We start from the raw sequence: 144,179 nt of genomic DNA, 5'->3' as shown, positions 1-144,179 counted from the left end.
ATATAGCCTCAAAACATGGTTAAAACTATAATTTTGATATCATGGATGGTCAGCCCTTGCATCCATAGCGCTGTATATGAATTTTAGAGTGGTTACATTTCTCCAGCCCCATCACTCAGCTTTTTACAGAAACAGTGGCAGGGATTCACTTCGTTATTGTTTGCTCTGCTGATTGCTGCTTTAAGATGTGTTACAAAGTGACGAGCAAACACCTTGAAACGGTCCTCCATGTATTTACTTGGATATCTCCTGGAGAATGAATACCCATGCGTAAATCCGATGCTTTTTTTTTGCACAAAGAGAAAATACTGTTCAACATAGATAGCATTGTTGTTCATGTCAACCAATAGATTTTTCTAAGAGAATATAGACCTAGGATACTTACAGAAAGCATGCGCTGCTCCTCTCTCTTTCACATGCGGCAGATCAGCGGTAAACATCAATATCTCCAACCGAGATCTAGCGATCAATAACTCGCACTCTTCTTCTTTTATCGACATCCAACGTTATAGTGCATTACTGCCAAAAACACTCCTCTCTTCTTTTAGAACTTCTTCAAATGTATCTCTGGTGAGAGCGCGTGGCTGGTACTAGTAGATTCATGTTCCACGCCCCCAGAGTTTTCTCCGCTCCTTCTCAGCTGATTGGCAGTATTCTCTAACCATTATTTTATTGAAGCAAATGACAAAAAACATAAAGCCAATTTTACAAGACAAATTAATGAACAGAAATACGTTATAATTTCTCTGCGGTTTTAGGTTTTGTTCTTGCTATAATGTATACTTTTTCTTCCTGCTATAATTTGACCTTTGAGCATGCTCAAACAAATAACCAGTTGTTTCGTTGTGATTTATTACTGAACTAATGCTTAGTGATATTGAAGTAATGGCTGGCTATCTATAGATCGAAAACGTGACCTTTTCTTGACTGCAGCTATTTAGAAAGCATATTCAGTGGTGAAATTCCATCCATTGCTAAAAACATGTTGAGTCAGGAGGATATCGGCATTGAAGTTGTGTGGTCATAAAATTACAAGATTATGTTATAATACTGTTTATGCATCGAATTGTTGTTTTATGGAATAGAATAGGGTTCTTAGAACTCTGTCATCTGTGTCTGTGTGAACCCAGTTGAGCCTCTGAAGTTTGGGCTGGCAACTGATTAAGTAATGGCTAGGTGATAAAACCTGCAGCCACATTCCATTCTATGATTAGTAGTGGGTGTGGTGTGTGAGAGGGAGATGTCTCTGGTCTGACTCAGCCTGCATTTTCATAGACTGAATTGGTGTCTCTGTGTGTGTAAGTTACCAGGGACGAGATCTGTTATGAATAGTTGATAAGAACCTTGTCTTGGGGGCCAAACCCTGGTTTCCATACAATGAGAACAGTCTTCACAGCAGATACTGTTATTGCTTTCATACAAATCCTAACCTTTTGACCCATTCCACACATCTGTTGTTTGTCATGTATTCAGGAGGATGTGTCAACTATATAATGCTGTGGCTTGGTTCTGCTTGTAGAGTTATCAGTGACTACTGACCAGCTCCATTACTGCAGTAATTATTAATAAAGTTTGATGGTTTTGAAGAAATCTAAAAGTTTCTCCTTTGATTAGAATAATTACCAAGACAGTTGTCATGCATGTCTAAGGGCAACTAATACACATATTTGTCTAAAGACACACTAGTGTGGCCCTACATTATCTACATATACAGTATCTCACAAAAGTGAGTACACCCCTCACATTTTTGTAAATATTTGAGTATATCTTTTCATGTGACAACACTGAAGAAATTACACGTTGCTACAATGTAGAGTAGTGAATGTACAGCTTGTATAACAGCGTACATTTGCTGCCCCCTCAAAATAACTCAACACACAGCCATTAATGTCTAAACCGCTGGCAACAAAAGTGAGTACCCCCCCTAAGTGAAAATGTCAAAATTGGGCCCAATTAGCAATTTTCACTCCCCGGTGTCATGTGACTCGTTAGTGTTACAAGGTCTCAGGTGTGAATGGGGAGCAGGTGTGTTAAATTTGGTGTCATCGCTCTCACACTCCCTCATACTGGTCACTGGAAGTTCAACATGGCACCTCATGGCAAAGAACTCTCTGAGGATCTGAAAAAAAGAATTGTTGCTCTACATAAAGATGGCCTGGGCTATAAGAAGATTGCCAAGACCCTGAAACTGAGCTGCAGCACGGTGGCCAAGACCATACAGCGGTTTAACAGGACAGGTTCCACTCAGAACAGGCCTCTCCTTGGTCGACCAAAAAAGTTGAGTGAACCTGCTCAGCGTCATATCCAGAGGTTGTCTTTGGGAAATAGACGTATGAGTGCTGCCAGCATTGCTGCAGCGGTTGAAGGGGTGGGGGGTCAGCCTGTCAGTGCTCAGAACATACGCCGCACATTGCATCAAATTGGTCTGCATGGCTGTCATCCCAGAAGGAAGCCTCTTCTAAAGATGATGCACAAGAAAGGCCGCAAACAGTTTGCTGAAGACAAGCAGGCTAAGGACATAAATAATAATATGCCATTTAGCAGACGCTTTTATCCAAAGCGACTTACAGTCATGCGTGCATACATTTATAGTTTTTTTGTGTATGGGTGGTCCCGGGGATCGAACCCACTACCTTGGCGTTACAAGCGCCGTGCTCTACCAGCTGAGCTACAGAGGACCACACACATGAATTACTGGAACCATGTCCTGTTGTCTGATGAGACCAAGATAAACATATTTGGTTCAGATGGTGTCAAGCGTGTGTGGCGGCAACCAGGTGAGGAGTACAAAGACAAGTGTGTCTGGCTTACAGTCAAACATGGTGGTGGGAGTGTCATGGTCTGGGGCTGCATGAGTGCTGCCGGCACTGGGGAGCTACAGTTCATTGAGGGAACCATGAATGCCAACATGTACTGTGACATACTGAAGCAGAGCATGATCCCCTCCCTTCAGAGACTGGGCCGCAGGGCAGTATTCCAACATGATAACGACCCCAAACACACCTCCAAGACGACCACTGCCTTGCTAAAGAAGCTGAGGGTAAAGGTGATGGACTGGCCAAGCATGTCTCCAGACCTAAACCCTATTGAGCATCTGTGGGGCATCCTCAAACGGAAGGTGGAGGAGGGCAAGGTCTCTAACATCCACCAGCTCCGCGATGTCGTCATGGAGGAGTGGAAGAGGACTCCAGTGGCAACCTGTGAAGATCTGGTGAACTCCATGCCCAAGAGGGTTAAGGCAGTGCTGGAAAATGATGGTGGCCACACAAAATATTGACACTTTGGGCCCAATTTGGACATTTTCACTTAGGGGTATACTCACTTTTGTTGCCAGCGGTTTAGACATTAATGGCTGTGTGTTGAGTTATTTTGAGGGGACAGCAAATTTACACTGTTATACAAGCTGTACATTCACTACTCTACATTGTAGCAAAGTGTCATTTCTTCAGTATTGTCACATTAAAAGATATACTCAAATATTTACAAAAATGTGAGGGGTGTACTCACTTTTATGAGATACTGTACATTCATTTCATCATTGTAAGATATGCTCACACCTGCTGCTGTGAAGGCACAAAATTCAGCTTAATGACAATCGTGTTAGATAACTACTGTGTGCTTTAAGGCTGTTATCCAAGATGAACTAGAACAAGACAAATCTGGATTTGAGGAAGGAGGGTGAAACGTGGCAATCCCACATGTATGTCTTAAATAATAGATAAGCTTGGCAAGAAAACTGTGCAGAAAAGAGAATACTGATCTAAACCAGATGTTCCTTGCCTATTTAAGCTAAAATGTATGTGTCTAAGAAAGTCCAGAAAAGGTCTCCCCTGCACAGGTCACTATTGAATAAACCTTTGGTGAATGCTTAAGTTTTTTTTCGACTAGAAGAGCTGATTTTTATACAGCACTGCAACCCATCAATCTTTATCAATCACCCATACTTAAAATTGGGGTATGATTATGAACAGCGTTTCACACAAATTAATAGTAATACACCACACTCAGTCAGTTCATTTAACATTTCCATGAGGTTTTTTTTATTATTTTTTTATTTCACCTTTATTTAACCAGGTAAGCCAGTTGAGAACAGGTTCTGATTTACAACTGCGACCTGGCCAAGATAAAGCAAAGCAGTGCAATAAAAACAACACAGAGTTACATATGGGGTAAAAAACATAAAGTCAAAAATACAACAGAAAATATATATACAGTGTGTGCAAATGTAGCAAGTTATGGAGGTAAGGCAATACATAGGCTATAGTGCAAAATAATTACAATAGTATTAACACTGGAATGCTAGATGTGCAAGAGATTATGTGCAAATAGAGATACTGGGGTGCAAAAGAGCAAAATAAATAACAATATAGGGATGAGGTAGTTGGGTGGGCTAATTTCAGATGGGCTGTGTACAGGTGCAGTGATCGGTAAGGTGCTCTGACAACTGATGCTTAAAGTTATTGAGGGAGATAAGAGTCTCCAGCTTCAGAGATTTTTGCAATTCGTTCCAGTCATTGGCAGCAGAGAACTGGAAGGAATGGCGGCCAAAGGAGGTGTTGGCTTTGGGAATGACCAGTGAGATATACCTGCTGGAGCGCAGACTACGGGTGGGTGCTGCTATGGTGACCAATGAGCTAAGATAAGGCGGGGATTTGCCTAGCAGTGATTTATAGATGGCCTGGAGCCAGTGGATTTGACGACAAACATGTAGTGAGGACCAGCCAACAAGAGCGTACAGGTCACAGTGGTGTGTAGTGTATGGGGCTTTGGAGACAAAACGGATGGCACTGTGATAGACTACATCCAATTTGCTGAGTAGAGTGTTGGAGGCTATTTTGTAAATGACATCGCCGAAGTCAAGGATCGGTAGGATAGTCAGTTTTACGAGGGCATGTTTGGCAGCATGAGTGAAGGAGGCTTTGTTGCGAAATAGGAAGCCGATTCTAGATTTAACTTTGGATTGGAGATTCTTTATGTGAGTCTGGAAGTTGAGTTTACAGTCTAACCAGACACCTAGGTATTTGTAGTTGTCCACATACTCTAGGTCAGACCCGTCGAGAGTGGTGATTCTAGTCGGGTGGGCGGGTGCCAGCAGCGTTCGATTGAAAAGCATGCATTTAGTTTTACTAGTGTTTAAGAGCAGTTGGAGGCTTCTGAAGGAGTGTTGTATGGCATTGAAGCTCGTTTGGAGGTTTGTTAACACAGTGTCCAATGAAGGGCCAGATGTATACAAAATGGTGTCGTCTGCGTAGAGGTGGATCTGAGAGTCACCAGCAGCAAGAGCGACATCATTTATATACACGGAGAAAAGTGTCGGCCCAAGAATTGAACCCTGTGGCACACCCATAGAGACTGCCATAGGTCCAGACAACAGGCCCTCCGATTTGACACACTGAACTCTATCTGAGAAGTAGTTGGTGAACCAGGCGAGGCAGTCATTTGAGAAACCAAGGCTATTTAGTCTGCCAATAAGAATGCAGTGGTTGACAGAGTCGAAAGCCTTGGCCAGGTCGATGAAGACGGCTGCACAGTACTGTCTATTATCAATCGCGGTTATAATATCGTTTAGGACCTTGAGCGTGGCTGAAGTGCACCCATGACCAGTTCGGAAACCGGATTGCATAGCGGAGAAGGTACGGTGGTATTCGAAATGGTCGGTGATCTGTTTGTTAACTTGGCTTTCAAATACTTTCGAAAGGCAGGGCAGGATGGATATAGGTCTGTAGCAGTTTGGATCTAGAGTGTCACCCCCTTTGAAGAGGGGGATGACCGCGGCAGCTTTCCAATCTCTGGGGATCTCAGACGTTATGAAAGAGAGGTTGAACAGACTAGTAATAGGGGTTGCGACAATTTCGGCGGCTAGTTTTAGAAAGAAAGGGTCCAGATTGTCTAGCCCAGCTGATTTGTAGGGGTCCAGATTTTGCAGCGCTTTCAAAACATCAGCTGTCTGAATTTGTGTGAAGGAGAAGCGGGGGGGGGGGCATGGGCAAGTTGCAGCAGAGGGTGCAGAGTTGGTGGCCGGGGTAGTGGTAGCCAGATGGAAAGCATGGCCAGCTGTAGCAAAATGCTTGTTGAAATTCTCGATTATTGTAGATTTATCGGTGGTGATAGTGTTTCCTAGCCTCAGTGCAGTGGGCAGCTGGGAGGAAGTGCTCTTATTCTCCATGGACTTTACAGTGTCCCAAAACTTTTTGGAGTTAGTGCTACAGGATGCAAATTTCTGTTTGAAAAAGTTAGCCTTTGCTTTCCTGACTGCTTGTGTATATTGGTTCCTAACTTCCCTGAAAAGTTGCATATCGCGGGGGCTATTTGATGCTAATGCTGTACGCCACAGGATGTTTTTGTGCTGGTCAAGGGCAGTCAAGTCTGAGGAGAACCAGGGGCTATATCGGTTGTTAGTTCTGTATTTTTTGAATGGGGCATGTTTATTTAAGATTGAGAGGAAATTACTTTTAAGGAACAACCAGGCATCCTCTACTGACGGAATGAGATCTATATCCATCCAGGATACCTGGGCCAGGTCAATTAGGAAGGCCTGCTCGCTAAAGTGTTTTAGGGAGCGTTTGACAGTGATGAGGGGTGGTCGTTTGACTGCGGACCCGTTACGGACGCAGGCAATAAGGCAGTGATCGCTGAGATCCTGGTTGAAGACAGCTGAGGTGTATTTAGAGGGTATGTTAGTCAGGATGATATCTATGAGGGTACCCATGTTTACGGATTTAGGGTTGTACCTGGTAGGTTCGTTGATAATTTGCGTGAGGTTGAGGGCATCTAGTTTGGATTGTAGGATGGCTGGGGTATTAAGCATATCCCAATTTAGGTCACCAAGCAGTACGAACTCTGAGGATAAATGGGGGGCAATCAATTCACATATGGTGTCCAGGGCACAGCTGGGGGCTGAGGGGGGTCTGTAGCAAGCGGCAACAGTGAGAGACTTATTTCTGGAAAGGTGGATTTTTAGAAGTAGAAGCTCAAACTGTTTGGGCACAGACCTGGATAGTATGATAGAGCTCTGCAGGCTATCTCTACAGTAGATTGCAACTCCACCCCCTTTGGCAGTTCTATCTAGACGGAAAATGTTATAGTTGGGGATGGAAATTTCAGAATTTTTGGTGGCCTTCCTGAGCCAGGATTCAGACACTGCTAGAACATCAGGGTTGGCGGAGTGTGCTAACGCAGTGAATAACTCAAACTTAGGAAGTAGACTTCTGATATTTATGTGCAAGAAACCAAGACTTTTGCGATTACAGACGTCAGCAAATGATAGCGCCTGGGGAGTAGGAGTGATACTGAGGGCTGCAGGGCCTGGGTTAGCCTCTACATCACCAGAGGAACAGAGGAGGACTATAATAAGGATACGGCTAAAGGCTTTAAGAACTGGTCTTCTAGTGCGTTGGGTACATAGAATAAAGGGGGCAGATTTCCGGGTGTTATAGAAAAGATTCAGGGCATTATGTACAGACAAGGATATGGAAGGATATGAGTAAAGTGGAGGTAAACCTAAGCGTTGGGTAACAATGAAAGAGATAGCATCGCTGGAGGCATCAATTGAGTCGGTCTCCGCGTGTATAGGGGGTGGGACAAAGGAGCTATCTAAGGCAGGTTTAGCTGGGCTGGGGGGTCTACAGTGAAATAGTACAATTAGAAATAACCGAAACAACAATAAGCTAACCATGTTTGGGCTGAGGCTAAACATAAACAGGATGTAGTACCATAAAAAGGAACAGTCCAGCAGACATCAGCTGTATAGCTGAGTTATCATAAGGTCCGGTGAACAGCAATAGGATAGTTCGGAGGCTGCTAAAGCACTAGCGAGTAAGAGGCCACGGCTAGCGTGTGCTAGCGGGCCGGGGCTAGCAGATGGAATCTTCGTGGTTAACGTCGTAACCACATCAGACGATTTCGTCGGCAGACCAGTCGTGTAGGATCGGCGGGGCTCCGTGTCAACACTAGGTGGTCCCGTCCGGTTGACAGAGAGGTAGATAGCCGGGAGATGGGCCTAGCTCAGGATGATTAGCCAGACCACAGCGTCCATTTTGTTGCAGCTAGCTGGTAGCGATGAATCCGGAGTTAAAGGTCCAGTGATTCAGTGATTCCGGCGGAAAAACTGATATGTTCTGGGTCGATAACGTGCTGGGCAGACTGGCCGAATATCCGGTGATTAATGTCCAGTGAAGCAAATTAATCCCGCAGAAAAAAAATCCAATGTTCTGGGTGAAATACCGCTAGCTGTGGCTAATAGCAAGTAGCTAGTTAGCTGGCTAGCTAGTTTCAACTGGAGATTCTAGATAAAGGTAAGTCAATAATAGAATCCGTTCCACATTGAGTGAGGCGGGTTGCAGGAAAGTATATTTTGTAGAAGGATGAAAAGTCTGATAGGGAAATATGTACGAAAAATACAAAAAAACAGGGTATTTACAGGCTATTTACAGACACACGACAAAAACAGAACTGCACTACTACGCCATCTTGGAAACAGTACCAGTATCTTAATACCAATCAGAAAATATACAAAAGAAACCAGTGTTCCTTGGAAGTTGGAGAAGGATTGAGACGGAGAGAACCGAGAGAAACCACAGAGCAGAACAGTGCAAGGCCCTTACTTCACTCTCTCTCCCTGTTACAAGATACATATATTGTTATGATGAGTTTCTGGTATTGAGAAGTTCAGGATGCAAGAGAGCAGTCGACACTCAGCTGTAAAGTTGATTGACATTTATTTCAGTACTGGATTCAATGACAGGGGGTACAGACATAGCCTCTTGTCATATGAATGACTTCCATTCATAATCTCAGTTTTTATACTGCTCCTCCGATCTACTTCTCTCCTACACAGTTGCCAACCATCATTGTGTCACGATAATTTTGTTATCAAACACTTCTTAAATCTTTGAATAATTCCCAGAGGTGTAAATCTCTAGTTTAAATAAATTAAACAAAGACCCCTTTCTGCAATGGTCAGCCTTTATTCATGAGAGCGCTCTGTCCCAGAAATGGGCCAAAGTCCATATTTTATACACACATGTCAGACAAGAATCCCACCCCGCTTTAGGCGGGCTGTATTTTTTTCACTGTACACAGTGGTCCTCTGTAGCTCAGCTGGTAGAGCACGGCGCTTGTAACGCCAAGGTAGTGGGTTCGATCCCCGGGACCACCCATACACAAAAAAAATAAAAAATGTATGCACGCATGACTGTAAGTCGCTTTGGATAAAAGCGTCTGCTAAATGGCATATTATGTTTTATTTATGTTTATCTGTTATTTTAATTCTGCAACATGTTTCATAATCTTCTCCGAGCCTAACGGTTTCTCCCCTGTCTGAGTTGGGAGGCCTATTTCCTAATCTTGGTTTCACAGTTGTCACAAGTTGTCTGTCCACAGTTCTCCTTCTCCTTTGTTGTCTGGCCTAACTCCTACTCATATTGCTAAATAGTAACACAATGTCATAATCTTTACTTGTCCTACGCTCACACATTATACTAGATAATAGTCTCATGATTCTAACACATTTCATAAAGAATCGGAGTGTAATAATTAGTCATTATTAAATTATTCTATCACATTGAGTGTCACTCATCTACCACAATAGTATCCACATACTTGGTATCATGTGGCTATTCCATCACGGCCTTCCATCACGCACCCCTCCTAAGATTAGCAACAGTGGCCCCCAATCTATCTTGGCACACTGACCTTCTGACCTCCCCTCCGTGACCGAAACAACACATGGCGTGTCCTTGTCCTCTCTCCTACATGCAGCTTAGGAGTTTACAATATTAATAATCTTGTATCAACCAGTCGTCATATCAGATATGTAGGAATGAAGGGCTTAAGTACTTTTTTCCCTCACTATATGTAGGAGTGAAGGGCTTAAGTGTGTGTGTGAGACAGAGACTGCCTGATCAGCAGTCCTCTCCAGCAGGAAGTGCAGTGGTTGACTTCCTCCAGTGTTTTGTACTGTAGCAATGAAAACGTGCCTTTCCTCTTACCCTCCTTCTAGATCACCTACTGTTAAGAGAATGTATTAACTAACAATGTCAGTGTCTCTGTGTGTCTCCCAAAAGGTTGTAAGGCTTTTGGATCAAGAAATGGACATAGCCTCAGTGCAATAGCCAGGTCTTTATTCAGAGAATTCTGTTATCACAATTTCAGAGTCCATCTTTTATACACACACACACACACACACACACACACACACACACACACACACACACACACACACACACACACACACACACACACACACACACACATGTTCTCATCATAAACCTACTCCCTGCTCGGGCAGGCTGCATTCCTCAGTTATTGCCGTTCTCACAATATCCTGCAACATATTTCATACTCTCTTCCAAGCCTAACGGTTTCTCTCCTCCCTACATTGGGAGGCCTCTTTATCTTGGTTTCTCAGTTGTCTGTAGACAGTTCTCCTTGTCCTTTGTTGTCTGGCCTAACTCTTACTCACATTGCTAAATAGTAACACAATGTCATAATCTTTACTGGTCCTACACTCACACATTCTAACACATTTCACACAGTTTCAGGGTGTAATAATTAGTCATTAATAATTATTCTATCTCCTTCCCAACATCTACCTTGTTCCCACTCTTTCCCCACCTCGGCCTCCCCTTACCACCCCTACTCTGGGCCATGTTGATGGCGAGGAAATATTATCAATTTTAAGTGCGATCCTCGGGACCTCGTGGAGAACGAATGCGACACACGGGGCAACATTTATTTGGCACTTCTGGCCCAGACCATTACTCATGATCAATTCCTACTAGAAAGAGGTAATACACATTTTCCAAATGGGCCTTTTCAACTGCGTAATATGGAAAGGGTTTGAGGTCAGGGGTTAGAGATCATCATGAGACTGGAGTGACAGGGAACTGATCAGCCTCATCCAGGAAGAGTGTTTGGAACATGTGGTCGTAGAAGCCAGGGTGATAGAGGCAGGCCTGGGCGCAGTCTGGACTGAAGTTCACCTCCAGGATCTGAGGCTTCATCAAGCGTTCACCTGATCCAGGAACAGATCATAGAGGGTTGGATCATACACTGGATTTTATTAGCAGGGGTTAATAATGGATGACATACAGTGAGGGAAAATAGTATTTGATCCCCTGCTGATTTTGTACGTTTGCCCACTGACAAAGAAATGATCAGTCTATAATTTTAATGGTAGGTTTATTTGAACAGTGAGAGACAGAATAACAACAACAAAATAAGTATTTGACCCCTCTGCAAAACATGACTTAGAACTTGGTGGCAAAACCCTTGTTGGCAATCACAGAGGTCAGACGATTCTTGTAGTTGGCCACCAGGTTTGCACACATCTCAGGAGGGACTTTGTCCCACTCCTCTTTGCAGATCTTCTCCAAGTCATTAAGGTTTCGAGGCTGACGTTTGGCAACTCGAACCTTCAGCTCCCACCACAGATTTTCTATGGGATTAAGGTCTGGAGACTGGCTAGACCACTCCAGGACCTTAATGTGCTTCTTTTTGAGCCACTCCTTTGTTGCCTTGGCCGTGTGTTTATGGTCATTGTCATGCTGGAATACCCATCCACGACCCATTTTCAATGCCCTGGCTGAGGGAAGGAGGTTCTCACCCAAGATTTGACGGTACATAGCCCCGTCCATCGTCCCTTTGATGAGGTGAAGTTGTCCTGTCCCCTTAGCAGAAAAACACCCCCAAAGCATAATGTTTTCACCTCCATGTTTGACGGTGGGGATGGTGTTCTTGGGGTCATAGGCAGCATTCCTCCTCCTCCAAACACGTCAAGTTGAGTTGATGCCAAAGAGCTCGATTTTGGTCTCATCTGACCACAACACTTTCACCCAGTTCTCCTCTGAATCATTCAGATGTTCATTGGCAAACTTCAGATGGGCTTGTATACGTGCTTTCTTGAGCAGGGGGACCTTGCGGGCGCTGCAGGATTTCAGTCCTTCACGGCGTAGTGTGTTACCAATTGTTTTCTTGGTGACTATGGTCCCAGCTGCCTTGAGATCATTGACAAGATCCTCCCGTGTAGTTCTGGGCTGATTCCTCACCGTTCTCATGATCATTGCAACTCCACGAGGTGAGATCTTGCATGGAGCCCCAGGCCGAGGGAGATTGACAGTTATTTTGTGTTTCTTCCATTTGCGAATAATCACACCACCTGTTGTCACCTTCTCACCAAGCTGCTTGACGATGGTCTTGTAACCCATTCCAGCCTTGTGTAGGTCTACAATCTTGTCCCTGACATCCTTGTAGAGCTCTTTGGCCTTGGCCATGGTGGAGAGTTTGGAATCTGATTGATTGATTGCTTCTTTGGACAGGTGTCTTTTATACAGGTAACAAACTGAGATTAGGAGCACTCCCTTTAAGAGTGTGCTCCTAATCTCAGCTCGTTACCTGTATAAAAGACACCTGGGAGCCAGAAATCTTTCTGATTGAGAGGGGGTCAAATACTTATTTCCCTAATTAAAATGCAAATCAATGTATAACATTTTTGACATGTGTTTTTCTGGATTTTTTTGTTGTTATTCTGTCTCTCACTGTTCAAATAAACCTACCATTAAAATTATAGACTGATCATTTATTTGTCAGTGGGCAAACGTATGAAATCAGCAGGGGATCAAATACTTTTTTTCCCTCACTGTATAATACAACTAAAATGAGGTTTATGAGAAATTAAGAAATACAAATTAAGTGTGAGAAATGTGTTTAAGTATATGGTATTTACCAGTCTACACTGGTAAAACTCTGCAATGGTATCACTATTGATTTATAGATGAACAGTGCTATTGTACCTATCCCCATGGGGGAAACTATCACTACAGGAAACTCCCACTAAGATATATAACAGTTTTCCTACATGCTGAGGTGTTCGCATTTTAGTGAAACTAAATCTCTGTAGAGATCAGTATGAGTGTTATATATCACTAATCAACTGTTAAGCCACCCAATCTACCTCTGACAGATTTGAGAGCGTAACGTTTGCTATTTAGCAGACAATTGTATCCAAAGCGACTTAGTCATACGTGCATACATTTTACGTATGGGTGGCCCCAGCGGAGGTCGAACGCATAGCCCTTGGCATTCCAAGTGCCATGCTCTACCAACTGAGCCACACAGGACCACATTTTTAATAACAGAAGGCAATATTGGAGATTGTTCAGTTAATCGCAGTTAACCACTATCTCACACAAGGATGGAAAACTTAACAAGCTAAGTATGGTGCAAAAAGAAGAGGCCTAAAACAGAGCCAGGAAATGACTGTTATTTTTTACATATATTAATTGATTACGCATGTGGAAGGTGTTGTAGAAAAATGTCCTTATACTTATTAAAAAACCAAAGTACTTCCAGCGGTTTTGTAGAATCAAGATAAACTTTAATACACAAGCAATATAGCCGAGCTGGTCTGCAGAGCAACTAACTCTCCAACCCTCAGTTCTCAGTTTTTATACAGTTCCATTCTTGCTAATTTTACATACGTTTTAGCTTAATCCCTCCCTGTTTGGTTCCTCCACCACTGTTTCCAGTTTTCACCTCTTGACCGCTCCGCCCACTTCCTTATTTTATAATAGTAGCGAAATCTGACCTCTCTTCCTTCTATGTATTCAGTTTCTGGAAACAATAGTGACGTGACCAAGCCCTGTCATGTAAAAATAACAGAGCCATTTCCTGGCACTATTGTTTCCAAAAATGGAATGAATAGAAGGAGGAGGAGCCAGATTGTGCTACTATTAAAGAATAAACATGATGGGCGGGGCGGTCAAGATGTTAAGATTGGAAACAATTAAGGAAAAGGCGTGTACTATGAGCAAGAATGAAACTGTATATAGACTGATAACTGAGGGTTGGAGAGTTAGTTGCTCTGCAGCCCAGCTCGGCTCTATTGCTTGTGTAATAAAGTATATCTTGATTCTACAAAAACTCTGGAAGTACTTTATTTTTTAATAAGGATAAGGACGATTTTCCACAACAACAACAAACCAACTGCACTCTCAACCTCCTAGCCTGTTGGGTCCTAAATTCTTTACGTCCACCATATTAAGTTGTAGCATCTGGGTGACCTCTGAGGTTAGGAGTCGTCACCATAAAACAGAACTTGGTATCCTAGGTAACCTTCCTGAGGCTACGGCCGATAGCTGTAACTCAGCCATAGGCACATTCAAATGATAGTTTACTCTGACCCAGAGGGTGGAGATGTTTTGACCAGGGCCTAGGCACTTGGAGAGCGAACAGAGATAAGATGAGTATATAATGAGTGGTTTGTCCTTCAGTTCTTCGGCAGATTGGTATGGACCTTCCGAGGAACGTGTCTGTCTCCCCATATGTGTTTCTCTATTAAACCTTTAAAAATATCAAACGTGTTATGATGTCTTTTCGTGGTGTTGTGGGAACAAGGTTACATTTGTTTTAGAGGTGACACTTGGTGTCACAGAGTCTGAATACCAAGGATTCCATTATGTCGAGGGAGCTTACTGGTGTTTATCTTAGAATTATTGATAGATATAATATACTGACTTGGGGTACAGGGCGATACCATCAGGGACGGGAGTGTCCACTGATGGTTACCAGATGTGGTTGAAGGAACGTGTAACATGAAGTATATAAACTGAGAGATTTCCTTTGTCCAGAGTTGGGATGACAAGAGGCAAAGCATGTGTCGTTTGTTAGACGAATCACGGTACCATACCTATTAAATATTTTGCATTAACTCCCCATATAATTGTTTAAGTATATTCTTGCAGCCTGAATTACTTGACACCAGAGAAACTCATCATAACACCTTGTATCCAGCATTTCCCACACCTTGAACAAATATATAATTCCCAGCATGCCCCAGTAGCCATACATGAGTTTTATGTCTGTTAATGTAGGGACCTAAAAAATACAGAGTAACAACCTTACGCCTATACATGTGTTACTGTTTCATGCAGCTGCTGCTGGTCCTCCGCGGCTCCCTCTCCTTTCCTTACAATGGCAGTACTATCCATCACAGTTACCATGTATACACTGTGGGAACAGGAGGACAGCTGGTCTGGCCTTGAACTGGCTAGTCTCAGAAACAATAGATCAAATGTGTTCGTGTCATGCGCCGAATAATGCTTACTTACAAGGCCTCATTGTTCAATAATGCGTAAGCACAAATCTGTGTGTAAACCATGTGTGTGATCATTTCCATGCAAAGTGTGAGATTATGAATAAGAATGTGGACAATAACAGTTAGCCTATCTATTGTTTCTGAGACTGTAGCCAGTTCAAGGCCAGACTAGCTCTCCTCCTGTTCCCACAGTGTATACAGTTAGCCTTTCTTGTGAATGTGTGAGGAACTCCATGAGGAATGTAGAGCTCTCACACATAAACACGTGGAGGTACAGAAATGTACACACAAACATATGCATTAATACACCCATGCCTCACCTCTGTCCCCGGTGCCCCACTTGAGCAGAAGGTCTACAGCGTAGATGGCCCGGGAGGAGGGGTAGGCACAGAAACCGTAGGGGGCTGGACGAGACGAGGCTACCTGGAAGAGCTCTGCAAATGCCTTGAACATCTCTCTCTGAGAGAGAGGAGAGAGGGGGAAGGGTAAAGCGTCACTAGGGGGTAGAGAGAGAAATAAACACGCCTTGCTATTGAGAAAGGCCGCCGTATGCAGACCTGGCTCTCAAGAGAAGACAGGCTATGTGCACACTGCCCACAAAATGTGGTGGAAACTGAGCTGCACTTCCTAACCTCCTGCCAAATGTATGACCATATTAGAGACACATATTTCCCTCAGATTACAGAGATCTACAAAGAATTAGAAAACAAACCCAATTTTGATAATCTCCCTTATCTACTGGGTGAAAAACCAGTGTGCAATCACAGCAGCAAAATGTGTGACCTGTTGCCACAAGAAAAGGTCAACCAGTGAAGAACAAACACCATTGTAAATACAACCCATATTTATGTTTATTTTATTTTCCCATTTGTACTTTAACTATTTGCACATTGTTACAACACTGTATATATACATAATAAGACATTTGAAATGTCTGTCACGAATACCGCCGCGGCTGCTCCTCCTCCTTGTTCGGGCAGGCTTCGGCGTTCGTCGTCCCCGGAGTACTAGCTGCCACCGTTTGATGTTTCGATGTTTGTTTGGTCATGTCTAGTTTAGTGCACCTGTTTCGTATTATGTCCTAATTATGTCACCTATAAGTTTCCCTGTGTTATGTTCTGTAGTTGTGTGTTATTGTCCGCCTGTCGTTTGTCTTTTTCGGTAATATGTTGTGCATTAGTGTTTTACGCGTTGCGCATAGTCTTTCGCCTCCTGTGTGTTCGAGGCCATTTCTTTTTTTGTATATTGTCATTGTGTCTAAGTAAAGTCGTTTTGACTTATCCGCTGTGTCCTGCGCCTGACTTCACCACCACATCCACAAGTATACCGTGACAATGTCTTTATTCTTTTGGAACTTCTGAGTGTAATGTTTACTGTTAATATTTATTGTTTATTTCACTTTTGTTTACTATCTACTTCACTTGCTTTGGCAATGTTAACATACGTTTCCCATGCCAATAAAGCCCTTAAATTCAATTTAATTTAATTGAAATAAACAAGGGGAGGCGGTAGACAGAGATAGGTGAGAAAACGAGGTGGCGATATAGGGGATAGAGTGTCAGAGAGAATGAGATAGAGGATAGGGGTCGAGAGAGATGGTGAGAGAGAGAGGTGGAGATAAAAGGGATAGATAGAGAGAGAGGTGATAAAAGGGATTTATATATAGAGAGAGAAAGAAAGAGATAGAGGAGGGGGTAGAGAGAGAACGATAATACAACTGTATTACAAAAGTTACAAGTTTTATTAGTTGTATGTACGTGATACACACAGTCTACACCGTCCAACTAAATGCTTACTTGCAGGTTCCTTCAACAATATAACAATAAGAAATAATAAAAGATAAGAGTACGAACATAAAGTAAATGGCTCAGTAGAATGGAATAAACATTTTAGCATACAGTCATGGCCAAAATTGTTGGCACCCCTGAAATTTTTCCAGAAAATGAAGTATTTCTCACAGAAAAGTATTGAAATTACACATGTTTTGCTATGCACATGTTTATTTCCTTTGTGTGTATTGGAATAACACAAAAAAAAACAGGAAAAAAGCAAATTTGACATAATTTCACACAAAACTAAAAAAATGGGCCGGACAAAGTTATTGGCACCCTTTCAAAATTGTGGATAAATAAGTTTGTTCCAAGCATGTGATGCTCCTTTAAACTCACCTGGGGCAAGTAACAGGTGTGGGCAATCTAAAAATCACACCTGAAAGCAGATAAAAAGGAGAGAAGTTGACTCAGTCTTTGCATTGTGTTTCTGTGTGTGCCACACTAAGCATGGAGAACAGAAAGAGGAAAAGAGAACTGTCTGAGGACTTGAGAACCAAAATTGTGGAAAAATATCAACAATCTCAAGGTTACAAGTCCATCTCCAGAGATCTAGATGTTCCTTTGTCCACAGTGCGCAACATGATCAAGAAGTTTGCAACCCATGGCACTGTAGCTAATCTCCCTGGACGTGGACGGAAGAGAAAAATTGATGAAAGGTTGCAACGCAGGATAGTCCGGATGGTGGATAAGCAGCCCCAAACAAGTTCCAAAGAAATTCAAGCTGTCCTGCAGGCTCAGGGTGCATCAGTGTCAGCGCGAACTATACGTCGAAATTTGAATGAAATGAAACGCTATGGCAGGAGACCCAGGAGGACCCCACTGCTGACACAGAGACATAAAAAAGCAAGACTACAGTTTGCCAAAATGTACATGAGTAAGCCAAATTCCTTCTGGGAGAACGTCTTATGGACAGATGAGACCAAGATAGAGCTTTTTGGTAAAGCACATCGTTCTACTGTTTACCGAAAATGTAATGAAGCCTTCAAAGAAAAGAACACAGTACCTACAGTCAAATATGGTGGAGGTTCAAAGATGTTTTGGGGTTGTTTTGCTGCCTCTGGCACTGGGTGCCTTGACTGTGTGCAAGGCATCATGAAATCTGAGGATTACCAAAGGATTTTGGGTCGCAATGTAGGGCCCAGTGTCAGAAAGCTGGGTTTGCGTCCGAGATCATGGGTCTTCCAGCAGGACAATGACCCCAAACATACTTCAAAAAGCACCCAGAAATGGATGGCAACAAAGCGCTGGAGAGTTCTGAAGTGGCCAGCAATGAGTCCAGATCTTAATCCCATTGAACACCTGTGGAGAGATCTTAAAATTGCTGTTGGGAAAAGGCACCCATCCAATATGAGAGACCTGGAGCAGTTTGCAAAAGAAGAGTGGTCCAAAATTCCGGGTGAGAGGTGTAAGAAGCTTATTGATGGTTATAGGAAGCGACTGATTTCAGTTATTTTTTCCAAAGGGTGTGCAACTAAATATTAAGTTAAAGGTGCCAATCATTTTGTCCGGCCCATTTTTTGAGTTTTGTGTGAAATTATGTCAAATTTGCTTTTTTCCTGTTTTTTTTGTGTTATTCCAATACACACAAAGGAAATAAACATGTGCATAGCAAAACATGTGTAATTTCAATACTTTTCTGTGAGAAATACTTAATTTTCTGGAAAAATTTCAGGGGTGCCAACAATTTTGGCCATGACTGTAAGTATAATACAGGAAGGCACAATTTATAGTCCAATATTTACACATGTTTGAAAAAGTAAGGTGTTACGTAATCAGATTACTTTTATGAATAACGGAGTAAAGTAACTTTTTCAAATTGGGTAATATTACAGTTACTTTGTCAAACAACGTGTGCGTTACTTTCAGAATCATATCTCTACCGGGAGCATGTTTACATAATCCGATCTCGACTTGTTTCCTCAATTAGTTCTCCAGCGATCGGAGAAATGCTGTTTGGAGAAATGTCATGACAGCTGCATTAATTAAGAACACCTTCCTAATATTGAGGTTCGGGGCACCTCCCCCTTTTGCCCTCAGAACAGCCTCAATTCGTCGGGGCATGGACACTACAAGGTGTCGAAAGCGTTCCACAGGGATGCTGGCCCATGTTGACGCCAATGTTTCCCACAGTTGTGTCAAGTTGGCTGGATGTCCTTTGGGTGGTGGACCATTCTTGATACACACTGGAAACTGTTGAGCGTGAAAAACCCAGCAGTGTTGCAGTTCTTGACACACTTAAACCGGTGTGCCTGGCACCTACTACCATACCACGTTCAAAGGCATTTAAATATTTTGTCTTGCCCATTCACCCTCTGAATGGTACACATACACAATCCATATCTTAATTGTCTCAAGGCTTAATAATCCTTCTTTAACCGGTCTCCTCCCCTTCATCTACACTGATTGAAGTGGATTTGACATCAATAAGGGATCATAGCTTTCAGCTGGATTCACCTCGTCAGTCTGTCATGGAAAGAGCAGGTTTTCTTAAATGTTTTATATACTCAGTGTATATGCTTGTGTGGCTTGTACATTATGCTATTCAGCTGAAACATCCTGTTTGGTGAATAAATCTGGTTTGAGCTTTTATCTGTGTCTGTCTGGTCTGTACCTTGAGCAGAACCTTACAGTAGTAGTACTGCATACTGACGCCACACACACACTCACCACATACACTGCTGCTACTGTCTATTATCTATCCTGTTGCCTAGTCACTTTACCCCTACCTATATGTAGATAGCTACCACAATTACCTCATACCCCTGCACATCGACTCGGTACTTGTACTCCCTGTATATAGCCATGTTATTTTCTACTCCCTGTATATAGCCATGTTATTTTCTACTCCCTGTATATAGCCTTGATATTTTCTACTCCCTATATATAGCCTTGTTATTTTTACTCTTTATTTTCATTCATTATTCACTGTTTATTTCTTCCTTGTGTCACTATTTATATATTTTTATAATTGTATCTTATCTTTAACTCTGCATTGTTAAAGACTCTGCAGCCCGTGTAGTTCTGGGCTGAATCCTCATCGTTCTCATGATCATTGCAACTCCACAAGGTGAGATCTTGCATGGAGCCCCAGGCCGAGGGAGATTGACAGTTATTTTGTGTTTCTTCCATTTGCGAATAATCGCACCAACTGTTGTCACCTTCTCACCAAGCTGCTTGGCAATGGTCTTGTAGCACATTCCAGCCTTGTGTAGGTCTACAATCTTGTCCCTGACATCCTTGGAGAGCTCTTTGGTCTTGGCCATGGTGGAGAGTTTGGAATCTGATTGATTGATTGCTTCTTCATTTTTGACATGCGTCTTTCTGGATTTCTTTGTTGTTATTCTGTCTCTCACTGTTCAAATAAACCTACCATTAAAATTATAGACTGATCATTTCTTTGTCAGTGGGCAAACGTACAAAATCAGCAGGGGATCAAATACTTTTTTCCCCTCACTGTAGCTACGTTAAATCACAATTGTTTTCGCGAGACAGTGTGGTATCGACAATCCTCACGACCAAGTGAAGAATCTTGTAGTGTGAACCCATCTGTGCCACATCGTTTAGTGTTGTCACGGTTTCGGCCGAGGCTGCCTCTCTTCCTTGCTCGGGCAGGCTTCGGCGTTCGTCGTCTCCGGAATACTAGCTGCCACCGTTGCATGTTTCTATGTTCGTTTGCTTTTGTCTGATTGTTGTTACACCTGTTATCGTTTAGTGTAATTAGTGTCCTATAAGTTCTCGTTGTGTTTGTCTAGTGTTGTGTGTTATTGTTTTACTGTCGTGCCGGTAGGCTGTTATTCTACTGTTTGCTCGGTTGAGCTATTTCTCCATATTGTTTTGGAGTGTTTTGTCGCACCTGTTAGTGCGCCCGTTATTTTCGCCTACGTGCGGAGTTTTTTTCCTCAGGGCATTTATTCGTGATTGTTTTTGTGTGCATCTACTAAAGTCTGTTGGACTAACGTTCTGCGTCCTGCGCCTGATTCCACCACCACACCCACCTACATCTACCTTGACAGAATAACACACCTTAAGAATGGAATCAGCAGGAGCCGCAGCAGCACAGGCGACGCTGGAGGACCGGGTCCGCGAGCAGAATGACCAGATCCTGCGGATGGGGTCCGCACTGCAGGAGGTGATCACCACCATCCGAGGCTGGGAGACCCGAGGGACACCTCCACCACCATCCTCCCTGCCCGCACCATCGGCAAGTCAGCCCATTCCCGCTCCGGAACCCAGAGGAGTTCGACTCTCGCTCCCGAGGGCCTACGATGGGACCGCTGCCAGGTGTCAGGGATTCCTTCTCCAGGTGGAGCTTTACCTGGCCACCGTGGACCCGGCGCCCTCGGGACACGAGAGCGTGTCCGCCCTGATCTCCTGCCTTTCCGGTAAGGCGTTGGAATGGGCCAACGCAGAGTGGAGGAGAATCGACGCTACCACCATCACCTACGACGAGTTCTCCCGCCGCTTCAGGGCGGTGTTTGACCATCCCCCGGAGGGGAAAGCGGCGGGGGAGCGTCTGTTCTGCCTCCGGCAGGGGAAGAGGAGTGCCCAGGAGTTCGCCTTAGAATTCCGTACTCTAGCGGTGGATGCAGGGTGGAATGAGCGGGCCCTCATCGATCACTACCGATGTAGTCTACGTGAGGACGTCCGTAGGGAGCTGGCCTGTAGGGACACCAGCCTCTCGTTCGACCAGTTGGTCGACATGTCCATCAGGCTGGATACCCTGCTAGCTACCCGCGGACGTCCCGAGGGGGGTCCGTCCATTTCACCCTCCAGCGCCTTCGAGCCGTGCCCCATGGAGCTCGGGGGCGCTGGCGCTAGAAAGAGGAGGGGTCGGATGACGAGGGGGTCCATCTCCTGCACCAACTGTGGTCGGGGAGGACACACCGCGGCTAGGTGCTGGGGATGGCCTCCTAGGGGAGAAGACGACAGGTCCCGCACTGGGGAGTCCTTCCAGGTGAGTAGGCGCCCCACTCACCCAGAGCTCTCTGTTGCACACTTCTGTATGCCTGTGCGTTTTCCACAGGTAGCACCTCATTCCCAGCATAAGGCGCTGGTAGATTCAGGCGCGGCTGGGAATTTTGTTGATAAGAAATTTTGTTTAGCCTTAGGGATTCCCCTTCTCCCTGTTGACGTTCCCTTCCCCGTTCATGCCCTAGATAGCCGTCCGTTGGGTGCGGGCTTGATCAGGGAGGTCACGGCGCCACTTAGGATGTGTGCGCAGGGGGGTCATCAGGAGATGATCCAGCTATTTCTGATCGACTCGCCTGCGTATCCGGTGGTGCTGGGCATGCCCTGGTTGAGTACCCATAACCCATCTATTTCGTGGCAGGAGAGGGCTCTGATGGAGTGGTCTGCCCAGTGTGTGGGTCGATGTTTAGGCGTTTCCGTAGGGGCTACCTCGGTGGAGAGTCCAAACCAGGTGCCCGCATTGCACGTTCCCCCTGAGTATGGGGATTTGGCTATTGTGTTCAGTAAGTCGAGGGCGACGCAGTTGCCTCCCCATAGGCAGGGAGATTGTGCGATAGACCTCCAGGCAGGAGTTGCGCTCCCACGGAGCCATGTGTATCCTCTGTCTCAGGAGGCGAAGAGAGCTATGGAGACTTACATAGACGAATCTCTGAGACAAGGATACATACGGCCCTCCACTTCCCCTGCGTCCTCGAGTTTCTTTTTTGTGAAGAAAAAGGATGGGGGGTTACGCCCGTGCATTGACTACCGTGGTCTCAATCAGATCACAGTGAAGTACAGTTATCCACTCCCGCTGATTGCGACCATGACGGAGTCATTGCACGGGGCGCGTTTCTTCACTAAATTAGATCTCAGGAGCGCGTACAACTTGGTGCGCATTAGGGGGGGCGATGAATGGAAGACAGCCTTTAGTACCACCTCGGGCCATTACGAGTATCTTGTCATGCCATACGGGTTGATGAACGCTCCTTCAGTTTTCCAATCATTCGTGGATGAGATCTTCAGGGACATGCAGGGGCAGGGGGTGGTCGTGTACATAGATGACATTCTCGTGTACTCGCCTACCCGAGTCGAGCATGTGGCCCTGGTGCGCCGAGTGTTGCGGAGGCTGTTGGAGCACGACCTGTATGTCAAGGCAGAGAAGTGTCTGTTCTTCCAGGAGTCGGTCTCCTTTTTGGGTTATCAGTTGTCTGCGTCAGGGGTGAAGATGGAGGTAGACCGGGTGTCAGCCGTGCGTAATTGGCAAACGCCAACCACTGTGAAGGAGGTGCAGCAGTTTTTGGGGTTTGCGAATTACTACCGGAGGTTTATCCGGGGTTTTGGACAGGTGGCAGCTCCCATAACGTCTCTTTTGAAGGGGGGTCCGGTGCATCTGCAGTGGTCAGCCGAGGCGGACAGGGCGTTTGGGAGGCATCCGGATCCCTCTTTGCCATTTCAGGTAGAGGTGGACGCGTCAGAGGCCGGTGTAGGAGCCGTGCTTTCGCAACGGTCCGGCGCGCCACCTAAACTCCGCCCCTGTGCTTTTTATTCCAAGAAGCTCAGTCCGGCGGAGCGAAACTATGACGTAGGGGACAGGGAGCTGTTAGCCGTGGTACAGGCCCTAAAGGTGTGGAGGCACTGGCTTGAGGGGGCTCAACACCCTTTCCTCATTTTGACGGACCACCGTAACCTGGAGTACATCCGGGCAGCGAGGAGGCTGAACCCTCGCCAGGCGAGGTGGAATATGTTTTTGACCCGGTTCACATTTAAGATCACGTACATCCCTGGGTCACAGAACGGTAAGGCAGACGCACTGTCTCGGCGGTATGACACGGAGGAGAGGTCCGTGGAGCCCACTCCCATACTGCCAGAGTCTTGTCTGGTGGCACCGGTAGTGTGGGAGGTCGATGCTGAACTCGAGCGGGCGTTACGCACCGACCCTAGTCCACCTCAATGCCCGGAGGGTCGGAAGTACGTTCCGCTCGAGGTTCGGGATCGATTGATCTATTGGGCTCACACGTCACCCTCCTCTGGACACCCTGGTATCGGCCGGACAGTGCACTGTCTTAGTGCCAAGTACTGGTGGCCCACGTTGGCGAGGGATGTGAGGGTTTATGTTTCCTCCTGCTCGGTGTGCGCCCGGTGTAAGGCGCCTAGACATCTGCCTAGGGGTAAGTTACTACCCCTGCCCGTTCCACAACGACCATGGTCTCACCTCTCGGTGGATTTCCTCACTGACCTTCCTCCTTCACAGGGGAATACCACTATACTGGTCGTTGTGGACCGGTTTTCTAAGGCCTGTCGTTTGCTCCCTATGCCGGGCCTTCCTACTGCCCTGCAAACCGCCGAAGCACTATTCACCCATGTGTTCCGGCACTACGGGGTACCCAAGGATATTGTGTCTGATCGAGGTCCCCAATTTACCTCCAGAGTCTGGAGAGCTTTTATGGAGCGGTTGGGGGTCTCGGTGAGCCTCACCTCGGGTTACCACCCGGAGAGTAATGGGCAGGTGGAACGTGTGAACCAGGATGTGGGTAGGTTTCTTAGAACATACTGCCAGGACCGGCCGGAGGAGTGGGCCAGGTACGTTCCCTGGGCCGAAATGGCCCAGAATTCCCTACGCCATTCCTCCACTAACCTAACCCCTTTCCAATGTGTGTTGGGTTACCAGCCGGTTCTGGCACCTTGGCAGCAGAGCCAGATCGAGGCTCCTGCGGTGGATGAGTGGGTGCGGCGCTCGGAGGAGACATGGAACGCTGCACACGTCCACCTACAGCGGGCCCTCCGTCGTCATAAGGCGAGCGCCGATCTCCACCGCAGTGAGGGACCGGTGTACGCACCTGGTGATCGAGTCTGGCTCTCTACCAGAAACCTGCCCCTCCGCCTGCCCTGTCGGAAACTGGGTCGGCGGTTTGTAGGGCCATTTAAAGTCCTGAGAAGGTTGAACGAGGTGTGTTACAAATTACAACTACCTGTTGAGTATAAAAGTATTAACCCCTCGTTCCATGTGTCTCTTCTCAGGCCGGTGGTAGCTGGCCCACTCCAAGAAAGTGAGATCAGGGAGACTCCTCCGCCCCCATTGGACATCGAGGGGGCACCGGCGTACTCCGTGCGGTCCATCTTGGATTCGAGACGTCGGATGGGGGGTCTCCAATATCTAGTGGAGTGGGAGGGGTACGGCCCGGAGGAACGGTGCTGGGTGCCGAGGAGAGACATTTTGGACCCGTCTCTCCTGACGGAATTCCATCGTGGGCACCCGACGCACCCTGCTCCGCGTCCTCCTGGTCGTCCCCGAGGCCGGAGTCGGCGCACGTCTGGAGCCGCGCGTCAAGGGGGGGGTACTGTCACGGTTTCGGCCGAGGCTGCCTCTCTTCCTTGCTCGGGCAGGCTTCGGCGTTCGTCGTCTCCGGAATACTAGCTGCCACCGTTGCATGTTTCTATGTTCGTTTGCTTTTGTCTGATTGTTGTTACACCTGTTATCGTTTAGTGTAATTAGTGTCCTATAAGTTCTCGTTGTGTTTGTCTAGTGTTGTGTGTTATTGTTTTACTGTCGTGCCGGTAGGCTGTTATTCTACTGTTTGCTCGGTTGAGCTATTTCTCCATATTGTTTTGGAGTGTTTTGTCGCACCTGTTAGTGCGCCCGTTATTTTCGCCTACGTGCGGAGTTTTCGCCTCAGGGCATTTATTCGTGATTGTTTTTGTGTGCATCTACTAAAGTCTGTTGGACTAACGTTCTGCGTCCTGCGCCTGATTCCACCACCACACCCACCTACATCTACCTTGACAAGTGTGCAAACCACTACGTTGGCAACATAACAAAATTACAGGAAAAACGGTTGTTTAATGTGAGAGGCGATGTTAGGATTTTAAAAGTCATGTAGTGTCCTCCCGGCTTAACTCACACATACAGATAGATACATTAAGCATTAAAAGTGTCTGTTTACCTCAACCTCTTTCCATGGATACTGAGGATACTGCTTTTCAAACATGGGTATGAATTCATCGTAGTGAACCTGGGGCAGACAGATTTAGGGAAGTAATTCAGGTAGTGTGTGTTTTTTGTTGTAGCTGTGTGTGTGTGTTTGTGTTGTTGCTTTGTGTGCATTTTCTTTGACAAGTGTTTGTTTACTTTTCTGTGTGTGTGTCCTTTTCAGTCGGTTGGCTTAGTCTGCATTCCATGAATGACCACAGTAGTTGTGTGTACATGGGGGAATCAATGCAGGGGTTTGCTTTGGCATCATTATCTGTTTGACCCCTTCTGCATAGTTCATGACAGTGAAGTGCTTCTGGTAGTCATATGGTAGAATGAAACACCTATATACCTTAAATGCTTATGGATTGAGAACCAGTTGAAGGGTTGAGACAGAGCAGAGACATGTATGTGCTTTTCATAAACTCCCTGCAGCTGGTCTGGGTATGTCAATGACATGTGATGGAGATAACTTCTCGTGGTAGCTGTGTGGAGATTGGAGTAACAATGGAACTAGTGTTATCATTTGTTTGTGCTTATGACCTGACAAAAGCACTGGACGATTTAGCAGCCTGCGTCTTTTCAGACTGAAGGACTCACTTATTCAACGGGAAAGAGGGAGGAGTGACTATAGTCTAATCAGAAAGGACAGTTACATACATTTGAATAGCGGACTGGCAATTGCGATAGAGTTATGGCCATAATTTGAATTGTTTAGGTAGACTGGAATGAAAGTAAGGTCTTTTAATAATATGAATATAAATATATTAGTAGTTATTGTTGGGATGTGAATAGACTTTACTAATGCCATGAACTAGTTTCTGGGTAAAAGAGAGTCGTACTTGCTTGACTGTATCGAGCTGAAAGAGATATTTGAAGCAAGTTTGAATAGTTGGATGGAAAACCTTTATTTGACAAATTCTAATTGTTATTACTTTATTCTATAGTTTGCGTGACACCAGTGATGTATGCGAATAGTTGGTGAATTCTAGAACGATAATTTATTTTTTGTTACGTGAACCAGGGGATGCAAGGAGCTTTGGCTATTATGCTGAGGGAATAGCACCAATTTATAGTGGGTTCTAGATTTGTTGAATAAACAAACTTATATTTTAAACTAAAGTAATGCAATAGGCTACAATTATAACATTATCAGAAAAATGCACTATACGCTCATCTGTGGTCCTCTGTAGCTCAGCTGGTAGAGCATGGCGCTTGTAACGCCAGGGTAGTGGGTTCGATCCCTGGGACCACTCATACACAAAAACGTATGCACGCATGACTGTAAGTCGCTTTGGATAAAAGCGTCTGCTGAATGGCATATTATTATTATCTGGAAAAAGCAAATTTAAGACACAGAAGGACAATACAAAACCCAGAAAAATAATGGATACTAGGGGTGCCCAGAGAATCCTAAAGGGGAGGGTCAGCTAGTGGCAGTAACTATGCAGGCTGATGAAGAACCTATGCTAAAGGTTCAGGTGAAGAATAGAGGCACCCCAATGATGATAGATACAGGAGCAACTTACTCATGTGTAAATCCAAATGATGCCTCTCACCAACCCCATGTCAGGCAAAGATGCACAGACAATATAATTTTCATGACAAACGCAGTTAATACATATGACAGTTCCAGTAGAATAAAAAGCAGGAAAAAGTTACGTGTACATATATTAGTGTCAGAACAAATTCCAGTTAATTTAGTAGAAAGAGATACACTGTGTAGAATGGGGGTCCAGATTAAATGCAGATCAGAGGGACTAATAATAGTTAAGGAAGGGGTATGTCCACAGAAGGTAATGGGGAAACCAACATCACATTAGTAAACTATTTTGGTAGAAGGGGGGTCACAGGCATGTGGGAAAGTACAACCAACAAGGCAAGAGATAGCATATTTGAGTTTTCGATGTCACGAAGCATGTTGGGGATGATTGAGTGCGAAACAGTGCGGCTAAGGAAAAGCCTAGGGGTTTAAGTCTTATGGGATTTTATTTCGTTTTATGTGCGCTGAATTGTGGAATTCACCGGAGAAGGGAGCAGTCACAAGTGATGTTCTTGAGGGTTGTCTGAAAGGAGGGATCAGGAGATGTGGCAAGAGAGTGAGAATTTCGAATTTAGATTGTGTGGACTGATTAAGAGGTATCAAAATGGAAACTAACTAAATGTGTACTTTTTCTTCCAGGAAAAAGGGGGGAGTGATTCTCTTTTCTTTGAAATATTTTCTGAGACTATAAATAAGGCCTGGCCATTTTTTGTTTGTTTATTGTTTTACTATATGGTGTTCGAATGACCACAAACAAACCACTTAGTATGAAATGTTAGCTGTATAGGATTTTTATTTGTATTTTGGGTTTTTTCACGGGATGGAAGTGAAATATCTTAAAGGGTCATACACATGTAATTTGGGTTTTTATTTACTGAGGGATAAGTAAATACAGTGGGGAAAAAAAGTATTTAGTCAGCCACCAATTGTGCAAGTTCTCCCACTTAAAAAGATGAGAGAGGCCTGTAATTTTCATCATAGGTACACGTCAACTATGACAGACAAAATGAGAATTTTTTTCTCCAGAAAATCACATTGTAGGATTTTTAAAGAATTTATTTGCAAATTATGGTGGAAAATAAGTATTTGGTCAATAACAAAAGTTTCTCAATACTTTGTTATATACCCTTTGTTGGCAATGATACAGGTCAAACGTTTTCTGTAAGTCTTCACAAGGTTTTCACACACTGTTGCTGGTATTTTGGCCCATTCCTCCATGCAGATCTCCTCTAGCGCAGTGATGTTTTGGGGCTGTCGCTGGGCAACAAGGACTTTCAACTCCCTCCAAAGATTTTCTATGGGGTTGAGATCTGGAGACTGGCTAGGCCACTCCAGGACCTTGAAATGCTTCTTACGAAGCCATTCCTTCGTTGCCCGGGTGGTGTGTTTGGGATCATTGTCATGCTGGAAGACCCAGCCACGTTTCATCTTCAATGCCCTTGCTGATGGAAGGAGGTTTTCACTCAAAATCTCACGATACATGGCCCCATTCATTCTTTCCTTTACACAGATCAGTCGTCCTGGTCCCTTTGCAGAAAAACAGCCCCAAAGCTTGATGTTTCCACCCCCATGCTTCACAGTAGGTATGGTGTTCTTTGGATGCAACTCAGCATTCTTTGTCCTCCAAACACGACGAGTTGAGTTTTTACCAAAATGTTTTGGTTTCATCTGACCATATGACATTCTCCCAATCCTCTTCTGGATCATCCAAATGCACTCTAGAAAACTTCAGACGGGCCTGGACATGTACTGGCTTAAGCAAGGGGACACGTCTGGCACTGCAGGATTTGAGTCCCTGGCGGCGTAGTGTGTTACTGATGGTAGGCTTTGTTACTTTGGTCCCAGCTCTATGCAGGTCATTCACTAGGTCCCCCCGTGTGGTTCTGGGATTTTTGCTCACCGTTCTTGTGATAATTTTGACCCCACGGGGTGGGATCTTGCGTGGAGCCCCAGATCGAGGGAGATTATCAGTGGTCTTGTATGTCTTCCATTTCCTAATAATTGCTCCCATAGTTGATTTCTTCAAACCAAGCTGCTTACCTATTGCAGATTCAGTCTTCCCAGCCTGGTGCAGGTCTACAATTTTGTTTCTGGTGTCCTTTGACAGCTCTTTGGTCTTGGCCATAGTGGAGTTTGGAGTGTGACTGTTTGAGGTTGTGGACAGGTGTCTTTTATACTGATAACAAGTTCAAACAGGTGCCATTAATACAGGTAACGAGTGGAGGACAGAGGAGCCTCTTAAAGAAGAAGTTACAGGTCTGTGAGAGCCAGAAATCTTGCTTGTTTGTAGGTGACCAAATACTTATTTTCCACCATCATTTGCAAATAAATTCATAAAAAATCCTACAATGTGATTTTCTGGATTTCTTTTTCTCAATCTGTCTGTCATAGTTGATGTGTACCTATGATTAAAATTACAGGCCTCTTTCATCTTTTTAAGTGGGAGAACTTGCACAATTGGTGGCTGACTAAATACTTTTTTCCCCACTGTATGTGTGATTTATTTTGAAAAGAGCTGTACTAAGGACTTACTGTATACTTGGGATACAACATTTATGAAATGTTTTGACGGTTGTTAATGAGTAGTATACTATTTCATGGAACAATTAATTGAATGAATTCAATGACCTCTGCAGTCTGTCCTGGCTTTATAGTGTGGCCTGATCATCCACGCTGTAACTCTTGGAGGAATGCTGAATTAGGGGTTGTTTATAATTAGGAATTGAAAATAAATATATAGTTTGGCACTAATCCTATATATCATCCCAAACAGGACAAAGATGAAGTGGGAGAGTTAGTCTTGAGGGAGAGATATCCTTGAATAATGTTATCGAATGCAATTGGGTTAAGATATCATCAAGGGTTGTCATTTTAAGTTGTTATTTTTGGTTTAACAAGTAGTGTTGTTGTTCTTTTGTTTTTTGAACACATGAATCACGATGTGATGCATGTGTCCAAAGGGGGGAAGGTGTTAACGATTTAATAATTTTTGGGCTTACAGGAGTTTTAATGTTTTAATGGTTTTTAATGGTTTTAATGTTTTTGTGGTAGGATATGCAAATTGTATTAAGGATATGAGCAGTAATAATAATGTGTTATGGGTTAGGTTAAATCTTTTTGTTTTTTGTTTTTGTGATAGGAGGCAGGGTGTAGAGGAGGTCTGTCTATGAAATGAGCTGGAAGCAGGGGCGCTTCATAATCTCAAGGCTTCTCCTGACGGATGAGAGGACAGAAGTAGCATACTGTGTCTCACCTAACCTAACAATGTTCTTAAGATTTTATTTTCATGGGTGAAGATAACTCTGCCCAACTGAGTAGGAGAATCTGAGTATTTTCTGCGCCCTGGAGACTATGTGATGGCAAAAGACTACAGAAGAAAGAGCTGGAAAGACCCTATGTGGAGGGGCCTGTACCAGGTGTTGTTGGCTACCTCAATGATGGTAAAAGTGGCGGAGACAGATACATAGATTCATGTTTCCCAATATAAGGGTGTTCCAACCTCAGCCATTGGGTAGCATTGTTGTATTTTGTGTGTGTCAGCTTCCTGCCTCCTGTTTGTCTCCGGGCCTCTAGAGGTCATCTGTGTTCCCCTCTGCCTTAGTTCTTCCTCGTGTGTCCTAATTAGCTTGATCCAGGTCACCTGTGCCTTGTTTCCCCTTGTGTATTTTAGCTGTGTGTTTTCCCCTTGTTTCTCACTTGGTTATTGAGTCCTGGCTATGTGTCTCCTGCTTTGTTCCACCGTGTTTTTCCAAGTAAGGTTTTCTAAGTTATCTTTAGTTTGTTTTTCTCCCCTCGCGGAGTTATTTTGTTTTGCCTCCTGTTTTGTTAATATACCTCTGTCTGAGAAGAACTTTTGTTGGACTATTTGTGAAGTGCGAAGAACCTTTGTTTTTTCATTAAATCTACTTGCCTGGAGTATTGCCTTGGGTGTTTCATTTGGGTCCTACTACACCTCCTCTGTGGCTAAGGGGTATTACCCCCAGCTCTCCACATCTGAGACCGGAGTTCTAGCCCAGCTTGTGACAGAATAACCAAGTCAATCATGGACCCAGAAACACTCAGTTCCCAGGACCTGTTGGCGGTGATCACTCGACATGAGGCTTCTTTCCAGCGCCATGAAGCCGTTCTGAGCCGACAAGAGGAGCTGATGGCTAGACATTCTCAACTCCTGGCCGAAATGATGAGTTCCCTTCACCAGCTCTTTGAACGCCTCCTTGGTCCTCTCCCTTCCCCCCGGTCACCTCCCAGTGACGACAGGCCTTCTCGGTTGGCGGAGCCCCGACTACCACCTCCCAAGCCCTTTTCTGGGGATCCAAGCTCTTGCCAGGGTTTCCTCACCCAATGCTCCCTCACCTTCGAGCTCCAACCCTCAAGTTTTCCCACAGACCGTTCCAAGATTGCCTACATCATTACCCTTCTTTCAGACAAGGCGCTCGCCTGGGCCTCTGCGGTGTGGCAGTCCCAGGAGGCCTGTTGTGACTCCCACGCTGCATTTGTAGAAGAGTTCAAGCGGGTGTTCGATCATCCTGTCAGTGGGCGGGAGGCTTCCAAGCGCCTACTGTCTCTCCGTCAGGGCTCCCGAAGCACGGCAGATTTCGCCATTGATTTTCGGACCATAGCAGCAAGGAGCGGATGGAATGATGAAGCGCTGAGGGTCTGCTTTCAGGGAGGGTTATCTGAGCCCCTTCAAGATGAGTTAGCCACCCGAGAACCAGCTGGAGATCTCGAGTCCCTCATAGCCTTGGCCATCCGCCTGGACAATCGTCTAAGAGAGCGGAGAACGGCTCGCCGCCAGGTGTCTCAGTCCCAAGTTCCTCGGAGCAGCTCTGTTTCTCCTGTTTGGACTCCGTCATTCAGAGCTTCCCCGGCTCTTGAACTGCTCCAGGATTCCCCGGAGAGCATGCAGTTAGGCCGTTCCAGGCTTTCTCCCAATGAAAGGGAACGTCGCATGAGGGAGCGTCGGTGCCTCTACTGCGGGGTTGCCGGCCACTTCCGCTCCACTTGCCCCGAGCTTTCGGGAAACGCCAGTCCCCGCCCAGCTACAGGAGGGCTGTGATGGGGAGAATTAGAGCTCCTCCTACTAACGCTGTCCTGGCTATTCCAGCCACTCTGTCCTGGGAGGGCCACCAGCATCGGGTCCAGGCTATGATCGATTCCGGTGCCGCAGGTGATTTCCTGGATGTAACCTTGGCTAAGGAACTTAAGATCCCTACCCAACTACTTCCTCATCCCCAGGCAGTTACAGCCTTAGATGGCAGACCTCTGGAACCAGGAAAGGTTACAGAGGCGACTCAGTCCCTGAGACTTACCATCTCTCAACACCAGCAGGAGGAAACCTTCTATCTCATTGACTCTCCCGAGTATCCTATCATCCTGGGTCACCCTTGGCTATGCAGACATAATCCCCAGATCGACTGGCCTACTGGCACCATTCTAAGCTGGGGTCCCACTTGCCAACTCACCTGCATGCTTCAGAGTCCCTCAGCCCCTAGTACCCAGTTTCAAGAGTCTGTTGACGTCTCCCTAGTCCCCAGTGTTTACCATCGGTTCAAGGCTGTGTTCAGCAAGGCCCGGGCTACTTCCTTACCGCCTCATCGCACGTATGACTGTGCCATTGATCTACTCCCTGGGTGCTGCCCTCCTAGAGGTCGGATCTTTTCCTTGTCCTCCCCCGAGCACGCAGCTATGGACACCTACATTAAGGAGTCCTTGGCAGCCGGCCTCATCCATGCCTCTACTTCCCCGGCTGGGGCGGGCTTCTTTTTTGTTGAAAAGAAGGACGGGGGTCTTAGGCCTTGTATTGATTACCGGGGACTCAACAAGATCACGGTTCGGAATCGATATCCTCTTCCTCTCATGGCCACTGCTTTTGAGCTGCTTCAAGGGGCTTCCATTTTTACTAAACTGGATCTCCGCAATGCTTACCATCTCGTGCGGATCCGGCAAGGTGACGAATGGAAGACGGCGTTCAACACGCCCACGGGGCACTATGAATATCGGGTGATGCCGTTCGGGCTCACCAATGCCCCCGCAGTATTCCAAGCCCTGATTAATGATGTTCTCCGGGATATGCTTAATCTGTTCGTCTTCGTGTACCTGGACGATATCCTCATCTTCTCGAGGTCACTGAAGGAGCATGAGGGGCATGTTAGCCGGGTTCTCCAGAGGCTCCTTGACAATCACCTCTATGTTAAACCTGAGAAGTGTGAATTTCATGTTTCTCAGACTCAGTTTCTCGGGTTTATTGTCACTCCCGGGCACCTAGAGATGGATCCCAAGAAGGTCGAAGCGGTCCGCAGCTGGCCCACACCTGCCACGGTCAAGGAGGTTCAACGGTTCATTGGCTTTTCTAACTTCTATCGGAAGTTCATCAAGAATTTCAGCTCAGTGGTAGCCCCCTTGACGACGCTTACCAAGGGAGGAGGGACCAAGATTCACTGGGGTCCGGAAGCAGCAGGGGCCTTCGAGGATCTCAAGCGCCGCTTCACGTCTGCTCCGATTCTGGTGACTCCTGACCCAGAAAGACCTTTCGTGGTGGAGGTGGACGCCTCAGAGGTGGGGGTGGGAGCCGTCCTGTCACAGAGGGGTGAGGATGGGAGATTACACCCTTGTGCCTTCATGTCTCGCCGCCTGTCTGAGGCCGAGCGCAACTACCACGTGGGGGATCTAGAGTTGCTTGCAGTTAAACTGGCCTTGGAAGAGTGGCGCCATTGGCTTGAGGGGGCTCAGCACCCGTTCCAGGTTCTCACAGACCACAAGAACCTGGAGTATCTCCAACAGGCTAAGCGGATGAACCCTCGGCAAGCACGATGGTCCCTTTTCTTTAATCGATTCCAGTTCCTCCTGTCTTACCGACCTGGCACCAAGAACGTCAAGCCGGATGCCCTGTCTCGAGCCTATTCTCCCGAGGTACAAGAGAAGCCCTTGGCATCGATTATTCCGAGGTCTAGGATCGTCGCACCTCTTCAGTGGGAACTAGAAAGAGGGGTACGAGAAGCCCTTGTCCATGAGCCCGATCCAGGCGGTGGTCCTGCCGGTCGCCTGTACGTTCCTCTCTCTGTTCGGGCCCGCGTCTTGCAGTGGGGTCATGAGTCGCCCTTGACATGCCATCCAGGCAGTGCTCGCACACTGGAATTCCTCCGACGGCGGTTTTGGTGGCCGTCCATCAAGAAGGACGTGCAGGGCTATGTTGAGGCCTGCCCGGTGTGCAACCAGGGAAAGTCGACGCGCCAGCGACCCCAGGGACTGCTCCATCCCTTACCTATTCCTCGAAGGCCATGGTCACACCTTTCTCTGGACTTTGTTACGGGACTTCCTCCATCCCAGGGCAACACCGTCATCCTAGTGATCGTTGACCGGTTCTCTAAGGCTGCCCGGTTTATTCCCCTGCCCAAGCTGCCCTCGGCTAAGGAGACTGCTGAGCTCCTCATGAACCATGTCTTCCGGATATTTGGCATTCCCCTGGACGTGGTCTCTGACCGAGGTCCCCAATTCTCGTCCCGGTTTTGGGGGGCCTTCTGCAGGCTTATTGGGGCCACAGCCAGCCTATCGTCAGGGTTCCATCCAGAGTCTAATGGCCAAACGGAACGGATTAATCAGGATCTGGAGACCACCCTGCGGTGTATGGCGGCCAGTAATCCCACGTCTTGGGCCACCTATATCATTTGGGCTGAATATGCCCACAACACCCTCCAGTCTTCAGCCACCGGATTGTCCCCCTTCGAATGCCAGTTCGGTTACAACCCTCCATTATTTCCAGAGGAAGAGGCGCAAGTTGGTGTTCCCTCGGCCCAGCGCTTTGTCCAACGCTGTAGGCGGACCTGGAAGAAGGCCAGGTGTATCCTCCTTCGGACCTCCCAGAGATACCAAAGTCAGGCTAATCGACACCGCCGGACGGCCCCTAGTTTCCGAGCTGGTCAGAGAGTTTGGTTGGCCACTAAGAACCTGCCCCTCCGGGTCGAATCCAAGAAGCTTTCCCAGAGATACATCGGCCCTTTCCGCATTGCTAGAAAGGTTAACCCTGTTTCGTATCGTTTGGTTCTGCCTCGCTCCCTTAGAGTTAACCCCACTTTCCATGTTTCACTCCTTAAACCTGTCTTGTCTTCTCCTTTTGCCCCCCCACGCAGACCCCCGCCACCTCCCAGGATCATTGACGGCCAGCCAGCCTACACAGTCCGCCGGATACTGGACTCCCGGAGGGTCCAGAACTCTCTACAGTATCTGGTGGACTGGGAGGGCTACGGACAAGAGGAGCGCTCCTGGGTTCCAGCCAGGGACATCCTGGACCCAGGTTTGATCCGAGATTTTCGCACCCTGGGGCCGGGGTGTTCTGGAAGGAACGTCAGGAGTCGTTCCTAGAGGAGGGGGTCCTGTCAGCTTCCTGCCTCCTGTTTGTCTCCGGGCCTCTAGAGGTCATCTGTGTTCCCCTCTGCCTTAGTTCTTCCTCGTGTGTCCTAATTAGCTTGATCCAGGTCACCTGTGCCTTGTTTCCCCTTGTGTATTTTAGCTGTGTGTTTTCCCCTTGTTTCTCACTTGGTTATTGAGTCCTGGCTATGTGTCTCCTGCTTTGTTCCACCGTGTTTTTCCAAGTAAGGTTTTCTAAGTTATCTTTAGTTTGTTTTTCTCCCCTCGCGGAGTTATTTTGTTTTGCCTCCTGTTTTGTTAATATACCTCTGTCTGAGAAGAACTTTTGTTGGACTATTTGTGAAGTGCGAAGAACCTTTGTTTTTTCATTAAATCTACTTGCCTGGAGTATTGCCTTGGGTGTTTCATTTGGGTCCTACTACACCTCCTCTGTGGCTAAGGGGTATTACCCCCAGCTCTCCACATCTGAGACCGGAGTTCTAGCCCAGCTTGTGACAGTGTGTGTCTGTGCTTGTGTGTCTTTGCAGCAGTAACTCCGAGCTTCCCTATGGGTAGGCTGGTAGAAGGACACTCTTCGCAGCCTGATGTCGATAGATTGAGAGGGACTCTGGCTGATCCGGAGACCCTAGTGACGTAGGAAGGTTAACAGCTAAAGTGACCATACATCGTTGTCCAGGTCACACCAACTGCGGTACGGATAGAGGGGAGCGCGATCGGGTATCATCTAAACCATTGTACCAGAGTGAGGGAACTGATGACTAAGAGACCACCGAGACTGTCAAGACCTCCAAGACCTTCAAGACCGCCGAGAGATTCCAGACCACCGAGAGATTCCAGACCTCCAAGACGCACCAGATATCCTCATCATTGATTTCTCTGTACTTGACTAGTTCCCAGAGAATAAGGGGAATGGGGTACTGATAATGATAAAGAGCAGAAGAACAAGACATAGAAGGGATATAGATAGGATTAGAATGTATATTCCTGCACAGGCAGGAACCATAACTAAAATACAGAAGAGAGGGAATGGAAGGAGCCGTTAAACAATGATTGGTATAGATGAGTACAATATATTATATTACAATTAAATAAAGAAAATAGTCTAATATGCACCACATCTCCGTTTAAATAATTAACAGTAGTTCAAAATCTTCACAGTTACCAGGACTGTGTGCTAGGATTCAATCACAACTTTTGTAATATTTAGGAAATTCTAACTATACATTTTTTATGATCAACCATGATGAGGAGAGAAGTGTAAGCAATTGTTAGAATAGGAACAAGGAAAAGGGAAACACCAGAGTAATGTCAAATAGATTATGAGCAAAAATATAGGAATGTTACAGTAAAACAATTGGGTTATATAATTTGGGAGAATTCAAGGGAGAATGTGAAACTAGGGGGTGTTTAAACAGATAGCCTTTGGAATACAGGGACCCCTCAAAGGAAAATCTATCAGGCATTAGATAGAAATGGGTATTAAGAATGAGTGATGAAACATAATGATTTGTCATGTAGACAATGTTAATAGGGATGTTTTGGATTGGAAATTAACTCAACTAAACTGTTATGATCTGTCCTTTCCTGAGGTTACTACGGATGGTGTCGTAATGCATAGCAGAGATAATTCGGTCCAGAACGGTGTAAACCTCAATAAAAACCAAAAACCCTCTACCCGGCTGAAGAGGAACAACAAAGGCGTTGAAGACGTTCCTGTCCGACACCACCTCTGCCAGGAGACCTGAATCCAGCATCAAATCAAAGCAATCAATTGCCTTCTCTTTTGTGCCTTTTCTCTCAAGAATGTGACAGGAGTCCATGTGGAGTGAGCAGGAAGAGAGAGGTCTATGCCAATGCAACGTTCTTCGTAGTTTGGGTATACTGGTTGGCAAATGGACAAAACAGAATGGGGGTAGAGGTGAGGTGGTTCAGGTGTGACATTGGAATTGGGACATTGCCATGGGCAATCCAAGATGAACTATGAAGCTATCTGAAGAACATAATGAAGACGGCAGAAGATTGAGTGCCGGTAGAGGAAGGGAGTGTTAGTTGAGGTAGTATGTTGATTAAGGACGTATTATACACTGCTAAATGTATAGTAATTTAGACTAGGAATGCATTGAGATACTGATCTGTTGTAATTCTCGTTATGAGGAAGTTAATGCTAGAATTATGATAATATAAATATACATTCCGCCAGTGTCAGTATGTGCCAAGGTGAGAGTTTTAACTTTGAATGATGGAACCAAGGAGACTAATTAAGAATTGTCATTCTAAAGTTGTTTTGGGTAATTAATTTGATTATGAATTATAAGTGGATTGATTGATCTGAATAAGTTATACATATTAATGTATAATGATGTTGACATTGCAATTAATGGATTAGATATTGATATTGATTATTTTGATCGTTATACTACTTGTGATATGGGTAAAAAATGTTATGTAAGCTAAAGATGTTGACACCATTCTTAACATGTCCTAGATATTATTGTTAAGATAGAGTTGCATATTTTGATGTGTTAGGATACTAATACATATATGGGAAATGCTATAACTAAACAGAAGTGGGGAGCAATGTTTACAAAGATGGCAATCATGATAGGCGTAGCACTTGTAGTAATGGGAATGGTATTTTGCTGTATACTACCTCTGTTAAAATCATTTGTTGATCCAAACCACAGTAAAACAAATGACTGTACAGATCATTGTTACTAGTTCAGCCAAAGAAATACACCCAGTTAAGGGAGCTCCAGGACAGTAGGTAAATGAATATGGGACATTTTGGAAATGTTAAAGGAGGACCAATGTACTGTCCATTTGGGAATTCTGAATGTTTGTATGGAGTTGTTCCTGGGAATGGATGGGCTTGCCATGGTTACAAAGCCCAATAGAAAAATGTGGAGGTTAATTTAGAGGAAAACCTTCCAGACTTGTAACCAATACCTGACTGGGCTCTGGGTCCTCATCAGGATGGGTCAAACAATGAGGAATATATATTGGTTTAAATATATGCATATAAAAAGTAACCACATATGGCAAGGCTAAGAATAAGTAAATGCACAGGCTTACATTCCTTTTAAAGTAAATCTTTGTATTATTGGGACTTTGTTGGAAGTCCCAAAGGCAAAATGTTGGGAAATGTCAAAGGTAAAATATAGTAAACGTGATTGACATTTTATAATCCAGATGCATGTTTAAATAAGGAAATAGCCAATACAGTGTGTAACCATGCCTTAATGTATGTATGTGTATTATTTTTAAGAGGGGGTCTGCCACCAATATAATGAGATATGAGAGAGAGGCCTCATATGGAAAAGCGCCCATGGCCTTTTGGAGTAAACCACATGTGACATCTGGATGTTGAAAGATAAGGGTAGAGTGGCACTAAAATAAGTTAATCATTTGCCCTAAGGGGAGTGACTGTATATGCTATGTAACATGATTATGCATTTGTGTATAAAAGGGAGCTCTAAGCCAAAGAGAGACAGCCATTCCATGGGGTGGCTCGGCTTTGTTACGCAAATAATAAAGTCTAATTTTTGGATTCACAAGCTCCAGTTTCTTGAGAGAGATTTTTGAGTTGACTACTTTTGAGTCAAATATTTCTATGACATGCTGCACTGAAACACCAGCCTCATAAGAAGTGTTGGAGTTTTTGTTTTATCTTTGAAATAATGACATTATAGCCATTGCTTTCTCGCTGTCTCTTTAGTCCACACAATCAGCAAGGACAGGTCTGACAAACAAGTGAAGAAATGTCCCCAATATCTTTAACCCAGTTTATCAGAAACTACAAGAATGTAAACAAGGTGATGTCAGGCTACAACTGTAGCCATTGTCCTTATGTTGTTGTTTTTAAACAGCACATCATTTATCACCTTAAGAGACTGTAAAATATGTTCCAAATAAATGATATGCAGTGATAGTGTCACTAAGATTCATGTGTATTAGTTTGTATAGTTACCACTCGGGCTCCCGAGTGACGCAGCGGTCTAAGGCACTGCATCTCAGTGCTTGAGGTGTCACTACAGACCCCCTGGTTCAATTCCAGGCTGTATCACAACTGGCAGTGATTGGGAGTCCCATAGGGCGGCGCACAATTGGCCCAGCGTTGTCCGGGTTTGGCCGGTGTAGGCCGTCATTGTAAATAAGAATTTGTTCTTAACTGACTTGCCTAGTTAAAAAACCTAATAGGGAAAACGTTAATTTAAATAAATAAATAAGTAATCTAATTTGTCTGGTTCTAGCCCAGTTTCGGTGTCTATTCCGCATATCACAAAGTAGTGTGCGAAGCGGCAGGGCGCCCTGTGTCCTGTCGAAGAGAAAACTTGCTGGTTGTCAGCTCTTGGTCGCACTGACAATAGAGAATCAAACCGAGTGGGAAGCGCGAGCTCGGTGTGTGTGGGTGTGTGTGTTTGATTCCATGCCTTGCGCGTTGCAGGGCGGGACATTCAAATAAAATCTGATGCATAAGTTAGGTAAATTGGGTGAATAATGTGCAGTGAGGGAAAAAAGTATTTGATCCCCTGCTGATTTTGTACGTTTGCCCACTGACAAAGAAATGATCAGTCTATAATTTTAATGGTAGGTTTATTTGAACAGTGAGAGACAGAATAACAACAAAAATATCCAGAAAAACGCATGTCAAAAATGTTATAAATTGATTAGCATTTTAATGAGGGAAATAAGTATTTGACCCCTCTGCAAAATATGGCTTAGTACTTGGTGGCAAAACCCATGTTGGCAATCACAGAGGTCAGACGTTTCTTGTAGTTGGCCACCAGGTTTGCACACATCTCAGGAGGGATTTTGTTCCACTCCTCTTTGCAGATCTTCTCCAAGTCATTAAGGTTTCGAAGCTGACGTTTGGCAACTCAAACCTTCAGCTCCCTCCACATATCTTCTATGGGATTAAGGTCTGGAGACTGGCTAGGCCACTCCAGGACCTTAAATGTGCTTCTTCTTGAGCCACTCCTTTGTTGCCTTGGCCGTGTGTTTTGGGTCATTGTCATGCTGGAATACCCATCCACGACCCATTTTCAATGCCCTGGCTGAGGGAAGGAGGTTCTCACCCAAGATTTGATGGTTCATGGCCCCGTCCATCGTCCCTTTGATGCAGTGAAGTTGTCCTGTCCCCTTAGCAGAAAAACACCCCCAAAGCATAATGTTTTCACCTCCATGTTTGACGGTGGTGATGGTGTTCTTGGGGTCATAGGCAGCATTCCTCCTCCTCCAAACACGGCGAGTTGAGTTGATGCCAAAGAGCTCCATTTTGGTCTCATATGACCACAACACTTTCACCCAGTTCTCCTCTGAATCATTCAGATGTTCATTGGCTTACTTCAGACGGGCATGTATATGTGCTTTCTTGAGCAGGGGGACCTTGTGGGCGCTGCAGGATTTCAGTCCTTCACGGCGTAGTGTGTTACCAATTGTTTTCTTGGTGACTATGGTCCCAGCTGCCTTGAGATTATTGACAAGATCCTCCCGTGTAGTTCTGGGCTGATTCCTCACCGTTCTCATGATCATTGCAACTCCACGAGGTGAGATCTTGCATGGAGCCCCAGGCTGAGGGAGATTGACAGTTATTTTGTGTTTCTTCCATTTGCGAATAATCACACCAACTGTTGTCACCTTCTCACCAAGCTGCTTGTCGATGGTCTTGTAGCCCATTCCAGCCTTGTGTAGGTCTACAATCTTGTCCCTGACATCCTTGGAGAGCTCTTTGGTCTTGGCCATGGTGGAGAGTTTGGAATCTGATTGATTGCTTCTGTGGACAGGTGTCTTTTATACAGGTAACAAACTGAGATTAGGAGCACTCCCTTTAAGAGTGTGCTCCTAATCTCAGCTCATTACCTGTATAAAAGACACCTGGGAGCCAGAAATCTTTCTGATTGAGAGGGGGTAAAATACTTATTTCCCTCATTAAAATGCAAATCAATTTATAACATTTTTGACATGCGTTTTTCTTGATTTGTTTGTTGTTATTCTGTCTCTCACTGTTGAAATAAACCTACCATTAAAATTATAAACGGATCATTTCTTTGTCAGTGGGCAAACGTACAAAATCAGCAGTGGATCAAATACTTTTTTCCCTCACTGTATGTAGTCTACATGTTAATCAATATTTTGCATGCTATGTTTAATTTTCTTCTGAATTGATTCAGTTAATTAAAATGTTTAAATGGACATTATCTCATGAGATGGGACTAACATACTGTATCTAGCCTGTTATTTCCCCAATATTCCTATCCCATGCAACAGACACAATGGACTTCCTCAGGTTAATGGTTGGTGAGGTGAGGTTAATGACCATGAGTGTTTTAGCACCGTGTTGGGAAGGGCCTCTCCTCTGACACCTGCGCTGCTGAGATCAAAACACACACAGCTCATTTAAAGGCATTCAGAGGACAGTGTGATATTATGACCCCTTGCTGAGACCGAGGAATAAGAGGGAAGAACATGGGAGGAGGATGGAGGAGAAAGGCTCCTATTACATTGGCTGACTCCATAATTCTCTCTCATGGATTGCTTGAATAACGGCTGGATTTTAACCCTCTGATCCCCCAGGCAAGGTCAGTCATGTACAGAATCCTGTAGCCTATCAAGTAAAAACTGAGGTTGAGGAAAACTATAACAGAAACAGCAAGTTGACCTCAAGTATGTAAGGTTAGGACTTTTCAACTCATGATGAGATACAGAAATCTCATTTGTAAGTAGTGATCTTGTACTATACATTCTCAACAAGCTTCCACCACTCTTGTCCTTGAAGGAAAAAGTTTCTGCTTGGCTTTCTCCAATTAATATACAATGAGTTGTGTAGAAACAGAAAATATGACTGAAGATTCCCCTCTTATCTGTTCTTATCCCTTCACCTATGTGGAGTCTCTCAAGTCTCAACACAAAGGAGGACCCAGAAGCCTTGCACAAGTGAGTGACTGAAATGAAAGGAACATTAAAATAGTACTTTGCTTCCCTCTGGTGGTGTAACTGTGTGTCTCAAATGTGGTCTGCCTGGTGGAGGGGGTAAATAATACTACAATTATCTTCATTGGATGCTGTGTAGTCTGAGAGGATTAGTAACAACAAACATTTATTTTCTGTATTTATGTTAGTTCAGTGCCGTAACAATACAGTAAACAGAGGTAAAAAATAAAAATACAGCATCAAAACTGACAAAAACGAACAGATATTAAAAACAGAACTTGGCATTTCGACCAATTTTTAAGACGTAGTATAAAACCAGTGACCTGTGAAGTACATACATTCCTCAATACCCGAAATATTAGCAGTATCAGTGAATTTAACTACAAACATCATCTATGGCCACAGATAACTAAACCCATTGCAAGGAACCACATCAAACAAAGTGACAATGACTTTCAAACATAATTTGTTGTTGGATAGCCATGATACATTTACCCACTTTACCACCAGTGTTAAAAAAAACACCTGTTACAATTGACACATTTTTTGTGTATGGGACAGCAGAATCTCATTAAACAATAAGTTCAGTCTGGTTTCTCCCCTTTAGCTTTGGTTCTGGCTGCAATAGAAATAGACAATACAAATACTAGAAACAAACAAAATCCAATACCATCACTATGATGATTCAATCCCTATGATGCCCTAACAACGTAGGCAAACAATACTATAGGAATACGGGTAACAACCAATCACCAATCACCCTTAGATGTCAAGAGTTACAATAACACATAGTAAATAAAACACACTTCTGACTGTTTCAACCACAGCTAACCGAACCTATTATATAGAGAGAAATGTATTCATTTAAAAACATGTAGAAAAGTAAACTGCATAATGTAGCCTAAATATGGCTTTATAGGCACTGTAAGTAGTTGTTTCAAGTTTTAAAAAAGAACAGCATATGCACGATGTCAGGTATGAGGTAAAAGTATTGTCTTTGCCAGTCGCCATCAACTACTGTGTTGTCTGGTGTATCCTGTCAGGGCCGACTGATTGGCTTACGAATCACGTCTGTCTCCTGAACACCGCTCATTCCATTCGTTCATGGGAGAGCTATGGTGCCTGGCTGTTGGCTCAACTCCTCTCAATTGGCTGGAGGATGAATGGCGACCAGGAAGGGGGCTTACATTCTGAGAGGAAGCTGGATGGTTACTGTGAGGGGGGCTTGCATTCGGAGAGGAACCTAAGAGGCAAACATAAGCAAGCAGGTGAGAAATATTTACATTAGCACTGTGGGAAATAGCCGTCCCCCAGCTACTGGCTTTCCAAGTGGAGATGAAGGATCAGTAAGGCGACTTTTCAGTTCATAAGTCTATTTTTCACCGTACACAGGATCCTGGGAACACTGCCTCAGAATATACTCAGAGCATGGCTAGAACATGTTCCAACCAAATCACACATACACTACTGTTATGAGTTTCTCGGGTATCAAGTAATTAAGGATGTAAGAATATACTTAGACACTTTGTGGAAAGTTAATACAAAGATTTTAATAGTCTGTAACGGGTTCGATATACCAAAGACAGTGCTTTGCCTCTTGCTATTTCGAACTGATTTGAACAAAGAGACCATCTCACTTATATACCCTCTGTTACACGTTTCTTCAACCACATCTGGCAACCCTCAGTGGGCACTCCCTTGTTTGATGTTACTACCATGCACCCCATGTCAGTATATCCTGTCCATCAATCATTCTAAGATAAACATCAGTAATCTCCTTTGACATAATGGAATGCATGGCACCTCAGACTGTGAGGCGCCCAGTCACTTTCTACTAAACTCAATCTGTTTCCCATCGCACTATGAAAACATCATAACAACTACCGTTCAAAAGTTTGGGGTCATTTAGAAATGTCCTTGTCTTCGAAAGAAAAGCAATTTTGTTGTCCATTAAAATAACATAAAATTGATCAGAAATGCAGTGTAGACATTGTTAATGTTGTAAATGGCTATTGTAGCTGGAAATGGCAGATTTTTAATGGAATATCTACATAGGCGTACAGAGGCCCATTATCAACAACCATCAGTCCTGTGTTCCAATGGGACGTTGTGTTTGCTAATCTAAGTTCATAATTTTAAAAAGCTAATTCATCATTAGAAACCCCTTTTGCAATTATGTTAGCACAGCTGAAAACTGTTGTGCTGATTAAAGAAGCAATAAAACTGGCCTTCTTGAGACTAGTTGAGTATCTGGAGCATCAGCAATTGTGGGTTTGATTACAGGCTCAAAATGGCCAGAAACAAATAACTTTCTTCTGAAACCCGTCAGTCTATTCTTGTCCTGAGAAATGAAGGCTATTCTATTCGAGAAATTGCCAAGAAACTGAAGATCTTGTACAACGCTGTGTACTGCTCCCTTCACAGAAAAATGAAAACTGTCTCTAACCAGAATAGAAAGAGGAGTGGGAGGCCCCGGTGCACAACTGACCATGGACAAATAGGTATGGGAAGTATTTTTCAAATCAAAACGTGCACCTGGGGGGCCGAGTACCAACTTACAGTGGGGAAAAAAAGTATTTAGTCAGCCACCAATTGTGCAAGTTCTCCCACTTAAAAAGATGAGAGAGGCCTGTAATTGTCATCATAGGTACACGTCAACTATGACAGACAAAATGAGAAAAATAAATCCAGAAGGCACTGCAGGATTTGAGTCCCTGGCGGCGTAGTGTGTTACTGATGGTAGGCTTTGTTACTTTGGTCCCAGCTCTCTGCAGGTCATTCACTAGGTCCCCCCGTGTGGTTCTGGGATTTTTGCTCACCGTTCTTGTGATCATTTTGACCCCACGGGGTGAGATCTTGCGTGGAGCCCCAGATCGAGGGAGATGATCAGTGGTCTTGTATGTCTTCCATTTCTTAATAATTGCTCCCACAGTTGATTTCTTCAAACCAAGCTGCTTAGCTATTGCAGATTCAGTCTTCCCAGCCTGGTGCAGGTCTACAATTTTGTTTCTGGTGTCCTTTGACAGCTCTTTGGTATTGGCCATAGTGGAGTTTGGAGTGTGACTGTTTGAGGTTGTGTACAGGTGTCTTTTATACTGATAACAAGTTAAAACAGGTGCCATTAATACAGGTAACGAGTGGAGGACAGAGGAGCCTCTTAAAGAAGAAGTTACAGGTCTGTGAGAGACAGAACTCTTGCTTGTTTGTAGGTGACCAAATACTTATTTTCCACCATAATTTGCAAATAAATTCATAAAAAATCCTACAATGTGATTTTCTGGATTTTTTTCTCTCAATTTGTCTGTCATAGTTGACGTGTACCTATGATGAAAATTACAGGCCTCTCTCATCTTTTTAAGTGGGAGAACTTGCACAATTGGTGGCTGACTAAATACTTTTTTCCCCACTGTATGTCTTTTCATGGTGTAGTAGGAACAAGGTTAGATTTGTGAGAGAGGTGATTATTGGTGCCACAGAGTCTGGATTCTGGTATGTCGGGGAGCTTGATGGTGTTTATCTTAGAATGATTGATAGATATAATATACTGACTTGGGGTACAGGGTGATACCATCAGGGAGGGGAGTGTCCACTGATGGTTACGAGATGTTGTTGAAGGAACGTGTAACATGAAGTATATAAACAGATTTTCCTTTGTCCAGAGTTGGAATGACAAGAGGCAAAGTATGTACCGTTTGTTAGACGAATCACGGTACCGTACCTATTAAATATTTGTATGAACTCTCCGTCTGTGTCCCATATTCTATTGCATCCTGAACTTCTCGATACCAGAAACTCATTATAACACCGACTTTGGGAAACCCTGCTCTAGATGATTCCAATCAGAACCCAACATCAAACTGTGTACATCTAACATTTTTTAAAGAAAAATACATATACAACTTTGTTTGAAATACTGGGAAATCATTGGTGCAATTGTAAAAGTAGCCTACCATGTGAGGCTAGCATAGCCTGCGACTTACCTTCAATTTAATTTGGCCTCGTCTTCTGCTCCTCTGACCACTTGTAACCAACTCTAGTTGTTTTTGCTGTAACCAGAAGAACTTGTCAATGACTGGAAATCCAATAAAATGTATCTAAATATTGACCGGTAGTGTGTTCGTTTTTCATGCCAATGATAGCTATACATATTACACAAAAACTTTGAGGGAATACATACCATATTCGTTTGACAGTGGCTTGTGATTGGTGTCCTTACCCGAGTGTCTGGAGTCTTTCGGAGGTTCACGATAGAGACACTTCATCCAATGGTTTGCCTGAACAATGCTCTTCTTCATCAAAATGGCAGCAGGCTCATGTATTTTACGTTTCCTTTTGAAGCTCTTTTCACATGCACCGCTTGGTCCAGGCTTCAGCTCCCCTATATCTTGCCGCTTCTCTTCCCTAACAGGGGTCTGTTCCTTCGTGTTCTGGCAGTTCACAGGAGCATCTTCCTCTTCCTCGTTAGAATGCTGTGCATCTTCAGGATCCATGTAAGACCTGTTGAACATGACGTCATTTTCATATTCACAGGGCTTGAAGTAGTGCACCGTCCTTGGATTCAAAGCGAAGCTGATGTTCCGCTTGGGTTTTGGCGGAGCATCGACATGTTTTAGAATGGGTTGGATGATCCTGGTCTCAGAGCTGGACCTGGGACTGGCCTGTGGACCTTCCACTTCCTCTGGAGGACACCCTGATCGTCTGCGAGTCCGGGGGGTTGGCGTCGGGACAAAGCTACTCTCCCAATCAGAGAACACCTGCTGCCTCGCAGAGACTTTTGCCCCAAAATGACCATCGCCATATAGCGGTGATACCCTAGCCGGATTAGGGCATGCATGACTACCTGGGCTATTACCATTGGGACTGGCAGGCTTGATAAAAGGTTTTGGCTTGTGTGCCACTCTTGCAGGTTTGTTCAGCGTTTGTGATTCAGGTGAAGCACTGGGAGATGTCTCTTCTCTGTTCTCTCCCTCTTTCCCATCCTTTGAAACCTCTGGAGTCCTCGGAAGCTTGGGAATCCTTGGCAGCTTTGGCTTGGCGGGCGGCGAGTCGTTCTCACACTCGCTTTTTGAAAACCATCCTTTCTCATTCCTATTCAACACCTTCGGAATCTTTGTCAACTTCTGTTGGGATGTCAAGTCGCTCTCTGCCTTATGTTTTAGTTTCATGGACGAGTCAGGATTCTTAGAAACCTTTACCCCTAAACCCCCAGGGACTTCTCTATCCTCCACCCTCTTCAGCCTTGGTGGGGAACCTTTCCTGACAAGATGTTTGGATAAGGACAACTTTTCCAATCTGACTTTCAGGCGTTGAATTATTTGCTTGTGTTTGATGCCGTTCCTCTGCCGCTCTTTGACAACAGGAGACACTGACTTTGCAGGGGAGCAGTGTCTTTTGTTCGGGACTTTAGTCTTTGGCTGTTCCTTTGGCATTTTGGGGACGTCCTCAGTATGTTTGGAGGGTGAGCAGTTTGTGGAAGGATTTTTGGGGACATTTATGGTGAGTTTGAGAGGAACGGTGGTAGTTGAGGATCCCTGCACATGGAGGGTTTTCACCCCAGGGCGCGGCAGTGGAAACGCACTGCCGTGGTCCCTCTCTCTTTCCACCAACTGGCACTGCAACTCTTTGGAGTCACCAGAGTTCCTGCCTTCAGTTTCAGTTGAAGTTCTCCTCTTCTGTGATATCTTGTCCCTAGATTGACTGCCCTCACCCACTTTTTCAATTGAAGGTCTCCTCTTCTTGTCCCTACTTTGATTGTTCTTGCTCTCTTTCTCAGTTGATGATCCCCTCTTCTTGTCTTTGCATTGATTTTTATCACTCTTAGTCGAATGTCTCCTCTTGTGTGACGCATGTGGCTTCTTGTCCCTGCGTTGATTATTCACAGTTGCCTTCACCCCAGAGCTCTTAGGGGGTTGGGATGGTGACCGTCTCCTCTCTGCTCTCCCATGGCTTTTCTTGAGCTTTTGTCTATCAGATGACTTTGGATGGAGGGTATTCTCCTTTTCCATATACATATATATTTTTTTCTTTGACTTGCAGGTTTTGTATTGGGTGAAAAAGTCTGCAACTTTGTCATACTTATCTACAGGTGAACCACAGTCCTCTATAGGTGAACACCAGTTGTCTGCTATGATGTTAGCTCTTAATTTTGAGGGGGTTTCAACCTTGGGAAGTGGTGATGTACTCATCCTACAGTCTTGGTCCTTCTCTTGCCATCTTTCCCTATCCTCAGAACTAGGACTGACTTTTCTGTGGGTAGTATGTTCTTGGGCTGACTCACATGGTTCTTTGGCATCAGTTTCAGGCTCCATCCTTTTAACATTAGAAGCATGAGCCTCAATCTGAGCATGTTGTTCATTAGGGTTCTCCTCTGTCTCCTGATCTGAATCCTCACTTGTGTCTGACCAGAAAAAAAAGTCAGTGATCGGTACGAAGTTTGTACATTGCTGCATTTCTCCCTCTGTTCTAATGTCACTGAATTGATTGTCATCACCCTCTTCTTCAGTTGATTGCATCTGCTTCTTGTCCCTGCATTGATTGTCCACAGTCGCCTTCCCCCCAGAGTCTGTTTCAGCAAGCAGTCTCACAGCATCCTCTGATGTGAGGACGGTCAAAATCATTGGAGAAAGGGGTTCTGTCTCTGAGTATGCGTCTCTTGGGAGGTATGAGTCTGTTGGGGGGTCTGCGTCCATCATGAGGGCTGTGTTTGTTGCGAGGTCTGAGTCTGTTGCTTCTGTCTCCTGATCTGAATTTTCGCTTGTATCCGACAGGGTAAGGCAGTGAGAGATTGTTATGCATCTTGTACCTTTCTGCAATCCTTTCTCTCTCTGACAACTGGAGCATAGGCCACTTTCAAACCCATTGTCAGTTTCAATAATACAAGGACAGTAGCAGGACTTATCTAAGCTGCCAATTACTATATTCTTTAGTTGCTTGGTCTGGGTCTTATCTTTGTTTTCAGCGCATGGTTCAGGGGACCAGAGTTGGAGGTCAGAGCCATTTTCAATCTGGCAAAACAGTCTCATGGCATCCTCAGATGTCAGGATGGTCAAATTCATTGGGGAAAGGAGGTCTTTGTCCGAGTCTGTTGTGAGGTCTGTGACGGTGTTGAGGTCTGCATCTGTTGGGCAGTTTGAGTCTGTTGTGAGCTCTGCTTCTGATGCCTCTGTTTCAGCAAGCAGTCTCACAGCATCCTCTGATGTAAGGACGGTCAAAATCATTGGGGAAAGGGGTTGTGTCTCTGAGTCTGCATCTTTTGGGAGGTCTGTGTCTTTTGGGGGGTCTGCGTCCATCATGAGGGCTGTGTTTGTTGCGAGGTCTGAGTCTAATGCTTCTGCTTCAACAGGTTGTCGGGCAGGCAAGTCCACAGTCTCCATCTTGCTGTGGAAGGTGTCATTCATTTTGACTCCCCCAACCACTTTGGAACTCTCCTCTGCTTTATCTGGTATAAACCACACAGACCAAGCTCTTCCAGATTCTTTGTCAATGTCATACAGCTTCTCGTTGACATTTAACCATGATGACCTGTAACCCATGTGGGAAGAGCTGTCAACATGTGCTGGAATGGGAAAGTTCTCGACCACTTCCCCCAGTGATATACCACTGACTGCAAAGACAACCACTGCCTTCTCATCCTCTACGGCCCAGGCAGACACATCCTGCATTATTTTCTCATCCCTTTTATCTTTTAAAGCTTTTACCAGGTTAGAGGTATCCCCGCCCCAATACCGCTCCAATATGGCCTTTAGACAACCATCCTTTGCATCTGTGACTGTTGCTGCACTCTCCAGATAACTAACCAGTTGTTGCAGCGTAGTTAACTTGAACTGAACTTCAGAAATTGTGGACAAATCAAGAGTTCTCTCATCTGCGCCATTGGAGCTAATGTCCACAATTGTCTGGGTACCACAAATGCGTACAATATCAGTTGCCTGAGGGTTGGTGTGGACAAATGGTGAAGGTGAACTCTTGGCCAGAAGGACCCCATTGTCCTCTCCAGTAGATGCCAGTAAACTTGTTGCAGATGCATCTACAGGCTTATCACACTCCATAACACTCTCAACTTGAACTGTCTCATTTAGGACAGATCGAGAACTTGCATCATCTTTAGCGCTTTCCCACAGGCTTTCCGCCTGTTGTTCGTTGATGGACCAGGCATGTAAAATCTTAAATGGCACCTCATTGCCTGCATTCTCTGTCTCCATGGGCTCTGGGGACTGCTGTGGACCCATTGGAGCGACGATAGCCACGGGAGGCGGAGTGGTGGCGACTGCCGTCAGGGTCATACACCTGGGGGTGGACTCAATCTTTAGCCGTACAGTGGAGTCCTCAGCACTAAATCTCTCAGGGGGCCTCGCCTGGTCATCTTTGGTGTTTTGATGTCGGTGCGTATTGCCTGCTTGTAAAACAGCCATCTTCTCTGTGCTGGATTGTTGGGACTGAGAGGGGTCTTGTGTAGAGTTGTTCCCATTTACGGGTCCATTTTTAGATCTTAAAACACTCTGGAGCCAGTCCTGTATTTCATTGAGTGAGGTCTTATGTTTATGAGATGGTTTGTTCTGAGGTGTCTCAGTGAGAGGTTTGGGAGAAGGAGAGGGAGTATGTTGCTGTTCAGGGGTGGAAGAGGTCTGGGTGTGAGAAACCAGAGCAGCATTGACAGAAAGATTATTGGTTTGTTGTGTTATGGCTTGGGAAGGAACACTAGGTCCTAGTATACCATGGGTGTCTGCATTTGTTACCTGGGCTGCTTTTAGGTCAATGACACCAGATTCTCTACCTCCCGTGGAAGGGAGATCCATAGAAACACACTGCTGTGCAGTCGCAGTGAAGGCCTGCACAAGTGATGTAGAATCTCTCACAGGACCTGCTGTTCGTCCTGATGTTGTTTCACTGTGTTTGTTGTTGACCACAGGAGCAGTTGGATTGATGTTGGCGTGCTGAATGTCTGGAGAAGTGTTGGTCGTAGTTTGAGAAGGGTTGACATGCTTAGCCTGGAAGTCCAGCCTGGGAGACCTGCTGGAATGGGCCCTAGAACATCCACTAGAGCCACCCCTAGATCGTCCACTAGAACCACCCCTAGATCGTCCACTAGAACCACCCCTAGATCGTCCACTAGAACCACCCCTAGATCGTCCACTAGAACCACCCCTAGATCGTCCACTAGAACCACCCCTAGATCGTCCACTAGAGCCACCCCTAGATCGTCCACTAGAACCACCCATAGATCGTCCACTAGAACCACCCCTCGAACGTCTACTAGAACCATCCCTAGAATGTTCACTAGAGCCACCCCTAGAACATCCTCTTGAGCATTCATTAGAATGTCCCCTTGAATGTTCATTAAAATGTCCTCTAGAATGTCCATTGGAATGGGTGGAATTGAACATCTGCCATTTGCCTTCCAAGTAATGGAGATTGTTATGATTCACTACCCGACCAACCATATAATCACGGTCAACGTTATGATGAAGTGAAATATCCTCATGCCCTCTTTCAACAATGAGTGGGGGCAAAAACTCATAGCTGGGGAGGTGGGGTTCATAATTAGCCCATGTTTCTGTTCTAGCTCCACTGCGGTGTAAGGTTACATTAGGGGGTGCCTGGCCTCTCAAGGGTCCATAGAGATTGGGCCAATCCCCTATGTTCTGACTCTGAGCCATTCTGTGATGGTCCTGATGATACAGTGGAGGCGGCTGGGTCTCTTGTGCCCAATGTCCATGGAAGTCCGTTTGAGAGATTTGTCTATAGGAGTTGTAGTGGGCCCGCATGGCAGCTTCTTCCTCATGGTTCAGCCACTGGTGTTCCCTTTCCCATTGGGTAAGGTACTGTCTTTCACCAGCAGGTGGAGCACATTCCCAGTGAGCCATATTATGGCGGCTGCATCCGTCACCATCGCTCCAAGTGTTATCCATGTTGTGTCAGCCCTATCTGTCCCAGCACATTGAGCTGGGCAGCATTTCAAGCATATGGGGCACCATCCTCAATAGTTGAATTGTGAGAGGTCAATTCTGGAGAAAAAAAAGAGAGAAACAGTTGTGAAAACTATGCAATGGTTATCCATCAACCAAGTTATAGATTTTTCTAACATACACCGCAACTCTGAAACATGTTTAGGACATGTGACTGCCAGTTCAGACATTATGGGTTGAAAGTTAGAGAGCCACGCACAAGTCACAGTCAACTAACACCATCAACATAGTACACACCCATACAAGAGGAGCCTGTGCCCCACAAATACTAGTCTGGGCAGGAGGAGAGTTCCACCTCAGGTCAGGTTGACTCTCCAGAGGAATCAGGAGGGTGTTGGACCCTCCACATCTGTTTGGTGTATAATATGGCATTGTTGATATCCAAGGCCCTTTCTCAGGATTAAACCAAGGTAACTTGTCTCAGGCTAATTATTATTATGACAATTGACCACACAACAACTGTCTCTAGCCTTGTGATGCAGAGACGCAACCTTGAAGTGAATAAATGACAATGGTTAAACGGTTAAGATAACAATGGAGCCTATTCATTCCATTGTTCAGAACCTAACAGTGAAACAGTGTAACTAAAATGTGATCTACAGTAGCAGAGATATTAGAATGAGCCATATCAAGAATACACAAGTCCTCACTCTCAGCCCTAGGGGGGGGGGGGGGGGGGGGGGTGTTTCCTGTCTAAGATCACAGGTACAGTGGGGAAAAAAAGTATTTAGTCAGCCACCAATTGTGCAAGTTCTCCCACTTAAAAAGATGAGAGAGGCCTGTAATTTTCATCATAGGTACACGCCAACTATGACAGACAAATTGAGGGAAAAAAATCCAGAAAATCACATTGTAGGATTTTTTATGAATTTATTTGCAAATTATGGTGGAAAATAAGTATTTGGTCACCTACAAACAAGCAAGATTTCTGGCTCTCACAGACCTGTAACTTCTTCTTTAAGAGGCTCCTCTGTCCTCCACTCGTTACCTGTATTAATGGCACCTGTTTGAACGTGTTATCAGTATAAAAGACACCTGTCCACAACCTCAAACAGTCACACTCCAAACTCCACTATGGCCAAGACCAAAGAGCTGTCAAAGGACACCAGAAACAAAATTGTAGACCTGCACCAGGCTGGGAAGACTGAATCTGCAATAGGTAAGCAGCTTGGTTTGAAGAAATCAACTGTGGGAGCAATTATTAGGAAATGGAAGACATACAAGACCACTGATAATCTCCCTCGATCTGGGGCTCCACGCAAGATCTCACCCGTGGGGTCAAAATGATCACAAGAACGGTGAGCAAAAATCCCAGAACCACACAGGGGGACCTAGTGAATGACCTGCAGAGAGCTGGGACCAAAGTAACAAAGCCTACCATCAGTAACACACTACGCCGCCAGGGACTCAAATCCTGCAGTGCGAGACGTGTCCCCCTGCTTAAGCCAGTACATGTCCAGGCCCGTCTGAAGTTTGCTAGAGTGCATTTGGATGATCCAGAAGAGGATTGGGAGAAAGTCATATGGTCAGATGAAACCAAAATAGAACTTTTTGGTAAAAACTCAACTCGTCGTGTTTGGAGGACAAATAATGCTGAGTTGCATCCATACCTACTGTGAAGCATGGGGGTGGAAACATCATGCTTTGGGGCTGTTTTTCTGCAAAGGGACCAGGACGACTGATCCGTGTAAAGGAAAGAATGAATGGGGCCATGTATCGTGAGATTTTGAGTGAAAACCTTCCATCAGCAAGGGCATTGAAGATGAAACGTGGCTGGGTCTTTCAGCATGACAATGATCCCAAACACACCGCCCGGGCAATGAAGGAGTGGCTTCGTAAGAAGTCCTGGAGTGGCCTAGCCAGTCTCCAGATCTCAACCCCATAGAAAATCTTTGGAGGGAGTTGAAAGTCCGTGTTGCCCAGCGACAGCCCCAAAACATCACTGCTCTAGAGGAGATCTGCATGGAGGAATGGGCCAAAATACCAGCAACAGTGTGTGAAAACCTTGTGAAGACTTACAAAAAACGTTTGACCTGTGTCATTGCCAACAAAGGGTATATAACAAAGTATTGAGAAACTGTTGTTATTGACCAAATACTTATTTTCCACCATAATTTGCAAATAAATTCATAAAAAATCCTACAATGTGATTTTCTGGAGAAAAAAATTCTCCTTTTGTCTGTCATAGTTGACGTGTACCTATGATGAAAATTACAGGCCTCTCTCATCTTTTTAAGTGGGAGAACTTGCACAATTGGTGGCTGACTAAATACTTTTTTTCCCCACTGTATTTGCGCTTTCAAACCTCAATAGCTTTCAAACCACTTGAGCCACAGACTCCAAAGTGTCATGATGTTGGAAAAATTGCACACACCATTGCACAGGTCTTATTTTCACGATATGGACATTAATTTGCTTTCCAAACCTAATAAACATGTGGAAATGTGAGCAGCATTCCATATTCCTAGTTGAATTAGTTAGGGAGCATAAACAAAGTCACATTTTTACAGTCTAATTTAAATAGCTTATTGGTCATGTGACCTACTGACCTCAACCATGGTTCAGAATGTCTGGCAGTCTGACTAAAGTGCCAGAGGTATGAGGAGAGACATTCTCCTTTGTATTTATGGGAACAAATATTTCCTAACGCTTAGAATCCTATTCTTGGACAGTTAGTAGACAATGTATCAATATGGAGAAAAAAAAACATTGTTCACTATTTACTGTCCATGAGTGACCTCAACCTTGTGGTTCTGTGTGTGTTTGGACCAATAAAGTGCCAACTCAATTCTACTACTGACTAGTCTCTCATGCCCCTATGACCAGAGGCAATAGTTTCTAATCTAAACCAGCCCTTTTTTACTGGAGTACACTAACCCCTAATTGGGGCTCTTTCTTGACACATAGTAGCAGTTTACCAGATAAGAAGTCAAAAAAGTAGATTGTTGTAAGGGTTTATTAGGTCCTGTTCTGGCCCCATTGTCATATCTGTTCTGGATTATGAGTGGTAAAAACATAGCTGAAATGTGCCTCTTTGTATGTGTATACTGTATGTGGGAATGTCCATCCTACATGTAGTGTTGGTACATGGAATACTCATCAACTGCATATATCATAAATTGGTATGGCAAATAGAAGTATTATGTTCAACAACTGACATTTACGGATCATATTTTGACAAAACACACTTTAAATGGGTGCTTACAATTAATTATCTATTGTCATAGACTTGGTGGGCACTGTCATCTGTGATCTTTGTGATATGACTTTCTTTAAGCACGTTCTGATGAAACTGTCACTTCATATTTTTTTCTTAAATATGTCGTGGATAATTATCACTATACTTGTTAACAATCAAAAGTTCTTCCAGAGTTTTTGTTGAATCAAGATAGACTTTTATTACATGAAGTCTATCTTGATCGTTCGCAGCGACGCCGTTTTTCAAACAAAGTCAACACCGCAGCCATTGCTAGCTAGCCAACACTACCAGCTACCAGCTTGCAGTACTGTAGCAACTAAATGCAATATCCTTTTAGCCAGCTACATTCGTTCGCAGCGACGCCGTTTTATCAAACAAAGTCATCACCGCAGCCATTGCTAGCTAGCCAACGCTACCAGCTAGCAGTACTATAGCAACTAAATACAATATAATTTTAGCCAGCGACATTCGTTCGCAGCGACGCCGTTTTTCAAACAAAGTCAACACAGCAGCCATTGCTAGCTAGCCAACACTACCAGCTAGCAGTACTGTAGCAGCTAAATACAATATCTTTGTGCTAGCTAGCCAACGTTTAATTATTGCTGCGTTATGAAAGGAACTAGACACGGACACGAATTATCTGTTTAGTGTGTTAACACACTATTGGTAGTTTGTTGTAACCAAGTATTGGTGCTAAACCGTGTGTTATTGGATGCTAGCATGCTAGTTAGCTATGGCGTCATAGTTAGCTAGCTGAATAAAGTAAGTTGAGTCTATTCCTTGAAACATTGAACCGCTGTAGTTTACAACAATTCTAATTTCTAAAGTGGAAGTTGGGAGAGTTTTATTCGGGTGTTTCAGTGAAACAATTATAGTTTCTGAGGTGGAAGTTGGGAGAGTTATATTTGGGAGTTGTGGTGAGGGAGGCCCCGCTCTCTCCTTTCCCAGATGTTTAGTTCATTTCATTCCGATCTCCTCTGCATTATTGTAGCCATTCAGCTATGCCTCTGCCTATCCCTGTTCTCTCCTCTCCGCACAGGCTACACAAACGCCTCACACCGCGTGGCTGCTGCCTCTCTAACCTGGTGGTCCCTGCATGCACCACACACCTGGAGTTCCAGGTCTCAGGCAGCCTCTGGAACTGCCGTTCTGCTGCCAACAATTCTGACTTCATCCCAGCCTATGCTACCCTCCAGTCCCTCGACTTCCTGGCGTGACGGAAACATGGATTACCACTGAAAACACTGCTACTCCTACTGCTCTCTCCTCGTCTGACCATGTGTTCTCGCATACCCCGAGAGCATCTGGTCAGAGGGGTGGTGGCACAGGAATCCTAATCTCTCCCAAGTGGACATTCTCAATTTTTCCCCTAACCCATCTGTCTATCTCCTCATTTGAATTCCATGCTGTCACAGTCACTAGCCCATTTAAGCTTAATATCCTTGTCATCTATCGCCTCCAGGTTCCCTTGGAGAGTTCATCAATGAGCTTGACGCCTTGATAAGTTCCTTTCCTGAGGATGGCTCACCCCTCACAGTTTTGGGGGATTTCAACCTCCCTACGTCTACATTTGACTCATTTCTCTCTGCCTCCTTCTTTCCACTCCTCTCCTCTTTTGACCTCACCCTCTCACCGTCCCCCCCTACTCACAAGGCAGGCAATACGCTTGACCTCATCTTTACTAGATGCTGCTCTTCTACTAATCTCACTGCAACTCCCATCCATGTCTCAGACCACTACTTTGTATCCTTTTCTCTCTCGCTCTCCTCCAACACTACTCACTCTGCCCCTACACAGATGGTAATGCGTTGCCGCAACCTTCGCTCTCTCTCTCCCACTACTCTCTCCTCTTCCATCCTATCATCTCTTCCCTCTGCTCAATCCTTCTCCCTCCAATCTCCTGATTCTGCCTCCTCAACCCTCCTCTCCTCCCTTTCTGCATCCGTCTCGGTCCTCCCCTCCAGCTCCGTGGCTTGATGACTCATTGCGAGCTCACAGAACAGAGCTCTGGGCAGCTGAGCGGAAATGGAAGAAAACTAGACTCCCTGCGGACCTGGCATCTTTTCACTCCCTCCTCTCTACATTTTCTTCATCTGTTTCTGCTGCTAAGGCCACTTTCTACCACTCTAAATTCCAAGCATCTGCCTCTAACCCTAGGAAGCTCTTTGCCACATTCTCCTCCCTGCTGAATCCCCCCCCCCCCCCTCTCTCTGTGGATGACTTCGTCAACCACTTTGAAAGGAAGGTTGACGACATCCGATCCTCGTTTGTTAAGTCTAATGACACTGCTGGTCCTGCTCACACTGCCCTACCCTATGCTTTGACTTCTTTCTCCCCTCTCTCTCCAGATAAAATCTCGCGACTGCAGGCCGCCCAACAACCTGCCCGCTTGACCCCATCCCCTCCTCTCTTCTCCAGACCATCTCCGGTGACCTTTTCCCCTACCTCACCTCGCTGATCAACTCATCCTTGACCGCTGGCTATGTCCCTTCCATCTTCAAGAGAGCGAGAGTTGCACCCCTTCTCAAAAAACCAACACTCGATCCCTCTGATGTCAACAACTACAGACCAGTATCCCTTCTTTCTTTTCTTTCCAAAACTATTGAGCGTGCCGTCTTTAGCCAACTCTCTTGCTATCTCTCTCAGAATGACCTTCTTGATCCAAACCAGTCAGGTTTCATGACTGGTCATTCAACTGAGACTGCTCTTCTCTGTGTCACGGAGGCTCTCCGCACTGCTAAAGCTAACTCTCTCTCCTCTGCTCTTGTCCTTCTAGACCTGTCTGCTGCCTTTGATACTGTGAACCATCAGATCCTCCTCTCCACCCTCTCCGAGCTGGGCATCTCCGGCGCGGCTCACTCTTGGATTGCGTCCTACCTGACCGGTCGCTCCTACCAAGTGGCGTGGCGAGAAGCTGTCTCCGCACCACGTGCTCTCACCACTGGTGTCCCCCAGGGCTCAGTTCTAGGCCCTCTCCTATTCTCCCTATACACCAAGTCACTTGGCTCTGTCATATCCTCACATGGCCTCTCCTATCATTGCTACGCTGACGATACACAACTAATCTTCTCCTTTCCCCCTTCTGATAACCAGGTGGCGAATCGCATCTCTGCATGTCTGGCAGACATATCAGTATGGATGACGGATCACCACCTCAAGCTGAACCTTGGCAAGACGGAGCTGCTCTTCCTCCCGGGGAAGGACTGCCCGTTCCATGATCTCGCCATCACGGTTGACAACTCCGTTGTGTCCTCCTCTCAGAGTGCGAAGAGCCTTGGCGTGACCCTGGACAACACCCTGTCGTTCTCCGCTAACATCAAGGCGGTGACCCGATCCTGCAGGTTCACACTCTACAACATTCGGAGAGTACGACCCTGCCTTACACAGGAAGCGGCACAGGTCCTAATCCAGGCACTTGTCATCTCCCGTCTGGATTACTGCAACTCGCTGTTGGCTGGGCTCCCTGCCTGTGCCATTAAACCCCTACAACTCATCCAGAATGCCGCAGCCCGTCTGGTGTTCAACCTTCCCAAGTTCTCTCACGTCACCCCGCTCCTCCGCACACTCCACTGGCTTCCAGTTGAAGCTCGCATCTGTTACAAGACCATGGTGCTTGCCTATGGAGCTGTGAGGGGAACGGCACCTCCGTACCTTCAGGCTCTGATCAGTCCCTACACCCAAACGAGGGCATTGCGTTCATCCACCTCTGGCCTGCTGGCTCCCCTTCCTCTGCGGAAGCATAGTTCCCGCTCAGCCCAGTCAAAACTGTTCGCTGCTCTGGCACCCCAATGGTGGAACAAGCTCCCTCACGACGCCAGGACAGCGGAGTCACTCACCACTTTCCGGAGACATTTGAAACCCCACCTCTTTAAGGAATACCTGGGATAGGATAAAGTAATCCTTCTACCCCCCCCCCCTAAAAAAAAAAAATGTGTAAAGTGGTTATCCCACTGGCTATAGGGTGAATGCACCAATTTGTAAGTCGCTCTGGATAAGAGCGTCTGCTAAATGACGTAAATGTAAATGTAATGTAAATGAAAGCCGAGCTGGTCAATGGAGTAGCTGCTTGCCATGACTCGAAGCTCTCCTTTTATACAGACACAAATGCATAGTCAAGCTTATACAACATACAGTGAGGGAAAAAAGTATTTGATCCCCTGCTGATTTTGTACGTTTGCCCACTGACAAATAAATGATCAGTCTATCATTTTAATGGAAGGTTTATTTGAACAGTGAGAGACAGAATAACAACAAAAAAATCCTGAAAAATGCATGTAGAAAATGTTATAAATTGATTTGCACTTTAATGAGGGAATTAAGTATTTGACCCCCTCTCAATCAGAAAGATTTCTGGCTCCCAGGTGTCTTTTATACAGGTAACGAGCTGAGATTAGGAGCACACTCTTAAAGGGAGTGCTCCTAATCTCAGTTTGTTACCTGTATAAAAGACACCTGTCCACAGAAGCAATCAATCCATCAGATTACAAATTCTCCACCATGGCCAAGACCAAAGAGCTCTCCAAGGATGTCAGGGACAATGTTGTAGACCTACACAAGGCTGGAATGGGCTACAAGACCATCGCCAAGCAGCTTGGTGGGAAGGTGACAACAGTTGGTGCGATTATTCGCAAATGGAAAAACACAAAAGAACGGTCAATCTCCCTCGGCCTGGGGCTCCTTGCAAGATCTCACCTCGTGGAGTTGCAATGATCATGAGAACGGTGAGGAATCAGCCCAGAACTACACGGGAGGATCTTGTCAATGATCTCAAGGCAGCTGGGACCATAGTCACCAAGAAAACAATTAGTAGCACACTACGCTGTGAAGGACTGAAATCATGCAGCGCTCGCAAGGTCCCCCTGCTCAAGAAAGCACATATACAGGCCCGTCTGAAGTTTGGCAATGAACATCTGAATGATTCAGAGGAGAACTGGGTGAAAGTGTTGTGGTCAGATGAGACCAAAATCGAGCTCTTTGGCATCAACTCAACTCGCCGTGTTTGGAGGAGGAGGAGGAGGAATGCTGCCTATGACCCCAAGAACACCATCCCCACCGTCAAACATGGAGGTGGAAACATTATGCTTTGGGGGTGTTTTTCTGCTAAGGGGACAGGACAACTTCACCGCATCAAAGGGACGATGTACGTGGCCATGTACCGTCAAATCTTGGGTGAGAACCTCTTTCCCTCAGCCAGGGCATTGAAAATGGGTCGTGGATGGGTATTCCAGCATGACAATGACCCAAAACACACGGCCAAGGCAACAAAGGAGTGGCTCAAGAAGAAGCACATTAAGGTCCTGGAGTGGCCTAGCCAGTCTCCAGACCTTAATCCCATAGAAAATCTGTGGAGGGAGCTGAAGGTTCGATTTGCCAAACGTCAGCCTCGAAACCTTAATGACTTGGAGAAGATCTGCAAAGAGGAGTGGGACAAAATCCCTCCTGAGATGTGTGCAAACCTGGTGGTCAACTACAAGAAACGTCTGACCTCTGTGATTGCCAACAAGGGTTTTGCCACCAAGTATTAAGTCATGTTTTGCAGAGGGGTCAAATACTTATTTCCCTCATTAAAATGCATATCAATTCATAACATTTTTGACATGCGTTTTTCTGGATTTTTTTGTTGTTATTCTGTCTCTCACTGTTCAAATAAACCTACCATTAAAATTATAGACTGATCATGTCTTTGTCAGTGGGCAAACGTACAAAATCAGCAGGGGATCAAATACTTTTCCCCCTCACTGTACATAGTTACTCCTCTTGATATGAATGAATAACATCTTTCAGTGTCACATGTTGGTTACTCACGAGGCTACGTGCATTTCTCGAAGTGGGGCTTCTGTCTCTTATTAGTGGCGTGACTCAAAAAAGTATATACATACAGTGGGGAGAACAAGTATTTGATACACTGCCGATTTTGCAGGTTTTCCTACTTACAAAGCATGTAGAGGTCTGTAATATTTTATCATAGGTACACTTCAACTGTGAGAGACGGAATCTAAAACAAAAATCCAGAAAATCACATTGTATGATTTTTAAGTAATTAATTTGCATTTTATTGCATGACATAAGTATTTGATCACCTACCAACCAGTAAGAATTCCGGCTCTCACAGACCTGTTAGTTTTTCTTTAAGAAGCCCTCCTGTTCTCCACTCATTACCTGTATTAACTGCACCTGTTTGAACTCGTTAACTGTATAAAAGACACCTGTCCACACATTCAATCAAACAGACTCCAACCTCTCCACAATGGCCAAGACCAGAGAGCTGTGTAAGGACATCAGGGATAAAATTGTAGACCTGCACAAGGCTGGGATGGGCTACAGGACAATAGGCAAGCAGCTTGGTGAGAAGGCAACAACTGTTGGCGCAATTATTAGAAAATGGAAGACGACGGTCAATCACCCTCGGTCTGGGGCTCCATGCAAGATCTCACCTTGTGGGGCATCAATGATCATGAGGAAGGTGAGGGATCAGCCCAGAACTACACGGCAGGCAGGACCTGGTCAATGACCTGAAGAGAGCTGGGACCACAGTCTCAAAGAAAACCATTGGGAACACACTACGCCGTCATGGATTAAAATCCTGCAGCGCACACAAGGTCCCCCTGCTCAAGCCAGCGCATGTCCAGGCCCGTCTGAAGTTTGCCAATGACCATCTGGATGATCCAGTGGAGGAATGGGAGAAGGTCATGTGGTCTGATGAGACAAAAATAGAGCTTTTTGGTCTAAACTCCACTCGCCGTGTTTGGAGGAAGAAGAAGGATGAGTACAACCCCAAGAACACCATCCCAACCGTGAAGCCTGGAGGTGGAAACATCATTCTTTGGGGATGCTTTTCTGCAAAGGGGACAGGACGACTGCACCGTATTGAGGGGAGGATGGATGGGGCCATGTATCGCGAGATCTTGACCAACAACCTCCTTCCCTCAGTAAGAGCATTGAAGATGGGACGTGGCTTGATCTTCCAGCATGACAACGATCCGAAACACACAGCCAGGGCAACTAAGGAGTGGCTCCGTAAGAAGCATCTCAAGGTCCTGGAGTGGCCTAGCCAGTCTCCAGACCTGAACCCAATAGAAAATCTTTGGAGGGAGCTGAAAATCCGTATTGCCCAGCGACAGGCCCGAAACCTGAAGGATCTGGCGAAGGTCTGTATGGAGGAGTGGGCCAAAATCCCTGCTGCAGTGTGTGCAAACCTGGTCAAGACCTACAGGAAACGTATGATCTCTGTAATTACAAACAAAGGTTTCTGTACCAAATATTAAGTTCTGCTTTTCTGATGTATCAAATACTTATGTCATGCAATAAAATGCAAATTAATTACTTAAAAATCATACAATGTGATTTTCTGGATTTTTGTTTTAGATTCCGTCTCTCACAGTTGAAGTGTACCTATGATAAAAATTACAGACCTCTACATGCTTTGTAAGTAGGAAAACCTGCAAAATCGGCAGTGTATTAAATACTTGTTCTCCCCACTGTACGTACGTTAAAGAACAATCACACTGTATTGACTATATTCACTATCTAGACATGCATCTGGAGTACAAAGTATCAATCATGTTCATTCTGTTTTACCCTTATCCTTTCATAACACATTATAAAACATATCAATTAATACTTAAACATGGTTTAAACATGTCATCCGTAACCCATTCTCAACCACATATTTAAGCATTTACCAACAGCCATCCTCCCTGGCCCTTGAGATTATGTGCATGTGGCTATGTGTCAGGTCATAAGCACAAACAAGTGATAACACCAGTTCCATTGTTACTCCAATCTCCACACAGCTACCACAAGAAGTTATAAATAATAATAATAATAATAATCTCCATCACATGTCATTGACATACCCAGATCAGCTGCAGGGAGTTATTAGAAGCACAGCGTTTGCACTTAAGAAATGTCTCTGCTCTGTTTGAACCCTAATTGGTTCTTAATCCATAAGCATTTAAGGCATATAGGTGTTTCATTCTACAACCTACTGTATGTACTAGAAAATCATCCATAAAGTCTACAAACACTCTACATTTATTCACTCTGTGATACGGTTGGATCCTATACGGTTGGATCCTATCCTATATATTATTATTCTCCTGTAAATGGTTCAGTGCCTATAATTTAGGCTGTGTAGAATGGGGCATAAAGGAAATTACCTCTACAAGATTATGCTGATAAGGAAAACAGCATACAGTTTTGGCCTGTGTATTCATTTGCCTATAACTAATCAGAATTCCATTATGTTTACATAAAAAATGAGAATACTTCAAAATAATAAGATCCTGCCATGGAAAAGAAGACTGGGTGGACATCGTGGAAAGGAGGGGAAATAACTCACACCTATGGTATTATTTTATGTATCATTAAGGCAAATGTAGGGAAAAGTCAAAGGTAAAATAATGATATTAGTAATAAGCATGGATATGTTGTAAAATTGAAAACCTATATGCCTTGGGAGTGTTTATGGATTGAGAGTCAGTTGAGGGGTGAATACAGAGCAGAGACAATTTGTGTGTTTTTCATAAAAACTCCCTGCAGCTGGTTTGGGAATGTCAATGACGTGATGGCTGTGTGGAGATTGAAGTAACAATGGAACTAGTGTTAGCATTTCTTTATGCTTATGACCTTATGACCTGACACATGGCCACATGCACATAATCTCAGGTGCTGGGGAGGATGATGAATGATAAATGTTTTATAATGTGTTATGAAATGATAATGGTGAAACAGAATGAACATGTTTGATATTTTATAATCCAGATATATGTTTGAATAATAATATAGACATTGAGTATATGATGTGTTCTTTCACAGGGGTTTTAAACTGTGGCCATGGGGTTTGTTATAGACATATGGTTTGGATTACATTAGTTTTTTAAGAAGGGGCCTAGGCACGCAGCCAATAGAATGATAGAATGAGAGGCTGCATATGGGAAAAAAAGCATTCATGACATTTTGGAGTGAATAATGTGTAACAGCTGGACGTTGAAAAAGAGGGGTGGTGCAGAGTGCAGAACTAAAAAAAAGATGGGACTGTATGCATGTTTTTCCATATGTGTCTATATAAAGAGACATCTTAGCCAGAGGGAGTCAGTCTTTTTCCTTCACGGAGAAAGGCTCAGGCTTTGTTCTTCAATAAAGTCTAAATTCTTAAATTCACAGGCTCCGATGTCTTGAGAGATATTTTTGAGTTGATTATCTAGTCAAATGTTTCTACAACATATTTGGCACCCCAGATGGGACTGGATAGGGATCAGTGACGGTATACATTTGCAGTTGTGAAACGGCTTGGACGGACCATACAAACAAAAGCGGCCGTTTTTAAAAGGTAAGCCAAGTTCTTACTAATATAGTATAAACGTTTGTGTGGTCCGATCCGGGGCTCGGCAACATCTAAAGAAATACCAAGTAGGTCTCTCCAAATTTAAGAACCAGAAAGTTAGACACTAGGAGCTTTTGAATTTAAGAATACATGTCGCTGTTGTTTGTCTGAACCGTCTGTTCAATTGAATTGATTCTTTTGATTCATTTGATTCAGTTGATTCATCTTGCTGATTGCTCTGTCTGGGTCATTTCGACACGGGTGGTTGTACGGCTGGTTGAGCGATCAGACAATAACATGTTAAGTCCTACAGATACCGCTTTAGACGTGTTGGGGGGAGTGAATCGTCTTGAGGACTGCTTAGGTAGGCAGAAATCCTGGGTAATGCCGCTTCTTTTTCTGTGTTGAGGAAGTGTAACAGAAAAAAAATAGGGCAGAATTGACAGGTCGCTTAGGAAAGCGTAGTTGTCCCGCTGGTTGAGCGATCAGACAATAACATGTAGAAGTCCAGGTATGTTGAGCAAGTGTAATACCTAGGGGGCTAAATAAATAGAAATCCTTTGGATACCGCTTTCCATAGGACTGAACGGACAGGTGGCTACTTACGGATACCGCTCTGATGAGAAATTCTTTGTTGGAGGTCTGCACAGGTAGGTAGGGAATCATCCTGGGTTGTGATGATGCCAAAAATTAGGTAGGGTCTATCAGGTAATAAAGTTAGGTCATCCTGAGTAGGTGAATGGGTTAAATAGCTACAAGGGCTTCCAAATTTTGATAAAGTGTTATATATAGAGTAGGTTTGCTCATCGCATATGGGGAATGGGTTGCTTGGGCGGCTGTGAGTCATTCAACTGTCTGATTCATTTGGGCACAAGTGGCTACTCATCTGTGTGAGTGAGAATAATATGAAATCCTGCAAGTAAATAGCCTTTCTGTAAGGAAAGGAAATCTATTTGAGGTTGTTTGAAGCTTCTGTCTGATGGAGAAAAGGGTGTGCCCAATCTCACATTAGGAAAGAGAAGAATAAATGGTGCGTGGATATTCATTGACCAACTGAGTGTAGAAAATTCACGTTACCAGGAGGGGTAGAATAAATCCTGTTGGAGGAACAGGTCACGTTTATTGGTGTGGTCATATGACGTCTATGCATTGTATTTTGATAAATCTGTTAGGGTATGTTTCTGACGATATATTTATAAACTTTAGAGGTAATGCAGTATTATGATAAATTGACTAAGTAAAATAATAACTAGGATAGAGTTAACATTCCAAATTTGGGCCTTTTGATAGAATAAAATATTCCTGTAGGTTATACAGAGTAATTAAGGGCGTTTAAGAACAACATTGTATAAATATGGAATAAAAGTGGTATAATTATGTAAATTAGTCGCACTCTGAAGTTTGAATGATGAGATATAGAGGTGTGTTTGATAATTATATATACATTGAAATAATAAGCTTTTCTTGTAAATTATATCTTGGAGTTTAGTACAACAATGCCTGTCATAGAATTTTGTAAGATCAGGGAATAGTGACCAGTCTATATGATTCTAGTAGGATTCTATGACTAAGGGAAAGGATTTGGGTAATTTGTTGGTTGTTCCGCTGAGACTAGATGTTGATTAACTGATTTGTGGCAATTAAGAATAATTAGAAACATGAATGGGTTTGGTAGATATGAATAAATTGGAATATAATGAATTTTATGTGAGTGTGGTAAATACGAGGGATTGGATAAAATTATAAGTGTTGACTTGCTCAAACACGTAGACAGATGTGGAAATGGGAGAGAGTACATAGGACATGTGGTAGAATTAAGCATTGTAATAAACTATCTATTATTTCAGAGGCAGATATATAATTCATTTGGTTAGATTGTTAGATCTGTTTCCAAATCAATGAATGTGGGGTTTGACTTGTTGACTGCTAAGTTGATTACGTTGAGCGTGTGAGATCTGTGTCCTTCAGAACTATTTTCTGATAAAGTGTGGTATGTGCCAGATACTAAAACTACTGACCATTATCATTGGAATAAAAGAGGATTAACTTGTCATTTCGATAAAGCATAGATTCTGCATCGCTGAACAGAGTCTAGGTTTTCTAAGTATATTTTAGCTATAGTTGGGGGTTGTTTAGATTGAAGGAACAGTCAGGATAAGATTGGAAGATCTAGTAGCTGCTTCTTTTCGGACTGAAGGACTCACTTATTCAACGGGAAGGAGTGAGGAGAGACTATATTCTAAATAAGCGTACTGTCAATTGCGATAAAGTTATGGCCATAATTTGAATTGTTTAGGTAGACAGGAATGAAAGTAAGGTATTTTAGTATTATGAATATACATATATTATTAGTTATTGTTGAGATGTGAATAGATTTGACTAATGCCATGAATTAGTTTCCGGTAAAAAGAGAGTTATACTTGTTTGACTGTATCGAGCTGAAATAGTTATTTAAAGAAAGTTTGAATAGTTGGATGGAAAACATCTATTTGACAAAATTCTAATTGTTATTACTTTATTCTATGGTTTGTGTCACCAGTGGTGTATGCGAATATTTGGTGAATTGTAGAATGATAATGTATTTTCATTACGTAAACCAGGGGATGCAAGAAGCTTTGCCTATTATGCTATAGTGGGTTCTAGATTTGTTGAATAAACAAACTTATATTTTAAGCTAAAGTAATGCAATAGGCTACAATTATAACATTGTCAGAAAAAGGCACTATACGCTCATCTGTGGTCCGCTGTAGCTCATTTGGTAGAGCACGGTGCTTGCAACGCCAGGGTTGGGTGTTCGATTCCCGAGGGGGGTTAGTATAAGTATAATAATGTATGAGCCTACTGATTGTGAGTCGCTTGGAATAAGAGCATCTGCTAAATGACTAAAATGTTAACGGAGAGTAGACTATGTGGTAGTAATTTTTAGTCATTGAATAAGGTTTTGCTAGATGAAACGAGTGACAATGGTGAAATATGTCTATAGATAAATTGGATTGTGATAGATGGATGATTTTAATATATGATGGTAAACTACAGCAAGTGTTTGGTGTTACTTGTAGCTTGCTTAGAAATGATAGTTAATTCATTCTGTAATGGCGGAGTGATGGTATAATTGCGTGGCTATGATTTTAGTTGATTACAGGAGAAATAGGATATAGTTTACGACGCATGGAGAAGTGAATGTCTTATATGGTAATAGATCAATTGAACCAAACATGACGTTACTACGGCAATTTAGGATTGTTAATGTTGTTAAGTTGGGGTTTTTAAACCCTATGATAGAGGTAAATGCAGAACGCTGTTTGAAAGTGGTTTATTAGGTTTGCTAGGAAAAATTGAATAATTTCCATTTTTGTCTGTGGATGTTGGACATTGGAGCTTGCTGAAACGTGAGAGCGCTATAAGGGACATTATGGGTTACGTTAGGTGTACGGGGATTGTGTGTTTTGTGGGAGGTCGTGGAAGGTGGAATGTTATCGGCAGGAGATTGCTAGCTATTTAGCGGTGAAAGCTAGTGTGGTTTTCGTTGGGTGACGTCACTTGCTCTATGAACTGGAAGTAGATGCTTTGTGTGGCACTGGTGGAGCGACGGGTAACAGTGCTTCGATGGTGAATGTTGTCAATGTGTGCAGAGGGTCCCTGGTTTGAATCCAGTAGGGGACAGAAAGCAAATCTTTTACATTGATGTTATTGATGTGAATTACTGGTTTCATTGATAACATTACAGGAAAGATGTCCTACCAATCTATGTCGAATAGGATAACATAGTAATATAAATTGTATATTGGTGAATTGGATGTTTTATTGGTTTATTATTATAAATATAAAATAATTTGTCATCTGTTGAGGTACCGTTATGAGGGAAATTAGCGGTAGAGTATGATAGATATAGTAGAGGGTTTAAAAAATAAGTTAATTGGGTGATGAGACAGGTTGACTTAATGTTGAATGAGATTGTTTAATAGAAGTAAATGTTATTAGGTAGTATTGCTTTGTGGAGACGATTAACTAATGAAGAACATGTCTCGATAGTTGAATAAGGAACGATATTTGATAATTGATCATTTTATTATGACATTATATAGTTTTTTTAAACAGCAGTGAGTTATGATGATGTTTTATTACTTCAGATAACGATAATTGTTTATAGTACGTTGAACCTTGGGAGGTAGTTGTTGCTGTTGACTTGATGGAGTAAGTAGACATCTTTTTATGGGTTTTGGATTATGAAACAATAAGTTTATATTTGGGGGGAAAAACAAACATCAGTGCAACAGTTTGCAACGTTTAAATTACTAAAATGGGGTTATAGGTTTATAGTGGAAGGTGTAGTTAACTTAATAGAATGGGTTATTATCTAGTGTCTTCTAAGTGGGAGTTTTCTTTTAAGGATTGATGGGAGTCTCCTATAATATTAGGTTAGGGGTAAAGTAGGACGACGTATCAAACAATTTTAAATCGATGCTGGGGTTAATGATTGTTGATGAGATAGGACTGGGGATATATGTATGATGTTTTGTGTGTAATTACTATCTTTGGATTGTTGATTATATGTTAACGACATGTATACTTTCTCTTCCAGGAACATGGGGATTTCTTTATTGGGAGGTTGAAAAAGTCTGTCGGCTAGGGTGGAACTAGTTAGTAAAATTAAGTAGGTTTATTTTTAGGTTGTCATAATGGCTACCAAAATAAATAAGGCCTGGCCATTTTTGTTTGTTTATTGTTTTACTATGTGGTGTTCAAATAACCACAAACAAACTACTTAGTATGAAATGTTAGTTGTATAGGATTTTTATTTCTATTTGTTGTTTGATGGGATGGAAGTGAAATATCTTAAAGGAGCATACACATGTAATTTGGGTTATTTACTGAGGGATAAGTAAAATATGTATGATTTATTTTGAAAAGAGTTGTACTAAGGAATTACAACATTTATGAAAGGTTTTGATGGTTGTTAGAAGTAGTATACTATAGGATGAAACAATTCATTGAATGATTTCAATGACCTCTGAAATCTGTCCTGGCTTTATAGTGTGACCTGATCACCCGCACTATGAATTCTAGAGGCATGCTGAATTAAGGGGTTAGATAAAATAAGGATAGTTGTGAAGAAGTTTACAAATTGGAAAAATCCTATATATAAATTAGTCTAAACAGGACAAGGATGTAGTGAGAAAGTTAGTCCTGAAGGAGAAGTATTCCTTGAATAGTGTTATGGAATACAGTTTAGTAAAGATATGCTCAAGGGTTGTCATTTTAAGGTTAGTTATTATGTTAGGTTTGATAGGCAATATTGTTTTGTTTTGTTTTTTGTACACATGAATCACGATGTGATGTATGTGTCCAAGGGGGGAAGTTGGGATTACAGAGGTTTTAATGGTTTATTATGGTTTTGTGGGGAAATATGCAAGGTGTATTAAGGATGTGAGCAGTAGTAATAATGTGTTATGGGTTAGGTTAAATCATTTTTGTGATAGGAGGCATGGTGTAGAGGTGGTCTGTCTATGAGATAAGTGGACTACAACAAGCTGGAAGTGGGTGTGCTTCATAATCTCAAGGCTTCTCTTGACGGATGAGAGGACATGAGTAGCATACTGTGTCTCGCCTAACATAACAATGTTCTTAAGATTTTATTTTCATGGGTGAAGATAACTATGCCCAACTGATTAGGATAATCTGAGTATTTTCTGTGCCCTGGAGACTATGTGATGGCAAATGACTACAGAAGAAAGAGCTGGGAAGACCCTATGTGGAGGGGCCTGTACCAGGGTTGTTGGCTACCTTAATGATGGTAAAACTGGTGGAGACAGATACTTAGATTCATGTTTCCCACTATAGGAGTGTTCCAACCTCAGCCATTGGGTAGCATTGTTGTCTTTTGTGTGTGTCTGTGCTTGTGTCTTTGCAGCAGTAACTCTGAGCTTCCCTATGGGAAGGCTGATAGAAGGAAACTTTTCACAGACCGATGTCGATAGATTAAGAGGGACTCTGGCTGATCCGGAGACCCTAGTGACGGGGGAAGGTTAACAACAGAAGTGACCTACATATCGTTGTCTAGGTTATACCAACGATGGTACTGATAGAGGGGAGTATCGGGTATCATCTTAACCATTGTACCAGAGTGAGGGAACTGATGATTGAGAGATTCCAGACCTCCAAGATGCACCAGATATCCTTATCATTGATTTCTATGTACTTGACTAGTTACCTGAGAATAAGGGGAATGGAGTACTGATAATAATAATAAAGAGCAGAAGAACAAGACATAGAAGGGATATAGACAGGAGTAGAATGTGGATTCTTGCACAGGCAGGAACCATAACTGAAAATACAGGAAGGGATCACTATTAAAATACAAGGGTTAAAATATTATTGGTGTGTGAGAAACCAGCACAAAGAGTATGGGGAAGTCACATGGGGTAGTGTGACCTTAAGGTAATGAAAGAAAGAGATAGGTGAATCATAGACATAAGGAAAACAGTCCAAGACTTAGATAAACAATTTGATGTAGTATTTGGTGTTAGATTTCCAGAGGAGAGTGTTATTAGAAGAGAGAAGTGTAAGCAATTGTTAGAATAGGAACAAGGAAAGGGAAACACCAGAGTAATGTCAAATAGAGTATGAGCAAAAATATAGGAATGTTACAATAAAACAATTGGGTTATATAATTTGGAAGAATTCAAGGGAGAATGTGAAACATAATGATTTGTCATATAGACAATGTTAATAGGGATGTTTTGGATTGGAAATTAACTCAACTGAACTGTTATGATCTGTCCTTTCCTGAGGTTACAACGGATGGTGTCGTAATGCATTGCAGAGATCAATTGGCTCAGAACGGTGTAAACCTCAATAAAAAACAAAAATCCTCTACTCGGCTGAAGAGGAACAACAAAGGCGTTGAAGAGGTTCCTGTCTGACCCACCTCTGCCCTGAATCCAGTATCAAATCAAAGCAATCAAATGCCTTCTCTTTTGTGTTTTTTTTTTCAAGAATGTGAGGAAAGAGGTCTATGCAAATGCAACGTTCTTCCTAGTTTGGGTATGCTGGTTTGCATATGGACAAAACAGGATGATGGTGGAGGTGTGGCGGTTTAGGTGTGACATTGGAATTGGGACATTGCTATGGGTAATCCAAGATGAACTATGAAGAACATAATGAAGAACATAATGAAGACGCCAGAAGATTGAGTGCCGGTAGAGGAAGGGAGTGTTAGTTGAGGTAGTATATTGATTAAGGAGGTATTATACACTACTAAATTTATAGTAATTTGGACAATGCATTAGGGTACTGATCTGATGTAATTTTGTTATGAGGAAGTTAATGCTATAATTATTATAACATACATGTACATTCGGCCAGTATCGAGATGTGCCAAGGTGAGAGTTTTAACTTTGAATGATGGAACAAAGGTGACTAATTAAGAATTGTCATTCTAAAGTTGTTTTGGGTAATTGATTATGATTATAAATTATAAGTGGACTGACTGATCTGAATAACTTATTAATATTAATGCTTAGTGATGTTGACATGGCAATTACTTGATTAGATATGGATATTGATTATTTTGATTGTTATAATACTTGTGATATGACTGATTAATCTTTGTATTGATGGGACATTGATGGAATGTCCCATAGGGGGGATTTATGGTATTATTTTATGTATCATTAAGGCAAATGTAGGGAAAAGTCAAAGGTAAAATAATGATATTAGTAATAAGCATGGATATGTTGTAAAATTGAAAACCTATATGCCTTGGGAGTGTTTATGGATTGAGAGTCAGTTGAGGGGTGAATACAGAGCAGAGACAATTTGTGTGTTTTTCATAAAAACTCCCTGCAGCTGGTTTGGGAATGTCAATGACGTGATGGCTGTGTGGAGATTGAAGTAACAATGGAACTAGTGTTAGCATTTCTTTATGCTTATGACCTTATGACCTGACACATGGCCACATGCACATAATCTCAGGGGCTGGGGAGGATGATGAATGATAAATGTTTTATAATGTGTTATGAAATGATAATGGTGAAACAGAATGAACATGTTTGATATTTTATAATCCAGATATATGTTTGAATAATAATATAGACATTGAGTATATGATGTGTTCTTTCACAGGGGTTTTAAACTGCGGCCATGGGGTTCGTTATAGACATATGGTTTGGATTACATTAGTTTTTTAAGAAGGGGCCTAGGCACGCAGCCAATAGAATGATAGAATGAGAGGCTGCATATGGGAAAAAAAGCATTCATGACATTTTGGAGTGAATAATGTGTAACAGCTGGACGTTGAAAAAGAGGGGTGGTGCAGAGTGCAGAACTAAAAAAAAGATGGGACTGTATGCATGTTTTTCCATATGTGTCTATATAAAGAGACATCTTAGCCAGAGGGAGTCAGTATTTTTCCTTCACGGAGAAAGGCTCAGGCTTTGTTCTTCAATAAAGTCTAAATTCTTAAATTCACAGGCTCCGATGTCTTGAGAGATATTTTTGAGTTGATTATCTAGTCAAATGTTTCTACAACACACCATGCAGCAGGACACCTTCAGCTGCGGGGTCTTAGTAATGCAGGTTTGATAGTTATATTTTCAATAATGAATGGTTAGCTGTTATGTGACAATTAGGTCAAAAACGATTTTCTTTTTTGGTGTAGATGGCCAAGGAAGTTGCACAGAACTTCCCCAACATCCCCTCCCAAATGGATATAGAACCTTCACAAAAACACATGGAGCAACTGAAAATAAATGGCTGAGGATATACTAAAAATGTCTGGTATGTAATGAAATTTCATTGAAAGTAAATGTCAATTCTTTATTTTTATGTAGTTGTGTGGGACAACCATATGTTCAGTTCATGTCTATGATTTCAGAGTTCAACAAAGCCAACAACTGCTTCATATGTGCCACTGATAAAGAACCTGGATGTGGCCCAAAGACTGACTGGGTTAGTAACTTTATTTAACATGTTTATAATCTTTTGGCAACAGTGATGGCATGTAAGACAATGTATGATATAACACAATGAATGGCTAATTTGTCATACTGCATTGATATTGAATATTATTTATAACGTGTTAGACTTTCTTCTATTTTAGATTGAATGTTTTGCATGCCAACGGTGGTTCCATGTGCTACAAAAGAGTTAAACAGAGTGAAGAACACAAACTGGAAGTGCAGTCTGTTGTTGAAACTGTATGCTATACCCCATCCACACTGAAGAGGCTCTGAAGTTTACATCAACCAGGAATAAAGAGAAAGTTAACACTGTGAAATGTTTAGTACTTATTTTAAGTAAAGTGTCCGTTGACATGTTGGAAAAGATTAAAGGTTTACAATTTCTGTTTAATTTGTCAACATTCAATTTTAATTCATTGATTTTCTGGCCACCATTATTGTGGTTACATGTTCAGTATATGTATCAACCAGCAAACCCACTGCAGCCTACCTTACTGGCCGTGCAGTTCACTCTCCGTCCATGCTTTGGACAATTATTAACACGACTCTCATACTTTGCCCTTTTCCTTTATGGTTGATATTAATGATCCTCTGTAGCTCAATTGGTAGAGCATGGCGCTTGTAACGCCAGGGTAGTGGGTTTGATCCCTGGGACCACCCATACGTAAAAATGTATGCACACATGACTGTAAGTTGCTTTGGATAAAAGCGTCTGCTAAATGGCATATTATATTATTATTATGATGAACAGAGATATTCTCTTTCTCTCTCTCCTATTGTGTACCACTGTTAAATACTGTGGCAAAATAAAGACTTAAGGAAAGGGAAAGTAAGTACTCAGAACTACCAATTATTAGATAAACAATAAAGAAAATGGTAAACAACACTGGACTAAACCCCATAATTGTCAAACTAATATTAATGTACAACAATATAGAAGATACATAACTAGAGGTTATGCTATAACTTAAGCACACATCTTAGGTGTGTAACTGACATGACCAAGGAGCTAAAATCGCATGAGATGAAAATGGACGAACAAAAGGGTATGCAATATAGAAGGGTAGTCAGTGGACATGCTGAACCATGTTTAAGTCCAGTAGGTCACATGACCAAGGAGCGATTTAAATTCTAAAGTTTGAAAAATGTATGTAAAATCATGTGAGAAGACAATGGACAAACTTATGTGTGCAATATAGAAGGGTAGTCAGCGGACATTCTGAAAGTAGTTTGAGGGTTGTAGGTCACATGACCAAGGAGCTATTGAAATTTGAAAAATTTGATATGTCCCCATGTTGATGGTCCCTAACTGCTGTTGGTGGACATAAGGAAAACTACAGGCGAATATCCAACCTGAATTTTTACCTCCATGTTTGTGGGCACCGTTTGTCACCATTATAGTGCAATTAATGTATTGTTTAGTGTTGTGTCTTTGCTGTCATGTATAAACAACAACAAAAGTTGTTTGCCCCACCAAGATTTACATGCTAAAATCGCCACTGACTATATAGCCTCAAAACATGGTTAAACCTATAACTTTGATAGCATGGATGGTCATTCCTTGCATCCATAGCGCTGTATATGAATTTTAGAGTGGTTACATTTCTCCAGCCCCATCCCTCAGCCTTTTACAGAAACAGTGTCAGGGATTCAATTCGTTATTGTTTCCTCTGCTGATTGCCGCTTTAAGATGTGTTACAAAGTGACGAGCAAACACCTTGAAACGGTCCTCCATGTATTTACTTGGATATCTCCTGGAGAATGAATACCCATGCGTAAATCCGATGCTTTTTTTTTTTTTGCACAAAGAGAAAATACTGTTCAACATAGATAGCATTGTTGTTCATGTCAACCAATAGATTTTCCTAACAGAATATAGACCTAGGATACTTACAGAAAGCCTGCGCTGCTCCTCTCTCTTTCACATGCGGCAGATCAGCGGTAAACATGCATGTATCTGTTGTGGAAAATCGTCCTTATCCTTATTAAAAATAAAGTACTTCCAGAGTTTTTTGAAGAATCAAGATAGACTTTACTGCAGAGCAACGAACTCTCAAACCCTCAGTTCTCAGTTTATATACAGTTTCATTCTTGCTCATAGTACACGCCTTTTCCTTAATCCCTCCCCGGTAAATTCACTCCACCATTGTTTCCAATCTTAACCGTCCCGCCCATCATGTTTATTCTTTAATAGTGGCGCAATTTGGCTTCTCCTCCTCCTAGTCCAGTGCTTCTCAATTATTTTATGTTACGCCCCCCCTAGGAAGAAGTAAACATTTCGCGCCCCCCAACTTTCCGCCGCGACTGTAAATAGTATCATTTGTCTATAAAATGGTTATAAGTACACCTCTGCATAACATTGTATCCTTATTAACATTAAAGAAAACAAAAAAAAAGAATAAAGAAAAAAATATAGATCAACTTACAACAAAGAATAACTTTATTAACATTGTTTTTTAGTCTGTAACAGAAAATACTTAATGAGGAAGTCAGGATTAATGGCTACAATGAGCACGTTTTGCAGTGCACAACTTTTCGATACGGGGTTTGAAGCATGATACTGCAACTCTCAGCTCCTGCTCAATGTTTAGCTGGGACCTGTACTTGGTCTTCAGTGCAGCAACAGCAGAGAAGCCAGTCTCACAAAGATAAGATGTTTCAAAAGGAAGAAGAATGCCCATGGCCCTCTGCCCTAAGAGTGGATACTGCCTCTTTACACTCAGCCAGAATTCACTGTCTGTGATGTGAACCTCAGTCTCAATGTGGAGTCAGACTTCATATCAATAAACTGGTCCTCCTCTGCAGAGCTGAAACCAATTGGAGCTGGTGCATTGAAAGGATCTCTCACTCAGTCATATTGGGAACTGTTTTCAGGGAAGTACTTTTTAAAGAATCCCATCAGTGATGAAATATGCTCCTTAATATATGGAATCACTGAGGTAGCATCATAGTCAGTAGTGTCAACAAATTCATGCAGGTTCTCGAATCAATCAGTATTTCCTTCATCAAGTCGCCTGCCCCACATTGCAAGCTTTCGAGTGAAAGAGCTGATCTTGTCTGTGACCTGAGGGAGGTGTTTATCTTTCCCTTGAAGCTGTAGATTTAGTTCATTTAGCTTTCCAAATATGTCACTCAGGTAGGCCAGTTTTGCCAGGAAGTTCTCATCACTAAATTTTTCTGCAAGGTCATACTTGTGCTCTTGCTCCGAAAACATTCTTATCTGCTCTCTGAGCTCAAAAACTTGGGACAAGACTTTTCCTCGTGACAGCCACCTTGCTTCACTGTGAAACAGCACAGCTTGATGTTCAGCTCCCATCTCCTCACAGATAGCAGAGAAGACTCTTGTTTTTAGTGGTCTGGTCTTTATAAAATTGACTACACCTACAATGTCAGTCATAACCTCACTTAATTCAGAGGAAAGGTGCCTTGATGCCAGTGCTTCTCTGTGTATAACACAGTGTGTCCACTCAGCATTAGGTGAGGCCTTCTTGATGAGTGCCCAAAGTCCTTTTCTCATCCCTGCCATGGTCTGTGCACCATCACTGCAAACACCAATGCAGTTCTCCCACTTTAGCCATTCTCAGTCAGGAAGCAGTCCAGCATTTTGAATAGCTCTTCAGCTGTGGCTCTGTCTCTGACATATTTACAAAAAAGTAGATCCTCACACAGGGAGTTTGTCATGTCAAAACGTACATAAGCGATAAACAAACAGTCTTTGTTGCTGTCAGTTGCTTCATCGAACTGTAAGGCAAAACGTTTGTCTTTGAGTTTATCTACCAGCTGTTCTTTAAGATCGTTAGCAATGTCATTTACACGTCTGGCGACGGTGTCATTGGACAGAGGGATAGTTTTTATTTTTGCAGCACTTGCGTCATCCAGCATGACAGAGACCATGTCTAATGCTGCAGGCAGTATCAGCTCCTCTGCTATGGAGTGTTATTTTTTGCACTGAGCAATTTGGTACGCCACCTTATATGATGCTAACAGTGCTCGCTGGTTTACTGAAGTAGCATTCACAAAGCGGGACGATTGTTGGCAATATTCGGCACGTTTTCGCTGAAAAAACTCAAGCGGCTTATCAGCGTGATTGGGGTGTAATGTCTTTAAGTGACGCCTTAATTTATTTGGCTTCATGCTGTCCGCTGCCAACATTTTTAGACACAGTAAACATACCAGTCTTTCCTCGTCTCCCACCGTAGTCACAGTGAAGCCAAGCGCTACATACGCTTCGTCATATTTCCTCGTCTTAGCTTTCGGGAGACTTACGTTTGTCTCATTATCTCCGTCTCTCTCCGCCTTTCTTTTCATCCCTGTTAGATATGTTTCCATGGTGTCTCTTAAGGGTTTGTTATCTGCACTTCATATCTCCTGCTCTGTGCTGTGTGCTCTTGTTCGGTGCAAAAAAAAGCCTACTCCCTGCTTTTTTTGGAGAAGGACTGTCCTAGTCAATCAGTTTTTAGAAACAATAGTTGCGCAACCAAACCTTATTATGGTGGTCCTCTGTAGCTCAATTGGTAGAGCATGGCGCTTGCAATCAACAACTTGCAAGTTTCTTCTTCTTCTGAGGGGTTTATCGGGATCCAACGTTATAGTACATTACTGCCAAAAACACTCCTCTCTTCTTTTAGAACTTCTTCAAATGTATCTCTGGTGAGAGCACGTGGCTGGTGTGGTATCGAAATAACGATGCTAATTATGCTGTGATGACAAGAAATCCGCTGACACTGTCCTTGATTATAATGGTTTATTACATCAAAGATTTCAGCTTCAATTTACAGACTCCTGCAGACATCTGGAGAACAACTGACCCAATCTCTAATATGTTATATTCTCCCCGTCCTTTGTTTCAACCATGGTATTTATAATATGTAACATAATATGGGTGGTTTTCCCATAAACCAATCCCTGGCCTCCACATAACAGACTTCCTCTGTTTTAGGGGGCCCCTATAGTAATGCTTTCCAGATGCTTCCGCAAGCTGAGTCAACTTCCTCTAACACACCATTTGCAAACGTCCGCAAAATCATAAACTGTTTAGATACTACACTGGTACTAGTAGATTCACGTTCCACGCCCCCAGAGTTTTCTCCGCTCCTTCTCAGCTGATTGGCAATATTCTCTAACCATTATTTTATTGAAGCAAATTATAAAAAAAACATTTAAAAAATTACAACAAGACAAATTAATGAACAGAATAAATACTTTATAAATTCCTCTGCGGTTTTAGGTTTTGTTCTTGCTATAATGTGTTTCGTTGGGTGCTTCATTACTGAACTAATGCTTAGTGAAATTGAAGTAATGGCTGGCTGGCTATCTATAGATCGAAAACGTGACCTTTTCTTGACTGCAGCTATTTAGAAAGCATATTCAGTGGTGAAATTCCAACCATTGCTAAAAACATGTTGAGTCAGGAGGACATCATCGCCAAAGTTGTCTAAGGGCAACTAATACACATATTTTTCTTAAGACACACTAGTGTGGTCATACATGATCTACATATACAGTGGGGAGAACAAGTATTTGATACACTGCCGATTTTGCAGGTTTTCCTACTTACAAAGCATGTAGAGGTCTGTAATTGTTATCATAGGTACACTTCAACTGTGAGAGACGGAATCTAAAACAAAAATCCAGAAAATCACATTGTATGATTTTTAAGTAATTAATTTGCATTTTATTGCATGACATAAGTATTTGATACATCAGAAAAGCAGAACTAAATATTTGGTACAGAAACCTTTGTTTGCAATTACAGAGATCATACGTTTCCTGTAGGTCTTGACCAGGTTTGCACACACTGCAGCAGGGATTTTGGCCCACTCCTCCATACAGACCTTCTCCAGATCCTTCAGGTTTCGGGGCTGTCGCTGGGCAATACGGACTTTCAGCTCCCTCCAAAGATTTTCTATTGGGTTCAGGTCTGGAGACTGGCTAGGCCACTCCAGGACCTTGAGATGCTTCTTACGGAGCCACTCCTTAGTTGCCCTGGCTGTGTGTTTTGGGTCGTTGTCATGCTGGAAGACCCAGCTACGACCCATCTTCAATGCTCTTACTGAGGGAAGGAGGTTGTTGGCCAAGATCTCGCGATACATGGCCCCATCCATCCTCCCCTCAATACGGTGCAGTCGTCCTGTCCCCTTTGCAGAAAAGTATCCCCAAAGAATGATGTTTCCACCTCCATGCTTCACGGTTGGGATGGTGTTCTTGGGGTTGTACTCATCCTTCTTCTTCCTCCAAACACGGCGAGTGGAATTTAGACCAAAAAGCTCTATTTTTGTCTCATCAGACCACATTACCTTCTCCCATTCCTCCTCTGGATCATCCAGATGGTCGTTGGCAAACTTCAGACGGGCCTGGACATGCGCTGGCTTGAGCAGGGGGACCTTGCGTGCGCTGCAGGATTTTAATCCATGATGGCATAGTGTGTTACTAATGGTTTTCTTTGAGACTGTGGTCCCAGCTCTCTTCAGGTCATTGACCAGGTCCTGCCATGTAGTTCTGGGCTGATCCCCCACCTTCCTCATGATCATTGATGCCCCACGAGGTGAGATCTTGCATGGAGCCCCAGACCGAGGGTGATTGACCGTCATCTTGAACTTCTTCCATTTTCTAATAATAGCACCAACAGTTGTTGCCTTCTCACCAAGCTGCTTGCCTATTGTCCTGTAGCCCATCCCAGCCTTATGTCATGCAATAAAATGCAAATTAATTACTTAAAAATCATACAATGTGATTTTCTGGATTTTTGTTTTAGATTCCGTCTCTCACAGTTGAAGTGTACCTATGATAACAATTACAGACCTCTTCATGCTTTGTAAGTAGGAAAACCTGTAAAATCGGCAGTGTATCAAATACTTGTTCTCCCCACTGTACATACATTTCAGGAGTTGATCATTGTAAGATATGCTCACACCTACTGCTGTGAAGGCAATAAATTAAGCTTAATGACAATTGTGTTAGATAACTACTGTGTGCTTTAAAGCTGTTATCCAAGATGAACTAGAACAATACAAATCTGGATTGAGGAATGGGAGTATGAAACATGGCAATATATAACAGATAAGCTTGCCAAAAAAACACGTTGTGTCTGTATACAGCCCTTAGCCGTGGTATATTGCCCATATACCAAACCCCTGAGGTGCCTAATTGCTTAAATAGACCCTGGATGAATGGTTAATGTCGTAGAAATATTTAACTCAAAAAACATCTCTCAAGAAACCGGAGCTTGTGAATTCAAAGTTAGACTTTATTATTGAGCAACAAATCTGAGGTGCTCAAATCAAATCAAATCAAATTTTATTGGCCACACGCGCCGAATACAACAGGTGCAGACATTACAGTGAAATGCTTACTTACAGCCCTTAACCAACAGTGCATTTATTTGTAATAAAAAAGTAAAATAAAACAACAACAAAAAAGTGTTGAGAAAAAAGAGCAGAAGTAAAATAAAGTAACAGTAGGGAGGCTATATATACAGGGGGGTACCGGTGCAGAGTCAATGTGCGGGGGCACCGGCAAGTTGAGGTAGTTGAAGTAATATGTACAGTGGGGGAAAAAAAGTATTTAGTCAGCCACCAATTGTGCAAGTTCTCCAACTTAAAAAGATGAGAGAGGCCTGTAATTTTCATCATAGGTACACGTCAACTATGACAGACAAAATGAGAAAAAAAATTCCAGAAAATCACATTGTAGGATTTTTAATGAATTTATTTGCAAATTATGGTGGAAAATAAGTATTTGGTCAATAACAAAAGTTTCTCAATACTTTGTTATATACCCTTTGTTGGCAATGACACAGGTCAAACGTTTTCTGTAAGTCTTCACAAGGTTTTCACACACTGTTGCTGGTATTTTGGCCCATTCCTCCACGCAGATCTCCTCTAGAGCAGTGATGTTTTGGGGCTGTCGCTGGGCAACACGGACTTTCAATTCCCTCCAAAGATTTTCTATGGGGTTGAGATCTGGAGACTGGCTAGGCCACTCCAGGACCTTGAAATGCTTCTTACGAAGCCACTCCTTCGTTGCCCGGGCGGTGTGTTTGGGATCATTGTCATGCTGAAAGACCCAGCCACGTTTCATCTTCAATGCCCTTGCTGATGGAAGGAGGTTTTCACTCAAAATCTCACGATACATGGCCCCATTCATTCTTTCCTTTATACGGATCAGTCGTCCTGGTCCCTTTGCAGAAAAACAGCCCCAAAGCATGATGTTTCCACCCCCATGCTTCACAGTAGGTATGGTGTTCTTTGGATGCAACTCAGCATTCTTTGTCCTCCAAACACGACGAGTTGAGTTTTTACCAAAAAGTTATATTTTGGTTTCATCTGACCATATGACATTCTCCCAATCCTCTTCTGGATCATCCAAATGCACTCTAGCAAACTTCAGACGGGCCTGGACATGTACTGGCTTAAGCAGGGGGACACGTCTGGCACTGCAGGATTTGAGTCCCTGGCGGCGTAGTGTGTTACTGATGGTAGGCTTTGTTACTTTGGTCCCAGCTCTCTGCAGGTCATTCACTTGGTCCCCCCGTGTTGTTCTGGGATTTTTGCTCACCGTTCTTGTGATCATTTTGACCCCACGGGGTGAGATCTTGCGTAGAGCCCCAGATCGAGGGAGATTATCAGTGGTCTTGTATGTCTTCCATTTCCTAATAATTGCTCCCACAGTTGATTTCTTCAAACCAAGCTGCTTACCTATTGCAGATTCAGTCTTCCCAGCCTGGTGCAGGTCTACAATTTTGTTTCTGGTGTCCTTTGACAGCTCTTTGGTCTTGGCCATAGTGGAGTTTGGAGTGTGACTGTTTGAGGTTGTGGACAGGTGTCTTTTATACTGATAACAAGTTCAAACAGGTGCCATTAATACAGGTAACGAGTGGAGGACAGAGGAGCCTCTTAAAGAAGAAGTTACAGGTCTGTGAGAGCCAGAAATCTTGCTTGTTTGTAGGTGACCAAATACTTATTTTCCACCATAATTTGCAAATAAATTCATTAAAAATCCTACAATGTGATTTTCTGGATTTTTTTTCTCAATTTGTCTGTCATAGTGACTTGTACCTATGATGAAAATTACAGGCCTCTCTCATCTTTTTAAGTGGGAGAACATGCACAATTGGTGGCTGACTAAATACTTTTTCCCCCCACTGTAGTACCCACTCAGATATCAGCTACTGTAAATGCATCTTCTGTATTTGATGTGTGCGTAAAGGGACAACCAAGGGGCGAGTTTTCAGCAATAGATATTGCGTTCTTGCGAGCTTCTCAATGTCTCATCATGTTTGAGAACATGGGAGAAGACTATCGTATTTCTAAACTGGGAATCCTACCGATTCCAGGGTTCTTTTGGTGTTCTGGAAATAATATATGGACTAATCTTCCTCCACTATTCAGGGGAATCTGTGGAGTGTGTACTTTAAACGACCTTCTTTACGTGGTTCAGCCTGTTGAATTTGTCCATACAAATATATTCAATAAAACCATTACAACTCTTAAAATTTTTTAGGGAATTAGAGGCAGTAGGATTATTCAATGAGCAGAAACAATTCAGGCACTGCAATTTCCCCAATACAAACAGCAGGATAAAATGGTACCATTTCAGCAGCATACAAACGGGCAATTCGTACCTTATAATAATAATCGAGGGAGAGGCAGGTCCAATGGTAATTCCAGAGGAGGAAGAAGGAGGTTTAACAGAGACATGGATACTTGCAATTATTGTAAACAATGGGGACATTGGGTTCGAGATTGTAACGTGAGAGTACAGGATGAGAAGAGACAGCGATATGGAGATAGAGAGAGGGGGAATTGGAATCCTGCCAAACCGTACCCTAATTCCCAGAATGAAAACCTAGAGAGGAGATGTCATTGTCCCCATAATGACATACAACACCGATAGGCAGGGAGAAGGATAAATACATGATCAATGCACCACAATTGCATATTTCGGATAGCCCATTAGAAATACCACAGTTAAGTTTATGTGTATCTGGTAAAATAATTCAATTTTTAATACAGTGAGGGAAAAAAGTATTTGATCCCCTGCTGATTTTATACGTTTGCCCTTTGACAAAGAAATTATCAGTCTATAATTCTAATGTTAGGTTTATTTGAACAGTGAGAGACAGAATAACAACTAAAAAATCCAGAGAAACACATGTCAAAAATGTAATAAATTGATTTGCATTTTAATGAGGGAAATAAGTATTTGACCCCTCTGCAAAACATGATTTAGTACTTGGTGGCAAAACCCTTGTTGGCAATCACAGAGGTCAGACGTTTCTTGTAGTTGGCCACCAGGTTTGCACACATCTCAGGAGGGATTTTGTCCCACTCCTCTTTGCAGATCTTCTCCAAGTCATTAAGGTTTCGAGGCTGACGTTTGGTAACTCAAACCTTCAGCTCCCTCCACAGATTTTCTATGGGATTAAGGTCTGGAGACTGGCTAGGCCACTCCAGGACCTTAATGTGCTTCTTCTTGAGCCACTCCTTTGTTGCATTGGCCGTGTGTTTTGGGTCATTGTCATGCTGGAATACCCATCCACGACCCATTTTCAATGCCCTGGCTGAGGGAAGGAGGTTCTCACCCAAGATTTGATGGTACATGGCCCCGTCCATCGTCCTTTTGATGCGGTGAAGTTGTCCTGTCCCCTTAGCAGAAAAACACCCCCAAAGCATAATGTTTCCACCTTCATGTTTGACGGTGGGGATGGTGTTCTTGGGGTCATAGGCAGCATTCCTCCTCCTCCAAACACGGCGAGTTGAATTGATGCCAAAGAGCTCGATTTTGGTCTCATCTGACCACAACACTTTCACCCAGTTCTCCTCTGAATCATTCAGATGTTCATTGGCAAACTTCAGACGGCCCTGTATATGTGCTTTCTTGAGCAGGGGGACCTTGCGGGCGCTGCAGGATTTCAGTCCTTCACGGCATAGCGTGTTACCAATTGTTTTCTTGGTGACTATGGTCCCAGCTGCCTTGAGATCATTGACAAGATCCTCCCGTGTAGTTCTGGGCTGATTCCTCACCGTTCTCATGATCATTGCAACTCCACGAGGTGAGATCTTGCATGGAGCCCAAGGCTGAGGGAGATTGACAGTTATTTTGTGTTTCTTCCATTTGCAAATAATCGCACCAACTGTTGTCACCTTCTCACCAAGCTGCTTGGCGATGGTCTTGTAGCCCATTCCAGCCTTGTGTAGGTCTACAATCTTGTCCCTGACATCCTTGGAGAGCTCTTTGGTCTTGGCCATGGTGGAGAGTTTGGAATCTGATTGATTGATTGCTTCTGTGGACAGGTGTCTTTTATACAGTTAACAAGCTGAGATTAGGAGCACTCCCTTTAAGACCACCCCTACTCCTTACCACCCCTACTCTGGGCCTACCTACTTTACTCTGGGTGGGTGGGTGTGTGAGAGAGATCAGTGTATATCAGTCCAGACCAGGGGTGTCAAATATATGGCCTGCGGCCCAGAACCAGCCCGCGAGCCCCTTCAATCAGTCCCGCAGAAGGTTTGAATAATGCTAAAAATAAATACATTGGGGGAGAAACTCATTTGACATTTAAAATTACTAAAGCCAAATCAAAACTGTGTAGAAATTATAATGAACCTACATTTATAGTAGTCACTCTTTCCAGTTTGCTAACAGTCATCGAAACAAAATCTAGACAGTCAGGGAGCATAGAAAATTCCAAAAGTGATTGAAAAACAATTTATTTGCAAATTTTGATTGCGAGGAAATATAATCAATTTTAAGTGCGATCCTCCGGACCTCTGTGGAGACCAAATGCGGCACACGGGGCAAAGATCCAGACCATTACTCATTCTCAATTCCTACGAGAAAGAAGAAACACAAATTGTCCAAATGGGCCTTTTCAACTGCGTAATATGGAAGGGATTTGAGGACAGGGGTTTGAGATCATCATGAGACTGGAGTGACAGGGCACTGATCAGCCTCATCCAGGAAGAGTGTTTGGAACATGTGGTCGTAGAAGCCAGGGTGATAGAGGCAGGCACGGGCGCAGTCTGGACTGAAGTTCACCTCCAGGATCTGAGGCTTCATCACACGTTCACCTGATCCAGGAACAGATCATAGAGGGTTAGATCATACACTGGATATTATTAGCAAGGGTTAATAATGGATAACATTTAAATGGAACTTATATTATATAATACAACTAAAATATGAGGTTTATGAGAAATTAAGAAATGCAAATTAAGTGTGAGAAATTTGATTAAGTATATGGTATTTAGTGTACAATTGTCTACACTGGTAATACTCTGCAATGGTATCACTATTGATTTATAGATGAACAGTGCCATTGTACCTATCCCCCTGGGGGAAACTATCACTACGGGAAACTCCCACTAAGATATATAGAAGTTTTCCTACACGCTGAGATTTTTGCAGTTTAAACATCTGTAGGGATCAGAATCTGTGTTATACATCACTAATCAACTGTTAAGCCACCCAATCTCCCTCTGACAGAGTTGAGAGCGTAACGTTTGCTATTTAGCAGACACTATTATCCAGAGTGAGTTAGTCATGCGTGCATACATTTCCCGTATGGGTGGCCCCAGCGGAAATCGAACCCATGACCCTTGACATTCCAAGTGCCATGCTCTACCAACTGAGCCACACAGGACCACATTTGAAATAACAGCAGACAACTAACCAACTGCACTCTCACCCTAGCCTGTTGGGTCCTAAATTCTTTATGCCCACAAAATTAAGTTGTAGCATCTGGGTGACCTCTGAAGTTAGGAGTCGTCACCATAAAACAGAACTTGGTATCCTAGGTAACCTTCCTGAGGCTACGGCCGATAGCTGTAACTCAGCCATAGGCACATTCAAATGATAGTTTACTCTGACCCAGAGGGTGGAGATGTTTTGACCAGGGCCTAGGCACTTGGAGAGCGAACAGAGATCAGATGTGTATATATTGGAGATTTTCAGTTGAACATAGTTAAGCATAGTTAATCACAACATGACAAGCTAAGTATGGTGCAAAAGGAAGAGGCCTGAAACAGAGCCAGGAAATGGCTCAGGGAATGGACCTACAATTTTTAAGGATTAATTGAGGCTCAGAAAAATGGATCTGCTATTTTAAGAATCAATTAAAAGGGTCAGAACAGAGCCACCTGGCTCTTATTTTTTACATGACAGGGCTTGGTCCCGCCACCATTGTTTCAAAGAACAGATTGAATAGAAGGAAAATAAGTCAGATTGCGCCACTATTATAAAATAAGTAGGCGGGGCGGTCAAGGTGTGAAAACTGGAAACAATGGTGGAGGAACTAAACAGGGAGGGATTAAGCTAAAAAGGATTGTAATATGAGGAAGGATGAATGTTGGTCCTCTGTAGCTCAGCTGGTAGAGCACGGCGCTTGTAACGCCAAGGTAGTGGGTTCGATCCCCGGGACCACCCATACACAAAAAAATAATAATGTATGCACGCATGACTGTAAGTCGCTTTGGATAAAAGCGTCTGCTAAATGGCATATTATTATTATTATTATTATTATTATTATGAAAATGTATATAAACTGAGAGCTGAGAGTTGGAAAGGCAGTTGCTCTGCAGACCTTTTTGGCTCTATTGCTTGTGTAATAAAGTATATCTTAATTCTACAAAAACGCGAAGTACTTTGTGTTTTACTGAGGATAAGGATAATTTTCTACAACATATATAATGAGTGGTTTGTCCTTCAGTAGATTGGTATGGACCTTCCGAGGAACGTGTCTGTCTCCCCATATGTGTGTGTCTATTAATCCTTTTAAAATATAGAACTTATTTGCTTCATCCTTTTATCCAGCATTTTCCACACCTTGAAAAAATTAATTATTCCCAACAAGCCCCAGTAGCCATACATGAGTTTTAGGTCTGTACATGTAGGGACATCAAAAATACAGAGTAACAACCTTATGCCTATGCATGTGTTACTTTATGCAAAAATATTTTATGCAGCTGCTGCTGGTCCTGGTCCTCTGCTGCTCCCTCCCTCTCCCTTCCTTCCTTACACTGCCAGTCCCATGCATCACACCAGGATCTTTACTTCTCACAGTGCAGATGCATTATGTCATCATTAGGACATGTACAACCTGATCAGTTATGGGGATCTCCTATAACTGGTCCAACTAGTCCGGTCACAGAGACAAGAGGCTGATTTGGCTGCGTTCCCTTGTATATGCCGTGAGAACAGGAGGACAGCTAGTCTGGCCTTGAACTGGCTACAGTCTCAGAAACAATAGATGGACAATAACAGTTAGCCAGTTCAAGGCCAGACCAGCCGTCCTCCTGTTCCCACAGTGTATACTGTTAGCCTATCTTGTGAATGTGTGAGGAATGTAGAGCTCTCACACATACTCACACGTGGAGGTACAGACACGTACACAGACACGCGATAAGTATTCATTAACAAACCCATGCCTCACCTCTGTCCCCGGTGCCCCACTTGAGCATGAGGTCTACAGCGTAGATGGCCCGGGAGGAGGGGTAGGCACAGAAACCGTAGGGGGCTGGACGAGACGAGGCTACCTGGAAGAGCTCTGCAAATGCCTTGAACATCTCTCTCTGAGAGAGAGGAGAGAGGGGGAAGGGTAAAGCATGAGAAGGGGGTAGAGGGAGAAATCACAGCAGCAAGATGTGACCCACAAGAAAAAGGCAACCAGTGAAGAACAAACACCATTGTAAATACAACCCATATCTATGTTTATTTTTTAATGACTCCAACCTATGTGTATGTAAACTTTCGACTTCAACTGTAGCAATGTTATTTTAACTCTTTATTTTTATTCATTATTCACTGTGTATTTCTTCCTTGTGTCACTATTCATATTTTTTTATTTTATTTTATCTTTAACTCCACATTGTTTGAAAAGGACCTGTAAGTAAGAATTTCAATGTTAGTCTACACCTGTTGTCTACAAAGCATGTGACAAATAAAATTAGATTTGAGTAAGTAGCCCATCTTTGGTAGCGCATGCACGTCTCGCCTTGTTCTCTATGACAGTCAAACAACATTTTAAAAATCATGAAAGTAACGCAAAGTAATAATGTGTTACTTTCCACACAAAGTAATATTGTACTTTGTTAAACAATGACTAATATATTACTTTCACAAGTAACTAATCTCAACACTGATTATCTAACAGAGCTACAGAGTAAAGTTGGGTCTACAGTACACGATTTTGGCCACGATTTATCTGTCCTAGACCCGTTTTTGAGATCAGAGACAATATGCCCATGTCGTTGCCTACTCGGGGCGCGCGGCCATCACCAACGCTCGTTTAATGTGAGCGGGTCAAAGACGTAATCTGAGGACTACCGATTTCGTCTTTGAGCAGTCCCAGACGTCTCGATATTTTCAAACATGTTTGATTTTATCGGCACAAAATCTGCAATGCTCTTGTAGTGAGATGTGCAACAACAATTTTTGAGAACGATGATCAGCAATAGCCAATGAGAGCTCACCAGAGAAGAAGCCAGTGAGATGATGACGTTGTTTGGCATCACCCAGAATTTGTAGACTTTGGAGCAGGAGCCATGACTACTACTAGTATGCGTTAGTACTTGCCTTTAACCAAAGCATCAAATCGTTACAGCTCTAAAGTTCATAAGCAATGTTATTCAATTCAAATTGTTGGCAAGATATTTCAACTCTGTATGGCAAGAGTGAATGTCTGACTGAAAACGTTTATGAGGCTGCTTTGAGCCACAGCTCGTTGTAGCTACGTTAAATCTAATCACATCATTGTTTTTGCAAGGCAGTGTGGTATCGACAATCCTCACGACCAAGTGAAGAATCTTGTAGTGTGAACCCATCTGTGCCACATCGTTTAGTGCACCACTACGTTGGCAACATAACAAAACTACAGGAAAGACGGTTGTTTAATGTGAGAGGCGATGTTAGGATTTTCAAAGTCATGTAGTGTCCTCCCGGCTTAACTCACACATACAGACAGACAAGTGAAGCATTAAAAGTGTCTGTTTACCTCAACCTCTTTCCATGGATACTGAGGATACTGCTTTTCAAACATGGGTATGAATTCATCATAGTGAACCTGGGGCAGACAGAGTATCAGATTTAGGGAAGTAATTCAGGTGGTGTGTGTTTATTGCAGCTGTGTGTGTGTTTTTGTGTTGTTGCCTTGTGTGCATTTTCTTTGACAAGTGTTTGTTTACTTTTCTGAGCATTTGTGCATGTGTTTGTCCTTTTCAGTCGGTTGGCTTAGTCTGCTTTCTATGAATGCAGGGGTTTGCTTTGGAATCATTACCTGTTTGAGCTGGACCCCCTCTGCATAGTTCATGACAGTGAAGTGCTTCTGGTAGTCATCAAAGTGGTCCAGAGAGAAAGGCCTGTGTAGAACAGAGATGAGACCAGGGGCATATAAGCATAAAGCTCTGGACCTGTATTCACAAAGCATCTCAGAATAGGAGTGCTGATTTAGGATCAGGTTCCCCTTCTATATAAGGCAAAACAGATCCTAGATCAGCACTCTTATTCTGGAAGTCAAAGCTCCACAGGTGGCATTTATGTGTTGCAGCATTTGATATTCAAATTCTGTCCTCACCTAAACCTTTTGAGCCCCATCCTCACACGTCCTCAACCATTCTAAGAGAAGAGCTACAAACATGTAGGACCTATACGCAGTCTTGTGAGTGGAGCATGTCGATAGAAAGGGGGAAACTGTGGTTAGCAAGGCAGCTGGTTTAAATTGTCAAATGTTCTAGCTAAGATGCAGAGGTATTCTCCTGCTTCCTGTTAACAAACAAAAGCTCAAACGGGAAGTACCAGTGATGCGCTCAATGCAGAAGTGGTCGGACGAAGCAGACGCGAGGCTACAAGACTGTTTTGCTAGTACAGACTAGGGGTGGGCAATATACCGGTATGAACGTGAATACCGATATGATGGTGTGCCATGATATGGATATTGCCATATTGTGCATATCATAATAAATTAATAAATGTATGAAATAAGGCGTTTTTGTTTCATTCTAAATTTCAGTCGAGTGATAAAAACATAGCCTTTTTTTATCAAAGAACAAAACTAGAAGCATGGACGTTACACGCAATCTGCCTGCCAATCAAAGTTAACAAACAAACATGCACAACTGCAGAGTAAGCAAACATTTAGTTAAGTAAACTTTCGTTAGCAAAAGTGTCCGAAAATCAAGCGCAAAAGTGTAAGCAAGCATTGAGAATGACTGAAGACAACGAAAATAATGCTGTTGAGGTTAATTTGCAGGAAGACGAAGAATTGGTTTGAAAAAAGGGGGCCTCCTCTGTCGTTTGGAACTGGTTTGGCTTGAAGACACCCGACCTCGACCAACAAACAGTACTGTGTAAGTTGTGTCGACGCATTGTGCTAGCCAAAGGTGGAAACGCCAGCAATCTACCAGAATGCGTGCAACAAACCCCCGGAGTAGCGGAGCAAGTCCCAAGACATCTTCAAGCCAGACCCGCATTCAGCTATCACTCAAGGCATCATTCGTTAGTGGTACTCCCTATGACAAGAAGAGCAAGAAGTGGAATGCGATAACGAGTGCAATTACGTATCACATAGCGAAAGACATGGAACCAATTCAAACTGTGGAGAAAGACGGTTTCAGAAAGTTCAGCAGGGTTCACATCAACACCATCATCACGGAAACCCTAGACCCACTCCAATTCGCATACCGCCCCAACAGATCACGCAATCTCAATCGCACTCCACACTGCCCTTTCCCACCTGGACAAAAGGAACACCTATGTGAGAATGCTGAGCGTTCAACACCATAGTGCCCAAAAAGCTCATCACTAAGCTAAGGACCCTGGGACTAAACACCTCCCTCTGCAACTGGATCCTGGACTTCCTGACGGGCCGCCTCCAGGTGGTAAGGGTAGGCAACAACACATATGCCACGCTGATCCTCAACACTGGGGCCCCTCAGGGGTGCATGCTTAGTCCCCTCCTGTACTCCCTGTTCACCCACGACTGCGTGGCCAAACACTACTCCAACACCATCATTAAAGTTTGCTTACGACACAACAGGGGTAGGCCTGATCACAGACAACGATGAGACAGCATATAGGAAGGAGGTCAAAGACCTGGCAGTGTGGTGCCAGGACAACAACCTCTCCCTCAATGCGATTAAGACAAAGGAGCTGATCGTGACCTACAGGAAAAGGCGGGCCGAACAGGCCTCCATTATCGTCGATGGGGCTATAGTGGAGCAGGTTGAGAGTTTCAAGTTCCTTGGCGTCCACATCACCAACAAACGATCATGGTCCAAACACACCAAGACAGTCGTGAAGAGGGTACGACAACACCTTTTTCCCCTCAGGAGACTGAAAAGATTTGGCATGAATCCCCAGATCCTCAAAAAGTTCTACAGCTGCACCATCGAGAGCATCCTGACCGGTTGCGTCACCGCCTGGTATGGCAACTGCTCGGCATCTGACCGTAAGGCGCAGAAAATGGTCAAAGACTCCAGTCACCCAAGTCATAGACTGTTCTCTCTGCTACCGCACAGCAAGCGGTACCGGAGCGCCAAGTCTAGGACCAAAATGCTTCTTAACAGCTTCTAACCCCAAGCCATAAGACTGCTGAACAATTAATAAAATGGCCACCCAAACTATTTACATTGACACCCCCCCCCTCCAGTCAAACAATACATACACACACACACACACAAACACACTTTTACACTCATCATTTGCTGCTGCTACTCTGTTCTTTATTTTACTCTTATTATTATCGATCCTGATGCCTAGTCAGATGCCTCTGGTACTGGTACTCCCTGTATGTTGCTCCATTCGTGTGTATATTATTTTATTCCTCGTGTTAGTTACCATTTTATTTTGGATTCTTATTTATTTATTTAATCTGCATCGTTGGGAAAGGTTTATAAACAAGCATTTCACTGTAAAGTCGTCAACAGTTGTATTCGGCGCATGTGATAAATAAAATGTGATTTATTGGTTTCCTATTGAAAAGAAAGAAACCCAGTATAGCCCAGCATTTTGTGGTGAAAGTCAGCATGACAAACTTGTACAATCAAGTGTTGCAAGGAAGCTCCACTTTCTGCAGCAGTTGAGGGGAAGCGTGTGTGTTTGTGTCTAACCTGTTGGCAAAGCGCAGCCAGAACACTTTGTAGGCGTAGAGGCGTAGAGGCTGAACTGAGCGCAGCAGCAGCATGTAGCGGATATCAAACTTCACCATCCCCACCTCCTCCCTCTCAAACAGCACCGGATCCTCCAGGTACTTACACACCACCTGGGAGACACACACACATACACAGGCATAAATACACAGATGCATGCACGTATACACACACACTTTTTCAACCAATAGGCCTAGTCAACACACTCCTTCATTTATCAAGCTATATCTAATTGATGTGTTCATAGTGTTCACTTCCCAATGTGATGTTTTGACTAGATGTGTATGGCATTATGGTGTTCTCTGAGTCTGCCTTTGGCTGAAATTGCAAATAAATTCATAAAACATCCTACAATGTGATTATCTGGATTTTTTTTCCTCATTTTGTCTGTCATAGTTGACGTGTACCTATGATGAAAATTACAGGCCTCTCATCTTTTTAAGTGGGAGAACTTGCACAATTGGTGGCTGACTAAATACTTTTTTCCCCCACTGTATTATCTATAAGGTCCCTCAGTCGAGCAGTGAATTTCAAAACACAGATTTAACCAAAGACCAGGGAGGTTTTCCAATGCCTCGCAAAAAAGGGCACCTATTGGTAGATGGGTAAACATTTAAAAAGCAGACATTGAATATAGTGGTGGGACCAAGCCCTGTCATGCAAAAATAACAGTCCTGTCATGTAAAAATAACAGAGCCCTTTTCTGACCCCCTAATTGATTCCCAAACATATCAATAAATACTTAAACATGGCTTAAAACATGGCAGGTCCATAATCAATTTCTCAAACATATACCAGCCTCCTCCCTCTGTACCACTCAGTCCCAACGCCCCTCATGCTGTGATTAACCATGTTTAGTCTGAACTCTGTTCAACCCTGGCTCCGTTCCAGGAATATGCCTAAGGAGAGAGGCAAAGGGCAACAGTCTGGTTTCAGTCACTGATAAGGCAGGACAGCCGTGGATTAGGGAGGAGCGAGGAATTTGACCCGAAGACAGGTCAGATGAAAAGAGAATAAACTGTCCTATTTCACACACACATACACCAGGCAGGGCAATGACTACACCAGTGAGAGGAACCAATTAAGTTCTTGCCTAGCAACAGAGATGTACCCATGTTTAACCCTGTCTCCGTGTTCGTCATGTTGTGATTAACTATGTTTATCTTATAGTCTACTGAGTCTGAAGAGATTTAACTATAGTCTACTGAAAAATCCCCATCAGTGGCTGCATCATGTTATGGCTATGCTTGTAATCATTAAGGACTGGGGAGTTTTTCAGGATAAAAAAAGAAATGGAATAGAGCTAAGCACAGACACTGCGAGATTAATTCACATTTCAGCAGGACAATAACCTAAAAACACAAGGCCAAATATACACTGGACTTGCTTACCAAAAAGAGACAGTGAATGTTCCTGAGTTGCCGAGTTACAGTTTTGACTTAAATCTACTTTAAAATCTATGGCAAGACCTGAAAAAAGTTGTCTAGCAATGATCAACGACCAATTTGACAGAGCTTGAAGAATTTTGAAAAGAATAATGGGTAAATGTTGCACAATCCAGATGTGGAAAGTTCTTAGGGACTTACCCAGAAAGCTGTAATCGCTGTCAAAATGTGCTTCTACAAAGTATTGACGCAGGGGTGTGAATACTTATGTAAATGTGATATTTCTGTATTTCATTGTCAATAAATTTGCAAACATATTTAAAAACATGTTATCACTGTCATTATGGGGTATTGTGTGTAGATGGGTGAGAAAAAATAAATATCTAATCAACTTTGAATTCAGGCTGTAACAACAAAATGTGGAATAACTCAAGGGGTATGAATAATTTCTGGATGCACTGTATCCCTCCTGGACCTAGTTTGTGTTGTCAAAGTAGTGTAGTGTAAAGAGGCCCAGAGATGTATACAAATGAGGTGGCCTTTGACACAGAATCTTGAGCTGTTGATAACAGGATGTCTGTGATGACAGGATGTCTGTGGTTGATTTAGAATAAATGTTCTGCATCTTACCTATTGAATGTAACCTGTGAGCACTAAAGCGTGAGTAGTGCAAAGTGACATGTAAATAATAAAGGGGGGTAGTGAGGGGTTAATGGCTTGATCAATCAACTTCTGGCCTGAGGCCATCTGGAAAGGGTCTCAGAGGGGTTAATGATCGAACCACATGGGACACAAAACCCCAGGCCTTCAACAGAGAAGACTAGTGTTGTTAATATTTCAGTCTGTGCTCTAAAATAGCTTATCTGGGGTTGGGGGAGTACAGTACATTGGGTAAATTGGGGTGCTTTTCCATAATTGTTTTTCACATGACCATGGTGTGTGTGTTACCTTGGGCGTGCTCTCTCGCTGTCTGATGATGTAGTCTAGGTTATTGGTGATGTGTGTGTCCAGCCCACGGGCCAGGTTCCAAGGCTTACAGATCCAATGATTGTCTTCTCCCCTGGAACAGACACACACACACACAATTACTTATATAAAAACGTATAAAGCTAATAACTTTCAGCACTGTCTGATGTCCTATATGAAGGGAGGTGTCTGATCATCTGAGCGCACCGCTCTTGTCTTTGTTGGTAATGTCTGACAAACTGAGGCAGCTCGGTCTGCAGGTTGAATGTCTCTGGCAGCCACTCGGCCCCCTGGCCCCCCCGGGCCCTCCGCGACACGGCGGAGAGGCAGTCCTTCACCGTGACAACCGTCTCACAGGGAAACTGATTGGTCATAACGTGAGGACGCTCCTCACTTAACTTCCTGTGGAGGGGGGGAGAGTCAGTTTAGGATTATTATTAGTTTGGTATTTTTCACATCAAGGCTAGGATTGAGACAGCTGATCCTAGATGGGTAAGTTGTCAATAAATCAATTGTACTCTTATTAGACAGATAAGATTGAGGCCAGATCCCTGGAGACTTATCTCACCGCCCAAACAGCCTGGAGTTTTTGGTTAAAGTGTTATCTGTGGTGTGTGTCATTGGGACAGAGAGCAGCTATGTCTGTCCCAATGCACTATAAAATAACTATAATTTGAAGTATCTCAACATCATTTACATGTCACTTAGCACTACTTACTAAAGTGCTCACACTTGGAAGGCCACCTGAGTTATATACGTATCTGTGCTGTCTGTGATTGTCACAGCTAGGGGCAGGCAGACGTAAGATACTGGTTGTGGTGAAGTGAGCCGTGATCTTACTAAGACGACACTGTGGTGTCAGCCAAAGGCAACCGATTTAGAGAGCACACCAAAAAGCCCACATCTAGTGAAAACCCCACAGTTGTAGAAGTGAAGACTATCAGTTATGAAATAAGAATGCAGTTTGACATGGCTTGATATGTTGGGTACATTTACATTTACATTTTAGTCATTTAGCAGACGCTCTTATCCAGAGCGACTTACATGAGCAATTAGGGTTAAGTGCCTTGCTTAAGGGCACATCGACAGATTTTTCACCTAGTCGGCTCGGGGATTAGAACCAGCGACCTTTCGGTTACTGGCACAACGCTCTTACCCACTAAGCTACCTGCCGCCCGTAGATTCTCATAGGAATTCAGTGTAATTAAATAATGGAAAAGTGTTTTGGGTACTTGTTGAAAGTGTGTGTCTGTGTGTTGACCTGTAGTCTCTGATGTGGGAGAAGGTCCAAAGAATATCAGCCTCTTCTTCAGTCTCTGTGAATGTGAACCGTGGGTGATGGAGATTGTTTAGAACTTGCCCCATCTCTGTGTATACCCTGCAAGGCATGCACACAAAGGGGTTTTGTGAGCATGATTATATGTCATATCTCATTAATGGTAATGAAATAAAAATGGACTTGGACTGACTTGAGTACTTTGTCTTTGGGGACAGTATGGGGCCGAATGTCCAGAGGAAGAATCTCCTTGTTCTCCTGTGAAATGGTCTGAGGAGAGAAAGACGGGGAGAGAGAAAGAGAGGGGAGAGGTGTTGGCAGTTTAAAATGGCGCTCCAGTCTGCTTTTCACCCCATTTAACACCAGATTTTCTTAACAAAAGGCACATCTCAATAACTGGTCCAGGTAAGTCATGACATGGCACAAGTGTGGGGGGGGGGGCTTTCCTCTTTAGTTCTCTACTGCTCCTCAAGCAACAGAATCCCATCACATCAACTCCTTGAATGCCCTACTCCTTGCAGTTTGCAGTTGTGTCTAAAAAACACTATTTTGTTCAAAACATATTTTTTTTCACCCTTTAGTATGGGTACTTTACTGTATTTGTACTTGGGATATCGCTTTTCATAAAAATGCAAATAAAATAACAATTCACTGGAGGACATCTTTAACCATAGTTCAAAATGTCATTAATTTGACCTCTAAAGGTTTCATGTGTAGACTTTTCACTTATGAACTTCCTCAAGACATTGAGTGAGTAATTAATTGGCTGACTGTATTGACACTAGAAACATGTTTCTTGTCTCCCTACCTCATAGTAGAGATCAGAGGGTTCAGGGGTCAGAGTGTTGACCCCTACCAAGTCAGCTGGTATCCACGGCAACAATCGACATCTCCTCACCAGAGGGTTGCTCTCGCCATAAGCATAGTCCCGTGTCACTTCCTCTGGAAGAGAGGAGGGAAACTTAGTTAAAAGAGAGACAGACACTGAAAAAAAAGGTTCTGGGGATATATGGGGAAAACGCATGTGAGAAAGATTGAGAGAGAGACGCACTGACCGGTTCATCAGACCTAGCCTATAGATTACATGGATCATTGTTGGCCAGGCTTTGAAAGCATGTAAGTGTGAATATAGGCCTGGGGAAGATGGAAAGCTTTTTGTCACTGATGGCCCACTTCAGCTTTTTGTCACTGATGGCCCACTTCAATGGCATCTCCATGTATTCACCAGTGAGAAGCCTGGGGGCCTACCCTACCAAAGCTAAAGCACCTCCCCCAATGGTGTGTCTGTGTGGTAAACATTATTAGTTCAGCAACTTAAATGTAGGTATTGTGATCTGAGGGCTATGGCCAAATAGTATGTTTAAACCCTGTAGTGTTAACCACACAATATAAAACACTGCTCTCTTGAAGGCTTACAAGCGGATTACATTGTACAAGGCCCCCTTGGCTCGACAAGAACATCTGGCGTACCTCCAATAGACTTGAATGGCCCAGGACATAAAAACACGAGGTGTGGACTATACAATGCCTTCAGAAAGTATGTTTTGGAATATTTGTATTCTGTACAGACTTCCTTCTTTTCACTCTGTCATTTAGGTTAGTCTTGTGGAATAACTACAATGTTGTTGATCCATCCTCAGTTCTCCTATCACAGCCAATAAACTAACTGTTTTAAAGTCACTGTTGGCCTCATTGTGACCTCCCTGAGCGGTTTCTTTCCTCTCCGGCAACTCCATTAGGAAGGACACCTGTATCTTTGTAGTGACTGGGTGTATTGATAGACCATCCAAAGTGTAATTAATAACATCACCATGCTCAAATGCTGTAACGCTTTGCACACCGAGTGAGTCCATGCAACTTACTCTGTGACTTGTTAAGCAATTCTGTACCCCTAAACTTATTTAGGCTTGCCGTAACAAACGGGTTGAATACTTATTGACAATACATTTCTGCTTTTCATTTTATTTTATTGTAAAAAAATTATGGGGTATTGTGTGTATGCCTGTGACCCAAAATCTCAATTTAATTAATTTTAAGTTCAGGTTGTAACAATAAAATGTGGAAAAAGTAAAAGGGTGTAAATACTTTCTGAAGGCACTGCACACTAACATCCCAACACACACATAACAAGCACACACATACTGACGCCACACACACACACATTTTCACTTATGCTGCTGGCACAGTCTTATCTATTCTGTCACTTTACTCCTACCTATATGTACAGTACATAGCTAGCTCAATTACCTCGTACCCTGGCACATCCACTCAGTACTGGTACTCCCTATACATAGCCATCTTATTTTCTATGTTTCTAGCCATGTTATTTTCATGTCACCCATTGAGCATGTTTGGGATGCTCTGGATGGACTTGTACGACAGCATGTTCCAGTTCCCGCCAATATCCAGCAACTTCGCACAGCCATTGAAGAGGAGCATGACGCAAATGGTGGTCACACCAGATACTGACTGGTTTTCTGATCCACGCCCCTAAATTTTTTTAATGTGGTATCTGTGACCAACAGATTAATATCTGTATTCCCAGTCATGTGAAATCCATAGATTATGGCGTTTCAATTGATTGATTTCCTTATATGAACTGTAACTTAGTCAAATCTTTGAAATTGTTGCATGTTGCGTTTATATTTTTTTGCGTTTATATTTCCTTCTGTCATTGAGATTTATTATGATTACTATTGCATGGATTCCATAGGTTGAGGAAACTCCCCTCTCTCTAATGTATATCAAGTGGTGATTGAGATCCATGTGTGTTAAAGCTTGTATGCTTCTCGTATACAACTCTTCACGGCTGGTCATTTATAAAATCTTTAATTGGAGTGTTTGTCGTTTTGTTCTCGGTATTCATCAAGACTCAGAGCCCTACACTGTGAATAAGTGTGTGTGTATATATATGCACACGCTCATGAGTGTCTATACCTCCCTCCTGCAGGTCTGTGAGAGGCCAGAGCACAGTGTAGGCCAGCTGGCCCTGTGTGTAGAAGAAGGGGGCCATGCAACAGGTAGGCTGGTCAGAGTGCTGCACCTGGGAGCCAAACTCATCCATGATGTACCAGACGGGCACTTTTTCCTCTGCTGACTGGACACACACACACAGGAAGGGGGGGGTTAGAGAGACAGAAAAAAATAGTGTGCGTGTGTGAGAGAGAGAGAGAGAGAGTACTCATACCCCCTGGGCCAGCTGGTACGTCTGGTTGTACTTCCACATTTGTTTCAGCACCAGCTCCACAACGTTTGGGTCAGGAGCCTCTCCGTGGAAGTCAAGCCCCATGAGGGAAGCCATCCTGGGTAGAAGGCCGGGGATCTGCTCTAGCTGCTGCCTGGAGCTCTCCACACGGTATGTCCATGCATGGTCAACCAGGAAGATACTGGAGGATGGAGGGATTAGAGGAGAAGAGGTAAAGGATAGGGAGATGGAAGAGGAAGTGATTAGGAGGCAGGGCAGGCGAAGAATGAACGAGATGTAGAGGGAGGTGGACTGCTAGTATGTCTCTGGGATGTGTAAAAAAATGGGTTGGCCTAAGCGCTAAAAAAATAAGTGTATCCACTTTATACAATACTAGCCGTAGTTTTACACCTACTTATAAAAACATTCTGTGCTCTTGACCTTGAGAACATAAAAAATCAACTGCATATCTCTGTGAAAAAGTGAGGGGGTGACTTGCATGAGATGGTGAACAACAGGTGGTTATTTATTATGACTAAAGCGCCCTCACCTGGTGGCATCTGAGGCTTGCATGCCAGTCCCCCTGGTCACAACCACTTTACACGTAATCTCTCCACTAGGACAAGCCTTCTTTCTCTCTTCATCTCCTTCTTCATCGTCCTGTTGTACCTGCATGATGCCAAACACTTCTCCTGCATCGTACACCTAGAACCGAACAGCGAGGGCAGATTTAGGTAGGCTAGTCAGATAACTATAAAACCCAATTAAATAACATAATTAAACTGCACGCACAGAATAACATTGAAATTGCATTAAAAACAACTGTTAAACATGCAAACCATTCAATCAGACAGGCATTGGATCTGATACTGAGCCGTAGCTAATATTATCTAGCCTAGCTCCAGTGGAGGTTGGGCCGTTTAAGATTAGGGAGGATTCTTTTTTCTTCTTCAAATTAGCATTTTTAAATCACATTACATTGAATTAGTCATTCATATTCCATTCACCCAGCTCAATGTTACATTGATAGGTTTAGGCTACTACATGATACTCACATTTCCCCAATACCCATCATGAGGTTGCTACAACCTAGCCTACAAATGAAGGTTTATAACGTACAGCACATTCGGAAAGTATTCAGACCCCTTGACCTTTTCCACATTTTGTTACGTTACAGCCTTATTCTAAAATGTATTGAATAAAAAAAATTCCTCAATCTACACAATAATGACAAAGCAAAAACAGGTTGTTAGAAATTTCGGCAAATGTATTAAAAATACAAAACAAAACAAAACACCTTATTTACATAGGTATTCAGACCCTTTGCTATGAGACTCGAAATTGAGCTCAGGTGCATCTTGTTTCCACTGATCATCCATGAGATGTTTCTACAACTTGATTGGAGTCCACCTGTGGTAAATTCAATTGATTGGACATGATTTGGAAAGGCACACACCTGTCTATATTAGCACATAACTGGTACGCAGGTACGCAAGCGCGACATAAATCAGGAATGCGTAATGCCACTTGTGTTACTACGCGCCTTTGCGTACTTGACCGATCTTCTCATCTAACCTTACACATGACATGTTGCTTGTCAACTACTGTCAGGGATGTCCAAAAAGCAACAGACATTAAGCAGCTTCTTTGGCGTTTCGCCACCTACAAAGAAACGCCAACTGGAGCCAGAGCCGAAGAAAATACTTTTTTTCGGAAAAGTGGCTCCAAGATGTGCAGTGGCTTGAAGCTAACGATGAGCGCACTGAAATGTGGTGCAAGATTTGCCGCTCAAATCCACATCTAGCAGACAAAACGGGTGCATTTTATAAAGGCTCAAAGAATTTCAACCATCCTTTATTTGACAAACATGAAAAGAGCAAGGAGCACACGAATGTGGCGCAAGCCATTGCTAAGCTAGCTGAGAAGAAATGTCCAGTCGCCCACTTGCCAGATGGTGAGACAAGCTGAATGAAGAACAGCGGCAAGCTCTGTTTAATATTTTTCTCCTCGCCTTCCATAAAGCTAAACACGCACGTCCCATGTCTTCCTATTCTGAGGATGTTCCTTTACTGAAGCGGCTAGGAGTAAATGTCGGAGGTGCATATCATTCACGTGAAGGGGGCACACGGATCATGCAGAGCATCGCTCACACCATCATCGGGGAGTTCCGAGCCAAGTTGCAGTCTGCTGAATTTTGGGGGCTGCTTTTTGATGGATCTGAGGACATCACAAAAACTGAGCAGGAAATCGTTTACATTGTGTCTGTGTCCAGCAACGGAGAGTTTACTTCGGACTTTATTGGACTGATTGAATTGGGTGCTGACCGAACCGCGCAGGCCATAACAGATGGACTTGTGAGACTTTTCCAGGACACAGGCTTGGATGCCTGGACAACAAAGTTGGTCGCTGTGTGCACAGACGGGGCTGCTGTCAATCTACAACGGCGTTGTGCCAAAACTCCGGAAACTTGCTGCGGTTGGAGACTCCCTTCTGCACATTCTGTGCACCGCACACACACTGGAGAATTGCGCGAAATCAGCTGATCGCAACGTTCCTTACTGTGAGACATTTAATCGCTCTGTGGTCAAGCTGCTGCAGTTCTATTTACAAGAAGGTGGAGCAAAAAAAACTGCTGCACTGAATAAGCTATGTGAAGAAAATGGGATCTCCTTTGTGAAACTGGGTATGTTTCATAATATCAGATGGTCTGCATGGAGGCATGAAACACTGTTAAAAATATCAAGACTATTGCCAGCCATTAAAATGCAACTGGTTACGAGTGAAAACAGTGACTTGCAGCATATCTGCACAGAGCGTTTTCAGTGCTTTCTGTCAAACATGCTTGACATTTGCAACATTTTGAAGACCACATCCATTAGATTTCAGAAAGAAAAGCTGACCATTAGAGAATGTAAGGATGAACTCATGGTGGCCATTGGACAGTTCACACTTCTGCTTGATGGTGAAAGCCACAGGGCACACACTGTTTCCAATGCTGATGCTGACAGAGACAAGACACACTTACTCAGGGGGTTAATTGAAGAGTTTGAAATCAGATGACTCCCTCAAGTCATGTGATAATTTCTTACTATTTGATCCTTCAACATGGCCTCAGGAAATGCAAGACCTCCACAGTTTTGGAAACACAACAGTTTGCAGCATTCTCAAGAAATATGAGGCCACCTTGCAACTTGACAAAGATACCACTGTGACAGAATGGATGCGCTTAAAGCAGGCAGGAAAACGCTTGGGAGCCTCTTCTGTGTATGACTTGGTCCAAATAGTAAATACAAGTAACCCAGATGCTTACTTAAACATCAATAAGGTGGTTAAGCTGTCTCTTACACTGCCTTTAAGCAGTGCAGCTTGGGAGAGGGGATTCTCACATCTCAACATAATAAAAACCAAGTACAGATCTCGTCTGTCACATGCTTGTCTCTCAGCCCTGATGCACATTCACCTGTCAAAGCAGACCACAGAGACATTTGACCCAAAGCCTGCTGTTGACCTGTGGATGGAGACAGCTAATCAGAGGCTTAACCAAAGACAGGGAGGTGCATCTGCAGCATCTTCATCATCTACAATGGAGGAAGCTGAAGAAGAGGACAGTGGGGGCGACATTGAAGAGGACAGTGGTGGCGGCACTGAGGAGGACAGTGGTGGCGGCACTGAGGAGGACAGTGGTGGCGGCACTGAGGAGGACAGTGAGGAAGACTGCACTTATTAAGACCACGCTACATATGGGGTGAGTACCAGACACCATCTGCTGGTACTCACCTGAGTAACTCACTGAAAAAGTTATGTGCACCCCTGTATATAAGGTCCCACAGTTGACAGTGCATGTCAGAGCAAAAACCAAGCCATGAGGTTGAAGGAATTGTCCGTAGAGCTCCGAGACAGGATTGTGTCGAGGCACAGATCTGGGTAAGGGTACCAAACCATTTGTGCAGCATTGAAGGTCCCCAAGAACACAGTGGCCTCCATCATTCTTAAATGGAAGAAGTTTGGAACCACCAAGACTCTTCCTAGAGCTGGCTGCCCGGCCAAACTGAGCAATCGGGGGAGAAGGGCCTTGGTCAGGGAGGTGACCAAGAACCCGATGGTCACTCTGACAGAGCTCTAGAGTTCCTCTGTGGAGATGGGAGAACCTTCCAGAAGGTCAACCATCTCTGCAGCACCACCAATCAGGCCTTTATGGTAGAGTGGCCAGACGGAAGCCACTCCTCAGTAAAATGCACATGACAGCCCGCTTGGAGTTTGCTAAAAGGCACCTAAAGATTCTCTGGTCTGATGAAACCAAGATTGAACTCTTTACCCTGAATGCCAAGCGTCACGTCTGGAGGAAACCTGGCAGCATCCCTACGGTGAAGCATGGTGGTGGCAGCATCATGCTGTGGGGATGTTTTTCAGCGGCAGGGACTATAAGACTTGTCAGGATTGAGGGAAAGATGAACGGAGCAAAGTACAGAGAGATACTTGATGAAAACCTGCTCCAGAGCGCTCAGGACCTCAGACTGGGGTGAAGGTTCACCTTCCAACAGGACAACGAACCTAAGCACACAGCCAAGACAACACAGGAGTGGCTTCGGGACAAGTCTCTGAATGTCCTTGAGTGGCCCAACCAGAGCCCGGACTTGAACCCGATCTAACATCTCTGGAGAGACCTGAAAATAGCTGTGCAGCGACGCTCCCCATCCAACCTGACAGAGCTTGAGAGGATCTGCAGAGAAGAATGGGAGAAACTCCCCAAATACAGGTGCGCCAAGCTTGTAGTGTCATACCCAAAAAAACTTGAGGCTGTAATTGCTGCCAAAGTTGCTTCAACAAAAGTACTGAGTAAAGGGTCTGAATACTTTTTGCTTTGTCATTATGGGGTATTATGTGTAGATTGATGAGGGGGGGGAAACTATTTAATCCATTCTAGAATAAGGCTGTAATGTAACAAAATGTGGCAAAAATCAAGGGGTCTGAATAATTTCCGAATGCACTGTAGGTGCACAGGTCGAGAGACAAATTGGAATAATCAAGGTGACAGACAGTGACAAGTTCAATACCGCCTTGCACACTCTTGCCTGCATCTAGCTAATCTAAGGTGTAATCATTAGTCTAAACACTAACGAGAGTTTCTATTGGACAAATTCAGGTAGGTCCATCCCCATTTCGTTCCGTTTGCTTCTGTTTAAGAAACCTTTTCAACAGAATCAGAGGAATGAATACACCCCTGATCACCCGCAAACACAGTTCAATTTCATAGCAGCCACATACAAACAGCATCATCACTTTGCTCGTTATATGATTCCGTTCTCGCATCTACGCTCTCTCTTCCTCTCACCTTTTCCTCTCACTTGTGGACTTCAGTGCACAACACAATAGCTGTCTGTGACCAGGCGAAAAAACCTCTCCAAGCCAAACTTTCATACCATAACAGTTAACCGCTACACAGCGCCTACATCGTTGTCACCACATTAGCTAACTTCACTCAACATAGCTACCAGAACTAACACGTTAGTAAACCCACAATCCAATCCATGTGAACAAACTCGCAGTACAGCATACAGCAAGCAGTTTAGCATTCACACTGGTAGGACCCGGTGGCAACAAATTAATAAAACCGAAAGCTTACCTTGATTTGGAAGAGTTGCAGTGTTGGATAGCCTTAGCCAGCTAGCTAACATAAATAGCATTCCTCTCGTTTTGAGTCAGGTTGTTGAGTAGGCTAAATTAGATGCATTAGCTAGCTAAGTGAGTGAAGGTGAAAAAAAACAATGAAATATAGCTCTTCAAAACTATTCAACTATTGTCTTTCTGAGTCAACTACTCAACACATTTGATGCACTGCAGTGCTAGCTAGCTGTACCTTATGTTTTTAGTACTAGAATTTTTCTCTGATCCTTTGATTGGATGGACAACATGTCAGTTCATGCTGCAAGAGCTCTGATAAGTTGGAGGAAGTCTTCCGGAAGTCGTCATAATTACTGTGCAAGTCTATGTCAGGGGGTGAGAACCATGAGCCTCCTTGGTTTGGATTTTAGTCAATGTACCCAGAGGAGGACTACAAATAGCTGTCCTCTGGCTGGCTACACCATGGTGCTAACCTAGAGAGTGCTATTGAGGATACTGTAGACCTTCATTACAAAACCGTGTGTTTTAATCAGTTATAAGGTGACATGAATATTTACACTGAACAATAAATATAAACACAACATGTAAAGTGTTGGTCCCATGTTTCATGAGCTGAAATAAAAGATCCCAGAAATGTTCCATATGCACAAAAAGCTTATTTCTCTCATTTTGGGCACACATGCCTATTAGTGAGCATTTCTCCTTTGCCAAGATAATCCATCCACCTGGCAGTCGTGGCATATCAAGAAGCTGATTAAACAGCAGGATCATTACACAGGTGCACCTTGTGCTGGGGACAATAAAAAGCCACTAAAATGTGCTGTTTTGTCACAACACAATGCCACAGATGTCTCATGTTTTGAGGGAGCGTGCAATTGGCATGCTGACTGCAGGAATGCCCACTAGTGCTGTTGCCAGATACTTTAATGTTAATTTCTCTACCATAAGTCGCCTCCACCGTCATTTCAGAGAATTTGGCAGTACGTCAAACAAGCCTCACAACCACAGACCATGTGTATGGCGTTATGTGGGCGAGCGGTTTGCTGATGTCAACATTGTGAACAGAGTGCCCCGTGGTGGCGGTAGGGTTATGGTATGGGCAGGCATAAGCTACGGACAACAAACACAATTGCATTTTATCAATGGCAATTTGAATGCACAAAAATACCGTGATGAGATCCTGAGGCCCATTGTGAGGCCCATTTTTTAAAAAGGTATCTGTGACCAACTTATATGAACTGTAACTCAGTAAAATCAATTAAATTGTTGCATGCTGCATTTATATATTTTTTCAGTATAGTTTTATCTAAAAATAATCACTTTAATGTTTCACTATTTTTATGAAATTCAATGAGAAGGATGATCCTCCTCTGATGATCCACTTTAATAATGGAACACTAGCCACTTTAATAATGTTTACATATTTTTGCTTTACTCATCTCCATATGTATATACTGTATTCTATTCTACTGTATTTTAGTCTATGCCACTTCGACATTGCTTGTCCTATTATTTATATATTTCTTAACTCCATCGTTCTACTTTTAGATTTGTGTGTATTGTTGTGAATTGTTAGATACTACTGCACTGTTAGAGCTAGAAACACAAGCATTTCGCTACACCCGCAATAACATCTGCTAAATATCTGTATGTGACCAATACAATTTTATTTTAATTGATTGAGAGGCGTTCTACTTTTAGATTTGTGTGTGTTGTTGTGAATTGTTAGATACTACTGCACTGTTAGAGCTAGAAACACAAGCATTTCGCTACACCCGCAATAACATCTGCTAAATATCTGTATGTGACCAATACAATTTTATTTTAATTGATTGAGAGGCTTTGAAGCCACCGGTCAGCCATTTTAGCACTCCCCAGTAGGAGCAGTCCTCCATAGGAATGAATGGAATTCTACAGTATTTCAATTAAAAGGACAAAATGACATGTATTTAAGTATTTTTGTTGTTGTAGTGGGGACGGTAACATTAGTACTCTCTAAAAAATACATTAAGGAAAATGTTTGTATATATTTTTTCATTTTTATGTTTAGCTCACATAATATAATTGAAAAGTAGCCTATGCATTAAGGTGTCTGTAATAGAAAAAACTAATGAAAAAACTAATGTAGACATTAATAAATGCATTTCTGTAGCTTCCAAAATCATTTTTACATTGGGGAGTATCAAGATGGCTGCACAGTGGGTTCAATACAGCGCCCTGTCTGTTATCCAGGGTTTATACACATCTTTGATTTTAACATTTAGAAACATCAATAATGATCGCTTTTGATATCAATCAATCAATCAATTTTATTTTATATAGCCCTTCTTACATCAGCTAATATCTCGAAGTGCTGTACAGAAACCCAGCCTAAAACCCCAAACAGCTAGTAATGCAGGTGTAGAAGCACTTTGAAACATATGACCCTTATCTTTCATCAGCGAAAAATAACCTTTCAAATAAAAAAGATACACTTACTGTAGCAATTTTGCACAGATCCATATAGCTATGGGTCCATATAGCCATGGGTCCATATACATTTTAGTCATTTAGCAGACGCTCTTATCCAGAGCGACTTACATGAGCAATTAGGGTTAAGTGCCTTGCTCAAGGGCACATTGACATATTTTTCACCTAGTCGGCTCGGGGATTAGAACCAGCGACCTTTCGGTTACTGGCACAGCCATACGAAACTACACTTCCCGAGTTATGTTTACACATAGGTGTTCGGAGCATGCTAGATAGTGAATTATCACAGGTGGTCGCCTTTTGTCTTCTTTTCCGTAAACAAGCGCTGTAACGTGAAGATATGGCCGTGTGGGAACACTAATCCCTATCAAGGTGTGTATCAATTTTACCTTTTTATTATTTATCACTGATTTGAAAGATAAGGTCCTTATGCTTCCAAAACCGTACCGCAAGCGATGCATGTTAATGTTCAGACCGAGCGTCGGGCATCTTAACAAAACTACTCCCTTACTTATGTGTAACGTAATGGAACTGAGAGTCATGATCAAGGGCTATATGTAGCTTTAGCCATTATGCTACCGACCTCGTTGATAAGTTTGTAGTACAAGCTCTTCCAATACAGCGGTGGGATTCTTGAGGACTGTAGTGCAGCGGAGTGCAAAGAGAGGAAGGTATTGAAATGTCCATCCTCGCCATTCATAACGTTTGTGTTAGGTTCCGTGTTTGGCTGCTCCATCTTTCACCGTACGCGTGTGTATTACTGAGGCATATAATAACAAGTGTGTACGGAACTACGGGGTAGTCCCGGAGATCTGACAGCTCAGCACGCGGTGCATTATTGGAAATTTCTAGAACGAACCACAGACTTAGACATCTCATCATTGTATCTGTCCCATTATGGCGTCTGTTAGAGCAGCGGTTCCCAAACTGTGGGGCGCGCAAATATCACATGAATACACATTAGACATGGCAAAATGTATAGAATTGCAAGAAATGTAGCTTTAAAACGGCAGAATTGTATTTACACCCCATGACAAAATGTGTACAATTGCAGGAAATAAGCTTTAAACCTGCAAGATTCTCTCCACAAACAAGAGGGCTGTGAACAGTTTGTGTCATGAGCAGTGCCTGTGCCCATAGAAATAGACGTGGCGTGTGCCCTACACGGGATGTTCCCCAATGCTGGAAGGAGGGCCCAGAGTGAAAAGGTTTGGGAAACCCTGTGTTAGAGCATGCATGGGCAGCGGTTTCCACTAGCAGAGCCACAAAGTCAAAATTGGTTATGTAGTAAAAATGTATTAAAAAAGAAATTTGCTTTTTGGTCTTAATTTAAGTTTAGTGTTAGGCATTATGTTGGCAGTGTGGTTAAGGTTACGTTTAAAATCACATTTTAAGAAGATAAATTGTAGAAATAGGCAGGGTTTAGGACTTTGTGGCTATGGAAACTAGACCATGGGCAGCGCCATTGATTCCATCTCCATTTTGAAGTAGTCCATTTTCTTCTTCTACTACTTCTATGAGTTGGCAAACAAACTGGGTGTACACTGCCACCTTGTTTGAACAGGTAGCCTATAAAGCCTAGTTTGGCAATTTACTTCCACCTGCAGTTATGGAATGTTTGCTCACAAGTGTAATTCATTGGTTTATCCCTCCTGGTGACCTAGATGGAATTATGTGATCATCCCTTAACCCATTGGGTGTTAAGGAATGGTGAAAGTCCTCAATGGCGCTGCACATACCGTTACAGGCTTTTGGCCACTAGAGTATATCTATCTCTATGGAATGAACAGCGAGAGGACCGGAAAGGACCAATTGGGGTGTATTCATTACGCCAATTCTGTTGCAAAACGTCTGTTGTTAAACGTTTTTCAACAGAAACCGTTTACTCCAAACGGAAAACATTTTGTAACTTAAACGAGAGTTTCTAATGGACAAATGTAAGTAGGTCCCTCCCCATTTCGTTCCGTTTGTTCTGTTTGTTATGTTTGGTAAACGTTTTCGTTAGTGCTGAGCGATTAACCTAAATGTCGGTTATTTTTCGGTTTTTAAACAACTAATTGACCGACATCTGTTCAACTATTTTTCTTTTTTTTCTTTTTTTGTGAGCTCGATATGTAGTTTCTGTAGAGTTAAATCAGATTAAGCCTGAACTGTGTGATGTAGTAGGGAGTTGTAGTTTCCAACAGGCCAATATTCTACATAGTTTAGCCAGAAAACTTGGTAAATAACTACAATTACCATAATCCATTGCGCGCTTAAACTTAAACCGCTTAAACTTGTCCGGTCTGTGTGGAGCAGACACTGAGAGAAGAGAGAATGCACGATCCAGAGGAATAAAAAGCAGTTGCTTCGCAAGCCTGAAAATACATTATCTAATAGTTGGTATTCATAAAAGTATGCCTTATTTACTTTGAAGAACTACTAAAATAATGATATTGTCAGACAGCATAGGCAGCAGCCAGTGGCGGCTGGTGAAAAATATTCTCGGTGGGGCTGTGCCATACTTTTTTTTCCCTGTAACCATCGCGATATATTTTAACACAAACTGCAGGACAGCAGTGCTCAGTGAAACATTCAGTAATTATTTAATGCCAATATTAAAAAGTTGAGGCATTCTTACACAAAAACATATTACACAAACCCAAGCCTTTCATTTGCATTTAAAGTGAACTTTTCACCATTGGTAGTAAACAGGCAACGCAACAGGCATGCTGTCAGAACAGAGTGGAAAGTGGACAATAACATGAAATTATTATAAAGTTTATAGGAAATCTTACACTGTATAAAAGGATGTATAATATAGAAATGGATATCAAGTGGATGAACTCAAACCTTTGACTGGAAGAATAGCATACAGTATTTTATGATCATACTAAATGTGACTAATTGTTAATGTGCTCCAGAACTGCAACAATTAATTGATACAAAACAACATATATACAGTAATATTAGCAAAGACACTATTAAGACTTTCTAGAGTTCCATATATAACTGGATTTTTTATGCTAAGGTCAACTATATACAAAGAAACATGCGGCCAGAGCTGCTCTGTGTGTGTGTGTCTGTCATCTTATTTGTACAGGAATTTTGCCCGTCTGTCCTTCTGAGTGGCAAACCTCTCAATGACCCTTTGATTAAAGTCAGGAATGTCCCTGACAAGTTTCTTCTCCATGGAGAGCATGGCCAGAGCGTTCAGGCGATCCTGTGTCATGCTGTTTCTCAGGAAGGTCTTGATCCTTTTCAGTGTAGAGAAGCACCTTTCTGACTCAGCAGTTGTCATGGGTGTGGTGATGAGGATCTTGAGGAGGCTGGCAGTCTCTGTGAAAGTGCTCTGAAGGTTGTTCTCCATGAAGAACTGGTACAGGGGCACTGCACCACTACAAGCCTTGAACTCACTGTTCTCATAGATGAGGGACAGTTCGGTTTTGAGCTTGGCCTTGTTCAACATGGGGTACGCCTCCACGGTTGTTTCAAGCGCTGTATCGGGGAACTTCACACTGTGTTGTGGGAACAACTCTCCGTGCAATAGTGTTGCGCTGATGAGGTGCTGGGTGAAGGAGAACCTCTCTTTGGCATGACTCAGGATGGTATCACATACCTGTAAAAGATACATCATCAGCTTTAATTTGCAATTAAGCTATTTTGATGCAAGTGATCCTGACTGACACATGCCTATGTCCAACTCAAGTATATGATTACCAAGGTGCTGATTGTTCAGGGTTTTGGCTACATACTACCAGGCCTGAAAAAAGTTCTAGGGGGAAACACTGACAATTACATCACAACTTACCTCTATAGCCAACCTCTGTTGTTCTCCTGGTCCCAGCATCCTCCGTCGCTTGATGGGCTGTTGCTGCTCGTCAGATGCGCTGTCCCCACACAAAGAGGGAATTGAGGCCCTGGGTCCAAAAAATAAAGTTTAATTTGATAACTTGCAATCAGACTTCTTAACTCACTGTAATTCCCCCTCAACACACAACCAGTGACTTTTATATATATATATATATATATATATATATATATATATATATATAGACAGACAGACAGACAGACATATAGTGTGTATATACACACAAACTATGTCTAGTAACTGCTTTTAACCTGTGATGTACATAATTAACTGATGTTATTACGTTTTAAAGCCTTTTTCTATTACATTTGTGAGAGGGATGCAACATCATTTTGTTCTGCTGTGCACTTAGCAATAAAGTTAATCTTCAATAACAACTAGGCCTCTTCTAGAAATTGACCTGTTGGACACCTGAATAATTATTACAAACTGTGTAGTACTTTCCTGCATTATTATCAACGTCTGATTGTGTCTTCTCTTTCCTTTTAAAATACTAAAACAAATATAATTGTGACGGCTCTATGATAATCACTCACTTTGATGACCAGACACATTTAGGCTTTTAAACTGTTGTAAGTGAACTATTCATCTTTCTAACAACATCTTTATCAGCCAATAGTAAATATAGTTATTTACCTGATTGTTAGCATGCTGTCTGTGAACCTCTGGACAAGTGTTTTAATGAAGACAGGGTCGATGTTCCTCTTCTGCAGCTGGCTGAAAAGCATGTCCACATTTGGCATGATCTTGTGGAACAGTGCCAGGAAAAAACAGAAAGCCTCGTCTTCGAGCATCCTCACAAAGCCCCCCGCCTCTCTGACAGTCGGGGCATCAAAGTTCCCAGAGTCTCTGATGGTCTGGAAACACGTTAGGAGGTCATCCCTGTACTCGTACACAGTGTTTACAGCGCGACTGTGGAAGTTCCACCGTGTTGTAGAGGCTCTGGGGAGTCTATGCGCAACCACTTCGTCAAGCACGGTGGTTCGCTTGGGAGACCTGGAGAAGAAAGCAGAAAATCCTGCAAGGTCGGAAAAGAAAGTGCCGATCCTGGGGATGCGTGAAGTAGCCTGCTGCATGATGAGGTTCAGCTGATGTGCATAGCAGTGGACGTAGTGCGCATTTTCGTACACATCCACTATTTTACGCTACACTCCGCCGGTGGCTCCCCTCATCACACTTGCTCCGTCGTAAGCCTGGGCAATAAGTTTGGCCTTTTGTCCATGTGAGAGTATGGTGCTGAGCCTCTCCAGCAGCGCTGTAGCGATGGTGTCGGCGGTTGCGTTCTCGATCAAAATGAACTCGAAAAAACGCTCTTGGACGTTACTTTTAGCATCGATGTAGCGTATCACAAGCACCAACTGGCAGTGGGTGGAAACGTCAGTCGTCTCGTCAGCTTGAATGGCGATAAAATCAGCACTCTTTACTTCCTCCAGGATGTAATCCTTAAGCACTGACAGCATACAGTCCAACAGCTCGTTCTGTATCGTCTTTGACGTGCCCTTAAAAACGGTAGCTGTCTTCAGGTGCTCCTCCAGCACACTGTCGAGGGAGGCAACAAAATCCATTAAGCCCCGGAAAATGCCGGGGTTGTCCGAGGAGTCAGTCTCCTCGTGCCCACGCAAGGCCAACTCAAAAGCCCCACAGAACTTCACACAATCGATAATTTTGGATAGAATGTGCCTGTTTTTATCCACCTCCTCATTGTGTTTCCTCACCGCAATCCTGTGGCCGTCATCCAGCTGCGTAGCAATGTTCACCCTTCCTAATACAGCTAGCTTTACAGAGTTGTCCATGTGTGCCCTGGTGTTCTCATGTTTCTTTACCTTCTCTGACAGGTGCTTCATATCCCTCACTCCGGTACCTGTCCATGCTGAATCTGACCCCGTCGTTTTAAAAAGCAAGCACGGAAAGCAAAATAAAGCATTAGCATCAGTGCACCCAGCTAGCCAAGCCTTCCTGGTGTACCACCTACGGGAGAAGCCGCGCATATACTGCTTCCCTTTCTCGCTAGCCTGCTGTCTGATTGAGAGGTCAGGTTGATCTGGGCCCAGCTCTTTCACCCGAACTTTCTCTGACAAAGTTCTCCTCTCAAACGGATCTTGGAGGAGAGATTTCACCGAGTTAGGGTTGGGTCTTGGAGGAGTAACGTTTGCGCTCGCCATTGTCGTCTAGTAAAAATGGCGCCACTGGAGCCCGGTCCTTATTTTATCAGGGGCGAGCTTGGGGCGATAAAATAATCGCCCTCCTTGGATTCGATTTAAGATCGCTGATTGGCTACATTTTATGTCATACATTCATATCTTAAATTAGCAATTGGCTTAACTGCTACGTAGACCCGCCTCCTCGGGGCACTTTCTGTATCGCCCAGAGCTGACGAGGCGTTTGACAGGCAGAGGAAAGGTTGCGAATATGATTTTCTATCATATCTTACACATATTACTGTGTGCATTCCATATTTCAAACACACAAATATTGAAATACTGATGTTTTTATTATTATTATTATTATTTTTATTTATTTTTTATTTTATTTTTTAAAATAATTTTATTTAAGGGGGCGGCGCCCTAGCGCCCTCTATCGGCCAGCCGCCACTGGCAGCAGCTCTAAAGAGATGATGATGAATTGGAATGAAATGTTTTACATTTTAGTCATTTTAGCAGACGCACTTATCCAGAGCGACTTACAGTTAGTGAGTGCATACATTTTTTCATACTGGCCCCCCGTGGGAAACGAGCCCACAACCCTGGCGTTGCAAGCGCCATGCTCTACCAACTGAGCTACACAGGGAAATAATAAAGTAATCAAATAAAACAAATATTTTATTAAAGTAAAGTAATGTGAATAAATGATGGTTAATAAGTGATAAGCAGTGCTTTTTTTCACTACCATCATGGGACTTTTATTAATTGTGTTATTCAGTGTTGTTACAGCATTCTACCCACATAATGCATAGTGCATTTAATGTCTAAAAAACTAATCGAAAACGAAAACCGTGATTATTTTTTAATAATCGAACCAAAACTGAACCGACCTCAAAAGTCACTAATCACTAATCGCTCAGCACTGGTTTCCGTTGCAAGACGTAATGTTTGGAGGCCAATAAGGGGCAGGCTCCCCTCCAGAGTAGGGGGAGTTTTATACAGGACTTGTAAATCATTATTTGAGGTGTACTTTATACACAATTAAAAGGTACCTGAGAGTTATTCTCAAGTACAGCAGAAGTGTGTTAATGTCACAAACATGTTATTCATACCCTATAAAATGTGATTTAGTATAACAACAAATACACTACAATGTAATGTACTTCAACACCATATAAATGCACTGAAATAAAAGACAAAGAACAAAGTTTAATGAAAGTCTGTATTGAAGTACTGAAAGAGTACACCATAGTTCAAGTGAACTTTTAGTGTACATGGACTATGCTAGTGACATTATTAACAAACTTCTGCTGTACTTCATACTATTTGACTAAATGACCATACTGTATTAATACACGTTTTTATTAATGGATTACATTAATTGGAAATGAAAGTAAGTATAGCAACACAAGCTTTACGTTCATAAAATGTGTAGAGTAAATTGCCACAGTAGATTCTCTGTGGTAAACGAGGAAATACCTAATTTCAATTGTACGGAATGATTTTCAAATAGTAAAATCTGTGCTTAGTCTGCTCAATTATTAGGTTTAATTTATACCGAAGATAATACTCACCAGAGGGCTAAATAGTCTTGAAATGTTTTGGCAGCAACCAGGACTTCAAGTATACACAGACATAAGCTTTAGGGAGTGGTAATATTGTGGCCAATAGTGGTTGCAATTGAGATCAGTGTGTGGGGGATCTTAGCGCATATTGATGGTTGAGGCACAATAGGATTTTAACAGTTACAGTATATTTAAAGACAGAATGTCACATCATAAAAACTGGTGTTGTGCTTTATGTTATTAAGATAAGGGCCAACTCTGCAATAACAACAGTAAAGGATAAAAGGAACAAGTAGGCAGAGGTTTTCACAGTGGTTTCATGAAAATCACCCATTTGAAGATGCCATATTAAAATTGTGAATCATATGCAACTCAAATAATTGTGCAAAAGCTATGGTCAACATTGAGAGAAGTTCGGAAAGGCACGTTCAAGAATATTGTGATTCAAACTTCTTCACATCACAGCTCATCACAGTAGTTCATAGTTCAGTGCAAGGGTCCTGTCTAATAGTAGTCAGGAAAACACAAAGCTCATAGTCAAGGAAGTCAACGTCAAGTAAGGTCAACAGTCCGTTAGGAATGATGAATGAATGCTACATTTAACTGAACAAAGGTAGGTAGGTACTGTAGCAAAGGTGACTGCTGAGGGGAGGACGGCTCATAATAATGGCTGGAACAGAGCGAATGGAATGGCATCAAACACATGGAAACCATGTTTGATGTATTTGATAACATTCCACTTATTCCGCCTCCAGCCATTACCACAAGCCTGTCCTCCCCAATTAAGGTGCTACTAACCTCCTGTGTACTGCAGGTAGGTAGGTAGTAGAGGAGGCTGGTGGGAGGAGTTATAGGAGGATGGGCTCATTGTAATGGCTGGAATGGATGATTTGGAACGGAGTCAAACATGTGGTTTCCATATGTTTGATACTGTTCCATTTATTATATTTCAGCCATCACAATGATCCCATCCTCCTATAGCTCCTGCCACCAGCTTCTTCTGGTAGGTAGGTACTGTAGGTAGGGAGGTAGGTAAGTAAGTAGGTAGGTAGTTAAGAGTTGTAGTGACAACAAGTTATCTGGTAAAACTAGACATAGTTATAAAATGTATAATTTCAAAAAGGAATTCACTTGCAGAGGTCTTTGGTGGTGAGCTGGTACATTGTTTTCCAATGTGTACAATAGAATAAAATGTGATTGGTGGAGTGATCAAAAGACATGATTGAGTCATTAGTGTGTCTATAGCAGTTCTGGATCCCAAAGCTATTCAATCACATGACCATCATTTGTCCATCCCAAACCACCCTTCACAGTTCCTATAGCCTATAGACAGGCCCTGTGGGAGGTATCTTGAGCTGGACTGTCCTATCATCTTTTAAAACAAAGTCACAGTGTCCTCTCATTGGTGCGTGGGTCTGTCAGTCAGTCTCATCCTGCGAGCCAACAAAGAAGCAGATCTGTCGTGGGGAGGGGCTGGGCATGAGGGGGCTGGTGGGGCAGTGGGAAGAGGGTGGGGTCGGGATGTTCCAGTATTGGCTTTGGAGGTCGAGAGCAGAGAGAGCGAACCCGGCGAGGTGACCGTTTCTCTCCCTGTGTCTGTCACTATCCAGGGGTGGAGGCAAACTCAGGCAATTCCTCAGGGAACCATCACTGCAAAAAGAAAAACACACAAGGCCATTAGACTTTATTTATACTGTATGACAGACATACAAATCTACAAGTAGACTCCATCCATCCATAATATAACCTAGTAGTAATAATTCCATGTCTCTCACCTGGTTATGTCTGCTGGTGCTCCTCTCCAGGCCTGTCTGTACACGCTCCCAGCCACATCCCCAGCCACCCCAGCTAGCCAACGCATGTCTGCAGGCACCTCTGGGATCCACTCCACAAACCTGGAGCACAGGAGAGGGACAACACAGAGTCAATGTACTGTGATGTACCACTAGGGGAGGCCAGTTCTCAACAATTCCTGGGTGGATTGACTTGCCCACTAGTTGGCGTCCCTGTGCAGCACATTCACATTGATTGCATTTAGTAGGAAACCTGTTTGTATTCCTAGTTTGTTTGCATTCCCAGTGTTATTTGGTTGCTGTGGTGGGCTAATGACTACTTTGTTGTCAGTGGTTTCTGTCAGGGATAGTTTGAAGGTATTGGCTACTGTATGCTAAAGGCTAGTAATGCTAAAGGCTAGTTCAGGGCTTTTAGAAGCTGATTTGTTTGCATTACTGTTGTCATCATTTGTTGCTGTTTGAGCTACTGTGACCGCATTGAGTTCATTGAGGGCTTGTTTGTGGTAGGTAGCACTAGTGGTGTAGGATGTAGTCTTACCTCTTGCCCACTGAGTAGGCTGACACCACAGGTAGTGTGCAGGGCAGGAGCATGTAGGAGGCCACTCTGACCGGCAGCATCTCGGACACCTTAGCATACAGACCAGGCTTCTGCTGGCACGCCTCACAGAACACTACAGTCATAGACACACAATATGTTACACTTCGCACAGCCTCAGAGGACTTTCAGATACACACAACAACCACATGTCACTGACAAGAGCACAGTGACAACACAATGTTATAACTAGATAACAACAGCTTCTAACAGCTTTGAGCAGAAAATATCTGAAAGTCTAGGTTAACCTCCTATCTACCTTTTTTGATTTGGATAGGCAGGTTGTCAACAATCTGCTCGTCCAGCCACCAGTGCCGCTTCCTCAGGAGGCGGAGCCGCCGGAGCAGCCAGTCCTTAGTGGTTTCCGTGGCGATGGGCTTGCAGCAGCAGGTGTGTATGGCTTCTGATGGGTTGGGGCCGACAGTCGGACACTCCAGCTTCAGCAGATCTGACATCATAAACAATACATGAATAATCTTTGTAACACAGCATAAAAATACTACCCCAATAAATAAGTGCTGGTTTACTCCATACTTCATGTTGAACCCTGTACAATTGACATCATTGATGCTCACTGCATATATGTCACAGTAGCTTATCATTTTAGTACTGCCACTATTACTGTCAAAGGCAACATAGTAATACTCACGGTTCTCCTCAAGAAAGCGAAGGGCGTCCTTGTAGCCACTCTGACATATCTCTGCCATGACCTGCCAAAGAAAACACATAGATCATACCTATTGAGGTAGGGGATCATATGCAAGAGGTAGATTGAATAAATATACTGCTCATATTTAAGCGATAGAGGATACACATGTAAGACACTCATAATCATATCACAGGATCATTATGACTCAGATATACCCACACAAGATATATGATCTCACCTTAATTTTGTCATTTGTTATCACTACCACTGACTGATTAGCAATCATGTTATTGCTGACAGTTAACAACTGTATTACACAAGTACAGCTGTTTTTAACCACATAAAACAGAGGGGAATTACTTATATCAGCCTGAACCCTCCTGGGCAACAGGCTCCTGTATTTGTGAATGGACAGCAATCCAGGAAGTGTTTAACTAGGTGTTAAAGGTCAACGTGGCAGAGTTCTCTCTGTTCTCTGGCTACTCCTTATTCTGTGTGTTCCTACAACAACAAAGCCACAGGGAGAGAGGTATCTGGCCAGCTAACTTCACAGTGACACTACCTATGTGTGAAGTTAGTCAGGGTAGGTTAAACTATTATACGTGAGGGAAAAGGCAGGGTGGAGTTTTCTATGTGTGTCTGTGCATGTCATATGTAAACACTATGTCAAATGTAAAGGTGCCTGAGTCAAGAAAAACACAGTTCCTTATTCTAAGTATGGCCTCTGCACATGGCTCTGTCGGCGGGACAGGGATGACATAATCCCCAAATTCCAGGAAACACAACATTCTAGGCACACGTGAAGGGAAAAGACGGTGGCAAATCTTGGATTGCAGCAACAATAATAACACAGCGAAAACTGAACCAAGAGACACAGATCAACATCAAAGAGTTCACCTTACGCTAAAAGTTGACTCCCATGTTATTATCCAGAAAGTGAAGAAGAATGTGGAATACAGGGAATGTAATTTAACAGGGACAGAAGCCAATAATGTCCTGCCAGTATTGATCACTGTGGAGTTAGGGAGGGACAGGGGAGGGCAAAGTTCAGATGGGAAGTATGGGGGGTAAGGGTAGGAGGCAGAGTCCAAGGAGGAGACAGGGTAGGGGGCGAAATGGGGGAGTTGGGGTTATATAATCAGGGAATAGGATAGTGGGAGGTCAGGGGTCAAACTATGAGGTGTCCAGTCTCCCATACCAGACTACTACACTCTCCCACAGAAATGTATAGAATGTTTAGAACCATGGAAAACAACTATTTCAAGGGTACCTAAATAAGGATTTCATAACACATTCATAACCCATACATAAGGCATTTATGAATGGGACTAAGGAGCATCCTGATCCTCCATCCTACCTTTGGCAACAGGGCCTACATAAGGACTTCATAACACATTCATAACCCATATATAACGTGCTGCAGCACGTTATCCGCCCCCTCGGCGGAAAAATCGCAGCACCCCCACCCCCAAACATCTTCCTGCGGCTATGCATAACGCATTGGTAAGCAGTCATAGCAGGCGTCCTACCTTGGGTTCTGGGGGGAACAGGGCATTGCTGAGGCGGTACATATTGCCCAGGTTAATCTGGATGGAGGTGTTGGTGAATCGCAGCTCGTGGAAGTTGAAGGAGGTGTCCCGGGGACTGATGTCGCTCTCGCCCGAGAACGGAGAAATGCTGATGGTGTTCTTCAGCTCCGACTGAGGAAGGTTGTCACTGATCCCCCCATCCACGTAACGCTGCAGCGAGAAGAGGGTGATAAAGTGAGAATATTGTGTTGTTGGACTCATAAATATTTGTTGTTGACTTCCTCCACCTATCTTCTGCTAAAAAACACGTCACTTATAACCCAACTCGGTTATCACTGAAATCTAATATGATACGACATATTCAAGGTAACATTCTCCTTTGAGGGCATATTAGGCATGTCAGTACAATATTTACCATTAGCCAGCCTCTCCACACTGCCAACTCATGACCAAACAATCTGACATTACTATTTGGAGAATTAATCAATTTTTACGCCAGTCTTACATAATTACACGATGTAGCTCCATTTCAAGTTCAGATGCGAGCGACCCTCTAACATTTCCAAATGAATTAATAGTTTTCCAGTGTAAAACGCTTAGAACATCTGAGGGAAAAAGGATAGCAGTGCCAGTTCCAAAGCCAGATCAAGACTCAATTTGGCAGTGAGGTTGGCAAAGAGAGTTCAGGGCTGAGGGCAAAGATTGTAGTATATTTCCTTGTTCAGAGTGTCATAGCCAACTGTTACGTGAATGTAGTCCCGTGTTGAAATCTATTTTAAATGAAACTTCATCACTTTCACAAGAAAGGTAAATAAATAGTTGGTACAATATTCTGAAAAAGTACATGCTCAGTCAACTGGTAGAAAGTTGAACTTCATGCCCTCAGATATGCTGTTCATAAGTCATATATGACTGTTGTATATGTTGGTCTTAATAGGCCTAGTATAGGGCATACATCTATATAGAGAGACGGGGCATAAGACAGGTATGTGTGTTAATGTGTTGAGTCACAATGTAGACTTGGCTCTGAGCCTGTTCTTCACCTCAGACAGAATGGTACACAATGTACAGCTGAGACAGAATGGTACACAATGTACAGCAGAGAGAGAGAGAGAGAGAGAGAGAGAGACGGCTGGGCGGGGGTGGAGGAGTTTAAACAGGATCTCTAAATAGCTATCTGTGAACCTGACTCACCCGGCTATAGGACACACTAACTATAACCTATATTTATTGTACAATCCAGTGTGTTCTACCTGTGTTCTATGGATGTATCCTTTGGCACTGAGCCAGGGACATGCCCAGATAGCAGCTATATGCCCTCAAGAATAACAAGAGCAGATAGCAGTGAAATATACTAGAGAAAAAGCTACCTAAATAGGTCAGTGTTATATGGTAGTTTATGTTTTGGAGGACTGTGCTCCTATGTCCTAGTGACTCAGTTTAGAATGGAGCCACCCTGGACTCCCTGGTCCCAATCTGCTGAGGCCAGAAGCCAATCTGGAAGTATATAATACACCACTGGCCTGCCAAGGGAAATGGTCCTCGGGCTGATTAGCTACTAGGGTAGGGTAGACTGACAAATGGACAAGTACCAGAGTGTATGCACAGACCCGACAGACAGACAGACATACACACGAACAGAAAAAGACAACATTGTGTAACACTTGAACCTATAGCCTCCTTATGACTATGACCTGAGCAATAAAGGCATCAAAGATGAGACCATAATAAACCAAGTCCAACATCTGCTGCTTCTTCTTAGAAAATAAGGAAACAGTGTTCAAGGAAACGTACCACTCCTTGGAAGGATGGGGGGATCAGGCCACAGTATATGGGGATGAAACAGCTACACAGTAGCGCCTGTGGACACACCAGAGAAAGAGATGTTACACAGTTCAACCCAGTTTACACTAAATACAACTTATGTAAAAAGTCAATGGCAAGGCCAGTAGGTGAAAGGACAAATATGTATGGGATAAATATGGGATATGGAAAAACTCTCAAGTGCTCAGGGGTGTTCAGGACCCATATTCACAATGTGTTTCATAGTAGGAGTATTGATCTAGGATCAGGTGCCACCTCCTTATCCATTATGATTTAAGAGGCCAAACTGATCCTAGATCAGCACTCCTACTCGGATATGTTTTGTGAATAGCAGCCCAGGTGGGTTGAGCGAGGCACACTCACCTGGATGAGCTCCTCCTTGGACTTGAACTCGGACACGATGACGTTTTGTCCATCAGACACGCGAGTGAGTGACACACACAGCCTCCCGGAGGCGAGTGTGTGTGCATCGGCGGGCAGGTCGCGCTCCAGGCCCGACCTGATGCTCTTGAGCGGGTTGAATGAGGGGTGGAGGGGACCCAGGTTACGCTTCCGAGCCTCCTTGACCGTCTCGATCACATCCTCACAGCACTTAGCTAGAGGAGGGGAGGGACGGAGAGACAGTGTGTTAGGGCCTTCCATTGGGAGGAATTGGATAATGTGTTTTATTCAAAGCAAGATTGATTCTCAAGGGAATTAAACAGTGATCTGTAGCTCACAAAACCCATTTCTCCACTGATTTCACTTATTTACTGCTCTGCACCTTTACTGAGCTAGTTATGTGTGTTCATCTTATCTACACTTGGACGGAATGGATCTAAAGACTGTTATGCACACAGACAGAGTTCTAGTAAAGAAAATCAAGTGATTAGAAAATACTGAGGTAGTCTTATCTGGCTGGAATAATGATGTTACTTACACTATCAGTGGAACACATGTGAGTCACTGACACAGTGAAACTCTGGCAAAAACGTAACCCTATAAGAACTGATGTCATGAACGGTAACCTATATCTATCTTTCTTCTGCCAATTTTTCACAACAATCCAGTGCTTTCTTTTGACTCTTAATGACCCCTATATTGACTGTTCACTCAATAAGTCTCCCTCTATTACTCTTTCACTCTCTCACCCTCTTTAACTGTCTCTCTTTCTCTCTCAATTAGACATGATACAACTGGGACACGTACTAAGTGTGCCAGGTATGGACTGATTCCAAGAAACCTTTCAGACTAGTCCTTGGTCTCTTCACTATAAGGTTATTGGGTTTAAAAGAAAGTGAAAGAGGCCTGGTATCACACAGAGACTTAGCTAAGAGCTTACTATGTCACGTTCTATGTCATGCAGGGGCATGTTTGCTCTTAATCGGGATTGTGTTTTCCCCTAGTCAGCGAGATCAATCAGTACCATTGGGAGGCCGCTGATCCAGATGACCAATAGGTCAATAGTCCTATAACTGACTCAGATGGCATTTATCAATGGTAGGCTACAATATTTATAAACAGGCAGGCATTTTGACTCTGACCATGTAATTATGTAATTATTAATAATTGGTAGTTTATAACATGAAAATAATATATGCCATTTAGCAGACACTTTTATCCAAAGAGACTTACAGTCATGTGTGAATACATTTTATGTCTGGGTGGTCCCGGGAATCGAACCCACTACCTTGGCGTTACAAGCGCCATGCTCTATACTGAGCTACAAAGGAGCACCAGTATAACCACCTATACATACCTGCAAAGTTTTAAGCATTGTTTAAATAATTTTACCCCATGTATCAAGGCCACAAGTGATTATTCTTTAAAGTTAATTTAGTTGCTTCTCTAAAGTTGCCTAAACACATGAAAGAGAGGACTAGGCTACTCCTTGTGCGCCCCTTTTGCTTAAAAGTCCCCATCTAGGCATTCCACTGATGACAGGGACCGGTGAAATCAAGGGGCCAGTGTTGGGTATTGGATGCCTACCTATGGATGCCTGGCTGGCGAGCACCGAGGCGGTTAGGGCACCGGCCGAAGCCCCGTAAATCTTGGTGGCACCTTTGATGAGGTAGGGCGCTTGTTCCAACAGGCAGCTGGCCACTCCGATGTGATAGATCCCCAGGAACCCGCAGCCGGCGAACGACAGATTCCATTCCTTCGTTAGGTCGAACATCCCTGGTGGACAGTCTTTGGCGAGGACCTAGAAGTTTGGGTAAATGCGCTTGTAATAATCACTCCAAAATGTTTACCCATGGAGCTTTTGACAAGTTCCCTTCATTACTGAATGTCAACAACAGTTCCGAAAGATATATGAATAGAGGACGGATCAAAATAGCACACACTAGTCAGTCTACTCCTCTTGAGTAACGTAGTAACGTACAAAGAGTCGACAGTTAGCCTATGTGTTGATAATCGCCGGAGCGCTGATTTGCCATAAACTTCCCGGTTCTAGAACAGGGCAGGTCTGGCCAATCCGCATAAGGAGGAGCCACGCCCCCACATTCTGCATCGTTAACACATGAGAGCGACGCATTCTGTTCATGTCTATTCTATTCTAATCTAATCTATATTTGTTTCACCTGCCTGCTATTACTGTGACAAATCGAACCTTATTAACAGATTTGAGCCTATAGGCTAACACCCAGATCAAACAAGGAGAAATCCATAGGCTCATGATACCAATCACGCAAGGATTGAAAAACCTTATCTGTTGATTTTATCTTACAAAAAGAACAGGCCTACCTGCATCATCTTGAATGCTTCATGTATGCTTGAAGGCATTCCTCTTCCCGCTACAGAGACTAGTGAGCACGTGCGTACCCCGCCACAGCGAACTGGTGCTGATGCTGAGGAGGAGGCGCGCGCATCACATAAGCGCATCCCATTACGTCACTTTACGACGACGTGATTGGCAGAAGCCTGAAGGTCAAGGGTACTTCGCTCGCGGACTATCACGCCCTAGCCAAGCCATATATCCCGACTCAAGAGGATACATATGATCGTTCTCAAAACAAATCAAATTATAATCTTTGCATTACGAAAATCTTTTCGTTTGGTGCCTTTTTTGAGGATGGCCAAGCGCAAGGCAGACACGCAAAGCACCCAGATAGAGTTTGAGACCAAATAGGCCTACTTCGTGTTTGATGGAGTGCGGTTCCCACCCTTCTGCAGAGGAAAGATGGAGCAGGTCGCCAACTTCTCCCTCAGAAGTAGCATATTCCAAATCAGGTAAACAATATTGGAATGTGTTGATGCTATGCAATATGTTAGTGCAGTACCCTCACTACCCTGAGATGCAGCATGCTGTAGGCTTGAGAATGCACGTTCTTAGGTGTATCAGTGGAGGCTCCTCAGAGGAGGGAGGGGAGGACCATCCCACTCAGTGAATTTCATAAAAATAAAAATAGTGAAACATTAAAAAGTTATCATTTTTAGATAAAACTATACTAAATATATTCAAGTCACAAAATAACTGATTAAAACACTGTTTTGCAATGGTCTACAGTAGCATCAACAGCACTCTCTGGGGTAGCACCATGGTGTAGCCGGAGGACAGCTATTTTCCATCCTCCTCTGTTTTTAACAGAAGCAGCAGAGAGAGAGAGAGCTAGCTATATTTTGTTGTATTTTTTCACTTTCACTTAATTAGCTAATACAGCTAGCTAATTTAGCCTACTCAAACACCAGGATCAAACAGAGTGGAATGCAATTTATGCTAGCTAGCTGGCTAAGGCTATCCAGCACTGGAACTCTTCCAAGTCAAGGGAAGCTTTCGGTTTTATTAATTTATTGCCATTGGGTCCCGCTGGTGTAACTGCTAAACTGCATGCTGTACACTGTACTGCGTGATTGTAGCGGGTTTACAAACACGGTAGTTCTAGTAGCTATGTTGACTATGACGTTAGCTAATATGGTGACATGGTGACAATGATGTAGGCTGTGTGTAGCGGTTAGCGGTTATGGTATGAAGGTTTGGCTTGGAAAGGTTTTTTCGCCTGGTCACAGACAGCTGTTGTGTTGTGCACTGTAGCAACCTCATGATGGGTATAGGGAAAATTAAAGTGTCACATAGTAGCCTAAACCTATCGATGTTACATTGAGCCGGGTGAATGGAATATGAATGACTGTCATCCAATATGCTGTAATAGAACTAAGGCCATGCCCATAAAAAGAATCGTCCTCCCTAATCTTAAACAACACCGACCGCCATTGGTGTAGGTCTATAGTTGCTTTCAGGGGCGCAACTTTCACTGGTGACGGGGGGGATATAACCCCCCCTCCCCTCCCCTCCCCCCACATTCTTAAATTGCATTTCTGTACCCCCCCCCCCCCCCCCCCCCCAGTTTTACCATTGCACTGTGATACAAAACACGGCAACGGTGTGCTTTAGGACCATGCGGACGCCTCAGAGCAGTCCGGTAGGCTGTTTTCTGGTTTCAGCCGGCTGGACACCACAGAGCAGAGCGTGCAGACACGGACACCACAGAGCAGAGCGTGCAGACAGTCTGTGTGAAGGCACGGGAGAGATTAACAGAGGCAGCTGCTGTCTGTGTTGCACTTTTCTCCAAGTTTTATAAGTAAGCAGAGCAGAAACTGGCTACTCTTTAGTTGACTGATCTAGCTGGCAACGTAACTGCTGTTTGACAAAATAAAATAAAAATAATCCCAGTGCTGAGCTCGTAGTGTAAATGACATGTTATGTTAGCTAATGTTTCATCCCCTCTGGACTGAAGTTAATGAACTACTAGCAGCTAGCTAATAGCTACTACAGCCAGTTCAGCTCTAGCTAGCCTCTAGCTATCTGTCAGGTAGTAGTATCTAACAGCTGTTGTGTGTATGGAAATGTTCTGTAGCCTTTGTTTTGTCCCATTTCAACAGAAGTAAATTTGATGATGTACCATTAGCTAGAGCTAGCCAAAAGTTGGCTAACGTTAGCTAGCTATCTCACTAACTTTAGCTATAATTTTTGCCCCAATCACACTAGACCTGAATCAAATGATGAAACCAGCACCCAAACGATTGAAGACCGATATTCTGATGTTTGTTCAGCGCAATTTGAGTTACATTAGTCAGTATAGCAATGTAACGTTATCTGTCAGTTTCCCTACCTAATTCCCTACTTTTCACACTGACATGGTATAAACAGCTCTACAGGCTTCACTGTCATGGTGCACAGTCAGTACACAACACTATGCTCATCATGTCTTAGCAGGATCAGATGGTGACAGGTGTCCCTGCAGGGTCAGACAGCCAGGGAAGACCAGTCTATGGAGCTCAGGTGCATTTTGTAGTATATTATAACAATCAGTGAATTGATACAAAGTTCCATCTTGAGTTGATGGGTAGGCTACAGTCTGGGATCTGGGCATAATGGTCATTTAAATTATTGAACCATTGATTATGTTCATGGCTAATATAATGTATAAATGTACACCAAGGTAATTCTTTGTCATGCCTTATCTGAGCAGGATCAGATGGTGACAGGGGTCTCATCAGGGTCAGGCAGACAGGGAAGACCAGTCTGTGACGGCGCTGAGGTTAACTTTTGCAGATACAACACTTTATTCTCTCTGTGCAGCAAACACTGGACAAGCAAGAAGCTTCAAAGATTGAAACTATTTTAAGGCAGTCTGACAAACCTCCAAAGTTGATTTACAAACTGTACCAAGGGTTGATAGAGGCTTTTCCTGATGACACAAAACATGTAAAACAAAAATGTGAGGAAGACCTGGTAGACGCTATTGATGATGATGAATGGATACATATATGTTAGAATGCCCAGTCATGTTTATATAATCTTAGACATAAATTACTGCAGTTAAAGACCATCCATAGAACATACTATATGCCAGTGAAACTGAATATCATGCTCTCAGAAATGTAATTCTTCTGCTGGAGGTGTAAAACACTAATTGGAACATATTTGCATATTTATGGTCTTGTGAAGGCTGGCTGAATTTTGGCAAAGAGTATATTATTTTATCTCAGCCTACAGATTCTCCCTTCTCCCTGTTTTTGTTTGCTTGGAAATGTTGATACTGGAGACTTATCAGAAGAAACTGTGTAACCTAGCATTTATAGTGGCTAAGAAATGCATTGCCATTCATTGGAAGGTTGGTTATCCTCCCACAATGGATGGAAGAAATGTCAAGTTATGTATCACTAGATTTGATTTATTACAAGATTAAGGGTATACTGTGCAACTTTCATAAGGTCTGGATGTCTTATATGGAATACTGTACGACAAAAGGAGTCTGAATTGAAAACATGCCCACGTCAGGAGAGATACCTATTTAGGCAATCCCTAGCTGCTGGGCTGCTCAGTCCTGGCCCTGGGAGTCTGCCATACTGTTGGTTGTCACTCTGAAACCAATAATGAATGTTTCACTAAGATCCTAAAGCTGACTGGGGTGTGTTGTGTTGGGGTGCTGCAAGTCATTTTCTCTGATGAATCCCCTTTCCAATTGTTTGGGGCATCCGGAAAACACCTTGTCTGGAGAAGACAAGGTGACCGCTACCATCAGTCCTGTGTCATGCCAACAGTAAAGCATCCTGAGACCATTCATGTGTGGGGTTGCTTCTCAGCCAAGGAAGTGGGCTCACTCACAATTTTGCCTAAGAAGACAGCCATGAATAAAGAATGGTACCGACACATCCTCCGAGAGCAACTTCTCCCAACCATCCAAGAACAGTTTGGTGACGACCAATGCCTTTTCCAGCATGATGGAGCAACCTTGCCATAAGGTAAAAGTGATAACTAAGTGGCTCGGGGAACAAAACATCGACATTTTGGGTCCATGGCCAGGAAACTCCCCAGACCTTAATCCCATTGAGAACTTGTGGTCGATCCTCAAGAGGCGGGTGGACAAGCAAAAACCCACAAATTCTAAAAAACTCCAAGCATTGATTATGCAAGAATGGGCTGCCATCAGTCAGGATGTGGCCCAGAAGTTAATTGACAGCATGCCAGGGCGGATTGCAGAGGTCTTGAAAAAGAAGGTTCAACATTGCAAATATTGACTCTTTGCATAAACTTAATGTAATTGTCAATAAAAGCCTTTGACACTTATGGAATGTTTGTAATTATACTTCAGTATACCATAGTAACATCTGACAAAAATATCTCATAACACTGAAGCAGCGAACTTTGTGAAGACCAATACTTGTGTCATTCTCAAAAGCTTTGACCACGAATGTAGCCCTTTACACTCATACCAGAATACGGGTTGAAACTGACAGATTTGGGCACTGATAAACGGCTAAATTGAAACATAGTGGCTGTACAGTAACACTCTGTGCATGACGTCAGACCTCAGGCTCTGTCCTTCACAGCGCTGTATGGGTTTTGACTGACATCCATTCTGAACTTGAGCATCTCGTGCGACAAGAAGTTGCCCCCATCCCTCTCGCTAATTGGGCAACTTTTGCAAATGTTTTGTTGACTGAGTGAGGGAAATGCTGTAAATTAACAGGACTCACTCTTAATTGCACTCGGGAATTATTCAGACCCCTTGACTTTTTCCACATTTTGTTACGTTACAGCCTTATTCTAAAATGCATTAAATAGTTATTTTCCCTCATCAATCTACACACAATATCCCATAATGACAAAGCAAAAACAGGTTTTTAGACATTTCTGAAAATGTATTACAAATAAAAAACGGAAATATTACATTTACATAAGTATTCAGACCCTTTACTTTGTTGAAGGACCTTTGGCAGCGATTACAACCTCGAGTCTTCTTGGGTATGACGCTATAAGCTTGGCACGCCTATATTTGGGGAGTTTCTACCATTCTTCTCCGCAGATCCTCTCAAGCTCTGTCAGGTTGGATGGGGAGCGTCGCTGCACAGCTATTTCCAGGTCTCTCCAGAGATGTTTGATTGGGTTCAAGTCCGGGCTCTGGCTGGGCCACTCAAGGACATTCAGAGACTTGTCCCGAAGCCACTGTGTTGTCTTGGCTGTCTGCTTATCGTCGTTGTCCTGTTGGAAGGTCAACCTACACCCCAGTCTGAGGTCCTGAGCGCTCTGGAGCAGGTTTTCATCGAGGATCACTCAGTACTTTGCTCCGTTCATCTTTCCCTCAATCTTGACTAGTCTCCCAGTCCCTGCTGCTGAAAAACATCCCCACAGCATGATGCTGCCACAACCGTGCTTCACCGTAGGGATGGTGCCAGGTTTCCTCCAGACGTGACGCTTGGCATTCAGGTCAAAGAGTTCAATCTTGGTTTCATCAGACCAGAGAATCTTGTTTCTCATGGTCTGAGTCCTTTAGGTGCCTTTTGGCAAACTTCAAGCCGGCTGTCATGTGCCTTTACTGAGGAGTGGCTTGCGTCTGGCCACTCAACCATAAAAGCCTGATTGGTGGAGTGCTGCAGAGATGGTTGTCCTTCTGGAAGGTTCTCTTATCTCCACAGAGGAACTCTGGAGCTCTGTCAGTGACCATCGGGTTCTTGTTCACCTCCCTGACCAGGCCCTTCTCACCCGATTGCTCAATTTGGCCGGGCGGCCAGCTCTAGGAAGAGTCCTGGTGGTTCCAAACTTCTTCCATTAAAGAATGATGGAGGCCACTGTGTTCTTGGGGACCTTCAATGCTGCAGACATTTTTTGGTACCCTTCCCCAGATCTGTGTCTCGACACAATCCTGTTTCCGAGCTCTACGGACAATTCCTTCGACCTCATGGCTTGGTTTTTGCTCTGACATGCACTGTCAACCTTATATAGAGAGGTGTGTGCCTTTCCAAATCATGTCCAATCAATTGAATTTACCACAGGTGGACTCCAATCAAGTTGTAGACACATCTTAAGGATGATCAATGGAAACAGGATGCACTTGAGCTATATTTTGAGTCTCATAGCAAAGGGTCTGAATACTTATGTAAATAAGGTATTTCAGTTTTTTATTTTAAATAAATTAGCAAAAATATCTAAAAACCTGTTTTTGCTTTGTCATTAAGGGGTATTGTGTGTAGATTGATGAGTAACATGTTTTATTTAATTCATTTTAGAATAAGGCTGTAACGTAACAAAATGTGGAGAAGGGGTCTGAATACTTTCCGAATGCAATGTATTTTGAAAGCTGAAATGTTGAGGATTATAATAAATACTTATTTGATGTGTCTACACCTCCTGAGTGGCGCAGTGGTCTAAGGCACTGCATCGCAGTGCTAACTGTGCCACTAGAGATCCTTGTTCGAATCCAGGCTCTGTCGCAGCCGGCCGCGACCAGGAGACTCATGGGGCGGCGCACAATTGGCCCAGCGTCGTCCAGGGTAGGGGAGGGAATGGCCGGCAGGGATGTAGCTCAGTTGATAGAGCATGGCGTTTGCAACGCCAGGGTTGTGGGTTCGATTCCCACGGGGGGCCAGTATAAAAAATATATATAAAAAAATATGTATTCACTAACTGTAAGTCGCTCTGGATAAGAGCGTCTGCTAAATGACTAAAATGTAAATGTAAAATGTAATGTCATACAAGCAAGCCAAACAGCTGTGAGTTCAAATTTGCACTTCACAATTCTATATCATAAAACGCATGTCATATAGGCCAACATTTATGATCACTATGTTTGATGTACAGTTACAAGATGACATGGCGTCATACCCTGGGTTATTCTGAACAGAATGAGCCTGTGTTTGTCTACAGTGAAGAAACTTTGCCACGGCACACGCCTCTGAATGCACTCCTGACTAATTTCTATGCGCACCAGGATTACTGTTTCCCTGAATTGCATTGTGAAAGCCTAATACTAATATCATATTTTATACCTTAGCTAGTCATGTTGGCAATAGAACAAGCTGACCCAGATTGCGATTTATAATGGACCGTTTTTGGATTGTGTAAACAACAACAGTAATTGTGTGATGGTGGGGATGCAGGGTTGTGTTCCAAACAAAACAACTACAAGTGAGCTTGCTCTAGTTCCTTGACTGCACAGCTAAAAAAGTACCTTATAGTTTAAGACTCATTGAGTCATGAAAGCACATTTTAAATTACTTAGGAAATGTGCACACTTTGGAGAGATGTGTGGCCACTTGTTGACACCAATTATTCTTCTCACTCAAACCCTTGTCATGTTTTTGTCTTATGTTCCACCTACCCCACATTTCCCAGGAATATTCTTATCATGTTACTGAATGTATCCAGAGTATAACATTTCATCATCAACAAATGCGGCGTAAAGTACAGTAAATGTAAAATGCACATAAAATCAACAGTTTGGATTCAGCTTTGTGTCAGGTGAACTGTTGCTTCCTCAGCATTGGTCTAATAATTTTCACATAATCTCCAAACTGTTCACTTTCAATTGCTACCATGGTTATGCATATGCTTTTCAAATTTATTCTATAAGAATCATTTCATTTTATCCCCATCCATATAGGCCAATTCCCACAAGTGTTAAGGGTTAATTGCAGAAAATGCTGTTATCGAGGTCATTTCCTTAAAAGGTGACATCAGAGGGAGAAGTGATAGACGAGTTTCCCACTAGTAATTACCAGTTGGAGGGCCGTTGAAGTGGATTTTCCCCCAGCCATATGTGGTAAATTCCCACTTCCCACTTGGTTACGAATGCAGCATAAGGCCTTTGAGGGTAGAAGGGATTGGGGTCACTCAATATTACCTGTTAAGGAGTGTAGGCTAGCCTACTCCTTTAACGTCCAAGGACCTTGAGCCTCAAATGTTATGTTCAGAGGTAAATTGGCTCTGGCAGCCAATACAGCCAAAATACTCCAACTAAACGTGAATCGGTTCTCAATTGCGATAAGGGTCTAGAATCATATAGCCTTCTACTTTCATATCACATCAGAAAGAATTGTACAAATGCAAAATATACTTACTGTTCACTGTTATAAAGAGACATTTCAAAAAAATGTCAACTTCATGATCTCCAGTATCACCCCAACATCAACATATGTGAAAATTGTGCATATCTATGTTTTGTGGTAAAAAAGATAGAGGAAGATAAGTGTTTCCAATGACATCAGTGTGCATTGTGAGATTTTACCCAATTATGAGGAGGCACTGCCTACTAATTGGTTGTCTTCCTCTTTTTCTTCTTCCCTTTAACACAGTTGCAGCCAACAGTACTTCTCAGTTACAACAATTGTCTGCCATCCATCCGTTACACACAGTTATTCGAAGACGCTAGATGGATAATTAGAACAGGTGGTCGCTTCTCTCTTCCGAAAACAAGCCGTAACATGGAAATAGAGCCGTGTGGGGGTAAGAAGGATGTGGTAGTCTGGAAGGGAGATACAAAAGGGAAACATTAGGAACACATTAACATAAAGGTGCTTGACATGACAAAGTAGTGCCAGGTGACTAAAGGAAATTGACATATAACATCTTATCAGGCTGCCAGGACTAAACATAACTAGAACAGAGCATTAGCATTATCATTAGCATAAATTGAGGGCATAGATATATTACATGATTAACACTTACATCTACAAGATTATATAATAATATAAAGGCACTTACATCATCATATCATGCACAAAGGATTGATATGCTGCTTATATGGGGAAACAGGAGTGAAAAATGCAGAGGAGAGGAGATTCAGGAGTGGGAACAGGTATGGAGGGAAGGGGCGTGAACATTTGGACAGTTGGAGTGCGCCCCTTCACAACAACTACTCATTTACATTTTAGTCATTTAGCAGACGCTTTTATCCAGAGCGATTAGGGTTAAAAGCCTTGCTCAAGGGCACAGACAGATTTTTCACCTATTCGTCTCAGGGATTCAAACCAGCGACCTTTCGGTTATTGGCACAACGCTCTTAACCACTAGAAACATGAAATGCATTTTGGCTATATCGCCCAGCACTACACACAACTCATCTCTCTAATAATAATAATACTTGGGTTTTATATAGCGTTTTTCATGGACCCAAAGATGATCTTATTAGACTCTATATTGTAAGCTTTGTACATCGTGTCCCAAGTGCAAGCTCAAAACATGATGTCCCTAAAGACAGTATTAGACATGGTTATGGCAGACAGCCATTCATTTTGTGGGACATTATGTGGCCTGTCATTACATCACAAGCCTCGATCACATGAAGCCAATTCCAGTGAAGCAAACTGCTGGATTATCTTGAAATTCCTATTTTATTTGAGTGTGGTCAGTGCCACTGGGCTCTGTTCTGAGACTTGGTTTCCAGTAAGACGTCATGACTACTGAGAGACATGATTGTTAATTGTAATGTGTGGGATACATGGATTCTGTGGGACTTGCTGATTCTGTGGAATTTGATGTGGTGTATCATTGCCTCTGGAGCTTATACGCACAATGATGGGTAACCATCATTGAGACTGAGGGAATTGTACAGGCTGTCTAGTATCTGATCTCTACTTCACAGAAACAGTGTTTGTTTCCCTGTAAGAGAGGGTTCATGGAAGCCACATAGATAATTTGGGGTGTGAGGTTGGCATAGCTGTGAAATCTCTTGTCCTAGGCTACTGTAGGGCAAGTCTCTGTCACAGAGGCACAAAGGCTGACATGTCACACATTTAGAAAGACAAGATTTGGAAAGGGATATACAGTTTGGTAAATGTTTGCTAAACATAGCAGGAGACTGGTTTAGTTTGGGCTGTGAATATTTCCCTCATTGGTGTCATTTTACATTTTGACTAACGACTAACCTTTTCCACTCGATTACAACTACCCATTACCCTTTCCTCTTGATTCTCTCTACCTCCTCTTCCCCTCCCTCATCTCACCATCTTTCCCTCCACTCTTCCACTCCCTCCATCTCTCCCCCCACTTCCCCCTCCCTCTCCCAGGTACCAGTCTCCTTCAGGAGGTGGTGTATCTGGTGAGTCAGGGGGCAGACCCAGATGAGATTGGTCTTATGAACATTGATGAGCAGCTTCCTGCTCTGGAGTACCCTCAGCCTGGTCTAGAGATCATACAGGTAGGCCTACAGCACTGAGTATTACTACTGTTCTGGAGTACCCTCAGCCTGGCCAGAGATCATACAGGTAGGACTACAGCACTGAGTATTACTACTGTTCTGGAGTACCCTCAGCCTGGCCTGAGATCATACAGGTAGCCCTACAGCACTGAGTATTACTACTTCCTGATCCTGAATTATTTTTGGTCACTCCAATGCTGTAGAGCTGATTCAGCCTACTTATAAGAAAAATAAGAAAAACATTTTTTTACAGCCTTGTTTCAGCTGGTTTTTACCTGGTATTGCATGTAGTAACAAGTACCTTGTAGCTTGTTATGCTACTTTTTTCAAATAAATATGTTACATCTTTCAAAGAAAATAAAAAAACCTTAGTAGCAGACTAGAATAAATGACAATCATCCCATTTTCCCAAGGGAGCAAAGACAGCAAGATCCTTGTTGTATTATACAATATGTGTAATGTATTACCAGTAACAAATATTAGTTAATTATATTAGAAATATGCTAGCTGGCTACACAGAACATTGCATAATTAGGTTGATATATGAGGTCTTATGTTGGTATTTAGCAGATGTTCATGTTTATGGTCAGTTTCAAGTCGTAAGATGCATTGCGATTGGTCATGAACCCATTTTCATTGAACCTCAACACCTTAATCCTGATGTCTACAAAATTGATGATATGGCTCCTTAAGCCCCCCATAAGCAATGGCAAAAAATATTGTATTCTAACGTTCATAAAATATTTTGGTAATGTCTATTAAACAATGATTGTGTTTTATCCTGTGATCAAGTAGATAATCTCACAGGAACATATTTAAAGAGTACCAAATGCTTGGATTTATCTCAAGTAAAATAATCGCAAGATTACAATAACAATGCTAGACTTTGATGTTGGGGAAAAGTTGGGCTGAAGGGGCCAGTAGAAGATGATTAGATAAATATTAGAATATTATATGCAGGCAGCACTGTAGGCAAACACGAGAGCTTAGAATGTCATGTGTAATCTGAAACCTACAGTAATCTTGCTCTGTAAACAACTTTATTTAATCAACATGTAATACTGTTATGTAATAAACATGTTGGATTCACTTTTTAAAATTTTTTTTATAGACATCTTGCTGTTGCGCCAGATAGCATATCTCGGGTCTCCGGTCACAAGGAGTACACTTCCCCAAACATGCTCACTAACATGTAGCAACCCTTTTCTCTTCTCCTACAATGACTTTATACATCAAGACATCACAAAGGCTTAAAGCCTAACCAGAGGAGGCTGGTGGCAGGAGCTATAGGAGGACAGGCTCATTGTAATGGCTGGAATGGAATCTATGGAATGGTATCAAACAAATGGAAACCACATGTTTGACTCGCCTTGCTCCCTCAGACGGTCAAACAAATGGGTGTAAATACACACATGTGCATGCACGTATACAAACACACACTTTTTCAACCAATAGGCCTAGTCAACACAATACTTATTTTATCAAGCTATATCTAACTGCTGTGTCCATAGTTTTCACGTCCTAATGTGATGTTTTGACTAGATGTGTATGGGCTTTATGGTGCTCTCTCTGAGTCTGTTGCCTTTGGCTGACACCACAGTGTCTAAGGCCACGGTTCACCTCACTAGAGCAGATCTTAGTTGCGCAATTTTACATCTAACTGTTTGGTGCAGTATTTCTCAAGTTAAAAAATGTGCACGAAAGAGTTGTCTATTGTTGAATGACAACAAACACTTCATTGACGAATCCCTACTGTTGACCAATGACCGAACTTCGGCTTGCTTCAAGAAAATATATTGTGCGCACGAACAGCCGAAAAAATCCTTGCTTAAGACCAAAACTAACAAAACGTACCCGTTATTCACACAACCAGGCCAGTGTCTCCTCCATGCACATCCAATTGGGTGATAAGTTGGATGAAAAAGCTAGTAAAACCCCCATTATTATATATGTGCTCGGTGTATTCAGCTTGTCAACACTTCTTACAAAAACAAGTAGTGATGAAATCAATCTTTCCTCCACTTTGAGCCATGAGAGATTGACATGCATGTAATTTAATGTCAGCTCCCCGTGTACATTTAAGGGCCAGCCATGCTGACCTGCTCTGAGCCAATTGTAAAGTCCCTCTTTGTGGCACCTGACCACATGACTGAACAGTAGTCCAGGTGCGACAAAACTAGGTCCTGTAGGACCTGCCTTGTTGATAGTGTTGTTAAGAAGGCAGAGCAACGCTTTATTATGGACAGACTTCTCCCCATCTTAGCTACTGTTGTATCAATATGTTTTGACCATGACAGTTTACAATCCAGGGTTACTCCAAGCAGTTTAGTCACCTCAACTTGCTCAATTTCCACATTATTCATTACAAGATTTAGTTTAGGGTTTAGTGAATGATTTGTCCCAAATACAATGCTTTTAGTTTTTGAAATATTTAGGACTTACTTATTCCTTGCCACCCATTCTGAAACTAACTGCAGCTCTTTGTTAAGTGTTGAGGTAATTTCAGTCACTGTAGTAGCTGATGTGTATAGTGTTGGGTCATCCGCATACATAGACACACTGGCTTTACTCATGTCGTTAGTAAAGATTGAAAAAAGTAAGATTCTACCTGGATTATGTTGGAGAGAACACCCCCTGTGTTCTGTTAGACAGGTAACTCTTTATCTACAATACATAACACATACGTTTTTCCAGCAGGAGACTATGATCCATAATGTAAAAAGCAGCACTGAAGTCTAACAAAACAGCCCCTACAATATTTTTATTATCATTTTCTCTCAGCCAATCATCAGTCATTTGTGTAAGTGCTGTGCTTGTTGAATGTCCTTCCCTATAAGCGTGCTGAAAGTCTTGTCAGTTTGTTTACTGTAAAATAGCATTGTATCTGGTCAAACACAATTTTGCTCCAAAAGTTTACTAAGGGTTGGTAACAGGCTGATTGGTCAGCTAGCTGAGCCAGTAAAGGGGGCTTTACTATTCTTAGGTAGCAGAATTCCCTCCAGGCCTGAGGGCACACACTTTCTAGTAGGCTTAAATTGAAGAAGTAGCAAATAGGAGTGGCAGTATCGTACGCTATTATCCTCAGCAATTTTCCATTCAAGTTATCAGACCCCGGTGGCTTGTCATTGTTGATAGACAACAATAATTTGTGTGTGAGAGAGAGAGCGAGAGAGAGAGAGAGACTGTACTCGTACTCCCTGGGCCAGCTGGTAGGTCTGGTTGTACTTCCACATTCATTCCAGCACCAGCTCCAAAACGTCTGGGTCAGGGGCCTCTCTGTGGAAGTCAACCCCCATGAGGGAATCGATCCTGGGCAGGAGGCCGGGGATCTGCTCCAGCTGCTGCCTGGAGCTCTCCACACGGTACGTCCATGCATGGTCAACCAGGAAGATACTGGAGGATGGAGGAATTAGAGGATATGAGGTAAAAGAGATAAAGGACGGGGAGTAGAAGAGGAAGAGGAAGTGATTAGGAGGCAGAACAGACAAAGAATGGAAGAGCTGTAGAGGGAGGTGAAATGCTAGTACAGTGAGGAAAAAAAGTATTTGATCCCCTGCTGATTTTGTACGTTTGCCCACTGACAAAGAAATGATCAGTCTATCATTTTAATGGTAGGTTTATTTGAACAGTGAGAGACAGAATAACAACAACAAAATCCAGAGAAACGCATGTCAAAAATGTTATAAATTGATTTGCATTTTAATGAGGGAAATAAGTATTTGACCCCCTATCAATCAGAAAGATTTCTGGCTCCCAGGTGTCTTTTATACAGGTAACGAGCTGAGATTAGGAGCACACTCTTAAAGGGAGTGCTCCTAATCTCAGCTTGTTACCTGTATAAAAGACACCTGTCCACAGAAGCAATCAATCAATCAGATTCCAAACTCTCCACTATGGCCAAGACCAAAGAGCTCTCCAAGGATGTCAGGGTCAAGATTGTAGACCCACACAAGGCTGGAATGGGCTACAAGACCATCGCCAAGCAGCTTGGTGAGAAGGTGACAACAGTTGGTGCGATTATTCGCAAATGGAAGAAACACAAAAGAACTGTCAATCTCCCTCGGCCTGGGGCTCCATGCAAGATCTCACCTCGTGGAGTTGCAATGATCATGAGAACAGTGAGGAATCAGCCCAGAACTACACGGGAGGATCTTGTCAATGATCTCAAGGCAGCTGGGACCATAGTCACCAAGAAAACAATTGGTAACACACTACGCCGTGAAGGACTGAAATCCTGCAGCGCACGCAAGGTCCCCCTGCTCAAGAAAGCACATATACATGCCCGTCTGAAGTTTGCCAATGAACATCTGAATGATTCAGAGGAGAACTGGGTGAAAGTGTTGTGGTCAGATGAGACCAAAATCGAGCTCTTTGGCATCAACTTAACTCGCCGTGTTTGGAGGAGGAGGAATGCTGCCTATGACCCCAATAACACCATCGCCACCGTCAAACATGGAGGTGGAAACATTATGCTTTGGGGGTGTTTTTCTGCTAAGGGGACAGGACAACTTCACCGCATCAAAGGGACGATGGACGGAGCCATGTACCGTCAAATCTTGGGTGAGAACCTCCTTCCCTCAGCCAGGGCATTGAAAATGCGTCGTGGATGGGTATTCCAGCATGACAATGACCCAAAACACACGGCGAAGGCAACAAAGGAGTGGCTCAAGAAGAAGCACATTAAGGTCCTGGAGTGGCCTAGCCAGATCTGCAAAGAGGAGTGGGACAAAATCCCTCCTGAGATGTGTGCAAACCTGGTGGCCAACTACAAGAAAAGTCTGACCTCTGTGATTGCCAACAAGGGTTTTGCCACCAAGTACTAAGTCATGTTTTGCAGAGGGGTCAAATACAAATACTTATTTCCCTCATTAACATGCAAATCAATTTCTAACATTTTTGACATGCGTTTTTCTGGATTTTTGGTTTGTTATTCTGTCTCTCACTGTTCAAATAAACCTACCATTAAAATTATAGACTGATCATTTCTTTGTCAGTTGGCAAACGTACAAAATCAGCAGGGGATCAAATCATTTTTTTCCCTCACTGTATGTCTCTTGGATGTGTAAGAACATTTGTAAGTGTACAAAAGTGTACCCACTTTACACCTAGGCATACTTATAAAAACATATTCTGTGCTTTTGAAATGCTCAACTGCATATCTCTCTATGAAGAAGTGAGGGGGGTAGGTCACGTGTGTTGGTGACTTGTATGAGATCCAACAGGTGGTTATTTATCATGACTACAGCGTCCTCACCTGGTGGGCTCAAAGGCTTGCAAGCCAGTCCCCCTTGTCACAATCACTTTTATTTACATCTCTACACCAGGATTGGCTTTCTCTCTTGATCTCCTTCTTTATCGTTCTGTTGTACCTGCAATGATGCCGAACACGTCCCCTGCATCGTACACCTAGATCCGAAAAGCAAGGGCAGATCAAGGTAGGCTAGCCAGATAATAAGAACGACATGACCATAAAATCCAATTGAATACAACTGCATGCACATAACGATAACTTTGAAATTTCGTTAAACCAACTGTAAAGCATGTAAACCATTCAGACAGGCATTTGATCTGATACTGAGCCATAGCAAATATTATCTAGCCATAGCCATAAGGCTACCAACCTCATTGATAAGTTTATAGTACAAGCTCTTCCAATACTGCGGTGGGATTCTTGAGGACTGGAGTGCAAAGAGAAAATGCTACTGAAATGTTCATCCTAGCCATTCATAACGTTTGTGTTTGATTCACTGAGGTACATAGTCACGGGAAGTAGGGGTGCTACAGCACCACCCTGAAACATCGGAATTAAAAAATGTAATACTAAAAATATATCTTCTTCTACTACTTCTATAAACTGGCAAACAAACTGAAAGGGTGCACACTGCCACCTAGAGTGTGTTGTTTGAACAGGTATAAAGCCAATGTTGGGGATTTACTGCCACCTGCAGTTATGGAATGTTTCCTTAAATATAATTAATTGGCTGATCCCTCCTGGTGACCTGGATGGAATTATGTGATCATTCCTTAACCCATAGGCAATCCCACCCAGTACTTCAAATGGTGAAAGTCTTCAATGGCGCTGAAACAGGCTTTCGGGCACCAGAGTCCTCTATCTATCTCTATGGAATGAACATAGGCTGTATCCCAAATCACCCCCTTCACCTCGCCATTTGCACAAGTTTCCCAAAACTGAGGGAGTGAAAATTATCGAGGGTGTAGGCAGGGGCTAATGAGCCCCTCCGGTGATTCATGGGTAACTGCATACATGGAGTGTGTCGGAAAGTGGGCATGTCGACAGAAGGAGGGAGGATCAACAGAAGTGGGTGTACTGAAAGCTAATCAGCTAATCGAGTCGATTGTTAACAACTGTAGCATTTTAGCTAACCCTAACCCTTTTCCTAACCTTAATCTCATTCTCCTAACCTGCCACATTAATTATCCTAACCTGCCACATTAATTATCCTAACCTGCTACGTTAATTATCCTAACCTGCTACATTCATTCTCCTAACCTGCTACGTTAATTATCCTAACCTGCTACGTTAATTATCCTAACCTGCTACATTAGTTATCTTAACCTGCTATGTAAATATTAAGCTGGCCCGCAGTGCACCTGACTATGGCCGGTCTAACCAATAATGGAGCGCTGATGTTACACCCATCGCTGTTGAATGATCCACCCACTGATGTTACACCCATTGCTGTTGATCCACCCACTTCTTTTGGAACGCCCACTTTCAGACACACTCCATGTATGCAGTTACCCTTGACTCACCGGAGGGGCTCTTTAGCCCCTACATCCTCGATAATTTCCCCTCACATTTGAGTCATGGGTAACTGCATACATGGAGTGTGTCTGAAAGTGTGCGTGTCAACAGAAGTGGGAAGATCAGCAGAAGTGGGTGTAGGGAAAGGGAATCAGCTAACAGGGCAGATTTGTTGCCACTCAAGATGTTTTGCATGGCTGATTGGGCTGCACAACGAGTCAATTGTTGACAACTGTAGCATTTTAGCAAACCCTTTTCCTAACCTTAACCTCATTTTCCTAACCTGCCACGTTAATTATCCTAACCTGCTACGTTAATTATCCTAAACTGCTACGTTAGTTCTTTTAACCTGCTATGTAAACCTTAAGATGACCTGCGGTGCACCGGACTATGGCCGGTCTAACCAATAATGGAGCGCTGATGTTACACCCATCGCTGTTGATCCACCCACTGATGTTACCAGTGGCGACCCGTCATTCAGGGCAGGTGGGGCAGAGTTTTGAGCCCCACCTGTTTAGCAAAAAAAAAGTATTATTATTATTTGTTGCCTGTTTTGCATGTTATTTTGGCATTAATACATGTCACATATCAGTTTGCAAACAATGTAAAAAAAATAATAATATTTGAGTTAATAAAGCCGCATACAAACATGGTCTCTTTTTTGCTTTTTTGAGTAAGGCAGCTCGAAAATGCAGGTGTTTCAGCCTAGCTCAGTGCTTTCTGTGGTGGGGCAGCCAGTGGAAAATACGGAGCGTAGGGGTTGGTAATGTTCTCTAGTTGCACCGTGATTGGCTCGGTGTTCTGTCACTCATGGGGACACTACGTCATTGCAAAATCTACTGGGAGAGCTAAAAAATTCAAGCCCCTTGGGTTCTGCCATAGATTTACATTAGAGTTGCCCATCCAAGAAGGCTCAAGGTTATTGGCCACAGATAAAATGATGTCAAATCACGTTATATCTACTATAGCTTTGATTGGACTGATCGTGTTAACATCATACTTCATCATCAAAATCTTAGCTAGCAAGCTAGACAAGCAGTCATCATCATGAATCAAGTCGAAAATCTACTGGCAAATCTTTTTCAATCCTTGTCATATGAAGATAAATTATAGATAAAACGTATCGTGCTCATCGGCCATTGGACATAAACATTACACAACAAGTTGGAAATTGCAAATTCAACAATGAGGAATGAATGAGTGGCTAACTGCAAGCTTTGCAAAGCAATCACTAGCCTGCTATTCAGTGGAGAGGGTGTGTGGTCCAAGTCTGGGTTTAATGGTCTCTTTTCCAAGCTCAAAAGGATAAACATTCAACACCATGGGCCAGAAAAGGTTGAATACATTGGCCATGCTGTCAATTAAGCATGACTTCTGCCGCGTTCAAAACAACTGGAAACTCGGAACTGGGAAATCTCAGACTTCAGTGAGCTCAAGAAAGCTGGGAACTCTGAAAAAAACGAGCTCCGACTGGAAAAATAAGTTTTGAACGGTCATCCAACTCCGAATTCCAAGTCAGGAACTCGGGCCTCTTTCTAGAAGATCACTGGCGTCATGATTCAACCTTGTTTTTTTCAGAGTTCCCAGTTGTCTTGAAAGCACCATAAATCCAGAGAATGCTAGACTTTGATGACAAAGTTTGATGACAAATTTTGCCCACAAGAAGGACCGCCGCACCACCATCCTGTTCAAGTGAGCACAGCACAACAAGGTGAGTCCAAAAATGTATTGTATGCTGCTGCATAAATTATGTAATTTGCCAGGGAGATGTATACTGTAGCTAAGAAAGTAATACTAAGTGTATGTCGTGTAGTAAGCTGTTAGTAGCCCATGTGCCTCACCCTAATAATTTGGTCCCTTTCCCTCTCGTAACTTACTGTTCTGACTTGGTGATGCACATGTAGCCTATAGCCTGTTTTAGAGAAATGTAATCATCGAATATTGTAAGAGCTTTCATTGTCTGCTTATATGCCCCCTTTATTTATCCTGAAGTTCTGACTTGGTGTACAAGGAGAATACTGTAAGAATGGCCCATGTTCTGAATTCTGTCGCTGTACATTTCAAAAGTGCTGAACAAATAGCTATATTGACTACATCTGTCCTAGCTCGCTCATTAATGTCTTAATCGAAATTACGGATTGCCTCTTATTGGCTCATTGTTCCCTTATGCCATAGTTTGTACATCTCAATTGTAAGTAGAAACCACATTTGTTTAAGCAAGTCAGCCATATCAGCTATGTTTTTAAAAAGGCAGTAAATGAGGCTGGGGGGGGGGCAGTGCAAATAGTCCGGGTAGCCATGATTAGCTGTTCAGGAGTCTTATGGCTTGGGGGTAGAAGCTTGTTTAGTGTTGTGTTGTGTAGTTGCTTTGCTGGAATGCATCTAAACATTTTTT

The 144,179-nt window shown here is 43.2% G+C and overlaps 3 protein-coding genes and 1 long non-coding RNA gene across 5 annotated transcripts; 1 reads left to right on the top strand and 3 right to left on the bottom strand.

Moving 5' to 3' along the window:
* The first annotated feature begins 42,610 nt into the window (after positions 1–42,610).
* LOC311130153 lies at positions 42,611–74,429 on the top strand. The gene is made up of 5 exons (XR_014613337.1): positions 42,611–42,683; positions 43,724–43,948; positions 73,829–73,947; positions 74,045–74,118; positions 74,270–74,429. It is a non-coding gene; the product is annotated as an uncharacterized lncRNA (long non-coding RNA).
* On the bottom strand, positions 42,854–50,485 carry LOC311129498 (uncharacterized protein). 2 transcript variants are annotated; one of them, XM_084161792.1, is made up of 3 exons: positions 46,858–50,485; positions 46,661–46,726; positions 42,854–43,923 (listed from the first exon to the last, which is right to left on the bottom strand). In XM_084161792.1, exons 1-2 carry the CDS (start codon positions 50,339–50,341, stop codon positions 46,668–46,670), a joined length of 3,543 nt encoding a protein of 1,180 aa, XP_084017918.1. In that variant the 5' UTR covers positions 50,342–50,485; the 3' UTR covers positions 42,854–43,923; positions 46,661–46,667. The 2 variants fall into 2 exon arrangements, with proteins under 2 accessions (XP_084017918.1, XP_084017919.1); XM_084161793.1 differs by having other exon boundaries at positions 43,845–43,923; positions 46,897–50,484.
* Positions 74,430–85,824: 11,395 nt separating the features above from the next.
* ttll12 (tubulin tyrosine ligase-like family, member 12) lies at positions 85,825–108,962 on the bottom strand. The gene is made up of 14 exons (XM_084162117.1): positions 108,757–108,962; positions 100,633–100,787; positions 100,086–100,284; positions 99,836–99,995; positions 97,707–97,840; positions 97,092–97,168; positions 96,884–97,000; positions 95,830–96,024; positions 95,605–95,716; positions 93,233–93,384; positions 90,403–90,484; positions 90,121–90,189; positions 88,561–88,699; positions 85,825–86,200 (listed from the first exon to the last, which is right to left on the bottom strand). The coding sequence occupies exons 1-14, from the start codon at positions 108,907–108,909 to the stop codon at positions 86,049–86,051; spliced, it is 1,896 nt and encodes a 631-aa protein (XP_084018243.1). The 5' UTR covers positions 108,910–108,962; the 3' UTR covers positions 85,825–86,048.
* A 6,508-nt stretch (positions 108,963–115,470) lies between these two features.
* On the bottom strand, positions 115,471–124,486 carry LOC311129421 (patatin-like phospholipase domain-containing protein 2). Its single transcript, XM_084161706.1, has 9 exons — positions 124,088–124,486; positions 122,483–122,715; positions 122,090–122,155; positions 120,296–120,505; positions 118,767–118,827; positions 118,377–118,565; positions 118,061–118,193; positions 117,505–117,624; positions 115,471–117,379 (listed from the first exon to the last, which is right to left on the bottom strand). Exons 1-9 carry the CDS (start codon positions 124,272–124,274, stop codon positions 117,148–117,150), a joined length of 1,431 nt encoding a protein of 476 aa, XP_084017832.1. The 5' UTR covers positions 124,275–124,486; the 3' UTR covers positions 115,471–117,147.
* Between the last annotated feature and the right edge of the window lie 19,693 nt (positions 124,487–144,179).

Source organism: Coregonus lavaretus (assembly GCF_964263955.1).
Source record: "Coregonus lavaretus genome assembly, chromosome: 5".
Classification (NCBI taxonomy): domain Eukaryota; kingdom Metazoa; phylum Chordata; class Actinopteri; order Salmoniformes; family Salmonidae; genus Coregonus; species Coregonus lavaretus.
The sequence above is the reverse complement of the archived record's forward strand: the minus strand, read 5'-3'. Positions and strand labels throughout refer to the sequence as shown.

Excerpts from the sequence above, each read along its gene's own strand:
- ttll12 (XM_084162117.1), bottom strand. The coding sequence starts at position 108,909 with ATGGAGCAGCCAAACACGGAACCTAACACAAACGTTATGAATGGCGAG. Across the intron at positions 95,717-95,829 it reads TACCAACAAAGACAAGAGCG|GGGAGAAGACAATCATTGGA; the intron begins GTGCGCTCAGAT and ends TGTCTGTTCCAG. Across the intron at positions 90,485-93,232 it reads TGGCTGCGCTTTGCCAACAG|GCCTTTCTCTCTGGACCACT; the intron begins GTTAGACACAAA and ends TGTTCTACACAG.
- LOC311129498 (XM_084161792.1), bottom strand. The coding sequence starts at position 50,341 with ATGCAGGATGTGTCTGCCTGGGCCGTAGAGGATGAGAAGGCAGTGGTT. Across the intron at positions 46,727-46,857 it reads GCCACTGTCAAACGAATATG|CAAAAACAACTAGAGTTGGT; the intron begins GTATGTATTCCC and ends TTCTGGTTACAG.
- LOC311129421 (XM_084161706.1), bottom strand. The coding sequence starts at position 124,274 with ATGTTCGACCTAACGAAGGAATGGAATCTGTCGTTCGCCGGCTGCGGG. Across the intron at positions 118,828-120,295 it reads TGTTCCCCCCAGAACCCAAG|GTCATGGCAGAGATATGTCA; the intron begins GTAGGACGCCTG and ends TTTCTTTGGCAG. Across the intron at positions 117,380-117,504 it reads GCACCAGCAGACATAACCAG|TGATGGTTCCCTGAGGAATT; the intron begins GTGAGAGACATG and ends TTCTTTTTGCAG.